Source organism: Bos javanicus, chromosome 8 (assembly GCF_032452875.1).
Source record: "Bos javanicus breed banteng chromosome 8, ARS-OSU_banteng_1.0, whole genome shotgun sequence".
Classification (NCBI taxonomy): Eukaryota; Metazoa; Chordata; class Mammalia; order Artiodactyla; family Bovidae; genus Bos; species Bos javanicus.
The window spans coordinates 86,141,019-86,285,197 of NC_083875.1; the positions used below are offsets into that span (position 1 = coordinate 86,141,019).

Genomic DNA, 144,179 nt, shown 5'->3' on the forward strand with positions numbered 1-144,179 from the left:
CAAGTCTCCATTTCAAATTGAAGGACTTCTTTGAACATTTCTTACAGGGCAGATCTAGTTGTAATGAACTCCCTCAGCTTTTTATCTGGGAATTTCTTAATTTCTCCTTTGTTCTTGAAGAATTTTGCCAGATATTAAATTCTCAGTTGACAGTTTTTTTCCCCAGCTCTTTAAATGTATCATTTCATTGCCTTCTGGGATGCCTTACATATGATGAGTAGCTTGTCTTTTGCTGCCTTTAAGATTCTTTTTTGTGTGTTTGGTTTTTTCATTGTACATCTTGATTTGGTTCTCTTTAGATTTATCCTGCTTGGAATTGGCTGAACTTGAATTCAGAGATCTTTGTCTTTCTTCAAATTTGAGAAGTATTCAGGCATCATTTCTTCAAGTAATTTTTCTTCCCTTTTTTCTCTTTCATCTTCTGGGACTGTTATACATATTTTTCCTTTTAATGGCATTTCTAGATGGTATATTCATATATTTATAGATGGTATAATTATAAATCCCTTTGATTCTGTTCACTTTCCTTCATTTTTTTCTTCTTGATCCTCAGACTCAGTAATTTCAAATGACCTGTCTTCACGTTTACTGATGCTGCTGCTTTGGTTGCTATTGAATCCCTTCAGTGAATTTTTTCAATTCAGATATTTTATTGTCACCTCCAGAATTTTTTTTGGCTCCTTTCTACACTATCTCCCTTTGTTGATATTCTTGCTTTGCTCGTACGTTATTTTCCTGATTTCCTTTAGTTCTTTGTCCAAGTTTTCCTTTAGCTTTTTTGCATATTTAAATTGTTTTAAAGATGTGTAGCCAAAGTCAAAGGCTTTAGCATAGTCAATAAAGCAGAAGTACATGTTTAAAAAAAAGATGTTGTATAGCAAGTCTGTTGCCTGTATTTACTCAAGAATGGTTTCTGGAAATTTATTTTGTTCCTTCAAATAGGCCCTTTTTCTTGGTCCTGCGTCTGCTTTATGCTCTTTTGTTGAAAATTAGGAACATGAGAAAATAGCCACCTCCCCCTTCTTTGCAAACAAGCATGTAGTACCTTCAGTAATTGGCCAGGTATGTCCTCAGCCTTGGGATCAATTTGGGATGAAGCTAACATCTTAGGTTTTTCCTGGCTTTCGTCTTGCTTGGGCCATATGTGTACATTTCCCCTGACCCAGTTTCCCCAGAATGTATGGCTGCTGTTAAATGTGTTAACTTCTCTCAGAACCTGCTTCTCGGGGCCCTCCATGTTCTACTATATTCCTTTGCCTATAACTCTTGCTTCAGGTCTCCATGGGTCAGTGATTTCCCCTGCAGGTTTCACGTACTGTCGTGCCTTCCACTTCTTTCAATGACTTCTGCCAACCTGACATTTGAGCGGCGCTGTTGCTCTCCACTGGAGCTCTGAGCCAGCTGAGACAGAAATTAGTTCCTTGGGTATCCCACAGACTAGTCCTTCTAGCTTGAGGGAGAGACTGGGAATTGGGTTACTTCCTTTCAACCATGCCACACCTGGGAGAAAGTGGGGTGAGTGTGAGTAAAAAGGCTACAACTTCTCCTACTATTTGAATGTTGCTTTTTCTTGATTGGGCATTTGTTGGTGCTTTCACTGTCTGAAGGCAGTGTACCTTGTGTGAACTGGCTCTGTACAGCTGAGGCAATCACCAAACAGGGCTGACAGTTGAGTGTTCCCTGCCAGCAACACTCGCAGCAGCTGGGATAACGATTCTTCCTTCCTAACGAGAGATCACGGTGATGTGCCACAGCATCCACCTCAGACCTGAAGTCCTAGAAAGCAGAGGAAGGTTATGTGTGAGTACAGGCCATATGCATATAGTGGCCATCCAGTGGCTCTTAAGCTGGCCAACAGGTTGTCAGACATGAGTATCAGTTCTGACCTTGACCCCAGAAAATTCATATGTACCCTGACATTTCATTGTATGAGTTGGCTAGAAAAGTAGATGAATTGGAAATACCAGCACCATGAAATATGAGGGCGAAATGAGGACAGATTTTAAAAATACGAACACAGCATGGCCCAACCTAGAGTTCCTTTATTCCACCCATGCAGATAGGTAAAACTTTCTGGAATGTGTCTTCTATGGAGAAATTGAAGCAGAGGGGATATGACTTACAGGTGCCCGGTGGGAATGGTATGCTGGAATAAAAACAGTCAACTTAGGTGAAAGTCTGAATATTGAACAGATCATTAGCCTCTTGGTGCAAAAGCAACAAGTAAAACTATTTGTCCATTTAGCATGAATTAAGGCAGTGGCACCAATGTCCTGGTAGTTTCTTTACTGCCACGCACTCAAAGGTTTTTTTAAAAAGTCAATTTCACTTAAGATTCTCTTTGATGAAGTAAAATTCATCAATTTTATGTAAATCTTAACTCTTTAGTAATGACTTTAACATTCTGTGTGATGAAATAGGAAGTATACAAATGCATTTGAGTAATGTTTGAATTTGCGACCTGAAGTAGCAGATTTTTTTCATGGAAAACCACTTTTCCTTGAAAACAATACTGACAGATAAACTATAAATATTCAAACCTGGGTATTGGTACACATTTTCTCAAAAACAAAATGAGCCAGCTACTTATGACAGTGGCCAATGATAAAATTTTAAATTGTAGGTGAATTTATAATTGTAAATTCAGTGAGAGTTTCCCAATATTTCAAACTTTTCTTATGGGATCAGTGGTGATATTAATGATATTTTTGATATTATGTAGTAGAAAGTGTTACCATTTGCAAGACCAGCATATCTCAGTGAACCCGTATTTTCCTAGTGACAAAATGCATGATGTAACATGCATAATCTATGGGTAAAAGATTTATTCAGTATGTAAAAAACAGGATAAGGGATTTTAATGTAATGGTATGATATGATAAGTATTTAGATTCCACGTTGCAAATAACCTTTAGGAAGCGACCAGTTGTTGAATTTTGGTGTGATATCAAAGCAGATCCTGTGTATTGATACGAGGCTAGATTTTCTTCATACATCTTGACTGGAAATAACCTTTAGGAAGTGATCAGTTGTTAAATTTTGCTGTGGTGTCAAAGCAGATCCTGTGTATTGATACAAGGCTGGATTTTCTTCATACACTTTGACTGGAAGAGTGTATCACCATAAACTGAATGAGTACACAGATAGGAGAATCTGTATGTCTTCTAATAAGTCAGACATTGAAGAGATTTGCAAAAAAACATAAAAACAATACCACTCTTTCCCCCATTTCTCTTTGAAAAATAGTTTTGTTTTTATAAAATGCTATTTATCTTAAGATTATTATTTTAAAATATTTTTTTCTGTTTTCATTTCTAATATGATAAATTTTCATACATTTAACCCACTAAATAGAAATTTGTTGGTGTCTTCCATATTTTTTAAGTGTTTAAAGCAGTCCTGAAATCTGAACATTTAGGAATCACTGCTCTGGAGGTACGGATTTCCCTGGTGACTCAGCGGTAAAGAATCTGCCTGTGATGGGTTCGATCCCTGGATGGGGAAGATCCCCTGGAGGAGGGTATGGCAACCCACTCTAGTACTCTTGCCTAGAGAATCCCATGGACAGAGGAGCCTGGCATGCTGCATGCATTCCATAGGGTCGCCTAGAGTCAAAGAGGACTGAAGCGACTAAGCAGCAGCAGCAGCACCTCTGGAGATACACATCTGTAACTTATCATTGTCTACCTTTAATATAGTTCACGAGCAACGTAAGAACTTTACAACAGTGTACTTCCAATTGCTATCCGTACTCTCTGCTCTGTTGAAGTATATCTTACTTTTCTATATGCTAAACCCCCCACATTGTATTTTAATTTTTACTTTAAATATTTGAGGTACCCATGGAAGTGTACTGCTCAGAGCTCCCTTTAAGAAAAAAACTCACTAGTTGTGAGGCTCAGTTTCCTGAGAGCCTCCAGTTATAGTACCTTCAAAATCTCCCTCAGTTTTAGAACTGAGGACATGAGTTCTCAGGCAGTCCCCAGCAAATGATAAGAATAGCAGGTTTGCCAGGGTGTGACCATTTTACCAAGAACAGTGCTTTTCTAATAGGCTTTTTTTGCTATGGAGCTCCCTGTTGGACTGTCTGAAGTTTTAGTATATCTCCCTGCCAAATCCTGCTTCCTTCCACATTCCTTTTTCAGATGTTCGATTTACACTGTACTCTGAAGGGTTCCCCAGCAATATTCGGACCCCTTGTCTTGTCTTCAATAGACAACACTCCCAATAAGCCTCTCACATTCCTAACTCTTTCTTGTTGTTTGTTTCCTTGAGAGAGCCAACCGACATAGCACTCTTTCAAAAAAATTTTACTCTACTGCTTTTAGATTTTCTTCTTGCAGAATTGAATTTCTTCCTGTTATCATTTCTCTTCTTTATTTTTCCTTCATTTTTGAAGACTATTTTCACTGGATACAGAATTTAACTTGGCAATTTTTATCTTTCATCACTTTAATGATGTAGTTCTATTATATTCTGATTACATCAGTCATTTTTCTTTTCACTATTTCCAACATACATTGTCTTTTATTTGGACTGCTTTCAGGATTTTTTTTAGTTGTTGTTGCTGCTGTTTTTCTCATTCTTCTTTATGTTTTAAATTAAGAAAGATCAATAACACATTTATAGGAGACTTGGAAAATACAGAACAAAGTTACATATAGTTCCAGTATATATTACAATTATTTTTTAGGTAGCTAAATTAAGATTTTTAATTAGGGTTTTAATATCACACTCTCAAAAATTAATGGAATGAATAGACAGAAAAGTAGAATATATCTAAAAAGTACCATGAACAAATTAAACATAATTAAGATTTATACAACTTTTACACGACAGTAAGATACAGATTCTATTCAAGTTCCTATAAACTATAAACTTGAAGACACTGGAACATATCCAGGGATGTAAAACAAGGTGCAAAATTTTCATGGTCTAAAGGTATTGAAATCATACAAAATCTGTTCTCTTATTATACAAAGTCTGTTCTCTTATCACTGTGGAATTATGTTGGAAATCAATATCAAAAGATACTTGAAAACAATCCATATATTTTCAAGTGCAATGTGACATTTACCAAGAGAGATCTTTGTCTTAGCCACTGAAAACCTCAGTAAAGTTAGAAGACTGAAATAACGCAGAGGTTGATTGTAGAGAAGAAAGCATTTAAATAAGAAATTAATATCAAAATGAGAAATTAATATCAAAGATGTTAAAAAAACATGTATTTTAAAATTAAATGTCCACTTTTAAATGATGGGTCTAAGAAGCCATAACAGGGAAAATTAGAAAATATTTGTAACAGAATAAAAATGAAAAAAGAATTTACCAGAATTTGTCGCATACAGCTGAAGCTTCTCAATGCAACTAAATACAATGTAGTACCTTAAGGTATAAGAACAAATAATGGACACTAGCACAAAGTTTTGTGAAATTTGAACAGAATCTGTGCTTTAGTTAATAATACTGTATCACATGTTAATTTCCTGTTTTGTTTTTTTTTTACAACATAGTATTTATTTATATTCTCAGAATTGGGATTAGAAGTTTCGAACCTCCTTCAGTATTTTAAAAATCACTATAAATTTTCTAGACTTTTAGCAGTAGTACTAGATGCTGAAATACATGGAACTCTATCAAAGTTTTATGAATTAGAAATCTAGAATTCTATTCATGCCAAGTCAAACAAGTGGAATCAAAATGTCGTAATTTTTTTAGCTGGGCAAAATTTCATGGAAAAAAGGTGAAAAAGTGAAAGTGTTAGTCGCTCAGTCATGTTTGACTCTTTGTGACCCCATGGTCTGTAGCCTGCCAGGCTCCTCTGTCCATGGAATTCTCCAGGCAAGAATACTGAAGTGGGTTGCCATTTCCTTCTCCAGGGGATCTTCCTGACCCAGGGATTGAACCCAGTTCTCCTGCATTGCAGGCAGATTCTTCATCATCTGAGCCACCAGGCAAAAATTCATGTTTTCTGAAATACATGTATTATACATACTATTTACATATATATATACAAAAGATTTTCTACTCAGCTTGATAAAGGCTTGAGAACAACAAAAAAGAGAGAAATTAGAAAACATAAATAAATGAAATGGGAGGACTGAATATGAAATAGAAAAGGTGAAAAAAGCTAGATAAAAGTAAAAGATCATCATATGGTCCAGTCGTTTCTAAACATGGCTGCTCACTAGAAACACATCTGGAGCTTTGGAGAAAAAAATACCTGGGCATTTGTATTCTTCAAAAAATTCTGAGATAATTCTGATACACATCTTGATTTTAAAGAATGATTGCATGTTTTTCTATTAAATGGTAGCTTTAGTGAAATAGAATTGTGTTATTTTCTGTTGACCAATCATGATACATTAAGTGAATAATAGTTACATAATCACAATAGTAAAAGATGTTTATCAGTTTTCACAATCAATAGCCAGACAAAAAAATAAAAGATAATTACAATTGCAAGCCACTATGGAAACATGATTAACCTAACAATGTAAATTAATTACATACAGTTTGGGGCTTAAGTAGAGTGATAGGGTAAGTGGGAGTGCATACATGCACATATTTTCATCCACCCAGCCAGTCTATGTCTTTTGGTGCGTTTAATCCATTTACATTTCAAGAATTATCAGTATGTATGATCTTCTTACCATTTCCTTAATTGTTTTGGGTTTATTTTGTGTAGGTCTTTCCCTTCTATTGTGTTTCCTTTGTAGAGAAGTTCCTCTAGTAGTTCTTGTAAAGCTGATTTGGTGGTGCTGAATTCTCTTAACTTTTGCTTGTCTGGAAAGCTTTTGATTTCTCTGTCAAATCTGAACGAGAGTCTTGCTGCATAGAGTATTCTTGATTGTAGGTGCTTCCTTTCATCACTTTAAATATATCATGCCACATTCCCTTTTGGCTTATAGAGTTTATGTTGAGAAATCAGCTGATAACCTTATGGGGGTTCCCTTTTATTTTGTCATTTTTCCCTTGTTGCTTTTAATATTTTATATTTGTCTTTAATTGTCAGTTTGATTACTATGTGTCTTGGTGTGTTTCTCCTTTGTCTGCCTGGACACTCTGCTTCTTGGAGCTGGTTGACTATTTCTTTTCCCATGCTAGGAAAATTTTCAGCTATTATCTCTTCAAATATTTTTTCTCTGGTCGTTTCTCTCTTCTCATTCTGGAACCCCTATAATGCAAGTGATGGTGCATTTAATGTTGTCCCAAAGCTCTCTTGGGCTTCCCAGGTGGTGCTAGTGGTAAAGAATCCACCTGCCAACGCAGGAGACATAAGACACTTGGGTTTGTTCCCTCGGTCAGGAAAATCCCCTGGAGGAGGGCATGGCAACCCACTCCAGTATCCTTGCCTGGAGAAGCCCATGGACAGAGGAGACTGATGGGCTGCAGTTGATGGGGTTGCGAAGAGTTGGGCATGACTGAAGCAACTTAGCAGGCACGCACACATTGGAGGGGGATTATGTGGAATAAATGAGATAATCATAGCACAAGGTCTGGCATGAAGCCAGCCCCTAACAAAGTCTTATTTCCTGGTCTTCTCTTGGGACAGTCTTCCCTCTAGCACTAACCATTCACAGGTAGTATGTCTGAGTACACAAGCCAGCTGTCTTCCACTTGTCCAGTGTACGGGCATCACCTGAGGGGTAGGGCACTCAGTGTTTGCCTTCAAGAACATACAGGCAATCCATGAACAGAACAGAGATGACTGGCAGTCCAGATTTTCAGTACAGTAGTGAGCATGTAGTTCCTTTTTCTTTGACGCCTCAATGTGTCCATGAGGATAGCAGTGTGACGCAGAGGAAGACCCAGTCTGCAGCCAATAGTAGTGGTGTAATGTTAGTCGCTCAGTTGTTTCCAACTCTTTGTGACACCATGAACTGTAGCAGGCCAGGCTCCTCTGTTCATGAGATTTCCCAGGCAAGAATACTGGAGTGGGTTGCCGTTTCCTTCTTCAGAGGAGTCTGCATCTCGTTACGTCTGATTACAACTCTTAAGAGTCACCAGCTGCAGGATTCAAGCAGGTCCCTCCACTTCTCTGATCCTGTTTCTTCATTGAAATTGGTTTAACATGAGGGGTCAGTGAGAGAATACAGGTGAAGGGCTGCATATTGTCTAGTACTGCTAGTGCTGGATGAGGGTTGCCTTCTCCCACATGGATTCCTTGTAAGATCCAGTGGAGGGGAGAGCAGTCAGGACGGTCATAGAAGTTCCTTGTTGCTCTCAAGGCCTTACTGTGGCCTGGGCCTTTGGGACCGAGTCTTCTGTGATGATGAAACAGTTCTGTGATATCCATGTGCCGTGTGTCTCTCTGTCTTAGGGCATAGGCAGAGGCACCAGGATCTTGACTCTGTGCAAATTCTCTTGGGAGGTTTAACAAAGGGTCTAGCACAGCACTGTCCAGTAGAAATATAAATCACGTGTTAAGTTTAAATTTTATAGTAATCACATTAAAAAGAATGAAAAATAGGAAATTTTTATTGTATTTATTTAAATTAGTATACAGGAGACTTAAGAGACACAGACTCCATCCCTGCGTCGGGAAGATGCCCTGGAGGAGAAAAAGGCAACCTACTCTAGTATTCTTGCCTGAAGAATCCCATGGACAGAGGAGCTTGGTGGGCTATGGTCCATGGGGTCGCAGAGCCAGTTGGACATGACTGAAGCAACTTAGCATGCACCTAAAATATTGTTTCAACATGTAACCAATATAAAAACATTTATTAATGAGATAAATTGTTCTTTTTTCATACTAAGTCTTCAAACTGCCATGTGTATTTTACATGTACTGCTACTGCTACTGCTGCTAAGTCACTTTAGTCGTGTCCAACTCTGTGCAACCCCATTGACGGCAGCCCACCAGGCTTCCCGTCCCTGGGATTCTCAGGGCAAGAACACTGGAGTGGGTTGCCATTTCCTTCTCCAATGCATGAAAGTGAAAAGTGAAAGTGAAGTCGCTCAGTCGTGTCCGACTTTAGCGACCCCATGGACTGCAGCCTACCAGGCTTCTCCGTCCATGGGATTCTCTAGCAAGAGTACTGGAGTGGGGTGCCATTGTGTGTACAATAATCTTAATTAGGACTAACCACAGTTCAAGGACCCTAATATTAGGACAGATAATGGCAACCCACTCCAGTATTCTTGGCCTGGAGAATCCCAGGGATGGGGAGCCTGATGGGTTGCCGTCTATGGGGTCGCACAGAGTCGGACACGACTGAAGCAGCAGCAGCAGCAGCAGCAGCAGCAGTGGGATGTGACCTCCAGGAAATAGAGCCATGCTGCCATCTCATGGTTATGCTATCAAATAGCATCCTGAGCACCCACAGGCCAGGCCTTGTGCTGGCACCAAAGGCACAGAAGTTAAATGCTTCTGGTCCTGGAGTGCCTTCATCATCCTAGTGAGAGAAAAGGCACCAACCTTCCAAGAGTCCAAAGTTCCAGAAGAGAAGGCTTTTACAATGTTCTGGGATTTGGAAACACCAGGGATGATCAGTTCAGTTCAGTCGCTCAGTCCTAACGGACTCTGCGACCCCATGGACTGCAGTGCGCCAGGCCTCCCTGTCCATCACCAACTCCCAGAGCTTTCTCAAACCCATGTCCATTGAGTCGGTGATGCCATCCAACCATCTCATCCTCTGTTGTTCCCTTCTTCTCCGGCCTTCAGTCTTTCCCAGCATCAGGATCTTTTCCAATGAGTCAGTTCTTTGCGTCAGGTGGCCAAAGTATTGGAACTTCAGCTTCAACATCAGCCCTTCCAATACATAGTCAGGACTGATTTCCTTTAGGATTGATTGGTTTGATCTCCTTGCTGTCCATGGGACTCAAGAATTTTCTCCAACACCACAGTTCAAAAGCATCAATTCTTCGGTGCTCAGTATTCTTTATAGTCCAACTCTCACATCCATACATGACTACTGGAAAAACCATAGCTTTGACTAGATGGACATGTGTCGACAAAGTAATGTCTCTGCTTTTTAATATGCTGTCTAGGTTGGTAGATCCGTGGTAGCCCACAGCACCAGGGGTGATAGTCAGCCAGAGATGTGAGAAGCCTTTAGGGACAAGGAGGCACTTCATTTGCTTTTTAAAAACAACTTATCTCATTGCTCAGATTTTCTATTTTTTCATTTGTTTCAAAGACTTTGTACTTGCTTCTTTGTACTTGCTTCTTATAGTGTTTTTATAATCAAATTTCATTATTTGATTCATTCTGGGGTTTGATTGTCTTGGCATTTGTGGATAATTGATACTAGATAGGAGCCTCTGGATTCTATCTTCTTTTTCTAGGAGTTGGGGTTTAAAATAAGGACCAGCTGAATGCAGCTGTTCAGCTTCCCACTGGGCCCCAGAAACACTTCCTTGGCAAAATGGAGCACTTACACTGTGCCACTGCAGTGGGTAGGTACCTTTCAAGCCTATGTGGGTCACCAGTTCACATCTGCTTACTGCCTCTGAGTGAAGGTTTTGGTTGGCACCACTGACACTTGGAGAAAGAGGGGCAAGCAAAGTGCTAGTTAGACCCACCACCCATCATCTTACTTTACCTCATTAATCCCAGGGGAATGGAAACTCACTTTCCCAATTGACCCACTGGTACCAGGAGAGGACTGAAGCAGAGTGATGACTACCCTCCCTAGCACCATCTTGTTCTGCCTTACTAATGCCACCTAGAGTGAAGGCTCAGGTTCCCTAGGGGTCCTCTTGATGGGGTTTTAGGGTGAGTGAACTGCTTACTAACTGTGCTTTACTCTCTGCCTGTTTAATCTCATTGCTGGCAGGTGGAGGTGGAGGTTTAGCTCCGTCTTGGACTCTGCTGATACATCAGGTGGAGTGGGGGAGAATGGATTACTCACTGGATCAGAACTGAACTGCATTGCTTTGTTCATTGTGGATGCTGGATATGCGTGCAGACACTAGGCCTTGCTGATTGGCAGCGGGATGGGGTAGGGAGGGAGCAGGTATTAGTGTAGTGTGAGTAGCCTCATTATTGTATCTTGTCATTAAGTTTTGTTACTGTCAGGTGAGGAGGAGGTTCAAATTGCTGTAGGACTCCACTTAAAACTGCTCTAGGTGTGAAGGTAAGAAAGTGGGGGGACTGGAGCACTGCCTGTTTACCCTAGTGAAGGATGGAAAATCAACTCTCCACCCAGCCTACTGATACCATTTGAAGCTGGAGGGCAGCTTGTAAGGTGGAGGATGATAAGTGGAAGATCACCCTCTGCTTGGCTCTATGAAACTATGAAGCAGGATGAAGTTTTTTCATCTGTTCTTGGTTAGAGGAGGGTGAGTATTGCCAAAAAAAGTTTTCTTATGTTAAACAAATGTTTTCCTAGTCTTTGGCTAGGGGGAACAAAGTTTTCTTTTTCTTGGAGGTTTTTTGGTCCATGCCTTTTGGGCTGTTCCTGCTTGGAGGCTTCTTAAGCAATCTGTCCCAGTATATATAAGGGGCAATAGAAACAGAGAATCCACTACTGTATGGAGCCTCACATCCCATGGCCCAATGACAGTCTTCCTTCTTCCTGTTACATTCAGATTCTGCCTATACTTGTGTTATGTCCAGTATTTTTTAGTGGTAGGAGGAAGAATCTGGGAGGAAGGTTTTGCTGAAATTCAAAATGCATTTTTCCCTTTATTTTACTGAATCATAAATGTACAATAGCATCCTAACTCTGTGGTGGTGGTTGTTGTTTAGTCGCTAAGTCATGTCTAACTCTTTTGTGACCCCATGTGTCGGGGTCCAGCCTCAGCAGAGTCCAGGGATACCCTCAGGATGAATGGCGTTGGCAAAAGAGATGACACAGGGAGACCAAGCTTAGGTGAAGCGGGTCTGTAACTTTATTTTCAAAAGGAGCTTTTATATCCTGAGTTACACATTTCCAGAAGTGAAAGATGCAGAGTCATGCAGAAAGTACTAAATAAAGTTACATTCTTATGGAGCAAAAGTGTAGTGGGTTACAAGAAAGAAAGAACTTATTAACTCAAAGGTCTAATGTTGCTAATGCCAAAGCTATTACTTGTTTTTTCTACATTCCAACTATATCAACTAATGCACTCCCAGGCGCACAATGGGTAAGCAAGCATTGGCTCAACAATGCAGTATTCTAATAAAACTTTTTCACTGCTCGAAGGTCATGGTTGGGATGTTGCGTTAGTTGCAAGAGTATGGATAAACCTGCCAAGCAAGCTAGAATGCCAACAGAGGGATTTGAATGGAAATACTCCTTTCATGCTCAGACTCATTAACTAGAGCCCTAAGTTGATTTTCTTCAGAGAAAGGTGGTCGGGGATAGCCCCCTGTTAGTGTCAGAAGAGTTGGTGAAAGGCATAGTAAACAGTAGACAGACAGATTTTGGTTTTAGGGTAGATGCTCGAGCAGGTCCAGGGAGTCCCTTGAGTCCTGATCCGCCTTGCCTGTCAGGTCTCCTCCGCATGACCTTGTCATGGGTGGGATCTCCTGAGCTGGCTCCCGGCACCCATGGGCTGTGGACTGCCAGGCTCTTTTGTCCATGGGATTTTGCAGGCAAGAATATTGGAGTGGGTTGCCATTTCCTTCCCAACCCAGGGATTGAAACTGCATCTCCTGCATTGGCAGGTGGATTCTTTTTTTTTTTTTCATGTAAATTTATTTTTAACTGGAGGATAATTGCTTTATAATATTGTGTTGGTTTCAGCTATATATCAACACGAACCAGTCAAAGGTATGTGCTATGCTGTTCTTAGTTGCTCAGTCATGTCTGACTCTTTGTGACCCCATAGAGTGCAGCCTGCTAGGCTCCTCTGTCCATGGTGATTCTTGAGGCAAGAATATTTAAGTGGGTTGCCATGCCCTCCTCCAGGGGATCTTCCCAACCCAGGGATCAAACCCAGGTCTCCCGAATTGCAGGTGGATTCTTTACTGTCTTAGCCACCAGGGAAGCCAATCATAGTGCTCTGTGGCAACCTAGAGGGATGGGATGGAATGGGAGGCAGGAGGGAGGTTTAAGAGGAAGGGGGACATACATATGTATACCTATGACTACCTATGACTTCCCTGGTGGCTCAGATAGTAAAGAATCTGCCTGCAATACAGGAGAACTGGGTTCAATCCCTGGGTTGAGAGTATCCCCTGGAGGAGGACACGGCAACCTACTCCAGTATTCTTGCCTGGAGGATCCCATGGACAGAGGAGCCTGGCGGGCTACAGCCCATGGGGTCACAAAGAGTCAGACATGACTGAGTGACTAAGCACAGCACATCTATGACTACATATGTATGTCCCCCTCCCTCTTAAACCTCTCTCCTACCTCCCACTCCATCCCACCTCTAGGTTGTCACAGAGCACTGGATTTGAGCTCCCTGAATCATACAGCAAATTCCCACTGCCTATCTATTTTACATATGGTAATATATATGTTTTAATGCTACACTCTGAATTTATCCCACCTTCTCATTCCACCCCCCACTGTGTCTACCTGTCTGTTCTCTATGTCTGTGTCTCCATTGCTGCCCTGAAGATGGGTTCATCAGTACCATCTTTCTAGATTCCATATATATGTGTTAAAATGTGATACTGGTTTTTTTCTTTCTGACTTACTTCACTCTATATAATAGACTCCAGGTTCATCCACTTTATTAGAACTGAGTCAAATGCATTCCTTTTCATGGCTGAGTAATATTCCATTATATATATATATACCACAGGTTCATTATCCATACATCTATCAATGGATATCTAGGTTACTTCCATGTCCTAGCTATTGTAAATAGAGCTGCAGTGAACTTTGGAGTACATGTGTCTTTTTAAATTTTTTGGTTTCCTCAGAGTATATAGTTAGTAGTGGGATTGTTGAGTTATATGATGGTTTTATTCCTAGTTTTCTAAGGAACCTCTATACTGTTCTCCATAGTGGCTGTATTGTCTTCAATTCCCACCAACAGTGCAAGAGAGTTCCCTTTTCTCTACACCATGTCCAGCATTTATTGTTTGTAGATTTTGATGATGTCAGTTTTCACTCCTATCCCAAAGAAAGGCAATGCCAAAGAATGCTCAAACTACCGCACAACTGCATTCATCTCACACGCTAGTAAAGTAATGCTTAAAATTCTCCAAGCTAGGCTTCAGCAATACGTGAACTGTGAACTTCCAGATGTTCAAGCTGGTTTTAGAAAAGGCAGAGGAATCAGAGATCAAACTGCCAACATCCGATGGATCATGGAAAAAGCAAGAGAGTTCCAGAAAAACATCTATTTCTGCTTTATTGACTATGCCAAAGCCTTTGACTGTGTGAATCACAATAAACTGTGGAAAATTCTGAAAGAGATGGGCATACCAGACCACCTGACCTGCCTCTTGAGAAACCGGTATGCAGATCAGGAAGCAACAGTTAGAACTGGACATGGAACAACAGACTGGTTCCAAATAGGAAAAGGAGTATGTCAAGGCTGTATATTGTCACCCTGCTTTTTAAACTTATATGCAGAGTACATCATGAGAAATTCTGGGCTGGAGGAAGCACAAGCTGGAATCAAGATTGCCGGGAGAAATATCAATAACCTCAGATATGCAGATGATACCACCCTTATGGCAGAAAGTGATGAAGAACTAAAGAGCCTCTTGATGAAAGTGAAAGTGGAGAGTGAAAAAGTTGGCTTAAAGCTCAACATTAGAAAACTAAGATCATGGCATCCAGTCCCATCACTTCATGGCAGATAAATGGGGAAACAGTGGAAGACTTTATTTTTCTGGGCTCCAAAATCACTGCAGATGGTGATTGCAGCCATGAAATTAAAAGACGCTTACTCCTTGGAAGGAAAGTTATGATCAACCTAGATAGCATATTCAAAAGCAGAGACATTACTTTGCCAACAAAGGTCCATCTAATCAAGGCTATGGTTTTTCCAGTGGTCATGTATGGATGTGAGAGTTGGACTATAAAGAAAGCTGAGAACCGAAGAACTGATGTTTTTGAGCTATGGTGTTGGAGAAGAGTCTTGAGAGTCCCTTGGACTGCAAGGAGATCCAACCAGTCCATCCTAAAGGAGATCAGTCCTGGGTGTTCATTGGAAGGACTGATGTTGAAGCTGAAACTCCAATACTTTGGCCACATGATGCGAATAACTGACTCATTGGAAAAGACCCTGATGTTGGGAAAGATTGAGGGCAGGAGGAGAAAGGGATGACAGAGGATGAGATGGTTGGATGACATCGTTGACTCAATGGACATGGGTTTGGGTGGACTCTGGGAGTTGGTGATGGACAGGGAGGCCTGGTGTGCTGCGGTTCATGGGGTCGCAAAGAGTCGGACACAACTGAGCGACTGAATTGAATAATGAAGGATGCCAAGCATCTTTTCATGTGTTTATTATCCATCTGTATGTCTTCTTTGGAGAAACATCTGTTTAGGTCTTTTCCCCACTTTTTGATTGGGTTGTTTGTTTTTCTCGTATTGAGTTGTATGGTTGTTTAGTCACTAAGTAGTGTCTGACTCTTGCCACCCCATGGACTGTAGCCCACCAGGCTCCTCTGTCCATAGGATTTTCCAGGCAAGAATATTGGAGTGGGTTGCCATTTCCTTCTCCAGCTGAGTTGTATGAGCTGCTTGTATATTTTTGAAATTAATCCTTTGTCAGTTTTCTTTGCTATTATTTTTTCCAATTCTGAGGCTTGTGTTTTTACTTTGTTTGCAGTTTCCTTTGCTGTGCAAAAACTTTTAAGTTTAATTAGGTGCCAGTTGTTTATTTTTGTTTCTGTTACTCTAGGAGGTGGGTCATAGAGGATCTTGCTGTGATTTGTGTCAGAGTGTTCTGCCCATTTTCCTCTAAGAGTTTTATAGTTTCTGGTCTTAACCTTTGGGTCTTTAATCCATTTTGAATTTATCTTTTTGTATGGTGTTAGGCAGTGTTCTAATTTCATCCTTTAACACATAGCTGTCCAGTTTTCCCAGCAGCACTTATTGAAGAGACTGTCTTTGCCCCATCGTGTATTCTTGCCTCCTTTGTAAAAAAATAAGGTATCCAGAGGTACATGGGTTTATCTCTGGACTTTCTATCTTGTTCTATTGGTCTATATTTCTGTTTTTGTGCCAGTACCATACTGTTTTGATGACTATAGCTTTGTAGTATAGTCTGAAGTCAGGAAGGTTGATTTCTCTAGCTTGATTCTTCTTTCTCAAGATTGTTCTGCCCACTTTTTGATTGGGTTATTTATTTTTCTGGTACTGAGCTGAATGATATGTTGTGCAGTCAAAAAATAAAAAAGAAAATAATAAACACAATGCCTCTTTTCTTTCCAAACTGCCTAACGGTAATTATCTCAAATGACATCAACTTTTCCATACTCCTTGCCGTAATCTCTAAGCTGATGTTCCTTAGTATCTTCTTTAATTCCACCAACAAACAGTCTCTTCACAGTGCCAGATTTTCCAGATTCCTCTTTGGCTATGGCGCATTATGGCTATCTCACTTGTTCATCAGTTGAATGAGATTTTGCAGCCACAGCAGGATCAACCTCAGTTATGGATGAAGAACTTACAAAACCAGATATTCTTGATCCTTTGGTGACAGGATCCCTCATACCACACAGTCTGTAAGTTTTCCCTGTGGCTTAGAGTAGCTCCTTAAATTTTCTTCTGTGGTTTCAAAGCTTGGTGGTGGTTTAGTCACTAAGTTGTGTCTGACTCTTGCGATCCTATGGACTGTAGCCTGCCAGGCTCTGTCCATGGGATTCTCCAGGTGAGGATACTGGAGTGGGTTGCCATTTCCTTCTCTAGAGGATCTTCCCGACCCAGGAATCGAACCCTGGCCTCCTTCATTGCAGACAGATTCTTTACCAACTCATCTATGAGGGAAGCCCCTTCAAAACTTAAACCACCAATAATGTTTACAGTAATGTCCTTTTCTCTCTAAACAGGAGACTTAGTCACTTCAGCTGGATTTCAGTCCAGACAGATGAGAGATATCCACCAAGGAGTATGAACATACTTGTCCTGGCACTGTTGCCTTGAAGACATTCGTTTTTTGATGGTCGCTGCTTTAGTGTAATGCATGTAAAGATCTTCCATACCACAAAATGGTTTTCAAAATAATTTACATTTCACATTAGATCTCTGATATCTCTTTTATTTTTTTCAATTTGCAAAGATTGTTTATTTTCCAATGTGCTGGTACCTGGCAGTGTTTTCTCAGTGGATTTATTAATCAAGGTACTATCCAATTAAAAACTTTCTCCAAGAAGTCATCTTGGCAAAGATAATTTAACTTCGACATTTCTACTTAACCTAACCTTGCATTGTGACTTGTGAGAAGACCCTGCTAGTGAGAAAAAAAGATCATTAGTTGCTATTATTAATCACAGGAAAATAATTCAAATATGCCTTACTTTATCAATCAGTGGGTCAAAAACACATTACTGTGGGTAGATACTAAAGTTCTATTTAACAAATTTGTAACATTAATTCCCAGGTGTTAAAGCTTTGTATTTGTTTTGTGAGCTAGCTTAATTTCCCCCAAATAACTATTTTTCTCAAGCTTACCAAACTGATTTGAAATCACCTTTTAAAATTTTCTTCCCTCTCTCCCTTCCTGGTTACTTTATGACTTTCCCTTTAGTACCATTTAGCTGACTTGCATTACTGTCACATTACAGTTTAATATTAAAATGCTAATAATAGAGGAAATTGGGTTTTATTATTTACTACCATTTTTGTTCTTTTTAAAAAATTTATTTTGTTATTGAAGCATAATTGCTTTACAGAATTTTGTTTTCTGTCAAACTTCAACATGAATCAGCAGTAAGTATACAAATATCCCCTCCCTTTTGAACCTCTCTCCCATCTCCCGCCCCATCCCAGCCCTTTAGATCAATACAGAGCCCCTGTTTGAGTTTCCTGAGCATACAGTAAATTCCCGTTGGCCTTCTATTTTACATATGGTAGTGTAAGTTTCCATGTTACTCTTTCCATACATCTCACCCTCTCCTCCCCTTTCCCCATGTCCATAAGTCTATTCTCTGTGTCTGTTTCTCCATTACTACTACTACTACTAAGTCACTTCAAATGTTTCTCCATTGCTGCCCTGTAAATAAATTCTTCAGTATCATTTTTCTAGATTATGTATATATGCATTAGAATATTCATATTCTAGATAATGATAAATATTTATAATATAAATAATATATTCTATTATATAATATTATAAATAATGTAATATTATAAATACATATTTATCTTTCTCTTTCTAACTTACTTCACTCTGTATAATAATAGGTTCTGTGTTCATCAACCTCATCAGAACTGACTTAAATATGTTCCTTTTTATGCTGAGTAATAGTCTATTGTATATATGTACCACAACTTCTTTATCCATTCATCTGTTGATGGACATCTAGGTTGCTTCCATGTTCTACCTATTGTAAATAGTGCTGCAAAGAACAATGGGATACATGTGTCTTTTTCAGTTTTGGTTTCCTCAGGGTATATTCCTAGGAGTGGGATTCCTGGGTCATATGGTGGTTTTATTCCTAATTTTTTAAGGAATCTCCATACTGTCTTCCATAGTGGCTGTATCAATTTACATTACCATCAACAGTGCAAGAGCATTCCCTTTTCTCCACACCCTCTCCAGCATTTATTGTTTGTAGACTTTTTGATGATGGCCATTCTGACTGGTATTTACCACCATTTTTAAATAAATATCATCAGTATAGTTATCCAAATAAATATTAGAATTACTTTGTGGTGTTGAAATATATGCAAATACTCTTTGAATTACTTTAAAGTTACTGCTTATTTTATGGAAAACCTTGAATTTAGCCTTCTTTGAGATTTTATTTATATAAGAATATGTATATTTCTGCTTATAGGAGTCATGTAAAAATGAAAGTGACTTTTAAGATTTTTGAAACATATTTTACATACTTCTCCCCTAAATTTAACATAAAGATTTTCTCAATCAAGCATTTTGGCCTAATTTTGCCCCTCTAATTGAGGCAAAAATACTTGTGAGTACTTTGATTCCTCGCCATGTGAATATGAAGATTTCCATTCTGTCTGGCAGGTACAGGCACTATTCCTGGCCTTATGTGTGCTCAGGCATTTTCCATTAATCTTTTTCAGTTTCTTTCCTGGGAGTTGCACTCAACTGTTGGTAGGCACTCAACTGATACTTGAGGAAGAAGTTCCTCCACTCTGAGTGCCCTTTTCTGTCCTGTTACCTGAAATTTCTTAAGGCTAACCTGGCTCCTTACCCGTTTCTCAGGGTCCATTGCTCTTCATTGTCTTATGTCCAATGTCTTCAGAAGTGTTATTTCACATATTTCATTCTTTTTAAAGTTGTTTTAGGCAAAAGGTTAAATCTGGTTCCCATTACTTCATTTTGAGTATTGAGTAAATAGGAAGTAATTTGAAAACATTTTTGTCAAATGTCTAGAAAAACAGTATGTCTATTTATAAATACTTCAAAATGTTTTTAAGCTTCCTACTCTGTTACATCTAATCAGATTTTTTTGTATTAGTAAAATAATTTTAATTTTAGTTATTATAGCCTTAAATGTCTTCAAGCTTAGTTTTTCTTCGTTTTCTTTTAATAATTATTATTAATAAACCAGAATTTTCCTGTTTAAAAAAGGAAAAATCCCAAGACTTTTGGCATATTTTAGAAGTACATTCATTACATGCTGTTATTAAAATATAAAAACAGTTGGGTGAATCTGTAGTATGAAGGACAGGTACACATCCAGGTGACTAAAAACTAACAGGACCCTTCGTTTAAAAAAACAAAGTTAAAAAAGGAAGATTTTAGTGCTCACTTGAAACAACCCTTCTCATCTACCTGAAAGTCACTTTGACTTTAATTGTGCTAAATCGTCAGGCGAACTCCGTGCGACACTATGGCCTGCAGCCCGCCAGGCCCTCTGTCCATGGAATTCTCCAGTCAAGAATACTGGAGTGGGTTGTCCCGTGCCCTTCTCCAGGGAATCTTCCCAACCTAGGGATGAAATGCACGCCTCTTACATCTAACCTGCACTGACAGAGGGTTCTTTACCACTAGCGCCACCTGGGAAACCCCATGAAGATGGAGGTGCCAGGGATTGAAACAGGGATCTCATAAATGCGAAACACACACTCCACCACAAAGCCATGAACTACCACCCCCACATCTTGTCTACTCTGTAAACTTACGTGCTGTGCTAAGTCGCTCAGTCGTGTCCGATTCTTTGCGACCCCATGGACCGTAGCGCGCCAAGCTCCTCTGTCCACGTAGATTCTCCAGACCAGAATACTGGAGTGGGATGCCATGCCCTTTTCCAGGCGATCTTCCCAACCCAGGAATCGAACCCAGGTCTCCCGCATTGCAGGCGGATTCTTTACCGCCTGAGCCACCAGGGAAGCTCTTGTCTAATTTTTCACAATTTCTCCAAGGGCACAAGTGACTGTCATTCTGAAACTTGAGCGAGAGAGTACTACAGTTGAAGAGTCAGGTCCAGTTGGGAGGCATGCCCTCTCCCCGGGGCATTGTGGGTAGTGTAGTCCCGCGCCCCTAGCTCACTGAGCGCGGTCTTGAGCTCTGGAGCGTTTAGGGTTGTGCGATCTCGCGCCCCGGGGAATTTTGGGTATTGTAGTACCCACCCCGAGGTGTTGTGGGTAGCGTACTTCTGAGCCGCGCTGTCGTATTTTTGGACGTGGTGACAGTTTTTCAGTGCTTGTGGTGAGCTATCCCGCCTCTGGCTGCTGAGTCCAAGAGAGAGAGGCTCCGGAAAGCCGGGAGAGGGCGGGCGGGTTTGGTACGCCCTGTCCGTGGGGTCTTTGAGGTTTGATTTTATTTTTCCCCCGGGGTCAGGCGCGGTCCACCTCAGAGGAGCTGTTGGCAGAGGTCTCGGGTCGCTCAGTGTCCAGCGGTGCTGGGTACTCAGGGCCCTTCCTGAGGGGTCAAGACTAGTGCGGGTGGCTTGGGGGACACAAGTAACCTTTGTCCGGGGCAGACATCCCCATTGCTGAGCGCGTGCCTTGGACATTCTTCCTGGGTGTTAACTGGGGGAGTGTAGCTGGATGATTCCTACCTGGCGATGGAGGCAGCGCTTGGTCCCAAGGACCTAGGTTTTGCAGGGAGGACTCGCATGGGGCAGACACTCAGACTTAACCTTGACTGACAATGGTGGTGGGGGAAACTTGGGTCAGCGGCCTTGGGCCCCACGGGCTCATGGGGGAGTTGGAAGGGCCTGGTGGGAGTCAGACACCCCGGGTTTGCGTGGGGCACCCTTGTGCTCACATCTGCGACTCCTCCCGAAGTTGTCTGACTCCTCTGGTGCTGGGGCTCTTCCAGCAGCTTGGAGTGGAGCCCACAGGGCAGAAAGCTTTGTTCAAGCCATAGGGGACTGGTGGGCTGACTCCCTGAAGTAATGGGGATGAGAGAATGAGAAGAGGGTGGTAAGACGTCCAGACTTAAGTTTTATTTTAAATTTTGCTTTATGAAAACGTTGTAAACATGCACAGAAGTAGCTGTGAGGTCTCCTGGATTCATCACACAGATTCACCACTTCTCAACAAGAGCCATGTTCTTTCTCCCCCAAATCTGCAACCTCAGGTGTATATCTCTTTGGGCATTTCCTCTCCCTGGGGGCCTATGTCAAGCCTGTTGTGGGAGCCCTGGCCTCGATAGGGAGAGTTCACATACAGGTCTGCCTGTATGTGAGTGTCCTTGGGCAAAGTACTGAATCTCCTGGAGCTGTTGGGAGTGTGGAAAGAGGTAAAACAGGGGTCTGGTATGTGTTAATATAGTGTTCATTCCTGTTTTTACTAACCTTTATAGGCACATAGAAGATTAATGTCATGCTGGATTATCAGCATAATGTTAGAGAAGGCTTGTTCTAAAACCCACTTCCCAATTCTGTTCCTTGTATTGTTCTTCTTTCCATGCCTGTATCTGATACCTTACTTTAGAGAAGTGCTCCTCAACTGCAGGCTTGGGGGTTTCCAAGAACTGGGAGAGAACACTGAAGCTGGAACTACTTCTCTCATACCAGGTTTTGCCTTGGAGCAGTCTGCTCCCTCACATTCAGAGGCAACTGCCTGTTAGGGAGGAGAGGGTTCCTAGGGGCCTGGCCGACCTGCCTCAGATAATAGCACTTCCTTGTTATATTCTTATGGTGTCTTTGGTACTAAATGAGGGTGTGACTTTGATATCTTATGCCTAAGTCATATCTCCTCTTGGACACAGAGCTGCAAGTGATTTCCCAGGAAGAGAGTTTTGTTTTTGATGGAGTACATTCCTGCACAGCTGTCCTAGGGTACATTCCTCTGCCCTCATCAGGTCTTTCCATCTTCGCAGTTGTTCCTGCATTGTTTCTCTCCATATCCATTCACACTGTTGTATTCTCAGGGCCTTGGAGTGGTGGCAAAACAGTGATGGTGAGAAGTACTGTTTTTAGAGCAAGAGTCCTGTGTGGTCAGTGTGCTTTCTAAGTTAGTGTTAGTTGCTCAGTTGTGTCCGACTCTTTGCAACCCCATGGACTGTAGCCCTCCAGGCTCCTCTGTCCATGGAATTCTCCAGGCAAGAATATTGGAGTGGGTAGCAGTTCCCTTCTCTAGAATCTTCCCAAACCAGGGATCAAACCTGGGTCTCCTGCATTGCAGGCAGATTCTTTACCATCTGAGCCACCAGGGAAGCCCAAGTTTTTTTTTTTTTAGTTTAATGATTAAGTTAAAATGATTTAACTTAGTGATTATGCTTCTTTGTCTCTTTTCTACTCTGTCATATTTTTTACTTCATGTATTTTTTCCAGACTGTGACTTGACTTTTTATTTTCTTGCTAGTATCTTTTACAGAACAGAATTTTAAAAATCTTAACAGAATCCAGCTTACCATTTTTTTTTTCATGAATTGTGTTTTTGCTGTCATATGTGAAGAGACATTGCCAAGTCCCCGGTCATCTAAATTTTTTCCCATGTTATTTTCCAGGAGTTTTATAGTTTCATGCTTTGCCTTTAAGTCTGTTATCCATTTTAAGTTGATTTTTGTGGAAGACATAAGGTCTGTGTATGTGGAAGTTCAGTTGTTCCAGTACTGCCATTTAATGAAAAGACAGTCTGTTCTCCACTGATTTTTTTCTTGCTCTGTTGACTTTATTTATGCGTGTCTATTTCTGTGTGCTCTATTCTGTTCCATTGATCTGTTTGTCTATTTTTTTAAATTTATTTTTTTGCCAATACCACACATTTAATTCTTGTAGCTTTATAGTAAGTTTAGAATCTAGTCATGTCAGTCTTCTGACTTTGTTATTCTTTAGTATTGTGTTGTCTCTTCTTGGTCACTTGCCTTTCCATATACACTTTATTTATTAAGGCTTAAAATGTATTTTAATAAGTTCATGTTGCATTATTTCATTTCTCAGAAAAACTTCAAAGGTATTAGGGACAAATCAAACATGGTACACCAATAAAAAATGCACAGCATAACTACCTAAGATAGGCAAAGCTAAGAGCTACTGTCTGACATTCAGCATACAGCAACCCTGTTCTCAAGATTGTACTAGGCCTATCAAGAAAGCTGTGAATGGCAACATCACAGACACAAAAGGGCCATTTCTGGGTTGTCCTTACCCAAGAAAAAGATGGAGGCAAGTTTAACACAAGATTTTTTAAAGATACACTAAATGAAAATCTCTAAGAGAAAATGTCTTCCTTGGGACATGAAAGGGTAATATACGGGACATAACAGAACCGTATGTATGTTGTCTGTGACCTCTGTGGACATGTGCCTGAATTCCCACCTGGGAGTGATTGGAACAGTGGGGCCAAGGTCACTGGGGGATATTTGGGTTTTGTGGTATATGTGGCAGGATCTCTAGGGTAAGACAGTGCACTAAATCGTGTCTGACTCTTGCAACCCCACGGACTGTAGCCTGCCAGGTTCCTCTGTCTATGGGATTCTCCAGGCAAGAATACTGGAGTGGGTTGCCATTTCCTTCTCCTCCATATACACTTTAGAACCAGTTTGTTGATACCTTCAAAGTAACTTGCTGGAATTTTGATGGATCGAATGTATAGATCAAGTTGGAAAGAACTGACATTTTAACAATATCAAGTCTGCTGCTGCTGCTGCTAAGTCGCTTCAGTCATGTCCGACTCTGTGCGACCCCATAGATGGCAGCCCACCAGGCTCCGCCATCCCTGGGATTCTCCAGGCAAGAACACTGGAGTGGGTTGCCATTTCCTTCTCCAATGCATGAAAGTGAAAAGTGAAAGTGAAGTCGCTCAGTCATGTCCGACTCTAGTGACCCCATGGACTGCAGCCTACCAGGCTCCTCCATCCATGGGATTCTCCAGGCAAGAGTACTGGAGTGGGGTGCCATTGCCTTCTCCGAATATCAAGTCTACCTATCCATAATATGGACGATCCATTGTTTTAGACCTTTGATTTTTTTCAGCAGAGTTTTGTAGTTTTCCTCATGTATATCTTCTACAAATTTTTAAAAGACTTATATCTAAGTATTTCATTTTTCTGGGTGCTACTGTAATGTTTTTGATTTCAAATTCCATCTGTTCATGGCTGGTATATAGGAAAGCAGTTGATTTTTGTATATTAACCTTGTGTCCTGAAGCTTTTATATAATCACATGTTCTAGAAAGAAATCTTGGATTTTCTACATAGACAGTTGGACTTCCCTGGTGGCTCAGTCAGTAAAGAATCCACCTGCAATGCAGGAAACCTGGGCTTGATCCCTGGGGTCAGGAAGATCCTCTGGAGAAGGCGATTGCAACCCATTCTAGTATTCTTGCCTGGAAAATTCCATGGACAGAGGAACCTGTGGGCTATAGTACATGGGGTCACAAAGAGTCAGACACGACTTAGTGACTGAACGCCACCACCACATAGACAATCAAGTCATCTTCAGAAAAGACAGTTTTATTTCTTCTTTCCTAGTCAGTATACCTGTTATTTCCTTTTCTTGTCTTCTTACATTATCCTGGAATTCCAGCTTGATGTCGAATAGGAGTGGTGAAAGGTGACATTCTTGCCTCGTTTCTGATCTTAATGGGATAGCATATAGGTTCTCACTTTTTTTTTTAATTTTGTTTTATTTTTAAACTTTACAATATTGTATTGGTTCTGCCGTATATCGAAATGAATCTGCCACAGGCATACATGTGTTCCCCATCCTGAACCCTCCTCCCTCCTCCCTCCCCATACCATCCCTCTGGGTCATCCCAGTGCACCAGCCCCAAGCATCCAGTATCATGCATCGAGCCTGGACTGGCAACTCGTTTCATATATGATATTATACATATTTCAATGCCATTCTCCCAAATCATCTCACCCTCTCCCTCTCCCACAGAGTCCAAAAGACTATTCTATACATCAGTGTCTCTTTTGCTGTCTTGTATACAGGGTTATTGTTACCATCTTTCTAAATTCCATATATATGCATTAGTATACTGTATTGGTGTTTTTCTTTCTGGCTTACTTCACTGTGTATAATAGGCTCCAGTTTCATCCACCTCATTAGAACTGATTCAAATGTACACTTTCAAATGCTGTTAATTGTAGATTTTAACTTTTTTAGGCACAGCAACAATTGTTTGCAGAGAGTATCAGCACAGCCTATCTTTAACCTAAGCCTAACAAAATTAACATTGATTCTTTAATGTCATCTAATATCTCATCAGTGTTCATATTTCCTTGATTGCCTCCAAAATGTCTAAATAAGGTCCACACATGGCATTTGAATATCTCTTCAGTCTCCTTTTATTCCATAAGACCTTTCTCTTTTTATACTATTAACTTGTTGAAGTCTTAACAACAACAACAAAAAAAATTGCAAATTATGTCATTTTACTCTCAGCACTTCAGCTTCATTTCTTAATAATGATTTTTCTCTGTATCCAGAATATCATGATCTTACCTAACAATATTCACAGTAATTCTCTAATGTCACCTAATACCCAGTTCATTTGAATTGGCCTTCATAGTTCCCAAAATGTTTTTCAGTTCGTTTGTGCAGATTCCTAGTGGCTCAGATGGTAAAGAATCTGCTTGCAGTGAAGGAGACTGGGTTTGATACCTGGGTTGGGAAGACTGCCTAGAGAAGGGAATGGCAACCCACTCCAGTATTCTTGCCTGGGAAATCCCAGGTACAGAGGAGCCTGGCGGGCTGCAGTCCATGGAGTTGCAAAGAGTCAGACACGACTGAGCCACTAACACATTCACTTTCACTTGTGCAGATTAGTCAGTTGAAGCTAATAGATGACACCTGAAGAATGATGTTTATTTCTTAAGTGGATTTGTGTTAAGGAAAATCTCCCCTCTAAAAAATTTTGTCATGAAATTGACTTGCTGAAGACCTAGGGTATTTTATGACTGTCCATTCTTACTTTCAAATATCACATTTCAAATCTTGGGTATATAAGTGGAGGGGAAGGAAGAGCCAGGTTATGGCTTCTATCCAGCTTCAGATTTCTCTCCAAATCTACATTCTGTTTGAACTGTAGTGCCCTTTCTGTTTTGAATTTCCTAGGCCTTGTCCTTAGGGCTGATGTAGATGGAGAACTTCTGTTTTTACTATGATAAGTCACCATTTCTCACCATGAATGCTCACTTGTGGGCACTATGAGACCCTTTCCTCTTAATAGAGTCCATTCAGTGATTTAATAGAGTCTTACCCAGTTTGTGGGGCTGTGGGCTTCATTTGCCAACTAGAGATTGGGGCTGAACCTGCTACTGGTCCAGCTCTGGGGGCCTTATGTACAGGACACTGGTTAAGAATGGGCAACTCTCTCTGGAGTGGGAGCACTGAGTCCAGGACACTAGACTGACAGAGAACTCCTGATCCCAGAGAGTACTAATTACTGAGAACTCCCACGAAGGCTTCCACTTCTGTCCAAGACCTGATGCCACCAAGCTGCTGGCAACACACTGTGCAGGATGCCTCACCCAAATAAGAAGCATGACGAAAACACAAACCCAGTCATCAGCAGACAGACTTCCCACAGACACTCCCCCAAAAGGCATTTCACATAGCCCTTCCCATCAGAGGGAAAAAAAACTCACCTCCTCCCACTAGAATGTAGGTACAAGTCCCTCCAAATAAGAAGCTTGTCCAAACTAATGGACCAATCTCAACCACCAAGGGCAGAGACCAAAAGGAAGAACTATGACCCTAAAACCTGGGGAAAGGAGACTTCAAACTAGTAAATTAGAAAAAAAAAATGAAAAGACAGAGAAATATTACACAAATGAAGGAGCAAGTTCAAAACTCAAATAAACAAAGAGGAAATAAGCAAATTACCTGAAAAGAATTCAGAGTAATGGTAATAAAGATGATCCAAAACTTTGGAAATAGAATGGAGAAAATGCAAGAATCAGTTAACACATTCAAACAAAACAATTACTGAAATTAAAAATACTCAGGAAGGGATCAATAGCAGAATAACTGAGGCAGAACAATAGATAAGTAAATTGGAAGGTAGAATGGTAGAAATAACTGCTGAAGAGCAGAGTAAAGGAAAAAGAATGAAATGAATAGAGGATAGTCTCAGAGACATCTGGTCAAATAGTAACTGCATCAACATTCAAATTATAGGGGTCCCAGAAGAAGAAGAGAAAAAGAAAGGGTCTGAGAAAATTTTTGAAATGATTATAGTTGAAAATTGTCCTAACATGGGAAAGGAAATAGTCCATCAAGTCTAAGAAGCCCAGAGAGTCCCATTGAGGCTAAACCCAAGGAGAAACATACCAAGACATATACTAATCATACTAACAAAGATTAAACACAAAAGCAACAAGGGAAAAGCAGTGAGTAACATACAAAGGAAACTCCATATGATTAACAGCTGATCTTTCAGCAGAAACTCTGCAGGCCAGAAAGGAATGACAGGATACATTTAAAGTGCTGAAAGGGAAAAATATACAACCAAGATTACTTTACCCAGAAAGGATCTCATTGAATATTGATGGAGAAATCAAAAGCTAAAGACAAGGAAAAGTTAAGAGAATTTAGCACCACCAAACTAGCTTCACAACAAATGTTAAAGGGACTTCTATAGGCAGGAAACATGAGGGAAGGAAGCCTACAAAAACAAACCCAAAACAGTTAAGAAAATGCCAACGGGAACATGTATATATCAACAATTACTTTAAGTGTAAATGGATTAAATGCTCCACCCAAAACACACAGACTGGCTAAATGGACACAAAAACAAGACTCATATGTATGCTGTCTATAGGAGACCCACTTTGGACCTGGAAACACATACAGACTGAAAGTGAGAGGATGGAAAAAGATATTTCATGCCAGTGGAAATCAAAAGAAGAGTAGCAATTCTCAAATCAAATAAACCATGAAATAAAGAATATTATTAATAGAAGAGATAAGGAAGGACACTATATGATGATCAAGGGATCAATCCAAGAAGACATAACAATTGTAAGTATTTATGCACCCAACATAGGAGCATATCAATACATAAGATGAACACTAACAGAAATTAAAAGTTGCTTACTCCTTGGAAGGTTGTTATGACCAACCTAGATAGCATATTAAACAGCAGAGATATTACTTTGCCAACAAAGGTCCGTCTAGTCAAGGCTATGGTTTTTCCAGTTGTCATGTATGGATGTGAGAGTTGGACTGTGAAGAAAGCTGAGCGCCAAAGAATTGATGCTTTTGAACTGTGGTGTTGGAGAAGACTCTTGAGAGTCCCTTGGACTACAAGGAGATCCAACCAGTCCATCCTAAAAGAGACCATTCCTGGGTGTTCATTGGAAGGACTGATGCTGAGGCTGAAACTCCAATACTTTGGCCACCTTGTGCAAAGAGTTGACTCTGGAAAAGACCCTGATGCTGGGAGGGATTGGGGGCAGGAGGAGAAGGGGACGACAGAGGATGAGATGGCTGGATGGCATCACCGACTCAATGCACATGAGTTTGGGTGAACTCCAGGAGTTGGTGATGGATAGGGAGGCCTGGCGTGCTGCGATTCATGGGGTCACAAAGAGTCGGACATGACTGAGTGACTGAACTGAACAGACATAAAAGGGGAAATTGACAGTAATACAATAATTGTAGGGGACTTTAACACCCCACTTACGCCAATGGACAGATCATCAAAACAGAAAATTAATAAGGAAATATAAGCCTTAAATGACACATTAGACCAGATGTACCTGATTGAAATCTCTAGGACGTTGTATCTACATGCAGAAGAATACACTTTCTTCTCAAGTGTACATGGAACATTTTCCAGGATAGACCACATCTTGGGTCAACAATCAAGCCTTTGTAAATTTAAGAAAATTGATATAGTATCAAGCATCTTTTTTGATCACACTGCTATGAGACTAGATACTAATTACAGGGGGGAAACTGTAAAAAGCACAAATATATTCAGATTAAAGAATATATTTCTAAATAACCAACAGGTTACTGAAGAAATAAAAGGGGAAGTAAAACAATCCCTAGAAACAAGTAACAACAAAGACATGACTCAAAATCTATGGTATGTAACAAAAGCAATTCTAAGAAGGAAGTTTATAGCAATACAGTCTTACCTCAAGAAATAATAAAAACATCAAATAGACAACCTAATTTACACAAAGAAGAACCAAAAACCTCCCAAGTTAGTAGAAGGAGAGAAGTCATAAAGATCAGAGCAGAAATTAATGAAAAGAAGGAAACAATAGTAAAGATTAATAAAACTAAAAGCTGATTCTTAAAGAAGATAAACGAATTTTACAAACCACAAGCCAGACTCATCAAGAAAAAAAGGGAGAAGCCTCAAATCAACAAAATTAGAAATGAGAAAGGAGAGGTTACAGCAGACAATGCAGAAATACAAAGAATTATAAGAGACTATTACAAACAGCTATATGCCAGTAAAATGGACAACCTGAAGAAATGGACAGATTCTTAGAAAAATTTAACTTTCCAAGACTGAACCAGGAAGAAATAGAAAATTATGGTCAACCTATCACAAGCACTGAAATTGAGACTGTGAGAAGAATCTCCCAAAAAACAAAAGCCTAAGGCCAGATGACTTCACAAGTGAATTCTGTGAAATATTTAGAGAACAGCTAATGCCTGTCCTTAAACTCTTCCAAAAAATTGCAGAGGAAGAAAACGTACAAACTCATTCTATGAGGCCACCAATACCTTGATACCAAAACTAGATAATGACATCACACAGAAAATTATAGGCCAATATCACTGATGAACATAGATAAAAAAACCCTCAACATAATAATATCCACATATGATAAACCCACAGCAAACCATTTTCACCATTATCCTCAATGGTGACAAACTGAAAGCATTTCCTCTAAGACTAGGAACAAGACAAGGGGGCCCACTCTAGCCACTAATATTCAACATAGTTTTGGACGTCCTAGCTGTGGCAAACAGAGAAGAAAAAGAAATGAATCTAGAATTGGAAAAGAAGTCGAACTCTTACTGTTTGAAGATGACATGATACTATACATAGAAAAGCCTAAAGATACTATCAGAAAATTGCTAGACCTAATCAGTGAAATTAGTAAATTTGCAGGATATAAAATTAAGACACAGAAGTCAGTTGTATTCCTATACACTAACAATGAAAAGTCAGAACGAAATTAAGGGATTAATCCCATTTACATTGCAACAAAAGAACAAAATACCTAGGAACAAACCTACCTAGGAAGACAAAAGAGCTGTATACAGAAAACTGTAGGACACTGATGAAAGAAATCAAAGATGACCTAGACAGATGGAGAGAGATGCCATGCTCCTGGATTGGAAGAATCAATATTGTGATAGTGACTATACTACCCAAAGCAATCTACAGATTCAGTGCAATTCTGATCAAACTACCAATGGCATTTTTCACAGAAGTAGAACAAAATGTCTCACAATTCATATGCAAACACAGAAGACCCTGAATAGCCAAAGCAATCTTGAGAAAGAAGAATGGAGCTGGAGGAATCAATCTTCCTGACTTCAGACTATACTACAAAGCTATAGTCATCAAGACAGTATCGTGTGGCACAAAAACAGAAATACAGACCAATGGCACAAGATAGAAAGCCCAGAAATAAATCCATGCACCTATGGCACCCTACTCCAGTACTCTTGCCTGGAAAATCCCATGGATGGAGGAGCCTGGTGGGCTACAGTCCATGGGGTCGCTAAGAGTCAGACACGACTGAGCGACTTCACTTTCACTTTTCACTTTCATGCATTGGAGAAGGAAATGGCAACCCACTCCAGTGTTCTTGCCTGTAGAATCTCAGGGACAGCAGAGCCTGGTGGGCTGCCGTCTATGGAGTCGCACAGAGTCGGACACGACTGAAGTGACTGAGCAGCAGTAGCAGCGTGGGCACCTTAATTTTGATAAAGGAGGCAAGAGTGTACAGTGGAGAAGAGACAGTTTCTTCAATAAGTGGAGCTGGGAAAACTGGACAGCTATGTGTAAAAGAATGACATTAGAACACTTCCTAACACCATACACAAAGATAAACTTGAAATGGATCAAAGATCTTAAGGTAAGACCAAAAACTATAAAACTTGAAAACATAGGCAGAATGCTCTATGATGTAAATCACAGCAAGATCCTCCATGACCCATCTTCTAGAGTAATGGAAATTAAAAGAAAAAAATAAACAAGTGGGGCCTAATTAAACTTAAAAGCTTTTCACAGCAAAGGAAACAATAAATAAGATGAGAAGACAACCCTCAGAATGGGAGAAAATAACTGCAGATGAAGTAACTAATAAAGGATTAATCTCCAAAATGTATAAGCAGCTCAAACAGCTCAGTATTAGAAAAGCAAACAGCCCAATCAAAAAGTGGGCAGAAGACCTAAACAGACATTTCTCCAAAGAAGACAACTGGGTGGCTAATAAACACATGGAAAGATGCTCAACATCCCTCATTATTAGATGAGAAATCAAAACTACGATGAGGTATCATCTCACACTGGTCATCAAAAAAATCTTCAGTCAGTAAATGGTGGAGAGGATGTGGAGAAAAAAGAACTCTCTTGTACTGTTGATAGGAATATAAATTGATATAGCCATTATGGAGAACAATATGGAAATTGTTTTCCATATTGTTTTTCCTTAAAAACTAGGAATAAAATTACCATATGACCCAACAATCCCACTATTGGACATACAGTGTGAGAAAGCCATAGTTGAAAAAGACACATGTACCCCAGTGTTCATTGAGCACTATTTACAGTAGCTTGGACATGGAAGCAAAGTAGATGTCCATCGACAGATGAATGGATAATGAAGTTGTGGTACATATATACAATGGAATATTATTCAGCTGTATAAAGGAATGCATTTGAGTCAGTTCTAATGATGTGGTTGAACCTTGAACCTATTATGCACAGTGAAGTAAGTCAGAAAGAGAAAAACAAATGTTACATATTAATGTGTGTATATGAAATCTAGAAAGATGACACTGATGTATCTGTTTGCAGGGCAGCAGTGGAGACATTGACATAAAGAACAGACTTGTGGACAGAGTGGGGGAAGGAGAGGGTGGGGCAAATTGAGAGAGTAGCACTGAAACATGCACATTACCATATATAAAATAGATACGCAGTGGGAGTTTGCAGTGTGACTCATCAAGCTCAAACATAATCTGTGACAACCTAAAAGGATGGGATGGGGTGGGATGTGGGAGGAGGTTCAAGAGAGAGGGGACATATATATACCTATGGCTGATTCATGTTGATGTATGGACGAAATCAACACAATATTGTAAAGCAATTATCCTCCAATTTAAACAAATTTAAAAAAAACTGGAAAATGTAAATGTAAGAAATCTTTGATGACAAAATGCAGATCAACGGCTGTTGGGGAGGGGAGTGAAAGATTACAAAGGAGCATATTAGTCATTTTTGGAAATGACTAATAAATTTACTCTCTTCGGTGTTGTGATGTTTTCACAGGTGTATAAGTATTTCAAACTTACTAAGCTGTATACTTTAAATACGTGTATAATTGTGTGTCTAATATATGCCAGTAAGATATAGTTTTTTAAATTAAAAAAAGAAGGGAGGCCTCTGATACCATCTTCAACCTGCTTTCCTTACCTCCTTCTTGCCTCTGCTAAACTGTGAGGCTGGATAGATGGGTACTCCTCCTACACATCCCTTTCTTCTCTTTCTCCAGCTCTGCCTATGCGACGAGTCTTCTCTAGGAAGAGCACTCACCAGACTAAGAACATGGCCCCAGGGCTCCTGACTACTAGGGATGAGGTGAGTCCTAAAATTTCTTCCTAGCTCTTATAGGATGGACCCATTTCTTTTGTCGTGTACCGGAGCTGCCTGATGGTGTTAGGCTGTACCTACCTCTGATCTTGGAGGTGTGACTTGTCTTACCTGGAGCCTTTTCTTGGACTCCTCTGGTCCATTCATGAGCTATACATTCATCAAGTAGTAAATTGTCATCAGCACAGTTGAAACACAATTATGGTTATGTGCCCAGTGATTCCAGGGCCTAAAAGAGTGAAGGGAGGCTTTCAAAGGAGGAGCTGCCTGAGCTGACCCTGACAGATATGGCAAGTTGAAGAGCTGAAGGAATGTATTTCTGTGAGAATGTGACTGGAAGCCTAGCACGTCTCTGAGACCAGGGGATCTGCAGGCTGTCCCTCGTCATATGGGAAGCTTGGAGCCGTCCGTGGCCTTTTGTTACATCAGTTTTCTCTGTGTAGAGGTGAGGATGCTGACTTGCTGTCTGCTGGTGATTCATGGGTAGCTATAATTTGGCTGGCCCCATGCTTTATATTTAAACGAGTTTTCCACACTTATAAATTGGAAGAATACACCTAAGTCCTGAGTCCACATTCTTGGTGCATATGACAAGTAGCTGGAACCAAACAGCATCCGCATGGTGTAGTCACAGCCTCTCGTGCCCCTTGACCCCATGGCTGAAGTGCCTGCTTCATTCATTCATTACTTGCCTCGGCTCTGAAGGTTTTGCTTTTACCCACTCTGAGTCTGAATGGAGATAGTTCAACCAGAATCCTGAAATCCAGGCTGAGGAGTTTGGGCTTGAACTTGGAACAAGTTAGGTTTGAAGGATTTTGAGAAGTTTGCCATAAGTAGTAATTGAATGAATATATGTCCTAAAGGAAAGATTTTCTAATCCCTAAGACTAGGCAGCTTGTGACCTTGACATAATCAAATGGAGTTAACGTTTACTGACTGCCTAAACAGACGCCAGGTGGGATACTTCTATTGATTATTATCATTTACAAAAAATAGTGTCAGTTGGTCTAATTAAATTTTGTGTTGCCTGTCATAAAAAATATGACAAGTATAAAATTTTTTTGTTAGATCTGAACTGCTGAGCTCATATGGTAGGTATTTGCCTGTTACTGTATAAGTTAAAAATACTTGATTTTGATGTTATCAGATAACATTGAGGGCTGTATGTCCCTCAATTGTCAAATCTTTTATTTGAGAGAAAGTGTTTATGCAGTACATGCAATTCAGAATCTTTCCTAAGGTATTTGTGGGGGGAATTTCTTTTATAGGTTTCTCTTTACCATTACTGATATTAATAGAGAGACATTCTTGGCCAAAATGAAACATTATTTTCCTGCCCTTCCTGTGGGATCCTTGGCACACCCTGAACCATATCCTGTCTATGACCATCATCTCTCAATATACATTTTTTCCCTTTTATTCATTAATTAAAAATTGAACCCAGGGCATGAGCATCTGAGTAGCTTTGTTTTTATTTTTTAATATTTAATTTTTTTAAATTGTGAAAGTGTGATAACATATTCACAGGAGACTTGGAAAATACAGAACAATGTTACATATAGTTCCAGTATATTATAATTATTTTTTTAAGTAGAAAAGTTAAGATTTTTAGTTGGAGTTTCAAACTCTCATAAATTAATAGATTATAGAGAAGTAGAAGGGTTTAGTAGACCTGAAAAGCACTGTGAATGAATTCAGCATAATTAAAATTTATACAATTTTCACACAATAGTAGGATACAAATTCTATTCAAGTTCCTATAGACTGTAAACTAGGAGACACTGGAACATATCCAGGGACATAAAACAAGGTGCCAAAATTTCATGGTCTAAAAATGTTGAAATCATGCAGTCTATTCTCTTATCACTGTGAAATTATATTAGAAATTGATATCAAAGATATTTGAAAATAGCATATTTTCAGGTGCCATGTGACATTTATCAGGATAGATCTTCGACTTAGCCATCAAGAGCCTCAATAAAGTTAGACTGAAAAAAAAACACAGAGGATGATTGCAGAGAAGAAAGGTTGCCTATCTCCTTCATTTGGTTGTTTTTCTGGAACTTTATCTTGTCCCTTCATCTGGGACAAAACCCTCTGCTTTTTCATCCTGGTTAACTTTCTAGCTACTAGTGGTTTTCTAGCTACTGTGGGATTGTAGTTCTTCTTGCTTCTTCTGTCTGCCCTCTGATGGAAGAGGCTGAGAGGCTTGTATAAGCTTCCTGATGGGAGAGACTGGTGGTGAGAAAAACTGGGTCTTGCTCTGGTGGGCAGAGGTATGCTTGCTGCTGCTGCTGCTAAGATGCTTCAGTCATGTCCGACTCTGTGCGAACCCAGAGATGGCAGCCCACCAGGCTTCCCCGTCCCTGGGATTCTCCAGGCAAGAACACTGGAGTGGATTGCCATTTCCTTCTCCAGTGCATTGAAAGTGAAAAGTGAAAGTGAAGTCGCTCAGTCATGTCCAACTCCTAGCGACCCCATGGACTGCAGCCTACCAGGCTCCTCCCTCCATGGGATTTTCCAGGCAAGAGTACTGGAGTGGGGTGCTATTGCCTTCTCCATAAGAGGTATGCTTAGTAAAACTTTAATCCAATTATCTGCTGATGGGTGGGGTTTGGCCTGAGGCAACTCAGCCCTGGGGTCTGTGGACTCTATTGTAGGGTTAATGGAGACCTCCAAGAGGACTTAGGCCAAAGAACCTCTTCCAGGACTGCTGCTGCCTTTGCCCCCATCCTTATGGTTAGCCACTGCTAACCCACACCTCCACAGCAGACCCTTCAACACAAGCAAGTCACTGCTCCTTTTCCCTGGGTTTTGGCATGTACAAGATTTTGTTTGTGTCCTCCCAGAGTGGAGTCTTTGAATCCTCCAGTCCTGTGGAAGTTCTGTAATTGAATCCCACTGACCTTCAAAATCCGATTCGCTGGGGATTCCCAGTTCCTTTGCTGGATCCCCAGGCTGGGAAGCTGGATGTGGGGCTCAGAACTGTCACAACAATGGGAAAACTTTGATAATATCATTCTCCTGATTGTTGGTTGCCCACCTAATGGGTATGGGATTTGATTTTGTGTTTGTGCTCTTCCTACCATCTAGTTGCGGCTTCTTCTTTGTCTCTGGACATGGGATATCTTTTTTGGTGAGTTCCAACATCCTCCTATTGATGGTTGTTCAACAGCTAGTTGTGATTTTGGTGCTTTGGCAGGACTGAGTAGCTTTGCTTTTAAGAAGTTTCCATACTTGCAGATATACGGTACTCATAACATACTTGTTTCATAAAGGGACACGATCTTAACTTACTCTGAAAGAAAACAGAACAATGGATTTGTTAGGTTTGTTTGTTTTGCTGTTAGTTATTTGAGACATAGAAATTTACGTATTTTCAGTTCAGTTCAGTCGCTCAGTCATATCCGACTCTTTACGACCCCATGGACTGCAGCATGCCAAACTTCCCTGTCCATCAACAACTCTCAGAGCTTACTCAAACTCATGTCTATTGAGTTGGTGATACCATCCAACCATCTCATCCTCTTTCACCCCTTCTCCTACCTTCAATCTTTCCCAGCATCAGGGTCTTTTCCAAGGAGTCAGTTCTTTGCATCAGATGGCCAAAGTATTGGAGTGTCAGTTTCAGCATCAGTCCTTCAATGAATATTCAGGACTGATTTCCTTTAGAACTGACTGGTTTGATCTCCTTGCAGTCCAAGAGACTCTAAAGAATTTTCTTCAAAACCACAGTTCGAAAGTGTCAATTCTTTGGCACTCAGCTTTCTTTATAGTCCAACTCTCACATCCATACATGACTACTGGAAAAACCATAGCTTTGACTAGATGGACCTTTGTCGGGCAAGTAATGTCTCTGCTTTTTAATATGCTGTCTAGTTTGGTCAAAACTTTTCTTCCAAGGAGCAAGTGTCTTTTAATTTCATGGCTGCAGTCACCATCTGCAGTGACTTTGGAGCCCCCCAAAATAGTCTCTCACTGTTTCCATTGTTTCCCTATCTATTTGCCATGGAGTGATGTGACTGGATGACATGATCTTGGTTTTTTGTATGTAGAGTTTTAAGCCAACTTTTTCACTCCCCTCTTTCACTTTCATCAGGAGGCTCTTTAGTTCTTCGCTTTCTGCCATAAGTGTGGTGTCATCTGCAAAACTGAGGTTACTGATATTTCTCCCAGCAATCTTGATTCCAGCTTGTGCTTCATCCATCCCAGCATTTCACATGATGTACTCTGCATATAAGTTAAATAAACAGGGTGACAATATACAGCCTTGATGTACTTCTTTCCCAATTTGGAACCAGTCTGTTGTTCCACGTCCAGTTCTAACTGTTGCTTCCTGACCTGCATATAGGTTTCTCAAGAGGCAGGTCAGGTAGTCTGGTATTCCCATCTCTTTCAGAATTTTCCACAGTTTATTGTGATCCACACAGTCAAAGGCTTTGGCATAGTCAATAAAGCAGAAGTAGATGTTTTTCTGGAACTCCCTTGCTTTTTCCATGATCCTGCGGATGTTAGTAATTTGATCTCTGGTTCCTCTGCCTTCTCTAAAACCAGCTTGAACATCTGGAAGTTCACGGTTCACGTATTGCTGAAGCCTGGCTTGGAGAATTTTGAGCATTACTTTACTAGCATGTGAGATGAGTGCAATTGTGCAGTAGTTTGAGCATTCTTTGGCATTGCCTTTCTTTGGGATTGGAATGAAAACTGACGTTTTTCAGTCCTGTGGCCACTGCTGAGTTTTCCAAATTTGCTGGCATATTGAGTGCAGCACTTTGACAGCATCATTTTTCAGGATTTGAAATAGCTCAACTGGAATTCCATCACTTCCACTAGCTTTGTTCACCACTTTCTAATTCCATAATGTTTTCAGACCCCTCCCACCCTAGAGGTGGAGAAGGAAATGGCAACTCACTCCAGTATTCTTGCCTAGAGAATCCTGTGGATGGAGGAGCCTGGTGGGCTGCTGTCCATAGGGTCACACAGAGTCGGACACGAGTGAAGCGACTTAGCATGCATGCATGCATTGGAGAAGGAAACGGCAACCCACTCCAGTAGTCTTGCCTGGAGAAATCCCAGGCACAGAGGAGCCTGGTGGGCTGCCATCTGTGGGGTTGCACAGGGTCAGACATGAGTGAAGCAACTTAGCAGCAGCACTCCAGAGAAATCTTGCACTCATTAGGAGTCACTCCCCATTCTCCCCTCCCCCAGCTCTTGACAACTACTAATCTATTTGTATACATTTGGTTGTTCTAGATGTTGCATATAAATGGAATCATGTAATATATGGTGTTTTGTGGCTGTTTTCTTTCACTTGGCATAATATTTTCAAGATTCATCCACACTGTAGCCCAAACCAGTAATACTTTATTCTTCTTTAAGGTTGAATAATATTCCATTGTTTGGATATAAGCCATTTTGTTTACTCATTTATCAATTGATGGATATTTCAATTATTCCTGTCACTATAATTTAATTAAGATTTTTGGTCTGTCTGTGTGCATCTGACAAGTTTTAATGATAAAATTATAGTATTTTAAAACTAGTGACTACACCACTATCATACCTTTTTTCACTTTAAAAAATGAAAAAAACACAAACATTTACATTCAAATCAGTAACTCTACTGGTTAAATCATTAATAGATTTTCACTATTCCATCCCGCTGTGTTTCTCAGTCATTAGAAATTTAACCTGTTCTCAATGTTTCAGAATTGTTTCTATGGGAAATTTTATTCATGAAGTGAATTTTGGACTTACCACAGAATATGGCCAAGTGAAGAAAGATGCCACCAAATATGGCCAGGTGAAGAGAGATGAGTGTTTTAGATCATGTGAGTTACAATTCTATAGTAGAGCATCTGTGGGTTTTTGTCTGCTTTTAAAACCATTGACAAGATGCTCTAACACCTTTGCTCTCTATTCTACTACCACTAGCTTTCCTTTCCCTCCTGCCAGATGTTTGTCCCTTCCCGTATCATAGGCTTTCCCCCTTTCCTTCTTATGGCATCTGTGTTCCCTTTCTCTCTACATGCCTCATCTTGATTTTTAGCCCTCTGATTTTTTCATGTCTATTCTGAATCTTACTCATGTTTTAAATTTAATTTTTCTTTTACTTAAAAAATTTTTGTTTTGGCTGTACATGGATTTTATTGTAGTACACAGGCTGTTTGGTGCATTGGCTTTCTCTAGTTGCAGAGCATGGGCTTAGTTGCCCTGAGGCTTGTGGGAGCTTAGATCCCCAACCAGGGATCAAACTTGTGTCCCCTGCATTGGAAGGCAGATTTATAACCAGGGAAATCTCTAGATTTCTACTAGACCACCAGGGAAGTCCCTAAAGTTTAATTTTTTTTTTTTTTTTTTGGTGTTACAAACCATAATTCACCCTGTGGATTAAATTTCCAGACAAGGACTTTAGACTCTCTAATATTAGCTATACTCAGTGAGGAAAGGAAAATAGCATTATCAACTATCAGATAAAATCAACTGCTAGACAAAGGGAAAGAAGAACATTTTGGAATGATAAAGAGGTCACGTCATCAGGAGGACATAACAGGTGTGTATATACTTATTCAAAATAGCAAAACTTCAAAATAATTGCCAGAATTAAAGGGAAAAAAAGACTCCCCTCTGAGTAATTGATAGGACAACGAGGTAAAATTTAGTAAAGAGGTAGATAATCTGAAGAAAACTAGCAACTGTGTTATCCTGGTTGATAGTTATAGAACACACCACCCTACAACTGTGGAATTCACATTCTTTTCGAGTACATTTGGTATGCTCACCAAAATAGACTACATGGGGTTCTGTAAAGGAAATCTTAACAAATTTAAAAAGATGCAAAGAATACAAAGTATATATTTTGTGACTAAGAGAATTGTGTTAGAAGTCAACAGTAAAATATCTAAGTAAATTTCAAATATTGGAAATTAAACAATACAGTCCTTACTATCCTTACACCAAAGAAGAAATTGCCTAGAAAATCCCATGGGCAGAGGAGCCTGGTAGGCTGCAGTCCATGGGGTCGAGAAGAGTCAGACACGACTGAACGACTTCACTTTCACTTTTACTTTCATGCATTGGAGAAGGAAATGGCAACCCACTCCAGTGTTCTTGCCTGGAGAATCCCAGGGATAGGGAGGCCTGGTGGGCTGCCGTCTATGGGGTTGCACAGAGTCGGACACGACTGAAGCGACTTAGCAGCAGCAGCAGCAGAGAATATTTCAAACAGACTGATGATGGAAATACAACTTACCAAAACTTGTGGGAGGCTAACTGAGTAGTTCTGCCTTGCCAGCCTTCCAGCAGTGTCATCCATCACTCTTGGGGCTAACCCATGCCTAGTGTCCAACTTGACCCATGAAGTGTCCCTAGAGGGCCTGAGAGGAAGACAGTATTGCTGATTGGGCCCACATATTTTCTCTTCCATTTCACTTTCTGTTCCTTATTGTGGAAGCTCAGGGTCTGTAATAAGCACTGAGGACATGCAAGTAGGCTTAGTAGTTGGGAATTTACTGAAACAAATACCCCAGAGCTATCACCTGCTTGCGTTCTTAGACTTGGATAGAGGCAGCTTATTGTAGCTACAGTGCTACCTTGCCAAATGGCTGATAAGCCACTTTGGACTTTATCTATATTTCTTGTTATCAGGCACATTGGGCCAAAACCCAAGGTCTCCTTTGCTTAATGAGGAAGATAACTTCAGGACAGAAACATCATAGGCTCTGCCTTTAATGGACTAATGTTGAATAGAAAATTCATGTATATAACATAAAACAGGAAATTCTGCAATAAAGATGAAGACAAACCATCTTATTTTGTGAAAGAAGAAATCTCAGATATTGGGTTTCTTCATGGTACTGGGAATGCTCTTGCGGCATTGTCCTTGGGAGCCCGGTTTGGGGAAAGCTTGTAACACTGGCTTAGGTTGCTGCTGCTAAGTCACTTCAGTCGAGTCTGACTCTGTGTGACCCCAGAGACTGCAGCCCACCAGGCTCCCCGTCCCTGGGATTCTCCAGGCAAGAACACTGGAGTGGGTTGCCATTTCCTTCTCCAATGCATGAAAGTGAAAAGTGAAAGTGAAGTCGTTCAGTCGTGTCTGACTCTTCTCGACCTCATGGACTGCAGCCTACCAAGCTCTTCCATCCATGGGATTTTCCAGGCAAGAGAACTGAAGTGGGTTGCCATTGCCTTCTCCCTGGCTTAGGTTAGGTTTCTCCAATACCTTCCCTGAGAAACTCATTTATTTCTGGCAGGTGACCATGTCTCCCAAAATTCTTCAGTAACAAGAACCAAGGGATTTGATGAGTATAAGATCAGTCTAAACTCAGAATTTCCTACAAAGAGAGTGATACTTCAGGAAGAAGAACCCACATTTGTGGAAATGTGTCGTTTATGGCAGAGGCTTCAGATTCAGTTATGAGCTCAGGCAACATCAGAAAATTCATTCTGGTGAGAACCTTATATGTAGGATAATGGAAGTAAATGCTTCATTGAAAGCTCAAAACTTAATCAATATCAGAGGATTCATTCTCACTTGTAAAGAGAGAAACTTTACAAGTGTACTGAATATTTTAAAAGCATAAGTCAAAATTCTGATCTTTCACATTAGCAATTTCACACCAGAGAGAAACCCTATGGATGTCACAGTGTAGGAAAAGAAAGGATTCAAATCCATCCCAGATCTCTTTCAGCACTGGCTTGGCAGGGCCCCTTGAGCTCAGAGGGGTGACCCTGCCTCTGTGACTCTTTGAGAGCCTCTGATGTAAGCAAAGAGTGGCAGCCTTGTCCCTTGGCCTGTGGTGGAATTGGCAGCCCTGACAACTTATGAATAGCCTTTCTTTCCTTAGCCTAATGATAGCCTAATCATTCCCCATGGCTCAGACAGTAAAGCGTCTGCCTGCAATGCGGGAGATCCAGGTTTGATCCTTGGGTTGGGAAGATCCCCTGGAGAAGGAAATGGCAACCCACTCCAGTATTCTTGCCTGGAAAATTCCATGGACAGAGGAGCCTGGTGGGCTATAGTCCATGGAGTCTCAAAGAGTCGGACACGACTGAGCGACTTCTCTTCACTTTCTTTCCTTGAAGGATAATGCATATTCACATTCTTCTTATCCCATCCCATTTTAAACTGCCTGCCTACTGACTATCCATGAGGAAGCCCTGGCACAAAAACTTTAAATCAAATATCTTAAATATGCATGAAGACCTAAAGGAAAATGAGGACATGGAATGAAAAGAACTAAGTCAACAATATTTGAACAAATAGAGTATCAATAAAGAGAATTTATAAAAGAGGACCATATAGAAGTCTTGGTGCTGCAAGCTCAGTAACTGAACTGAAAAATTCATTATAGGGATTCAACAACATATTTAAACAAGGAAAATTAAGTCTGTGCCACTTGGAAATACTTCAATTGAAGTTACCCATTCTGAGGAACAGAAAGAAAAGATTAGTAAAATGTGAACAGTTCTTGAAAGACCTGTGCGACACCATCAGGTTTACTTTACATACACATAATGGAAATTGCAGAAGGAAAGAAGAAAGAAAATTCCAAGAAATAATATCCAGAAACTGCCCATGTTTGATGAAAGACATAAATCTATACATCCAAGACACTCAACAAACTCCAAGTAAGATAAACTAAAAAAAAATCCACATTAGGACATATTAGTCAAATTGTCAAAACCCAAAGACAGAATTTTGAAAACAGCAAGTAAGAAGTTGTTTGTTACCTGCAAAAGACCCTAAAATAGATTAACAGACAATTTTTCATCAGAGCCCATGGAGGCCACCAGTCAGTGGGATCACATATTTTAAATCTTGGAAGAAACACTGTGAACTAAGAATTCTATATCTGGCAAGTTATTCTTGAAAAATGAAGGATAAATCAAGATGTTAATTTAAACAAAACCTGAGAGAGCTCATTAATGATAGACCTGCTCTATAAAAACCCTGAACCAAAAAAACAAAACTTCAGGCTGAACTGAAAATACATTAGGTAGTTACTCTAAACCATTAGAAAGAGAAGTGAATGCTAGTGCATAAGCTAGTATAAAAGCCAATATTATTGTGCTTTTTTGTGTAGTTTATGACTTCTGCTTTTTCTATGTGGTTTCAGGCAAACACAGAAAGTATACATCTATATTAGTGAGCATACACGGTATAAAGATGTAATCTTGGACAATTAGAAAATAAGGGGAGTGGGATGGAAAAATATAGGAGCAAGAGTGCTGGTATACTATTGAAACTAAGTTAGTAGACTTTTACAAGTTAAAAATGTTAACATGTTAACCACTAAGAAACTACTTAAAAATACACAGAAAATTAAAGAAGGGGATAAAGGTGAAAAAAAAAAACAAGGGAAAAAATATTTTAAAAGGCAGCAATGGAGGAATTGAGAAACAAAAGACATACACAGAAAACAAATGGCTAAATGGCAAAGGTAAATCCTTCCTTTTCAATAAACACATTCAATGTAAGTAGTATAAAATCCCCAGTCAAAAGACCTAGGTTAGCAGTTTGGATTTTAAAAAGAAAAACAAGATCTGTGTGGGGTTGTCTATAGGAGACTTACTTTAGATATATAGATATAAAGAGGTTGAAAGTAAGAATGGAAAGAAGTGAAAGTAAGAGTGAAAGAAAGAATGGAAAAGATGTTTCATACTAATAGTAACCAAAAAAGAGTTGAGATAGCTGTATTGAGACAAAGTAGATTTTAAATTAGGAAAAGATAACAAGATGAAGAAAGATATCATATATTGATAAAAAGCTTACTACAGAAAGAAGATATAATGATTATAATATATATCAATATATAAAAAACATATGGAATGACAATGGACAGAATTGAGAGAGAAAATAGTTATACAATAATGGTTGATGAGTTTAATACTCAGCTTTGTATACTGCATAGGGCAGCCAGAAAGGAGATCAACAAGGAAAAATAGAACTTGAATCACACTATAAATCAATTGCACCTAACATGTACAGAACACACCACCCAACAACAATAAAATATATATTCCACTTAAGTGCACATCAAACATTTTCCAGGACAGACCATATCTTAGGCCACAGGTAAGTCAGTAAGTCTTAAGTTTGAAATGATTAAAATCTTACAGAGTAACTTTTCTGTTCACAGTGGAATGAAACTAGAAATGAATAACAATTTTGGAAAATTCACAAATATGTGGAAACTAAGTAGGACACTCTTAAACAACTAATGTATCAAAGAAGAAAAGTCACATAAAGAAAATACTTTGGGAAAAAAATGGAAATTAAAACATGACATACCAAAACTTATGGAATATGGTGAAAGCAGTGCTTAGAGGGAAATTTATAACTGTAAATGCACATATTAAAGGAGAACTTAATAACCTAACTGTATAACCTGTATAACTAGAAAAAGAAGCACCAAGTAAACCCAGGCTAGCAGAAGGAAGAGAAATAACAAAAGTTAGAGCAAAGACAAATAGAGAATAGAAAAATGACAGAGAAATCAAGAAAACCTAAAGTTGGTTTGTTAAAATGATCATCTAAATTGACTAACAAAAAAATAAAACTCAAGTTACTCTAATCAGAAATCAGAAATTGAAAACTTTATTATCAATTTTTTAAAGATACAAAGGATTGTAAGGGAATACTGTCAACAGATATGCTGCCCAAGGTGAAATTAACACATTTTGAGGCATACACATTTCTATCTAAACTTCCTCAGGAAAGAATAGAAATTATGAATAGATCTATAATTAATGAGAATATTGGATCAGTAATTAAAAAAAAACTCTCAACAGAGAAAAGCTTACAGTGAGATGGCTTCAGTTATTAAGTCTACTAAATATATAAAGAAGAGTTAAGACAAATCTTTCTCAAGCTATTCGAAAATATTGGAGAGGACACTTCCTATCTAATTCTGTGACAAATTGCTCTGACTCCAGAGGTCTCAGACAAACAGTCTTCAAGAAAAGAAAACTACAAGCTAATATTCCTTATTAATATAGGGACAAAAGTCCTCACCAAGATGCTCTCAAAGTGAATCCAGCAGCATATTAGACCAATAGAGGTTTACAATGTGTTTTAGAATATTAATATCCTGTAATACTGCATTCAGAGAATAAAGTATAAAAACTGCATGAACATTTTAGTTGATTACAAAAAAGCATTTGACAAAATTCAGCATTCTTTTCATGATAAAAATATTCAGTAAACTAGGAATAGATGTAAACTTCCTCAACATGATAAAGGCCTTATATGAAAAAATCTACACTAATATTATTCTTACTGGTGAAAGACTGAAAACTTTTCCCTGAAGAACAGTGCAAGATAAGGATTTCAGCTTTTGCCACTTCTGTTCATCATAGTACTGACAGTTCTAGCCATAATTAGGCAGAAAAAGAAAAGATCCAAGTTGGAAAAGAAGTAAAATTATATCTTCACTGAAGACATTATCTCAAATCTATACAACAATCCACAAAATGTTGTTAGAGCTGATAAATTAATTCAGCAGTTTCAGGACACAAAATCAACACAAAAATGACAATTGTATCTATTTGTTTCCAAAGACCTATTCAAACAGGAAATATATATTTTTTCAATTCCATTTGTAATGGCATCAAAAATAATGTTCTGCTATAAACTTAACCAAGGAGTCAAAATAAATGTTCACTGAGAAGTGCAAAACATTGCTAAAATTAAAGAAGACCTAAGTAAATGGAAAGACTTCCCATGCTTATGGATTGGAAGATAATATTCCTGCAAAGACAGTAATATCCAAAGTGATCTATGGATTCAGTACAGTCCCTCTCAAAATATCTTTCATGTTTTATATAAATAGAAAAAAAAAATCCTAAAATTCATTTGGAATCTCATAGGACCCTGAAGTCAAAAGAATCTTGAAAAAGGAAAAGAAAGTTGGAGGACTCACTCTGCTTGGTTTCAGTACTTAGTACCAAGCTACAGACAGTTACAAAAGTGTCAAACTGCCATAAGTATAAACATATAGATTAGTGGAATAGAACTGAGAGCTTAGCAAAATATCTCTTATATATGGTCAATTGATTTTTGACAAGGATGCCAAGACTATTCAGTTGAAAAAGAACAGTCTATACAAGTGGTGCTTGGACAACTGGATATCCACAACTAAAAGAACACACTTGAGATAAATGAAAAATTAAAAATCCTCTGCAAAGAAATAGAAGATACAATGAATCAGCATGTAGAAATTTCAGAACTGAGACATATGTACCTAAAAGAAAAAGCTCAATAGATCGACTTAACAGCAGGTTAGAGGTAACAGAGAAATTATTGAATTAGAAGACAGAATAATATAAATTACCCAGTCTGTGCAACAGGGAGAAAATGTAGTGGGAAAAAGATGAACAGCCTCAAGAACTGTGAGAGTATAACAAAGTATCTTAACATTTGTGTTACCACAGTTCTAGAAGAAGAAGCAAAGAAGGGCAGGGTTGAAAAAGTATTAGAATAATTAATGGCTGAAAAGTTCCTAAATTTGGCAAGGGACCTACAGATTCAAAAAGCTTAGTATATCCCAAACGTGATAAGCCCACTGAAATCCATGCCAAGACACATTATAATGAAACTGTTGAAGACTAAAAATGAAGAAAACATCTTGAAATCAACTGGAGAAAAATAACACATTTCTTACAGGGGAAGAAAACCGTTAGAATGGTAGTGAATTTCTCATCAGAAATGACAGAGGCTAGATGGAAAGTGATGCAATTTTCCAGGTGCTGAAAGAAAATAATTACAAACCCTGAATCCTATATGAAATAAAAATATTTTTCAGAAATGAAGGGAAATCAGGGCATACTTAGATAAAGGAAAACTCAGAATTTGTCTCCAGCAGATGAGGAAAGGCAATTTTATAAACAAAAAGGAAACAATAAAAGAGGGAACCTTGGAATATCTGTGCGCAGTAAAAAGTTAACATAGCAGTCTGTCCTTAGAAAGTCCTGCTGGTAAGACTATCTTTTGGCTAGAATGGGAATCTTGTATTTTAGGTGGATTGGCACCATTCCCAGAGCTAATAAGAATGGCTCTCTGTGCCTAAAACTATGCAAACAATGGGTTTATGCCTTTCTTCTAGTATCTTGAATTTTGGTATGTGCTAGGCAGAAGGTGCCCGTGTGACCAGCCCACCATTTAAAAAGCTGGGCAGTGAGCTGCTAATGAGCTTCTTTGTGAAAACATTTAGCACATGTTGTTATAAATCCTTTTTGAAAGAATTAAGTGGGGTCATGTGGGGACTCCAATGGGAGAAAGAAGATTTGGGGTGTTTATTCCTGGTTTCCTCTGGATTTAATCTCTTGTATCATTTCCCTTTGCTAATTTTGCTTTGTATCATTTTGTTGTAATTATAGCCACTTGTGATAGGTTTTGTGCATCTTCCTAGTAAATATCAAACTTGGGGGTGGTCTTGATGACCCTTGGCACAATCAGGAAGAGAGTAAACATCATAATGAAAAATAAGCACTTTGCTTATGTATGAATTTTTCTAAACCTATTTTGATGGTTAAAGTAAAAATTATTACACAGCCTGAGGTGATTCTAAATGTATATAGAAGTAAACACGTAAGAAAATGACAATTTAAACAGAAAGGACAAGAGGATGTAATGGGAGGTAAAGTTTCCATACTTCAAACTGGTAAAATGACAATACAAGTAGACCAATAAGTTATGTGTATATATATACATAATGTAGCACCTAGAGCAACTACTAAAAAATCTATACAAAGAGGTACACTAAAAAACAATATAGATAAAAGAGAATGTTAAAAAAAAATTCAAGTAACTGACAGGAAGTCAGTAATAAGAAAACATAAGCAGAGGGAACAAAATTAAAACGGTCTAAATACACCAACTAAGAGAGACTGGACTGGAAGAAACACAAGCTGGAATCAAGATTGCCGGGAGAAATATCAATAACCTCAGATATGTAGATGACACCACCCTTATGGCAGAAAGTGAAGAGGAACTAAAAAGCCTCTTGATGCAAGTGAAAGTGGAGAGTGAAAAAGTTGGCTTAAAGCTCAACATTCAGAAAACAAAGATCATGGCATCCGGTCCCATCACTTCATGGGAAATAGATGGGGAAACAGTGGAAACAGTGTCAGACTTTATTTCTTTGGGCTCCAAAATCACTACAGATGGTGACCGCAGCCACGAAATTAAAAGACGCTTACTCCTTGGAAGGAAAGTTATGACCAACCTAGAGAGCATATTCAAAAGCAGAGACATTATTTTGCCAACAAAGGTCAAAGGCTATGGTTTTTCCTGTGGTCATGTATGGATGTGAGAGTTGGACTGTGAAGAAGGCTGAGTGCCGAAGAATTGATGCTTTTGAACTGTGGTGTTGAAGAAGACTCTTGAGAGTCCCTTGGACTGCAAGGAGATCCAACCAGTCCATTCTGAAGGAGATCAGCCCTGGGATTTCTTTGGAGGGAATGATGCTGAAGCTGAAACTCCAGTACTTTGGCCACCTCATGCAAAGAGTTGACTCATTGGAAAAGACTCTGATGCTTGGAGGGATTGGGGGCAGGAGGAGAAGGGGATGACAGAGGATGAGGTGGCTGGATGGCATCACTGACTCGATGGACGTGAGTCTGAGTGAACTCCGGGAGTTGGTGATGGACAGGGAGGCCTGGCGTGCTGCGATTCATGGGGTCGCAAAGAGTCGGACACGACTGAGTGACTGAACTGAACTGAACTGAAGAGAGACTGACATCAAAAAAAGACTCTATACGCTATCTAAGTGAAGCATCAAATGTAACAGCATAGGCAGATTAGAAAAAGAAGGATTAAAAAGATTAAAAAGATTTTAATAAAGATAATGAAGATTTTAATTTTAATAAAGATTTTAAAAGATTAAAAAGAAGATGCAGACATTAGTCAAAGGAAAGCACGGGTTCCTATATTAATATAAAGTAAGATAAACTTCAAAGAAAATTCTCAGACACAAAGAACAGTAAGTGGGTCACTTCACCAGGAAGACATTGGGGTCCTTAATGTGTGTGCATGGGCTTCCCCCATGGCTCAGTGGTAAAGAATCCACCTGCAATGCAGTGGAGATACCAGTTTGATCCCTGAGTTGGGAAGATCCCCTGGAGGAGGAAATGGCATCCCACTCCAGTATTCTTGCCTGAAACACCCCATGGGCAGAGGAGCCTGGTGGGCTATAGTCCAAGGGGTTGGAAAGAGTTGGACACAACTGAGTGACTAAGCACCAATGTATATGCATCAAATAACTGAGCTTCAAAAGACGTGAAGAGAAAACTGAAAGGAGAAATAGACAAATCAACAATAAGAGATTTCAACACTTTTCTGTCAAAGTTAGAGAATAATTAGGCCCAAATCAGTAAGAGCTCCACACTGTCAACCAATAGAATCGAATCAACATTTATAGAGCATTTCACCTTAGCACAATAGCAAAATGCATGTTCATAAAGTTAACCTGGCATTTCCAAGGGTTCCATATCTGCAGATTCAACCAATTGCTGATCAAAAAGGTAAAAAAAAAAAAATTTTGGAAAGTTCCAAAAAGCAAAATTGGAATTTTCTGTGACTAGCAACTGCTTACAAAGCATTGACATTGTGTTAAGCATTAAAAGTAATCTAGAGATGACTTAAAGTATATAGGAGGATGTGTGTAGGTTACATGCAAATACCATGCTGTTTTATATTAGGGGACTTGGGCATCTGTAGATTTTGAGGGGAGTTCTGGAACCACTTCTCCATGGGTGCTGAGGGATGACTGTACCAACATAGACATTTCCTGGGCTCAAAACAACACATAAGACACAATAATTTGTTTACCTTAAGAAATTTTTAAAAATTTAAGTTGAACGAAATATGTCGTTTGACCACAATGGAATCAAATTTGACATCAATAAGAGAAAGTTAACAGAAAAATCTCTATAAACACTTAGAAAATAACAGACTTCTAAATAATCTGTTCACCAAAAATGATGTCCCAGGAGAAATCAAAACATGCATAAAAGTGAATGAAAAGGAAAATATGAGATATCAAAGTATGTGGGATGCAGCTAAAGCAGTCATGAGAGAAAAACTTGTAGCATTAAATGTATATGTGAAAAACAGGAAATCTCAAGTCAGCAATCTAGGCTTCAAAATGGCTGTCTGAGGAGGCCTTACAAATAGTTGTGAAAAGAAGAGAAGCGAAGAGCAAAGGAGAAAAGGAAAGATATACCCATTTGAATGCAGAGTTCCAAAGAATAGCAAGGAGAGATAAGAAAGCCTTCCTTAGCAATCAATGCAAAGAAATAGAGGAAAACAACAGAATGGGAAATACTAGAGATCTCTTCAAGAAAATTAGAGATACCAAGGGAACATTTCATGCAAAGATGGGCTCGATAAAGGACAGAAATGGTATGGACCTAACAGAAGCAGAAGATATTAAGAAGAGGTGGCAAGAATACATAGAAGAACTGTACAAAAAAGATCTTCACGACCCAGATAATCACGATGGTGTGATGACTCACCTAGAGCCAGACATCCTGGAATGTGAAGTCAAGTGGGCCTTAGGAAGCATCACTATGAACAAAGCTAGTGGAGGTGATGGCATTCCAGTTGAGCTATTTCAAATCCTGAAAAATGATGCTGTGAAAGTGCTGCACTCAATATGCCAGCAAATTTGGAAAACTCAGCAGTGGACACAGGACTGGAAAAGGTCAGTTTTCATTCCAATCCCAAAGAAAGGCAATGCCAAAGAATGCTCAAACTATCGCACAATTGCACTCGTCTCACACGCTAGTAAAGTAGTGCTCAAAATTCTCCAAGCCAGGCTTCAGCAATATGTGAACCATGAACTTCCAGATGTTCAAGCTGGTTTTAGAAAAGGCAGAGGAACCAGAGATCAAATTGCCAACATCATCTGGATCATTGAAAAAGCAAGAGAGTTCCAGAAAAACATTTATTTCTGCTTTATTGACTATGCCAAAGCCTTTGACTGTGTGGATCACAATAAACTGTGGAAAGTTCTGAAAGGGGAATACTAGACCACCTGACCTGCCTCTTGAGAAACCTATATGCAGGTCAGGAAGCAACAGTTAGAACTAGACATGGAACAATAGACTGGTTCCAAATAAGAAAAGGAGTAAATTAAGGCTGTATATTGTCACCCTGCTTACTTAACTTATATTCAGAGTACATCATGAGAAATGCTGGGCTGGATGAAGCACAAGCTGGAATCAAGATTGCCGGGAGAAATATCAATAACTTCAGATATGCAGATGACACCACCCTTGTGGCAGAAAGCGAAGAAGAACTAAAGAGCCTCTTGATGAAAGTGAAAGAGGAGAGTGAAAAAGTTGGCTTAAAGCTCAACATTCAGAAAACTAAGATCATGGCATCTGGTCCCATCACTTCATGGCAAATAGATGAGGAAACGGTGGCTGACTTTATTTTTCTGGGCTCCAAAATCACTGCAGATGGTGACTGCAGCCATGAAATTAAAAGATGCTTACTCCTTGGAAGCAAAGTTATGACCAACCTAGTTAGCATATTGAAAATCAGAGACATTACTTTGCCAACAAAGGTCCATCTAGTCAAGGCTATGGTTTTTCCAGTGGTCATGTATGTATGTGAAAGTTGGACTATAAAGAAAGCTGAGCACTGAAGAATTGATGCTTTGAACTGTGGTGTTGGAGAAGACTCTTGAGAATCCCTTGGACTGCAAGGAGATCCAACCAGTCCATCCTAAAGGAGATCAGTCCTAGGTGTTCATTGGAAGGACTGATGCTGAAGCTGAAACTCCAGTATTTTGGCCACTTGATACGAAGAGCTGACTCGTTTGAAAAGACCCTGATGCTGGGAAGGATTGAAAGCAGGAGGGGAAGGGGACGACAGAGGATGAGATGGTTAGATGGCATCACCAACTCAATGGACATGAATTTGGGTAAACTCCAGCAGTTGGTGATGGACAGGGAGGCCTGGCATGCTGCAGTTCATGGGGTCGCTAAGAGTTGGACACGACTGAGCGACTGAACTGAACTGAATCTAGGCTTCTGCCTCAAGAACTTAGAAAAATGAGAGCAAAATAAACTCAGAGGAGCAAATAGAAGGAAATAATAGTGATAAAGGCAGAAATCAATGAAATTGGAAATAAAAAGAATAGAGAAAAATCAGTGAAATAAAGAGCTGATTCTTTGAAAATAATAAAATTGACAAAACTTGTAAAGAAGACTAAAGGAGTAGGCACAAAATGCCAGTATCAGAAGTGAAACAGAAGTTATTACTACATACTCTGTAGCCATCAACAGAATATCCACCCATACATTTGGCAACTTAGATGAAAAGGGACTGGTTTCCTTGAAAAACATAAACTATTGTACTTTAACTCGACCAATATGGAATAGATAATTTGAACAGGGCTATAATTATTAGCCAAACCACAGAAACAACCTAAGTTGTTGACAATCTAAATGTCCATCAATGGATGAATGGACATCCATTGATGAATATATGTATATATGTATGAATGTATGTATATGTGTACATACATACAATGAAATATTATTTTCAGCCATAAGAAATCTTGTCACTTGCAACAACATAGATGGATCTTGGGGACATTGTACTAAAAGAAAATAAGTCAGAGAAAGACAAATACTATATGCTGTTATATATCTTTAGAAAAGAAGAAAAGGTTACATATAGAGAACAGACAGGTGTTGGTGGTAGCAGGAGGTGGTGGGGGGGGGGTGAAATGAGTAAGGGGGGTGAAAAGGTATAAACTTCCAGTTAGAAAATGAATGTCATGGGAATGTACTGTACATCATGGTGACTACAGTTAGTTATGTTGTATATATGAAAGTTGCTAAGAGAATAGATCTTAAAAGTTCTCATCACAAGAAAAAGAGTTTTGTAATTATGTATGGTGATGCATGTTAACTAGATTTATTGTAGTGATCATTCTGCAATGTCTACAAAGATCAAGTCACATTGTACACCTGAAACTAATATAATGTGATATATCAGTTATACCTCAATTAAAAATATGATAAAAGAAAAAAGATAATCCAATTTATAATTTTAAAAACTCCTACAAAAGAAATTTATAGGCCCAGGTGATTTAATGCAGAATCTGCCCAATTTTCAAAGGAGTCTTAAACACAAATGCTACATGATTTTTTTTCAGAAAATAGGGAGGAACACTTCCTAATTCACTTTGTGGAGCAGATATTATGCTGGTAATAAAATCGGACAAGAACAATAGAAAAAAGAAAACTACAGGTCAACATTTCTCATGAATATAGACATGAAAATCCTTAAATTATTATGCAGATTAAATTCAACAATATGTAGAAATAATTGTACACCGTTATCAAGCATGGTTTATTCCAGGGACACAAGACTGGCTCTGTATTTGTAACTTAATCAGTATAATCCCCCATATTAACAGGCTAAAGAAGAAAAAGCATGTGATTATATCAGTTGATGCATTATAGTCATTTGGCAGAATACAATAAACATTTGTGGGAAATGTAAAAAACACCTTAAGATAGAAATGGGAACTCCTTTACTTGATTAGGGACATCTACAAAAAAATCTGTAAGTAGGATTATTCTTTTTTTTTTTTAATTTAATTTTATTTTTAAACTTTACATAATTGTATTAGTTTTGCCAAATATCAAAATGAATCCATCACAGGTATACATGTGCTCCCCATCCTGAACCCTCCATAAACATATACTTAATATAAAATTTTCACCATTTTAAAATGTCCAGTTCAGTGGCATTGTTTATTCACACCATTATGCAGTCATCACCATTCATTTCCAGAACTTTTTCATCTTCCCAGGATAAAACTATCCATTATATAATAACTACCTGTTCCTAGCCCACTCCCCCTCCCAGCTCCTGGTAACCTCTGTTTTACTTTGTCTCCATGAATTTGCCTATTTCAGGTACCTGCTGTAAGTGGAATCAAACAATATTTGTCATTTGTGACTGGCTTATTTCACTTAGCATAATGTTTTTAGGGCTAATCTCTTGATTTAACATGTATCAGAATTTCTTTGCTTTTTAAGGCTGAATTATGTACAGTTATGTGTATATATGTACTGCATTTTCTTATCTGTTTGTCTGTTGGTGGACATAAGGGTTGTTTCCACCTTTGGGCTATTGTGAATAATGCTGTTATGGACATTGGTGTATGAGTCTATTGAATTCTTGCTTTTGATTCTTTGGGGGTATACACCCACGATTCAAATTGCTAGATCATATGATAAATTGAAATTTTTTTAAATTGATATATTTAACTTTTTGAGGAACTGCTAAGCTCTTTCCCACAGAAACCACATCATTTACTTTTCCCACAACAATAAATAGAGGTTCTAGTTTCTCCATGTGTGTGTGCTCAGTCATGTCCGACTCTTTGTGACCCCATGGACTGTAGCCTGCCTGTCTCCTCTGTCCATGTAATTTTCCAGGCAGAAATACTGGAGTGGGTTGCCATTTCCTACTCCAATTTCTACTCCAGTTTCTCCACATCCTCCCCAAATGTTCTTTCCTGTTTCTTTGGTAATAGCTATCCTAATGAGTGTGATGTGGTATCTTTGTGGAGCAGTATTTTTAATGCTTTGAGACATTATGTTTCCTTCTCATATCAAGTACAAGGCAAGGATGTCTGTTCTTACCACTCTTATTCATTATTGTGCTAGAGGCAAGAACAGGAAATAAAATACATATAGATTATAAGGAAAGAAATCTGCCCCTGTATGCAAATCCTCTGATTGTCTACGTAGGAAATCTTAAGGAATCTAGGAGAAAAAAAGCCCCCGAGAGTTAGTGAGTTCCACCAGGTTGCCAGATTCAGGATAAGCATACAGTTTATTACTGTATCCTGGCAGTTGTTCTGTATCATGAACAATTGGTCACTGAACTAAAAATACAGTATCATTAAAATCACTAAAAAAAGAAAAACAAAAGAATTTTTAGGTATCAGTTTTTTAACAAAGCATATGTGGATTTGTATACTGAAAACCACAATAGCTGTTGAAAGAAATCAAAGAACATCTCGGTAAATAGAAAGACATCTCATCTCATGTTCATAGATTTGAAGAGTCAACATGATAAAGATGTTGGTTCTTCCTAAATTGATATACAGCTTTAATGCAAATCTTGTCCAAATTCCAGAAACATTTTTTAGTAGATACAGGTGAGATTATTCTAAAATTTTTTGTGAAAAAGCATATGGCTTAGAATAGCTAAAATAATCTTTTAAAATGAAGACTAAAGGAGGAAGAATCCATTTATCTGATTTCAAGACCTATGGTATAGCTACATTAATCGAAACAGTGTTTTCCACAGCATCATAGATTTAGAGATTGATAGAACAGAATAGAGAACCCCTGAATAGACCCCCAGCAATGTGGGAAGAGGTTTAGTAGTCTTAAATACGTGGCAAAGGATTCTGGTTGAAAGCAGGGTCTATGGATCTCACCTGATGTTCCATGCCAGCCTTATTGCTGCCTCAGCCCTGGTTGGTAACTTAGGTTAAGTTGACTGGTGAGCCTGTGTGTTTTCTGGGTGAGCAAGGATGTGTTTGTGTTATAGGCATTAATGGCCTTCAGGGATGTGGCTGTGGCCTTCACCCAGAAGGAATGGAAGCTACTGAGTCCTGCTCAGAGGACCCTGTATCGGGATGTAATGCTGGAGAACTACAGCCATATGGTGTCGCTGGGTAAGGATGACCTGTCCCATGTCGCAGACTCTGCCTGTAGGCCTCTTAAGATTTAATGGAGTAGCCACCATGCTTTTGGCTCAGAAAGAAACCTGTGTTTTCTCTATACCTCAGAGAATGTCTGGATTCTGTAGAGTTGGAAATGGTGAAGTTGTGCATGTGTGTGTATTTGTGTGATATGACACTGCATTTCTAGGCCCCTTCTAAGGCCAGGCCCTCCTTTAAAGTGATCTTACTTCAATTAAAACATGTACAATATCATAAAAAAAAAAATAACCAACCACAATAAATGTAGTCCAGTTAAATAAAATAAAATAAAATAAAAATAAAGTGATGTTACTTCAGACGGCAGAGTATTTATATTCATTCAAGCACAGGGGAGAATCATATACTGCCTTTAGATCTGGGATTCCTCCTGCCCCTTAGTCATCTTTTCTCAGCATTCAGAGAATCTTTGTCCCCATCCATGCCCCCTGCCTGGCTTTCCTACCCGCTTCTGAGTCATTGCATTCCCTGACTGAATTCTGTGATAGCCTCTTAAGTCACTAACCAAAGGTCACCTTGATTTTTTTCCCCTGTGAGTAGGAATTGCCTTTCCTAAACCAAAACTCATTATACAACTGGAACAAGGAGACGAGCCCTGGAGAGAGGAGAGTGAATGTCGTCTGGACCTTTGCACAGGTAAGTGGAAAACAGCAGGCAGACAAGGATCAGGGCAGTGAGGTGCTCAGCAGGTAAGGAAAGAGGAGCATTTGTAAGCTTCTGAGGAGGAAGCTCTTCCTCAGGCCTGCCTTCCATGCCATCCTACTCAGCCCAGAGAGGGCTTCCCTGGCCACCCCCTCTTTCCTTCCCAACAGAGCAACATCCACTCACTTGGTGTCCCCTGTCCAACATTCTAAGATCTTCCCATTCTTGAACTTTTGTTAGTTGACCTGATCTTGAACATAACACTTGTCCTCTGAGACTAAGTCATCTATCCCTGCTAGATTCTGTCCAGTTTTTGTTTTTAAACTGGTAATGTTTTCATGTAGCAGTTCTACCCCATAAGTTTAACTTTGTTTCTTTTATGATGTGTTATTTAAGATTATAACAGAGAGTGAAGAATTACACAATGAGTGCCAGTTTGCCTTCCATGCAGCCTAAGTGGTGGTGGTGATTTAGTCGCTAAGTCATGTCTGACTCTTGCAACTCCATGGACTGTAGCCCACCAGGCTCCTCTGTCCATGGGATTTTCCAGTCAAGAATACTGCAGTGGTGTTCTGTTGAAAGTTTTCACTTTTGTCTCAGGTTCAAAGGATTTCTTAACAAAATAAGCCATGCATTATATGCAAATAAATAATAAAAATATTTATTAGAGAATTATCTGGCTTACTTTCAATATACTAACATTGAAAGAAAAATGAAAGAGAGCAGAGAATACATCACCAGTTTGGATTTTCACCAACATTCAGACTTAAACAGTGCTAGGAAGTCCCATGTCACAGCACATCTGGAGTCCCAGTTGGGAAAAGGTCCCAGGTAGAGTGTCTGCTCTGTGGGTGAGACTTCAGAGATTGCAGTTTGGGGTTCCCGTTTATAATCCCAGGATGCAAACAGGATGCTCATCATCAATCTGTGAGCAAATTGCAGGTCTGGTTTCATGTTATGCCGTTTGTTTTGTCATGTAAAACTTGGAGTGTTGTTAAGGTCAGGGCTTGGTTGGCCAGGCCCCCTCCAGGAGCTTAATAAATTCCAAGATCTGCTCCCTATAGATATCTATTGTGTTTCTCTTCTGACACTCACCGCAGGTGTGGCTGACACCCACAGCAGCAGTCAGGGCAGTGTCCAGGTAGGTCAGAAGCAAGGTCAGAGGCCCGCTCTGCTCTTTTGCCTCTGAAGCCTGGACAAGACTACTTCTATTTTATTTCTCTAACAAGTGGGTTGCCATTTCTTTCTCTAGAGAATCTTCCTGACCCAGGGACTGAACATGGGTCTCCTGCACTGCAGGCAGATTCTTTACTGACTGAGCTACCAGGGAAGCTTGCAGACTAAGAAATATACCATTATATAAGACCAGGTGATAGCCGATACCTTTCCTGGTTGTGTCCTGCTCCTTCGCTCCGCCTCTGGGAATTCGACTTGTGCATTAGCATGCCTGTGACTGCCCTTAGCTTTTTATCCCTTCAGTGGATCTTTTAACCATATAGAGAGTTCTTTTGCATGTTGGTAAACTTTTCTGCACATAACACCATATTGTATACCTCCTTCACCAGCTATATGTGAGATTCGTATTAAAATGTGCAAGTTTAGTTTATACTTTTAACATTTGTTATATATTGATTTCATTATATGGATATTTTAATGCAGTTGAATTATCATTTCTCTTCTTTTGGACATTTGAGTTATTTCTAATTTTTGTCTATGAAATAAGGTTGCTGTATATTCTTATTTCTTCTTTGGAAATGCATGCAAGGGTTTCTCTCAAGATGCATACCTAGGAGCACAGAGACTAGTTCATGGGTGTGGGTAGCCTCAACCTGATTAGGTTATACCACATGTGTTCTGAAGCTGTTCAATGCCATATTACACTCCCAGCAGCAGTGATGAGTTCTTGTTCCACATCCTCACATTTTTCACCCATCTGTTTGGTTTGTGGTGAAATATCATAGGGATTTTGCTTTCCAGAGAGCATGAGCATCTTTTCCTGTGTTGACTTGGTCATTGGTGTTTCCTTTTCTGTGACTTGTCTGTTCAGGATATGTTCCTACTTTTGATTTGGGCTATTTCTGTTATTGAACTGTAGAAATTCAATATACATTCTGGGAATATTTAGATCTTTAATCCAGGTGGAATTAATTTTATGTGAATGTTGGGAGGTAAGGATAAATTTCTGCCTTTTTTTTTCATTCTTTTATTTTCAACATTCTTGGCATTTTATTTTTTGTTATTTATTTTTGCTTCTAAATACAACCATATATCTATAATTATACTTTATAGCAGACTCAATGCTTTTTTCTTTTAAAAAAAGAACTATTATTAAACTATAATTATAATACAATAGAAAAATATTATTATGGTATAAGGTATGATACCTTATGCTAGGAGGTATAAGGTATGATGCCTTATGCTAGGAGGTATAAGGTATCATACCTTATGCTAGGAGGTATAAGGTTAAATTTGTTAAGTTTTGATATCTGCACAGTCATAAAACCATCACGATAATCCAAATTCTGAGCATACCTATCACTGCAGAGTTTCCTTGTGCCTTACTATAACTTCTGTCTCCTGCCCTTCCCTGTCCCCTCCTCCCTCCCTTACCCAGGTAGCCACTGACTGCTTTCTGTCATAGATTTGTTTGCATTTTTAGAATTCATATAACTAATCATGTTAATTCTTTCACCCAGTATAATTATTTTGAATTTTATCCATAATGTTGGGTGTGTCAACAGTTCATTTCTTTTGATTGCTGAGTAGTAATTTAGATATCACAATTATTTAGCCATTCATGGGCTAAAGAAATTTCAGTAGTCTCTAGTTTTGATGAATACAAATAAAAACTATATGAACATTCATGAAAAGTATTTGTGTAAGCATATGCTTTCATTTCTTTTGGATAAGCACCCAGGAGTGGAGTGGCTGGGATGAATGATACAGGGGATATTTAATTTTTAACGAAACTCACCAAGTAGCTGCACTATTTCACATTCCCACCAGCAGTGTGTGAGTTCTGAATGCTTCACATATTTGTCAACACTTGGTATTATGATTTTAATTTTAGACATTTTTATAACTGTGTAATAGCGTCTTATGTGGTTTTACCTGACATTTTCTTAATGACTTGTGATCTTGATAGTCTTTTCAAGTGCTTATTTGCTGTCTGTATATTTTCTTTGGTGAAATGTCATCTCAAATCTTTGGCCAATTTGAAAAGCTGGTTTCTTATGTTTTTATTGAATTTTGCAAGTTCTTCATATAGTCTGTATAGAAGTCCATTATTTGATTTGTAAGTATTTTCTTTGTGGCTTGCTTTTTATCTTCTTGGTTGTTGTTGGTTGTTTAGTCACTAAGTTGTGTCCGACTCCTGTGATGGACTGTAGCCTGCCAGGCTCCTCTGTCCATGGGATTCTCCAGGCAAGAATACTGGAGTGGGTTTCTATTTCCTTCTCCAGGGGATCTTCCCGACCCAGGGATCAAACCCAGGTCTCCTGCATTACAGGCAGATGATTTACCAACTGAGCTGTTATCTTCTTAGTAGTGTTTTTCAATGAGAATTTCTTAATTTTGGTGAAGTCCAAGTGTAAATTTTTCTTTCATGAATTTCACTTTTGGTGATTTATTTAGGAAATCTTTCCAAAATGAAGGCCAAAAAAAGTTTCGTATATTTTTCCTTTTAAAAGTTTTATAATTTTTACTTTTCATTTAGATCTAAGTCTTATTTTGAGTAAATTTTTTTACTTGATACCAGGTCTGGATTTAAGTACAATTTTTGTTTTTTCTTCTTCTTTTGTATACAAATATCCTATTTTTCTAGCACTATTTATTGAAAAGACAACCCTTTCTTTGAATTTCCTGTGCACCTTTGTGTAAGTTAATTGTGTATGGGTCTATATCTAATATAAACTCTATTTTTTTCCACTCTTCTCTTCATCCATCTTGATGCCAGTACCACATAGTCTTGATTACTGCAGCTTTGTAAGAAGTCTGGAACTTAGTATACATCCTCAAACGTTTTTTCTTTTTTAAAGTCGTTTTACTTGTGCTGGATTCTTTGCATTTCCACATGGATTTTAGAATCAGCTTGACAGTTTTCAACAAAATGCCTGTTGGAATATTGATTAGGATTGAATTGAATCTACATCAATTTGAGGAGAATTTACATGTAAATCATATACTCTGTCATCCAGTACCTGAATGCAGTCCATCTATTTTTATGGGACTTAATATTTGTCAGCATTGTTTTGTAGTTTTTCATACAAAGGTCTTATGCATCTTATCAGATTTATCCCTCTCTGTTTCATATTTTTCATGCTATTTAAAGTACTTTAAAATTTCAATTTTTTGTTGATAGCATATAGAAATAAAATTAATTTATCTATACTGATCTTGTGTCTGGTAAACTTGCAAAACTTCATCCTAGTAGCTTTGTAGGTTCTATATGATTTTCTACACAAATGACTAATTATTTGTAAGTAAGTATACTTCACTTCTTTCCATTCTTTGTGTCTTTAATTTCTTTTTCTTGCCTCATTGCACAGGCGAGAACATGAGTGCAATGATGAATTTAAATGGTGGTGAAAGGGGACATCCTTTCCTTGCTCCTGATCTTATGGGGAATGCTTTCCTCCTAAGTGTAAGTTTTATAGCTACTCTTTATCAGCTTGACAAGCTTCCTTTCTATTCCTTGTTGATGAGTTTTTACTGGGAATGGGTGTTGGATTTTGTCATTTTTTTGTGGCATCTTTACAGATGATCATTGTGTTTTTCTTTTTTAATCTTTTATTATAATTTAGTAAATTATACATTTTTGTTGTTAAATCAGCCTTTTATTCCTGTTAATACAATGCACTGACATTCATATTTCATCAGTTTTACCTTCATTTTGTGTGTATGTGTATATTTTTTTAGTTCTTTGAAATTTTATATATGTACATTTCTGTAACTACCACTGTATTCCAAGATACAGGACAGTTCCATCACAAGAATCCCCCTTCTGCTACCCTTTTATAGTCAGAGCCTACACCCTCACTCTTCCCCTCTCTTCATCTGGCAACCACTAATCTGTTCTCTGTCTCTATAGTTTTGTCATTTCAAGAATGTTATATAAAAGAAGTCACATCATATGTTACCTTTGGAGATTGTTTTTTTTTCCTTTTGATATCCATACAAATTGTTGTATGTATTAGTATTTTATTCCTTTTATTGCTGAGTAGTAGTCCATGGTATGAATGTATCAATACTACAGTTTGTTAAACCATTCAGGAACATTTGAGTTCTTTATATTTTTGGCTATTAAGAATAAAGTTGCTGTGGACATTTGTGTGTAGGTTTTTGTGTGAATGTATGGTTTTTGTTTCTGGCATACATGCCCAAAAGTGCAAGTTGCTGGCCTATATGGTAAATATAGGTTTAGTTTTATAATAAAATGCCATACTCAATTTCCAGAATGGCTATACCATTTTATATTCCCATCAGCAGTGTTTGAGTGATCTGGTTTTTCTGCATTTGTGTCAGTATTTGGTGTTAACACTATTTTTTTTTTTTTAATTGTAGCCATCCTATCAGATATCTAGCAGTATCTCCTTAGTTGGTGGGAGTAAGAAGTTTAGTACAAGCAGTTCTTCTCTGAGGAGAGCTGAGTTGCTCAGTGTATCTGAGTAAGTTTACTGTAGCAAGGCTTTCGGAGAAGGCAATGGCACCCCACTCCAGTACTCTTGCCTGGAAAATCCCATGGGTGGAGGAGCCTGGTAGGCTGCAGTCCATGGGGTCGCTAAGAGTAGGACACGACTGAGCGACTTCACTTTCACTTTTCATTTTCATGCACTGGAGAAGGAAATGGCAACCCACTCCAGTGTTCTTGCCTGGAGAATCCCAGGGTCGGGGGAGCCTGGTGGGCTGCTGTCTATGGGGTCGCACAGAGTCAGACACGACTGAAGCGACTTAGCAGCAGCAGCAGCAGCAGCAGCAGCAGCAAGGCTTTATTCTTCTTGCAAAGAGACTTGCATTCTCCACATGGATAGATTAAGAGCTTATGAGGACCTGTTCATAGGTGGTTATTGCTGTCATTTTGTGAGGTCTTCCTGGCATGTCCTTAGCATCTACTTATTCTCCTCAGACAATCATTTTCCCTGAGTGGTTGGCAGGTGTGAGTGTGTCTTAAGATCTCATCTAATCTGATCACCAAGTGGTTCGGGCAAAGACAATCTAACAAGTGGTGAGAGGAAAGACATAGTTTCTTCCTAGGTTAGCTCATACTGGTAATGGGCAGGCAGGGACCTACAGACTCAAGTCCAGGGTGTCCACTTCAGCATCTTTGAACACTGCAGTTTTAAAAGGGCCAACTTCTGATAGTTCATTTCAGCTTGGTGGGTACCATGAAAGTTGATTGGCCCCAGGAATAATGGGTAGCATGAATATTATTAACTAGAGTTGTTTGTTTCTTTTAAGGTAGAATTTACTGGAAATGCAACATTTTAAGTATACTAGTCTGTGAATTCAAATAATGCATACATCTCTATAACACAAACTTTATCAACATGCACATTACTGTTATCCAGATAGTTCCCTTGTGGCCCATCCCAGTAAACCCCTGCTCCCACCCCTCAGAGGTACCACGGTTTTTTGATTTTATTTCACCATAGATTAGTTTTGCCTGCTGTACAATTTTGCATAAATGGAATCATATAATACTTTCTTTTTTGTGTAAGGCTTCTTTCACTCAATATATTTTTTAAGTGTCATCCATGCTGTGGCATACATCAGTAGTCTGTTATTTCTTTAACATCAAATAAGGTACCATCATATGAATATATATATATGACTGTTTATCCATTCTCCTTGAGAAACACCTTGATGGCTTCCAGTTTTAAGTTGTTTTGAAAAAGCTGCTGTTAATATTCTTATGGTAATTTTTTGCTTGTTTTCAACAAACTTTTGTTTTCCATTTGCTTTGGATACATACCTAGGATGAATTAGTTTCCTAGAGTTGATTTAATTAATTACCACAAACTGAGAAGCTTAAAAAAAGAAATTTATTCTTTCACAGTTCAAAATCAACTTGTTGGTGGGGTTGGTTCTTTCTGGAGGTTCTGAAAGGGAGTCTGTTCTGTGCCTCTCTCTTCGCTTCTGGTGGTTGTTGGCAATCCTTAGTGTTCCTTGTCTTATAGCAGCATCAGTCTAATCTCTGCCTCTGTGGTTATACAGCCTTCTTCCGTCTAAGTGTCTGTGTATCCAGATCTCCCTCTCCTTGTAAGGATACCAGTCATTGGATCAAAACTCAGTCTAATTAGAGTATAACCTCATCTTAACTTGATAACATGTGCAAAGACTCTTTCGAAATAAGGCCACATTCATATGTTCCAGGTTGACATTCATTTTGGTGGGATACTATTTAGTGCAGTACACTGAGTCATAGGGTAACTACGTGTAGTTTTATAAGAAATGACTAGACCTTTTCCAAAGTGGTTGTACAGTTTCTCATTTCCATGATCAACAGACATGTGAGAGTTCTTGTCACTTCACATCCTCCCCAACAGTTTTCATTTTATCTTTGGTGATGGATGTGTCGAGTTATCTCATAGGGGGTTTCCATTTTGCTCATGGTTAATGACGTTGAGTCCTTCTGTGTGCTTTTTGATGTTTTATATATATCATATACTTCGTGAAGTATACATTCAAATATTTCTTCCAGTTTTTCTGCATTGATTTTTATAATTAAATTTATTTATTTTTAACTGAAGGATAATTGCCGTACAATATTGTCTTGGTTTCTGCCAAACATCAACATGAATCAGCCATTGATATACCTATGTCCCCTGTTTTGAACCTCCCTCTCACCTCCCTCCCTATCTCACCCCTCTAGGTTGTTACAGTGCTCCATTTTGAGTTCCCTGAATCACACAACAAATTCCCATTGGCTATCTATTTTACATATGGTAATGTATTTGTTTCCATGGTACTCTCTCAATACATTCCACCTCTCCTTACCGCCCCCCACCACCCATGTTATTTTTCATTATTGAGTGTTATGAATTCTTTATTAATCCTTGATACTAGTCCATTGTCATTTGTACATTTTGCAAATATCCTCTCAGTCTGAAGCTTTTGTGTTCATTTTCTTAATAATAACTTCTGATATTTTAATATCGAGGAAGTCTTTTTCTTTTCTTAAATTTTTTTGTCATCTATATTTTCTTTTAAATGCTGTTTAGTTATAGCTGCTTTTATACTTAGATTTACAGCTCATCTTGAATTAACTTTTGTATATGGTGTGAGGTTTTGTTGTGTTTTTTTTTTTTTTTTCCCATGTGGCTACACAGTGGCTCCAGCCCCATTTGTTGAAAAGTCTTGTATTTCTCTCATTGGATTGCTTTGTTGAATATCTAATCGCTGGCTAAGATTGGGTTTATTTTATACTCTCTCTGTTCTATTCCTTTGATTAGTATGTCTATCCTTAAACCAAACCATACTGTCTGTGCTACTGTAGGATCACTGAAAATCTTGAAGTCAGGTAGTGTAAGTCTTCTCCTTTTTCTTTTTCTTTTTCAAGGTTGCTTTGGATAGTCCTCTGCATTTCCACTTAAATTTTAGGATCACTTTCTCATTTGCAAAAAGAAAGAAAAAAAGAAAACCTGGGTAGTGTTTATTTTGAGATTTTACTCTATATGTGGAAAATTCTGAAAGAGATGGGAATACCAGACCACCTGATCTGCCTCTTGAGAAATTTGTATGCAGGTCAGGAAGCAACAGTTAGAACTGGACATGGAACAACAGACTGGTTCCAAATAGGAAAAGGAGTACGTCAAGGCTGTATATTGTCACCCTGTTTATTTAACTTATATGCAGAGTACATCATGAAAAATGCTGGGCTGGAAGAAACACAAGCTGGAATCAAGATTGCCGGGAAAAATACCAATAACCTCAGATATGCAGATGACACCACCCTTATGGCAGAAGTGAAAAGGAACTCAAAAGCCTCTTGATGAAAGTGAAAATGGAGAGTGAAAAAGTTGGCTTAAAGCTCAACATTCAGAAAACGAAGATCATGGCATCTGGTCCCATCACTCATGGGAAATAGATGGGGAAACAGTGGAAATAGTGTCAGGCTTTATTTTGGGGGGCTCCAGAATCACTGCAGATGGTGACTGCAGCCATGAAATTAAAAGACGCTTACTCCTTGGAAGGAAAGTTATGACCAACCTAGATAGCATATTCAAAAGCAGAGACATTACTTTGCCAACAAAGGTTCGTCTAGTCAAGGCTATGGTTTTTCCAGTGGTCATGTATGGATGTGAGAGTTGGACTGTGAAGAAGGCTGATCGCCAAAGAATTGATGCTTTTGAACTGTGGTGTTGGAAAAGACTCTTGAGAGTCCCTTGGACTGCAAGGAGATCTAACCAGTCTATTCTGAAGGAGATCAGCCCTGGGATTTCTTTGGAAGGAATGATGCTAAAGCTGAAACTCCAGTACTTTGGCCACCTCATGCGAAGAGTTGACTCATTGGAAAAGACTCTGATGCTGGGAGGGACTGGGGGCAGGAAGAGAAGGGGACAACAGAGTATGAGATGGCTGGATGGCATCACTGACTCGATGGACGTGAGTCTGAGTGAACCCCAGGAGTTGGTGATGGACAGGGAGGCCTGGCGTGCTGCGATTCATGGGGTCACAAAGAGTCAGACACGACTGAGCGACTGATCTTATCTGATAGATAACTTGAGGTAGAAATTGCATCTTACCAATATCAACTCTTACAAGCCACTACCTAAATCTTTTCAAATTCATCTCAGCAAAATAAACATTTGTGAGATGCAGCTAAAGAGGAGTTTAGAAGGAAATTTATAGCCTTAAGTGCTTATTTTTAGAAAAGGTCTATGATCAGTGACTTAAGAAGCTAGAAAAAGAACAAAGTAAATGCAAAGTGAGTGCAAGGAATGGAATAAAGAAAATAAGAACAAAAATCTGTGAAATATAACACTTTATTAGCAGAAAAATTTGCCAAGAAAATGTTGAATGTCTGAAAAGAATATTATATATTGCTACTAAATTATATATTACTGCATAGACTAATCAAGAGAAAAAGAAGACATAAATAATTCAAGAGTGAAGGGGAAGTTACTACATCTTCTTGATACTTTAAAAGGATACTAAGGGGATATTATGAACAAGTTTATACTAACAAGTTTAACACCTTATATGAAATGAATGAATTTTTGAAAAATACTACAGATACAGAATGGGACAAAATCTGAATATAGTACATTTTTAAAGTAATTAAGGATCCCCGAACCTGTGCAACTGATAAAAACATTCCATATTTTAAAAGAATTACACACCATGCCCAAATGAAATTTATTCTACTTATGCAAAGCTCAGCATTAGAAACTCTGTACTACAGATTAGTCAATTTATATATCCTCTGATAGAAGCTTTCTCTCCAGCTCTCTTCTTTTCTTTTTAAGTCCTCAGCAAAGTCACATTTACCATCCATATTTCTACCAGCAGTCTCTTCTTGCTTTTTCTAGTATGTACCTCAACTCTTTCAGCCTCTAACTGTCATCTAGTTCCAAAGCCACTTCCCCAAATTTTAGGTACTGGCTATAGCAGCATCCCACTTTTGGTATCAAAATCAGTCTTAGGGTTATTGAGTAACAGAACCCTTTGGATGTATTTGTATACACACACACACATACACACACACAAACACAAGATGTATTATAAAGAATTGGCTCATGTGACTATGGAGGCTGAGAAGTTCCAAGATCTGCAGTTAGCAAAATGAAGACATATGAGAGCCCATGGTTCTCTCAGGCTCTCAGTCTCAACACCCAGTAAGAACTACTATATCAGATCAAGTGTGATAGCAGGAAAAACAAAAACAACTCCATCTGTCTCCTCTCCACCACCCACCCTCCCATGTCTCAGCCAGAAGGCAATTAGCCTGGAAGAATTCCCTCTGATTTTGGAGTTGTTGTTCAGTCACTAAGTCATGTCTGACTCTTTGAGACCCCATGGAATGCAGCACACCAAGCTTCCCTGTCCTTCAGTATCTCCCAGAGTTTCCTCGCACTCATGTCCATTGAGTCGGCAATGCCATCCACCCATCTCATTCTCTGTCACCACCTTCTCCTGCCTTCAGTCTTTCCTACCATCAGAGTCTTTTCCAGTGGATCAGCTCTTCGAGTCAGGTGGCCAAAGTATTGGAGCTTCAGCTTCAGCATCAGTCCTTCTACTGAATGTTCAGGATTGATTTCCTTTAGGATTGACTGGTTTGATCTCCTTGCTGTCCAAGGGACTCTCAAGAGTCTTCTCCAACACCACAGTTAAAAAGCATCAGTTCTTCAGTGCTCAGCCTTCTTTATGGTCCAGCTCTCACATTCGTGCACGACTACTAGAAAAACCATAGCTTTAATGTCAGCAAAATGATGTCTCTGGTTTTTAATATGCTGTCTAGGTTTGTCATTGCTTTTTTCCAAGGAGCGAGCCTCATTTAATTTTGTCACTGTCTGCAGTGATTTTGGAGCCTCCAAAATAAGATGTGTTACTATTTCCACATTTGCCCCATCTATTTGCCATGAAGTAATGGGACCGGAAGCTGTGATCTTAGTTTTTTGAATGTTGAGTTTTAAGCCTGCTTTTTCACTCTCCTCTTTCACCCTGATCAAGAGGCTCTTTAGTGCCTCTTCACTTTCTGCCATTAGAGTGGTATCTGCATATCTGAGGTTGTTGATGTTTCTTCTGGCAATCTTGATTACATCTTGTTGAGTCATCCAGTCCAGCATTTTGCATGATGTCCTCTGCATGTAAGTTAAATAAGTAGGGTGACAATATACAGCCTTGACGTACTGCTTTCTCAATTTTGAACCAGTCTGTTGTTCCATGTCTGGTTCTGACTGTTTCTTCTTGACCTACATACAGGTTTCTCAGGAGACAGGTAAGGTGGTCTGGTATTTCCATCTTTTTAAGAATCTCCACAGTTCGTTGTGATCCACACAGTCAGAGGCTTTAATGTAGTCAATGAAGCAAAGTAGATATTTTTTTGGAATTCCTTTGCTCTTTCTATGATCCAACAGATGTTGGCAATTTGATATCTGATTCCTCTGCCTTTTCTAAGTCCAGCTTGTACATCTGGAAGTTCTCGGTTCATGTACTGCTGAAGCCTAACTTAAAGGATTTAGAGCCATTACCTTGGGAGAGAGTCAGTCTTTTGTTCTACTAAGGTCTTTCAACTGCTTTACTCAGTCTTCCTATTTAAGTGTTAAAGTCTTCCCAGAACACCCTCACAGAAACACCCAGCTGCTGCTGCTGCTGCTGCTGCTGCTAAGTTGCTTCAGTCGTGTCCGACTCTGTGCGACCCCATAGATGCCCAGAATAGTGTTTAAATGTTTGGGCAGCCTGTGGCCAGAGCAGTTAATGCGTAAAATTAACTGTCACATATTTTAATATTTCTTTTATATTGTCTTAAAATCATGGAGATGGCATATTATGAAAGTTGTCTAGTTTCCAGGGATTAATTCAGATTCTTATCAAAAGTGTTCTCTTTTTTCACATGTGGACCAAGTCTTAAAATTCTTTTAATTGTTTAAAAGCAGTGAATGCCAAGCATTCTTTCTTCTATTGTATGGTATCTGTTTAACTCACTGCTATAATTTTATTCCTTACAATTACAGCTGCAGAAGGGAAAATTTCTTTAAGAAGCCATTAGGTGTGGATTTTTTTTCTGTTTCCTTCAGGATATTTGTTGAACATCCCAATATGGACAGTTGTTGAAATACTTATTGGTCTGAAAAATCAATTGGCATGAGCATAGCTGTAGGTTATAAATGAGTTTATAAATTGATCATTTTTTTATATATCTTGGCAACTTTTATGATTAACTGAAAAGAATTACCTTGGTAAAATTTTATTTCTTCTTTTATTGAGGAACTTGGATGCTTAAAGCCACAGTGAACACTGTAACTCTTAATCATTTTTAGTTAAAATTTGTCACATTACCAGATAGCATAAAAATGATGATGAGTGAACAGCCTTAGTAGAGACTAAGGCTCCCATAAGGACAGTGTTAACTGTATTTAAATCAGTCATTGTATTTAATACAAAAGACACTGAACAGCATACCTGTAATGGAGTAGTTTACCACTGGCCTTAGACTTTTTGCCTAGCTGGGAGTAAAACAGGTCAAGGAGAAGGCAGCGGCTGCTTTTCTCTTCCTGCTTTTCTCATAGATAAGGAGACAATAATGCAATACTGAAAGCTTAGCTTTCAGAGCTTTAGAATTACAACAAAAGTATTTCTTGGAAACTGCTAGCCAGAAATGTACATGCCTGCCATGAGTTTTGAAAATGTGGATAGCCTAGCTTAACAAAATAAACTCACTCACGGTTCAATGGACTGAGCTAAAGACCAACCATGATGGGACCCCTGATGGCCAGAACTGTATACAAAGACTGAAAGGATATTCACTTTCATTGGAAGTCCAGTAGGGTCAACAGTTGAGTGATTCAGTTCAGTTCAGTTGCTCGGTCGTGTCTGACTCTTTGCGACCCCATGAATCGCAGCATGCCAGGCCTCCCTGTCCATCATCAACTGCTGGAGATCACCCAAACTCATGTGCATCGAGTCAGTGATGCCATCCAGCCATCTCATCCTCTCTCGTCCCTTTCTCCTCCTGCCCCCAAGCCCTCCCATCATCAGAGTCTTTTCTAATGGGTCAACTCTTCGCATGAAGTGGCCAAAGTATTGGAGTTTCAGCCTCAGCATCAGTCCTTCCAATGAACACCCAGGACTGGTCTCCTTTAGGATGGACTGGTTGGATCTCCTTGCAGTCCAAGGGACTCTCAAGAGCCTTCTCTAGCACCACAGTTCAAAAGCATCAATTCTTCGGCACTTAGCTTTCTTCACAGTCCAACTCTCACATCCATACATGACCACTGGAAAAACCATAGCCTTGACTAGACAAACCTTTGTGGCAAAGTAATATCTCTGCTTTTTAATATGCTATCTAGGTTGGTCATAACTTTCCTTCCAAGGAGTAAGTGTCTTTGAATTTCATGGCTGCAATCACCATCTGCAGTGATTTTGGAGCCCCCCAAAATAAAGTCTGACACTGTTCCCACTGTTTCCCTATCTATTTGCCATGAAGTGATGGGACCAGATGCCATGATCTTCATTTTCTGAATGTTGAGCTTTAAGCCAACTTTGTCACTCTCCTCTTTGAGGCTTTTTAGTTCCTCTTCACTTTCTGCCATAAGGGTGGTGTCATCTGCATATCTGAAGTTATTGGTATTTCTCCTGGCAATCTTGATTCCAGCCTGTGCTTCTTCCAGCCCAGCGTTTCTCATGATGTACTCTGCATAGACGTTAAATAAGCAGGGTGACAATATACAGCCTTGACGTACTCCTTTTCCTATTTGGAACCAGTCTGTTGTTCCATGTCCAGGTCTAACTGTTGCTTCCTGACCTGCATACAGGTTTCTCAAGAGGCAGGTCAGGTGGTCTGGTATTCCCATCTCTTTCAGAATTTTCCACAGTTTATTGTGATCCACACAGTCAAAGGCTTTGACATAGTCAATAAAGCAGAAATAGATGTTTTTCTAGAACTCTTTTGCTTTTTCCATGATCCAACAGATGTTGGCAATTTGATCTCTGGTTCCTCTGCCTTTTCTAAAACCAGCTTGAACTTTTGGAAGGTCACGGTTCACATACTGCTGAAGCCTGGCTTGGAGAATTTTGAGTGTTACTTTGCTAGCGTGTGAGATGAGTGCAGTTGTGTGGTAATTTGAGCATTCTTTGGCATTGCCTTTCTTTGGCATTGGAATGAAAAGTGACCTTTTCCAGTCCTGTGGCCACTGCTGAGTTTTCCAAATTTGCTGGCATATTGAGTGCAGCACTTTCACAGCATCATCTTTCAGGATTTGAAATAGCTCAACTGGAATTCCATCACCTCCACTAGCTTTGTTCATAGTGATGCTTTCTAAGGCCCACTTGACTTCACATTCCAGGATGTTTGGCTCTAGGTGAGTGATCACACCATCGTGGTTATCTGGGTCATGAAGATCTTTTTTGTATAGTTCTTCTGTGTATTCTTGCCACCTCTTCTTAATATCTTCTGCTTCTGTTAAGTACATACCATTTCTATCCTTTATCGAGCCCATCTTTGCATGAAATGTTCCCTTGGTATCTCTAATTTTCTTGAAGAGATCTCATTAATCAGGGCTACTTCACAGGATCCTCTAGATTTAGCACCACACACACACACAATGAAGTTTACTGAATAGTTTGCTGAGGAGGAAGTGTAGGGCCTTTTAAGTGTTAGGAAGGGTTTTCATGGTAGCTATTATTGTTAGTATTAAAAGCTGGCATCTTAGACAAGACAGAATGAATAACTTCCTGTAAAAGGGTTAGATAGTAAATATTTTAGGCTTTGTAGCCTTTATGTTTTTTGTTGAAACTACTCACCTTTGCCTTTGTATATGAAAGCTGCTATAGACACAGCATAAAGATTGAATGTGGCTGTGTCCAATAGACTTCTTTACAGAACAGTGTTTGGCTGTAGTTTGCTGACCAATGTTGTTGATTGTTCATAAAATACATCTCAGTTTTGATTGGTGAAGAAAGAAACATGTATGTCTGGAAAGGCCTGGTGTACTGAGTTTATTTAAGGTTCATGGTATTTTTCATCAGCTTCAGGTGGATAGAAGCAGGGTGATAGAACAAGGCATCCAAATTTGATATCTACAAGTTATTTTAGGTGGAAAGTTTCCATGTACAACAATTTGTATTAAAAAAAAAAAAAGCAAAACACTGAGAAGAGCAGGTCTTAGATTGATTGGGGTCACTGGGAGCCAGAATCATTTAAGGGGTTGTAGGCCTAGACTATGTCTCTGTGTTTCACTTGCAAATCCACGCACCATGTTAGAGGACCCAGCACATAATCCTCTAGGAAATACTTGTTTAACTTCCCACATGGATCTCTGACCTGTCCTCTGTACTGCCTCCACTAGTTAGTTCAGTTCAGTTGCTCAGTCGTGTCCGATTCTGCGACCCCATGGACTGCAGCACGCCAGGCCTCCCTGTCCATCACCAACTCCCGGAGTTCACTCAGACTCATGTCCATTGAGTCAGTGATGCCATCCAACCATCTTATCCTTTGTCATCCCCCTTCCCTTCCCGCCTTCAGTCTTTCCCAGCATCAGGGTCTTTTCAAATGAGTCAGTTCTTTGCATCAGGTGGCCGAAGTATTGGAGTTTCAGCTTCAACATCAGTCCTTCCAATGAATATTCAGGACTGATTTCCTTTAGGATGGACTGGTTGCATCTCCTTGCTGTCCAAGAGACTCTTAAGAGTCTTCTCCAACACCACAGTTGAAAAGCATTAATTCTTTGACGCTCAGCTTTCTTTATAGTCCAACTGTAGAGGGACTCCCTTTTTTGACCCCATCTTTTCTTATAGGAAAAGTCCCTAAAGAAATTTGTAATGTTATGTATTTTAACTCTCAGTAAAAGCATGTATTTGTAGATATTGTTTACACTGGTGTTAATGTCTGTGGCTTGTAGGATAATTGTATTTGGGGCACATGTATAACTCTGATGGCAGTGATTTATAGGGCTAGAGCTGCCTGTGATGCTTTCTTAAACCTCCTTAAGCTGGGCTGATACTTAGAGCTGGCTCATTATGTGGGTTTTATGTGTTGTAAAAGGTATGCATCAATATGTCACCATGGGTTGGAACGAAGGTCTTTGAAGGAAGTCTTTGTGCGGGAGCATCTGAGGAATGAGAACTAGACAAGTGTTAACCATCCACAAGATACCTTTGGTGATTTTGACTGACACTTTCTCTCCAGCAGAAGGAAGAAAAGAATTCCAACCCTGTCTCTCCTGCCCAGTGACTTTTTCCAGTCCACAGATCCTCCATCACTATATGCTCTGTGGTCATGCCCTTCATATCTTCCCAGGTTCATCTGCAGAAAGCCACTTCCTACTAGATGCTCCAAGCTGCTTGAATGAAAAACCAAAAGATGGAGAGAGAGAAGGCTCTGGCACTGTGTTTGGGAGGCTGCAGCTGAGTGGGACTTCAAGGGCATTTTTCAGCTCATCTCAAGGTCAGCCAGTAGACCAGGGAGGCAGTAGCAGTGGAAGAATAGACCAGGGGATGATCTCTGACGAGGCAGATGCAGTATTAACAGAGACAAACATCTCAGAATCTGGAGCAGTCATATGTGAAAACTATAGACTAGGATTTAGCCGAAAATCAAGCCTCTTTAGCCTCCAGAAGCATCATGTGTGCCCTGAATGTGGCAGAAACTTCTGCCAGAAGTCAGACCTCGTCAAACACCAGAGGACTCACTCGGGAGAGAAGCCGTTTAGTTGCAGAGAGTGCGGGCGAGGCTTTGGCCGCAGGTCCTCCCTCACCGTACACCAGAGGAAGCACTCAGGGGAAAAGCCCTACGTGTGCCGGGAGTGTGGGCGACACTTCAGGTACACATCCTCCTTAACTAACCACAAGAGGATACACTCCGGGGAGAGACCCTTTGTATGTCAGCAGTGTGGGAGAGGCTTTCGCCAGAAGATCGCCCTTATCCTGCACCAGAGGACACACTTGGAAGAGAAGCCCTTTGTGTGTCCAGAGTGTGGAAGAGGCTTTTGCCAGAAGGCATCACTCCTTCAACACCGTAGCTCGCATTCAGGCGAGAGGCCCTTCGTGTGCCTGGAGTGTGGGCGTGGCTTCAGGCAGCAGTCTCTGCTCCTCAGTCACCAGGTCACACACTCAGGTGAGAAGCCTTATGTCTGTGCTGAGTGTGGGCACAGCTTTCGCCAGAAAGTCACCCTCATCAGACACCAGAGGACACACACAGGGGAGAAGCCTTACCTGTGCTCCGAGTGTGGGCGTGGCTTTAGCCAGAAAGTCTCCCTTATGGGCCACCAGAGGACGCACACAGGTGAGAAGCCTTATGTGTGCTCTGAGTGTGGGCGTGGCTTTGGTCAGAAGGTTACCCTCATCAGACACCAGAGGACGCACACAGGGGAGAAGCCTTTTCTGTGTCCTGAATGTGGACGTACCTTTGGCTTCAAGTCACTTCTCACCAGACACAAGAGGATACATTCAGGGGAGGAGGCTGATGTGTACAGAGTATGTGAGCAAAGACTTGGTCTGAAGATCCAACTCACCTCTGACCAGAGGACACACTCAGGAGAAAAGCCATGTGTGTGTGATGAGTGTGGACGCGGCTTTGGCTTCAAGTCAGCCCTCATCAGACACCAGCGGACACATTCAGGAGAGAAGCCATATGTGTGCAGGGACTGTGGTCGTGGCTTTAGCCAGAAGTCTCACCTCCACAGGCATAGGAAAACCAAGTCTGGCCATCACCTCCTGCCACAGGAACTGTTCTCTTGACATTTCCTTTCCTTCCCTATGAGTGTCTAGGTGGTAGAAATCACTAGGAAATGTTCCACTTCTCTTAAAATGCAGTTGAGAAAAAAAAAGTTGTATTTTTTCAGTGATCATAAGATAGTTGATTTATGGTTTACTTCCTAACTGGCAATGTGTTTTACTTTGCCAGGGCTGCCATAACAAAATACCAGACTTGGTAGCTCAAAGAACAGAAGTTTATTTTCTCATAGTTCTGGAGACTAGAGGTCCAAGATCAATGTGTAGGCAGTTTGGTTTTTATTGAAGTCTTTCCCCTTGGCTTGCAGATGATTGCATTCTTGCTGAGTCCTGAAATGGATATTTTTTTACCCTGTGTATGTACTTTCCTGGTAACTCTCTCTCTTCTTTCTGAGGACACCAGCCATACTGGATTAGGACTTCACCCTATGACCTTGTAAAGGCCCTGTCATCAAATAAAGTCATGACTTGATATGTTATGTTATGACTTCAGTATGTTAATTTGGGGGAACAATTCAGTCTTAACAACTCAGTCCTCTGGACCCCCTATATTCACATTCTTCAAGTACAAAATACATTCACCCCAAATTAACAGCAGCAAAAGTCTTAGCCCATTTCAACTTCATCTCTACATTCAAAATCTCACCTAAGTTTCATCTAAGTCGAGTGTCGATGAGACTAGAAGTGCATTTAATCCTTTCCAACTGTGAACCTGTGAACCAGACAAGTTATTTGCTTCCAAAATACAGTGATGGGACAGGCAGAGAATTCACATTCCCATTCTAAAAGTGGAAAGGATTGATTGGTCCCAAGCAAGTTTAAAATGTTACAAGGCAAATTCTATTAGTTTTTAAGGCATGAGAATGATCTCTGGTTGTATCTTCTGCCCTCTGGTCTGGCTGGTGTATGGGGCCCACTGAAACCATGGAAGAACCATACTGGCTCCCCAAACTTTTACTGTCTGGGCTTATTTTGGAAATGGCAGACCTGCTGGTCTCTGTTTCACCTTTGGGGTCATTCTTTCCTCTTCTTGATGGATAATGTAGTCAGATAGTTAGCTCTATTCTCCCGTCTTGTAGAATCCCAGACGTCTAACAGCCTGCCTTCATTTTGTACCGTCTATGTCACCTTTAGTTCTACATCTGAGATGATTGATTGCTTCCAAACTTAGCTCTTTATTAAACCATGTCTAACTACACCATAGTATTCTTTCCAGAACATGCTTCTCATTTTCTGCAAAATAGATATCCACAGGCTGAGAATTTTCCAAATCTCCAAATTCTAGTTCTCCGAATTTTGTTTAACAGTTCCTTCAATTTATCTTTCTACTCTCACATTTTACTGTAAGGAGGGAGAAACAAGGTTGCACTTGTAACATTTTGCTTATAAATCTCCTTAGCTAAAAATTTGTTGCTTATGTCACAATTTCTACCTTCCACAAACACTGAAACACAGGCCAGGTTCTTTGCCACTTTATAACAAGGATTGTCTTTCCTCCAATTTCCAGTAATATGTTCCTTATTTCTGAGACTGCACCATAATCACTTTTAATGTCCATATTCCTACCAACAGTCTCTTTTAGACAATTAAGGCTTTTTGTAACAAGTGCCTCAAACCTCTTCCAGCCTCTGCCCATCACCCAGTTCCAAAGCTATTCCGTATTTTCAGATATTACCCTCAGTACCAAAATTGTATTTGTTTGCTAAGACTGCCATTATAATACCAGAGGCTGGAATGACTAAGTGACAGAAATTTATTTTCTCAGTTATGGAGACTGCAAGTCCATAAGGTGTTGACAGGGTTGTTTTCTATTTAAGTCCCTCTCCTTGGCTTGCAGATGTCTGCCTTCTTGCTGTGTCATTATACAGGCTTTCTTCTGTACATATGCTGGAGAGAGAAAGTGAGCTCTAGTATCTCTTACTCTTATAAGGACACCAGCCCTGTTGGATAAATACCTCATCCTATGCCACTGTTTAATCTTAATTACCTCCTTATAAGCCCTATGTCCAAATACTGGAGAGTTAGGAGTTCCCAGCCTGAGATGCTTGCATTGGCACTTCCCATCCTGAGACGCTTGTATGCACACTGACCATGGCCAGTGAGGGCTGGGTAACGAGACTTAGGCTTCAGAGGTCAGACTCCAGGGAGAAGGCTGGGGTTGACTACCTTGAAGACAGTCTGAGGGGGCTAGTACAGCACATTTGAGGAAGTCTAGGAAAAAGCTTGGCCTGCCAGAGAGGCAAGAGATCATTGTTGTTCAGTTTAGTTCAGTCACTCCGTCGTGTCTGACTCTTTGTGACCCCATGGACTGCACACCAGGCTTCCCTGTCCGTCACCAACTCCTGGAAGCTTGCTCAAACTCATATCCATTGTGTCGGTGATGCCATCCAACCATCTCATCTTCTGTCATCCTCTTCTCCTCCTGCTCTCAATCTTTCCCAGCATCAGGGTCTATTCTAATGAGTCAGCTGTTCACATCAGGCAGCCAAAGTATTGGAGAAACATGCAACAGATGAAGGAACATGGTAAAAGCCCACCAGACCAAACAGATGAAGAGGAACGAGGCAGTCTACCTGAAAAAGAATTCAGAGTAACGATAGTAAAGATGATCCAAAGCCTTGGTATTAAAATGGAGATACTGTGATGGGTTGAAGAGATACAAGACATGTTTAGCAAGGACCTAGAAGAAATAACCCACTCCAGTGTTCTTGCCTGGAGAATCCCAGGGACGGGGGAGCCTGATGGGGTGCCGTCTATGGGGTTGCACAGAGTCAGACATGACTGAAGCGACTTAGCAGCAGCAGCAGCAGAAGAAGAAATAACAGACAATCAGCAATGAACAACAAAATGACTGAAATAAAAAAATACATTAGAGGGAACCAATAGCAGAATGTGGTAAAAGAATGGTTAATTGACCTGGAAGATAGAATGATGGAGATAACTGAAACAGAATAGAATAAAGAAAAAAGAATGAAAAAAAAAATGAGGACAGTCTCAGTGACCTCTGGGACAACATTAAGTACACCAATATTCAAATTACAGGGGTCCCAGAAGGAGAGAAAAAGAGTATGAGAAAATATTTGAGGAGATTAGAGTTGAAAACTTATCTAACATAAGAAAGGAAACAGCCAGCTTAAGTCTAGGAAACCCAGCGAGTCCAATAAAGGGTATACCCAAGGAGACACATGCCAAGACACATATTAATCAAACTAACAAAAATTAAATGCAAAAATGTTAAAAATCAGCAAGGGAAAGAACAAATAGCATACAAGGGAATGCCCAGAAGGTTAATAGCTGATATTTCAGCAGAAACTATTCAAGGCAAAAGGGGTATACTTAGAGTGATGAAACAAAAATATCTACAACCAAGATTACCCAGCAAGGATTCATTTGAATTTGATGGAGAAATCAAAAGCTTTACAGATGATCAAAAATTAAAAGAATTCAGCACTACAAAACCAGCTTTACAACAAATGCTAGAGGAACTTCTCTAGACGGGACACATAATAGAAAAGGCCTACAAAAACAAACACAAAACAATAAAGTAAATGCTAATGAGATCATACATATCAAGAATTCCTTGAACATAAATGAATTAAATGTTCCAACCAAAAGACACAGTCTGGCTGAATGAACACAAAAACAAGACTCCTATATATGCTCTCTACAAGAGACCCATTTCAGAGCTAGGGACCCATGCAGACTGAAAGTGAGGAACTGGAAAAAGATATTCATGCAAATGGAAGTCAAAAAAAGAGGAGAGTAGCGATACTCAGATAAAACTGACTTTAAAGATCATTACAAAAGATAATGAAGGACACTACATAATGATCAAGGGATCAATACAAGAAAAAGATATAACAATTATATATGCACAGGAGCACCTCAAATGCTAGCAGGGGAATGCTAAAAGGGGAAATTGGCAGTAACACAATCATAGTGGGGGACTTTAACACCCTACTCACACTAATATATCATCTAGACAGAAAACTAATAAGGAAACACAAGCCTTAAATGACACATTGGTCCAGAGAACCTAATTGGTGTTTTCAGTATATTCCATCCAAAAACTGTAGAATACATTTTTTTCTCAAGTACACATTGAACATTCTCCAAGATAGATTACATCTTGGGTCACAAATCAAGCCTTGGTAAATTTAAGAAAATTGAAATTGTATCAAGCATTTTTTTCTGACCACAACAATATAACATTAGATATCAATAATAGGGGGGAAAAGACTGTAAAAAACACAAACATATGGAGGCTAGACAATACACTTCTAAATAATCCAGTGGTCACTGAAGAAATCAAAGAGGAAATTTAAAAAGTACTGAGAAACAAATGACAATGAAAACATTACAACTCAAAACGTAAGGGATGCAGTAAAAGCAATGCTAAGAGGGACGTTTAAGCAATAAAAGCCTACCTCAGGAAATGAGAAAAATGTCAAATAGACAACCTAACTTTATACCTAAAGCAACTAGAAAAACAACAACAACAAAACCCTAAAGCAACTAGAAAAAGAAGAGCAAAAAACCCCCAAAGTTAGTATCAGGAAAGAAACCATAAATATCAGAGCAGAGATAAATGAAGAAATGAAGGAAACATTAACAAAGATCAATAAATCTAAAGACAGTTCTTTGAGATGATAAACAATATTGACAAAACATTAGCCAGACTCATCAAGGCAAAAAGGGAGAAGACAATAAAATTAGAAATGAAAAAGAAGTTACAACAGAAAAGGCAGAAATACAAAGGATAATAAGAGACTGAAAACTGAAAGTGAAGTCGCTCAGTTGTGTCCGACTCTTTGCGAGCCCATGGACTGCAGCCTCCCAGGCTCCTCCGTCCATGGGATTTTCCAGGCATGAGTACTGGAGTGGGTTGCCATTGCCTTCTCCAGGGGATCTTCCCAACTTAGGGATTGAACCCAGGTCTTCTGCATTGCAGGCAGACGCTTTACCCTCTAAGCCACCAGGGAAGGCTTTAATAAGAGACTACTACAAGCAACTATATGCCAATAAAATAGACAACCTGGAAGAAATGGACAAATTCCCAGAAAGTACAACCTTCCAAGACTGAACCAGGAAGAAATGGAAAACATGAACAGACCAATCACAAGCACTGAAATTGAAACTCTGATCAAAAATCTTCCAGCAAACAAAAGTCCAGGGCCAGATGGCTTCACAGGCAAATTCTATCAAACATTTAGAGAAGAGATAACACCTATCCTGCTCAAACTGTTCCAAACATTTGCAGAGGGACAAACATTCCAAAACTCAGTCTGCGAGGCCAATATCACTCTGATTACAAAACCAGATAAAGATATCACAAAAAAAGAAAATTACAGATCAATTTCATCCATGATGAACATAGATGCAAAAATCCTCAACAAAATACTAGCAACAAAAGCCAACAACACATTAAAAGGATCATTTACCATGATCAGATGGGGTTTATCCCAGGGATGTAAGGATACTTCAATATATGCAAATCAATCAATGTGATACACCATATTAACAAACTGGAAAAAAAAAAAACATGATCATCTCTATAGATGCAGAAAAAGCACAACACTATTATTCAATCTAATTTTGGAAGTACTAGCCACAGCAATCAGAAATGAAAAAGAAATAAAAGGCATCCAGATTAGAAAATAAGTAAACCTCTCACTGTTTGCAGATGTACTTATACTATACGTAGAAAACCGTAAAGATGCCACCAGAAAATTACTAGAGCTAAGTAATGAATTTAGTAAAGTCTCAGGATATAAATTTAATACACAGAAATCCCTTGCAATCCTATACACTAACAATGAAAAATCAGAAAAAGAAATTAAGGAAACAATTTCATTTACCATTGCATCAAAAAGAATAAAATACCTCAGAATAAACCTGCCTAAGGAGGCAAAAGGCCTGTGTTCAGAAAACTATAAGATATTGATGAAAGAAATCAAAGATGACAAATAGGTGGAGAGATATACCATGTTCTTGGGTTAGAAGAATCAGTATTGTCAAAATGACTACACTATCCAAAGCACTCTTCAAGTACAATCCCTATCAAATTACCAATGGCATTTTTTAGCAGAATTAGAACAAAAAATTTATGATATGTAGGGAAGCACAAAAGAACCCAAAGAGCCAAAGTAATCTTGAGAAAGAAAAATTGTGCTGGAAGAATCAGGCTTCCTGCCCTCACATTATACTACCAAGCTGCAGTAATCAAAATTATTTTGTACTGGCACAAAAAACAGAAATAAATCAATGCAACAAGATAGAAAGCTCAGAGGTAAACCCACACACCTATGGTCACCTAATCTATGACAAAGGAGGCAAGCGTATAAATGGGAAAAAAACAAAAAGCAGTCTCTTTAATAAATGGTGCTAGGGAAACTGGCCAGCACCATGTAAAAGAATGAAATCAGGACATTCCCTAATACCATACACAAAAGTAAAGTCAAAATGGATGAAAGATCTAAATTTAAGGCTGGATACTATGAAACTCTTAGAGGAAAACAGAGGCAGAACACTCTTTGATGTAAATCATAGCAAGATCTTTTTTTGACCCACCTCCTAGACTAATGAAAATAAAAGCAAATGGGACTTAATTAAACTTAAAAGCCTTTATACAGCAAAGGAAACTGTAAACAAAATGAAAAGACAGCTCTCAGAATGGGAGAAAATATTTGCAAATGAAGCAACCGACAAGGGATTAATTTCCAAAAGATAACGAATAACTCATGCTGCTCAATATCAAAAATACACCCCAATCAAAAAATGGGCAAAAGATCTAAACAGATATTTCTCCAAAGATACACAGATGATCTAAAAACACATAAAAAGATGCTCAACATCACAAATTATTAGAGAAATTCTAACTAAAACTACCATGACATACCCACCTCACACCACCCAGAATTAGACCATTATTAAAATGTCTACAAATAGCAACTTCTGGAGGTGGTGTGGAGAAAAAGGAACCCTCCTATAGTGTAGGTGGGAATGTAAGTTAGTGCAGCCACTGTGGAAAACAGTATGCCTTAACAAAATAGAAAATACTTAATCCAAGGCCACCAGATGGGAAAAAATAATAAATAATACAGCATACATAAGCAAAACAGAAAATAATAAAAGTCAATGAAACCAGGAGTTGGTTCTGAGAAAGTGTCAACAGGTACCTCAAGATTGTGACACAAGAGACTCTTGAATTTCCCTCCTTCCATGGATGCACTGAATTTACAGCTACACACAGATCAGTTCCCTCTGAGAGAAGTTTAGAAATTGCTTGAGTGACTCCTACACATTGGGCAACTGAGAAAATACCCACATGAAAATGTATAGTGAAGGGTGAGACACTTACTACAAACCCCACCCCAGAATAATACCTTATAATCTTTCTGAAACCATCAACTCCCAGCCCCTTCCTGATCAGTAAAGTGTTTGGGCACATTTCTAATGCCCCAGATTTTAAGCCTGTCACCTGAGGGCTGGGCCCTCAAATCTTCTAGCTCTGAGAACCAAAGGGCTTCCATTCACAAGTCCCACAGTGTTATAGCAAAGAAGCAATTGTTATTAGGTGCTTGAGCACTCCCTGTGGCTATTTCCTGAAGCTTAGGGCAGAGGGAGCAGATTGCATTTCAGCTGAATCCTCCCCAGAGCCCCGAAGAGCCACTGGGTACTTACCTGCCCTCTCCTTCCATTTTGCTCCAACAATGAAACAAAATCTCCTGCATGTCCCTAAAAGGAACTTTCTACATGTTTACAATCCTGACTTTTAAAACTGCCACCTGAGGGATAGATAGACTCCAAAATAACCTACCTCTGAAAGCCAATGGAGCTTACATTCATGAATCCTACAGTGTTGTAGCAAAGAAACAGTTTTTGAAAGGATGCTTGAAGACTCCCTGTAGTTTATACACCCAGGCCCAGTATGGAGGGAGAAAACAAAAATGCGCATCTCCCAGTTAGTCCCTGGAAGGAATTTGTGTATTTTTCTAGCTGCTGCCTGTGGTTCTGGCTTCTAGTCAGTCTGCATGTAGGAGCTGACTGGCATCCTTCTATAAGCCTGGTAAAGCTGGTGGGCTATCTCCCCCAGCTCCAACAGTAAGACCAAGTGTTTATTTTCACTCCTGAAAGCTGGTCCATACATCTCACACCCCGATTTTCAACTACCACCTAAGGGACTACCCACAAATCATGTAGCTCTGGGAGCTGACAGGGCTCATCATTTATGAGTCCCTGGGACCACTAAAAACAAAGGCTATTTTATTTGGACACAAAAGCACTTGCAGCAACCATTTCCCCTGGTTCAGCAAAAACTAAAGTGAAAGTGAAGTCTCTCAGCCGTGTCTGACCCTTTGCGACCCCATGGACTGTAGCCTACCAGGCTCCTCAGTCCATGGAATTTTCCAGGCAAGAGTATTGGAGTGGGTTGCCATTTACTTCTTAAAAACAAAGGCTATTTTATTTGGACACAAAAGCACTGCAGCAACCATTTCCCCTGGTTCAGCAAAAAGTAAGTAAGCAAAAATGCCCAATTCCTGGATTCTTCTTGATAGAGGATAGACTGCATATATAATGTCCTGATTTCCCAGTTCCTGCCCCATAATTGGGCTTCCAATTAACCTGCATTGGGGAGTTAAAGGGTCCAGGAGCCTAAACAGGCATAAGAATGTTTCCCACATCTTTGGGGACACTGATGAGTATTGGCACACCCTCAGCTATGGGAAGCCACTAAGGAAAAAGACAGGATTTGATCACAAAACTTTTAGAGACAATCAGGAGCTCCAGGCTGATTATGGAGGTTCATCTCCTACACAAGGCCAATGTGTCAATTCTGGGGAAAGTGTTTTATACAGAAACCAACACAGAAAATCAAGAGAAGTAAAGAAATGAGGATGTTTCAAACAAAATAACAAATCTCTAGGAACTCATCTTAATGAAGCAGATGTAAGTGTTTTACCCAATAGAGAGTTCAAAATAATGGTAATAAAGATGCTTATTGAGGTCAGGAGAATAATGCATGAACAAGGTACGAATTTCAACAAAAAGACAGCAAATGTTTTTTAAAAGTACCAAACATAAATCGTAGACATGAAAAACACAATAAATGAAGAACTCAACAGAGATGTTCATAAGTAGACCAGATCAAGTGGAAGAAAATAATCAGACAAGGCAGTGGAAATCATCCAATCAAAAGAGCGAAAAGAAAGAATGGAAGAAATCAAAGATAACTTAAGGGTCACTGTTTAGTGAACCAATGTAGGTATTCTAGGTCTCCAAGAAAGAAAAAGAGAGAAAGGGCAGAAAGCATATTCAAAGAAATAGTGCCTGAAAACTTACTTAATATGGAAAAAGAAAGAGATATTCAGATTAAGGAAGTCCAAAAAACTTCAAACAAGATTAATTCAAAGAGATCTACCCAGAGACACACTATAATGAAATTATCAAAAGTTAAAGATGGAGAGAATCTTAAAAGCAACAAGAGAAAAGTGACTTTATACAAGGGAATCCTCATTAAGCCTATTAGATTTTTCAGCAGGAATGTTGCAGGCCATTGGGAATGGGATGATTAAAAAAAAAACAAAACAACTGCTAAGAATACTCTACCCAGTAAACTTGTGCTTCAGAATTGGAGAGAGGGAGAATTTTCATAAACAAACAAAAGCTGAAGGAGCTTATATGAAAGTTGTTAAAGGGAATTCTTTATTCTGAAATGAAAGCATGTAAGTTAGGAATATGAAAGTATAAAGCTCATGGGCAAATAAATAGTTAAATTCAGAATGATATTGTGATGGTGATGGTTAAATTTCTTAAAATTTTAAAGGTTGAAATACAAGAACAACTAAAACTGTAATACTTTGTTAATAAATACGCAATATAAAAAAGATGTAAATTGTGACATCAAAAGCATAAAAGTGTAAACATGTAGATCTTTTTTATGTATTAATTTTCAAAATTAAGCTTATCATCTTAGCCTGTCATAAATATAAGATGTTGTATGTAAGCCTCATGATAACAAAGAATCAAAAACCTTTAGTAGATACCCAAAAGACAGGGACAAGAATCAAGGCATATGACAACAAAATCATCAATTCACAAAGAAAGACAGCAATAGAAGAGTAAAAGAATTACAAAAACCCAGAAGCAATTAAAATAATGGCATAAGCCCTTACCTATCAGTAATTCCTCTGTATGCAAATAGATTAAATTCTTCCATTAAAAAATGTAGAGTTGTTTTATGAATTAAAAATCAAGACCCAACTGTACAATGATAACAAAGACTCACTTCAACTTTAATAACAGTAAAGGAATGGAAAAAGATACACTATTGTAATGAGAAATAAAAGAAAGCAGCAATAGCTATAATTATATAGATTTGATAGCTATAATTCTATACACTTGAAGTCAAACACTGTAACAAGAGACAAAGAAGGTCATTCAGTTCAGTTCAGTCACTCAGTCATGTCCGAGAATTGCAGCACACCAGGCCTCCCTGTCCATCACCAACTCCTGGAGTTCACTCAGACTCATGTCCATCGAGTCGGTGATGCCATCCAGCCATCTCATCCTCTGTCCTCCCCTTCTCCTCCTGCCCCCAATCCCTCCCAGCATCAGAGTCTTTCTCAATGAGCCAACTCTTCGCATGAGGTGGCCAAAGTACTGGATTTTTCAGCTTTAGCATCATTCCTTCCAAAGAAATACCAGGACTGATCTCCTTTATAATGGATTGGTTGGATCTCCTTGCAGTCCAAGGGACTCTCAAGAGTCTTCTCCAACACCATAGTTCAAAAGCATCAATTCTTTGGCGCTCAGCTTTCTTCACAGTCCAACTCTCACATCCATACATGACCACTGGAAAAACCATAGCCTTGACTAGACGGACCTTTGTTGGCAAAGTAATGTCTCTGCTTTTGAATATGCTATCTAGGTTGGTCCTAACTTTCCATCCAAGGAGTAAGCGTCTTTTAATTTCATGGCTGCAATCACCATCTGTAGTGATTTTGGAGCCCCCCCAAATAAAGTCTGACACTGTTTCCACTGTTTCCCCATCTATTTGCTATGAAGTGATGGGACCAGATGCCATGATCTTCGTTTTCTGAATGTTGAGCTTTAAGCCAACTTTTTCACTCTCCACTTTCACTTTCATCAAGAGGCTTTTGAGTTCCTCTCCACTTTCTGCCATAAGGGTGGTGTCATCTGCATATCTGAGGTTATTGATATTTCTCCCAGCAATCTTGATTCCAGCTTGTGCTTCCTCCAGCCCAGCATTTCTCATGATGTACTCTGCATAGAAGTTAAATAAGCAGGGTGACAATAGACAGCCTTGACGTACTCCTTTTCCTATTTGGAACCAGTCTGTTGTTCCATGTCCAGTTCTAACTGTTGCTTCCTGACCTGCATATAGGTTTCTCAAGAGGCAGGACAGGTGGTCTGGTATTCCCATCTCTTTCAGAATTTTCCACATTACATAATGATAAAGAATAAATTTACAAAGAGGATATATTAATAGAATTATAAATTTTTATTCATCCAACATCAGAGTACCCTAAATATAGAAAACAAATATTATTTCCTGACTTGAAGCAGGAAATAGGCAGCAATATAATACCGTGGGACTTCAATACCCAACTTTCAACAATGGAGAGAACATCCCCAAAGAAAATCAATAGAGAAATATTGGACTTAAACTACACATCAGATCAGATGAACCTAACAGAAATATGCAGAACATTTCATCCAATACCCCTGGAATACACATTCTTCTCAAGCATACATGGAATGCTCACCATGATAGTTAATGTGTTAGGTCACAAAACAAGTCTTAACAAATTTAATATAATTGAAATTACTCTAACTTTCTTTTCCAACCACATGATATGACAATCCATAACAGTAGGAAAGCCAGACATATCACAAATGTTTTTGTTGTTTAGTTGCTAAGTCATGTCCAACACTTGTGACCCCATGAACTGTAGCCTGGCAGGCTCCTCTGTTCATGAGATTTCTCAGGCAATAATAACTGGAGTGAGTTGCCATTTCCTTCTCAAGGGGATATTCCTGACCCAGGAATCAAATCCATGTCTTGTACATTATAGGTGGATTCTTTACTGCTGAACCACTAGGGAAGCTCATCACAAATATATGGAGATTAAGAAAACATGTTCCTGAATGACAAAAGGGTTAAAAGAGAAATCAAAAGGAAATAGGAAAGATATTTTGAGACAAATAAAAATTAAATACAACATACTAAAACTTATGAGAAGTTCTAGAAAGCAAGATTATAATGATAATAGTATACATTAAGAAAAAAGAAAGCTCTCAAATAAGCAACCTTACAACAACTAAGAACATCAAGGAACTAAACAATGAATATAAGTTGAATGTTATCAGAAAGAAAGAAATAAAAATTAGGGCAGCTATAAATGAAAAAAAAAAAAGGACTAAAAATACAAAAGGAAAGACTACTGAAACTAAGAGCTGTTTTTTTAAAATTATGGTATGTATATTGGTTTTTCAGATATAAGTCTATTGCATATTAACAGACTACAATATTGTATAAACATTTCTTTAATATGCACTGGGGAACCCAAAAATTCATGTGGAATGTTTTGTCGCAATATTCACTATATTTTTGTTGTCTGAAACCACACCTGCAATATCTCCAAGGTATGCCTGTACACAGTGGAATATTATTCAACCTTTAAAACAGCAGTGCCCAATCTTTTTGGCACCAATTTTGTGGAAGACAGTTTTTTCACAGGCTGAGTGGGGGTTGGTTTCAGGATGATTTAAACACATTACATTTACTATGCACTTTATTTCTATGATTACATTATGATATATAATGAAATAATTATACAACTCACCATAACGTAGAATCAGTGGGAGCCCTGAGCTTGTTTTCCTGCAGCTAGATGATCCTATCCGGGGGTGATGGGAGACAGAGACACCTGAAAGTGTGTTGCTTATGTCCAGTCTACTCCACGATCTTGTTTTGGTCGCTGTCACTGCAGAAAGCCCTGAGTCACAAAGATAGGATGTTGGAAATGGAAGCAGACTTTTCAGTGCTTTTGTGGCAATCTCAGTATATTCTGCCTTGACTTTAATCCAAAATGTATAGAGATTTGAAGTTGTCTCAAACATAGTTTTTCCCCCCTCTGGGTTGGAAGTTTATTTAAAAAAAAAAGCACCCCAGTTATCTCATTGTCTTCCTTGTCCATTATTTTTCTTAACAGAACAAGTTACAAAAAACTGGGGAGAGGGTATAAATTATCTTTGCAGACTGACATACTTGCAGAGGACTCCCAAACAATGACGATGATTCAAAAGCTCCTAGGTTTACTCCTGAATCAGGCAAAGAGCAAAGAACAACATAAGAAGGAATTTTGTTAACAGCAATCTTATAATACAACATTGATTATGACAGTCCAGTGGTTACAATTACATTCATGATAAATCACTAAAATCACCCTGTTGCTTATACACTGGAGGTATCAGTGCAAGGAGTCATCTGAAGAGTGAAAACCAGAATTGGTAAGGCTTCTCTGGCAGTGTGATTCTGAAACCAGTGGCTCCTGGCTCAGTCACCCTCACTTTGAGTCCTGGTCTTCTGTTTCATCTAAGAGGGCAGAGCAGATCCCCAGCTTTTTCAGTTCTTCCACCAGCTCCCTGGTTCTGGTGCATCTGCAGAAGAATGTCACCACCTCCCCCATGAACTTGCAGTTGAGGTACACTTGTGGGATAGGGGGCTGGCTGGAATAGTCTTTAATGCCTTGTGGGAGCTGGGGGTTGTTTAGCACATTGTAGGTTGTGGGATCTGTACCATGGCATTGCTGAAGCGGCACTGGGGCTGCTCTGGCATCCCCTTCAGGAAGACCACCACCTTGTCCTTCCCCAATGTGTCCAGGTGCTCCAATGAGCTGCTGCCACCTAAGCTCACCACCTGCACACCTGGGGCCCTACAGGCCATCATCCACACTGTGCCCCCAGAGAAGCAGAGACCTGATTGGCTCAGGGATCCTCTCTTCCCCACATGCTGGCCAGAGCTCTTAACTGCCCCAAACATACTTTTAAGGCCACTGTCATTTGTGGTCTCAAGCAACTAATCTTCTCCTAGCATGGCCAAAGTCAATTCACCTGGTTTATTCACAAATGGGCTGCAGATCCATTCCTTCCCAGTTTGGGGATCATCTGTGGTTGGGAAATAATGCTCAAACCCTTTTGAAAGCTGAGATAGGTGATCATGCACCATTTGGGAGAAAGAAGCTCTTGCTCAATCTCTTTCAAAATCTCTGCTAATGTTTGAAACATATTTAAAAAAAAAAAAAAAAAACCCCAAACTTTTCACCCCCATAACTGCTGTTTAACTTTGAATGCAGCCACTTTATCTGCTGACTTGAACAAGTTGTCATGCTCCCCTGAAGGGACAGATTGAGTTCATTGAGCAGGTTGAATATGTCACACAAGTGAGCAAGTTTTGTGGTCCATTCTGTGTCAGTGAAACATGCTGCCAGTGGTGACCATTTTTTCTAAAAGAATTATTTCGAGAAGCTCTCATAACTCAAAAACTCTAGCCAGTGATATACCTTTAGAAAACGACCTCACGTTTGTGTTTAAGAGAACACGTGTGTGCTCTGTGTCCATCTCCTCACAGAGGTGTGTGATATGAGTTAAGAGCATGTATTTTAATATGGTTGATAATTTTAATCACATCCTGAAAAACATTGTTAAGTTCAGGTGACATTTTTCAGCTAGACAGTATTTCTTTATGCATGACACAATGCATAGGGTCACATTAAGAAGTGACCTTTTTGCCATCCAGTCATGGCAGCCACTCTGTCTGTGGCTGCATACATGATTGCTTAGTTGCTCAGTTGTGTCCAGCTCTTTGCAATCCCATGGCCCATAGCCTGCCAGGCTTCTCTATCCATGGGATTCCCAGGCAAGAATACTGGAGTGGGTTGCCATTTTCTACTCCATCTGTCTGTGCAAATACAGACAGAAAATGACCAATTCAGTTTTCCTAATACATAATCAATCAGAGACTTGAATAGTTCTGCAGCTGTGGTGTTCATTTGCAACTAAAGGGCACATAGCATATTCTGTTGCACATTTTCCTGAGAAACTGTGCAAAAACAAATGTTCTTGCCTATTTGTTAATATCGGTAGACTTGTTAACCTGGATTGTATACCACAGTGACTCACTAACTCTCTCTAACAACTGTACCTCAATATCCTCCGCTATTTCATCAATTCATCTAGTTATGGTGCTAAACGAAGAAGAATATGTGCCACGTTTTGAACTGCAGCCTCTCCTCAAAGTTCATGACAAATGTCCTTAGCAACAGGCATGATCAATTCTTCACCAGTAGTAAAGGGCCTCATAGCTTTAGCCACTAAGAATGATGCTCTCAGTGCAGACACATTTGAGGAAGTGATGGCCTTCGATAATTGCTTCTGTTCTTCATGCTCACATTTTTTTTTTCTTTTGAAAAATTGCAAAGGCTTGTCTTTTAATGCAGAGTACTCAGTCTGCATGTGGCAAAGCAATTTTGAGGGTTTCATAGCTTCTTTGGATGGCTGGCCACTATATATTATACAAAGCAGGCTTGAAGAATTTGGACTGCTTGTTGCAATGAACCTGTAATTTAAGTAGGACTCTTGGTATTTTCTTTTAAATGTAGCTTTCTTTTTGTTGGCAATTCTATTCTCTTCTGCCGTTTCATCATTGGATCTTCCCCCTTCAAAGAAACTCCCCAGAAAATTTGTTTGTTTTTTTTTTTTCTCATTTTGGCTAGGGTTAGCTTCAGGGCTTATCTGGAAAAAAAAAAAAAAACTGTGACTGAGACAAGTGCGGAGTGTGGGAAAGAGGCATGGACAGAAGTGGTAAATAAAATAATAGGTGGGATCCACATGAACTAAAATCAGTGTCGGATTCTGACTTAAACCTGCCACCAGATGCAGCTGTATAACTGAAGTACATCAACTCATTTGCCACAGCTTAATTGTCTCTTGCTGCTCACTAATAGGGTTTTGGCATGAGTCTGCAAGCGATTTATTATGGCCTCTGTGCAGTCAAACCTCTCTGCTAATGATAGTCTGTGTTTGTAGCTGCTCCCCAGCACTAGCATCACCACCTCGGATCATCAGGTATTGGCTTCTCATAAGGAGCATGCGATGTAGATCCCTCGCATGTGCAGTTCACAGTAGGGTTCTCGCTCCTATGGGAATCTAATGCCGCCACTGGTCTGACAGGAGGCAGAGCTCAGGCAGTAATGTGAACAATAAGCAGCAGCTGTAAATACTGATAAAGTTTCTCTCACTCACCTGCCACTTACCTCCTGCTATGTGACTTGTTCCTAACAGGCCACAGACTGTCTGGTTTGTGGCCTGGGGGTGGGAAACCCTGCTTTAAAAAGAAGAAAATCCTGCTATTTGTGACAGCATGGATGAAACTGACAGAGATTATATTCAGTGAAATAAGCCAGATACAGAAAGACAAATACAAATACGGCATCAGTTCAGTTCAGTCGCTCAGTCGTGTCCGACTCTTTGCCACCCCATGAATCGCAGCACGCCAGGCCTCCCTGTCCGTCACCAACTCCCGGAGTTCACTCAGACTCACGTCCATCGAGTCAGTGATGCCATCCAGCCATCTCATCCTCTGTCGTCCCCTTCTCCTCCTGCCCCCAATCCCTCCCAGCATCAGAGTCTTTTCCAATGAGTCAACTCTTTGCATGAGGTGGCCAAAGTACTGGAGTTTCAGCTTTAGCATCATTCACTCCAAAGAAATCCCAGGGCTGATTGCCTTCAGAATGGACTGGTTGGATCTCCTTGCAGTCCAAGGGACTCTCAAGAGTCTTTTCCAACACCACAGTTCAAAAGCATCAATTCTTCGGCGATCAGCCTTCTTCACAGTCCAACTCTCACATCCATACATGACCACTGGAAAAACCATAGCCTTGACTAGACGGACCTTTGTTGGCAAAGTAATGTCTCTGCTTTTCAATATGCTATCTAGGTTGGTCATTACTTTCCTTCCAAGGAGTAAGCATCTTTTAATTTCATGGCTGCAGTCACCATCTGCAGTGATTTTGGAGCCCAGAAAAATAAAGTCTGACACTGTTTCCACTGTTTCCCCATCTATTTCCCATGAAGTGGTGGGACCGGATGCCATGATCTTCGTTTTCTGAATGTTGAGCTTTAAGCCAACTTTTTCACTCTCCACTTTCACTTTCATCAAGAGGCTTTTGAGTTCCTCTTCACTTTCTGCCATAAGGGTGGTGTCATCTGCATATCTGAGGTTATTGATATTTCTCCCAGCAATCTTGATTCCAGCTTGTGTTTCTTCCAGCCCAGCGTTTCTCATGATGTACTTTGCATATAAGTTAAATAAGCAGGGTGACAATATACAGCCTTGACATACTCCTTTTCCTATTTGGAACCAGTCTGTTGTTCCATGTCCAGTTCTAACTGTTGCTTCCTGAACTGCATACAGATTTCTCAAGAGGCAGGTCAGGTGGCATGTTATCACTTTAATATGGAATACAAAACAGTCATAGAAGTGGAGTGCAGGATGGTAGTTGACAGGAGATAGGGGGTGGCAATATGGGCAGGTATTGATCAAGAAGTACAAAGTTTTAGAAAAAAGAATAGGTTCTGAAAATCTATTGTACAATGAATGGTAAACAATACTGTATTGTATACTTATAATTTTCTAAGACAGTAGATCTTAAATGTTTGCACCAAAAATAAAGAAAATGGTGACTATATGAGATTAATTGGCTTGATTGTGACAATTATTTTAAAAATGTATGTGTACATCAGAACATCAAGTTGTGTGTCTTAGATATATATATTTATTTGTCTATTATACCTCACAACCAGTCCATTGTTAAGGAGATCAGCCCTGGTTTTTCTTTGGAAGGAATGATGGTAAAGCTGAAACTCCAGTACTTTGGCCACCTCATGCAAAGAGTTGACTCATTGGAAAAGACTCTGATGCTGGGAGGGATTGGGGGCAGGAAGAGAAGGGGACGACAGAGGATGAGATGGCTGGATGGTATCACTGACTCGATGGACATGAATTTGAGTGTACTCCGGGAGTTGGTGATGGACAGGGAGGCCTGGCGTGCTGTAATTCATGGGGTCACAAAGAGTCGGACACAACTGAGCAACTGAACTGAACTGAACTGAAAGATAGGAAGAAAAAAGAAATGAGGTACTGATTTATCCTATAATATGCATGAACACTGAAAATTATGCTGGGAAAGAAGTCAGACATAAACAGTCACATACTATGTAATTACATTTATTGATATATGAAATATCCAAATAGATGTATTTGCACAGACAGAAAACAGATTGGTGATTGCCCAGATGTTAGGTGAAAGAAGGAACAGAGTGTAACTGCTCCATGAGCAGGTTTCCTCTAAGGCAATAAAAATGGTTTTGAACTAGAAAAAAGTAAGGATTACACAACACTGTGAGGAGAAGGCAATGGCACCCCACTCCAGTACTCTTGCCTGGAAAATCCCATGGACGGAGGAGCCTGGTAGGTTGCAGTCCATGGGGTCGCTAAGAGTCAGGCACGACTGAGTGAGTTCACTTTCACTTTTCACTTTCATACATTGGAGAAGGAAATGGCAACCCACTCCAGTGTTCTTGCCTGGAGAATCCCAGGGACGGTGGAGCCTGATGGGCTGCCGTCTATGGGGTCGCACAGAGTCAGACACGACTGAAGCGACTTAGCAGCAGCAGTAGCACACAACACTGTGAATGTACTTGAAGCCATTTAACAAGTTAAAATGGTTGATTTAATCAGTCAAATAATAAACCCTCTCCTCAAGTTACTTTTAGTTTACTGTTTCAGTGCAAGTTTTAGTATGAATTATATCTTTAAAGAAAAAACCAGCCTCATTTCACTCCAAATAGAAGATGGCAGAGTAGGAGGATGTGGAGTTTGTGTCTCCTCACAACTACAACGTGAATGCATCGGAGCAATTCTCACAGAGCACCTATTAGGCGCTAGAGTGGGGGACCTCAAGCACCTAAGGGAGTGGGAGGAATCCCTGCACAACCAGCTAGGACGTGGCGAGGAAAGAGGGGGAAGAAAAGTGGAAGCAAGACGGGATCGGTGCCCCTGAGTGGTGCTGGGGAGGAAGAGAGGCTCCCACACCCAGAGGGGCCTTCTCACAGCAAGGGGGTCAGCAGGGAGGGAGAGGGACTCTGGCGGAGTTGTGGGGATCAGAGCGGAACATGGAAAGTGGCTCCCCCAGACTGCTCAGGCCCCAGTGAGACTGCCAGGGTCCTGGGCCTGAGCCCCACCCCTGTCAGGGCCTCTTCTGGCCCAGAGTGAGAAAACTCACTCAGAGACCAAGGACTTGGCCAGCACTCCTATCCCAGGGGCATTATCACCACCATGCGTGGTCTTGGAGCGGTCACACTGAATGCCTACCACTTGCTCAATATCGTATTTGATTTTACAGAGAAATAATAGTCACATTAACATCCCTATTGCAGAAGGTATTCTTGTGACTTTGATAGTGAGCTTGCATTTAAAGAGCATTTTTAAAATAAATCTTCCGAAATGTGATTATGAATATGTGAATGTTTTTGATCTTGTACATTCAATAATATGAAACTACGATGACTTAAGTAGTATGATTAAGGTAGGAAAAAATATTTCCTTTCTCCCTAAAAATGTGTCAGAATAATTTGGGTTATAAAAGCCTGGAATCATAAAGGCTGATGGTAAAAAACATGTGATTGGGATAGCGCTAATTAGGTACTTTCTGAAATATTTTTCTTTCTTCTTTCTGAAGTATTTTAAGCTACAGAGAAGCTTGTTAACTATAATAGGGCTCATTGAAGGCAGATTATTCAGAAATGAGCAGGGCCCTGCCTGCCCTCAAATGCATGTGTAGGAGAGATGCTCTCAGTTCAAGCCAGGCTCTCTGTGCCCTGAAATATGGCTAAAGCTTCACAGTGCTTTGAAGACAACTTATGAGGAGAGGAGTGTGTGCAAGAAAGCAACAGAGCATGGCTCTTAGGGACGATCACATTTCAGGGGCCAAATAGTCTGGATTTGGCCTGGTCCCCAGTCCTGAGCAAGTTTGGAAACATCACAGAGTCTCTCAAATAATATGTTGTTAAGAAGTCTTTAAATTCTTATTTTATATTTATTTTTAGTTGGAGGATAATTGCTTTACAATATTATGTTGGCTTCTGTTATACAGAGTGAAGTAAGTCAAACAGAGCAAAACAAATTTCACATGTTAGCACATATATATGGAATATATAACGTAGAAAAATTGTACTGATGAACCTATATGAGGGGCTGGAATAGAGATGAGACACAGAGAACAGACTTTGGACACAGTGGGGTAAGGAGAGAGTGGGGCATACTGGGAGAGTAGCACTGACGTATTTACACTACCATGTGTAACATAGCCAGTGGGAAGTTGTTCTGTAGGCACAGGGAGCTCAACCTGGTGCTCTGTGAAGTCTTTCAATTCTATACCAGCTCTGTAATTCTTTATTTACATTGTTTAATCAGTTTGCCACAATTTATTGTGTGACCTTTTGCAATCCTCATTAGGTTTCAGCAGCTTTGAACTTTTCACTTACCTTGACATCAGAGCTCTACAAAGTTGTCTAATTAATGAAAAAGTCCATATAGTATGATAGCAGGTATCTTAAGAGACTGCCTTTCTATCTTAATGTTATTCATCATTTACTAAACTTATCTACCTGTGGTTAACCTTGTCAACGGTAGCAAATATTATTTAGCAGAAAATAATGTTTCTAATGGAGAAGGAAATGGCAACCCACTCCGGTACTCTTGCCTGGAGAATTCCATGGATGGAGGAGCCTGGTATGCTACATACAGTCCATGGGGTTGCAAAGAGTCGGACACGACTGAGCGACTTCACTTTCTTTCTTTCTATAGTTCCTTTTGGAGAAGGAAATGGCAACGCACTCCAGTGTTCTTGCCTGGAGAATCCCATGGGCAGAGGGGCCTGGTGGGCTATGGTCTATGGGGTTGCAAAGAGTTGGATACGACTGAGCAACTAACACACACACACACACAATGTTTCTAATACAGTGCTTCAAAAATTACATTAAATTTCCGCCTTATACCTTAAATTTATACCTTAAGGTATAATTTATACCTTAAATTAAATTAAGGTATAGTCTCCTGGTATAATTATTTAAAAATATTTATTTGGCTTTATTCGGTCTTAGTTGTGGCACACAAGATCCCTGTTACATCATGCAGGATCTTTCATTATGGTCCATGGACTCTAGCTGTGGTACGAGGGCTCAGTAGTTGTGGAGCACAGGTTTAATTGCTCCTCGCATGAGGGATCTTAGATACCCAACCAGGGGTTGACCCCAAGTCCCTGCATTGCAAGGTAAATTCTTAACCACTCGACCACCATGGAAGTCCCCTTATATATATATATATATATATATTCGGTTATTATTGAGCTTGAGCAAGGCCTCATGTCCTCCACCTGCATTTTTTTTTCTGTAAAAAAAAAAAAAAAAGCTTGAGCTAAATAATAAGTTTAATCAGAGAAGTGAGAAAATGCAGAAACAAAGGAAAGTAATAAAAAAAAGGATCCAAAATAACTATAGTTATAGTTATAAAAACTAATCCAAATTAACTATAGTCAGTAAGCAGAGTCAAGGACCTTTAGTTTCTTCTCAAGGGCCATAGATAATACTCTGAGCCATATCCTGTGAGCTGTCTTATAAATACTGAAACCACTACCAGGTAGAAGAAGTCAGCTACATGATGACCAGACTGTGGCCATTACATAAACTGCCACATTTCCAAGAATCGGCCTGAAGGAAACGGGAACAAACTGATGCTGTAACTGAAGATTAACTGCTCTTAAAACAATCAAGATGACTCTGGTCAGACAACCACATGACAAATTTGAAGATGACTGTCAGAGCTGACTGTGCTGTTTCTGCTTGTAGCCCCCTGCCTCTGTCTATGAAAGCTGTTGTCTACAGGTTGTCTGTGGGTGGGGATGCCAGCCTTCAGACAGGAGTCCACCTTCTCCTACCCCTCTCCCCCAACCCCCACCCTGGTTGCTGGCATCCAAAACAGAGCAAACTTTCCTTCACACTCATGTTGCACCTTTATTGGCTTTTGAATGGAGCTGGACCCCACTTTCAGTTGCATTATGTTACCAATGATAAAATGACTGCCTCAAAGTTGAAGTTATCTTGAATGGTTGAGCACTCTCAAAAAAAAAAAAAAACAAAACAAAACCATGCTTCTATATAGATTTTTTTTCTTATTCGAGCACAGTATTTTTTAATGATTTGTTTTGGAATAATTGTAGATAGACAGGAAGTTGCAAAATTAGGACAGAAAGGCCCCAGGTAATCTTCATCTAGTTTTCCTAATTGGTTACATTTTATGTAACAAAAAGACACTATTAAAGCTAGGAGACTGATATTGGGACAATATATGTGTGTGGTTTATAACATGTGTATTTAATAACATGTGCAGCCACCACTATGGCTTCCCTGGTGCTCAGTGGTAAAGAATCCATCTGCCAATGTAGTAGACGTGGGTTTGATCCCTGAGTCAAAAAGATTCCCTGTAGTAGGAAATGGCATCCCGACTTCAGTGTTCTTGCTTGGGAAATCTCATGGATGGAGGAACCTGGTGGGCTACACTCCATGGTGTTGCCAAGAGTCAGGCATGACTGAGCACATGATAAAGTCAACAAATAGAGTAACTCAATGAGGAACTACAAATTATAAAAAAAGGAAACAAATATAAATTCTGGAATTCAAAACTACAAAATAATTGAAATGGAAAATTGACTAGGGGTTCAACAGTGCATTTGAGATGGTAGAATAAAGAATCCATAAATTTGAAGATGGATTAATAGAAATCAATGTAAAAAACAAAGAGAAAATATTGAGGAAAAATTAGCTATGGGACCCATTAAGCACACTAGCAAACATGGAAACAATCTCAAAAAGCAGGGAGAGAAAGAGGAAGAAGAAAAAATACTTGTAGACATGACTGAAGTCTTACCAAATCTGATGGAAAACATTAATCTACAGACTCAATGTTTACGTCTAGTAAAATGAAAGCAAAAAGATACATCTAAGACACATCCTGGTCAAAGTGTGGAAAAACCAAGGTAAACTCTTAGAGCAAGAGAAAAACTGTTCTCCATATACAAGAGAACCACAGTAAAATTAAACACTGACAATCGGAAAGAGTAGAGGGAAGGCTGTGTGATGACATATTCAAAGAGCTGAAAGAAAAAATATTGTCAACCTAGGATGGCATGTCTAGAAAATCTATCCCTCAAAAAAAGAAGGAAAAATACAAATATTCCCAGATAAAAAAAGAGCTGGAGAATTCGAAGCTAGCAGTCCTACTTATAAATACTACTGAAGAAAGCTTTTTGAACTGAAAAAGAAAAAAAGAAGGTTGATTCTTAGATTTGAAAATGCTGGATTAGGCTTCCCTGATAGCTCTGGTAAAGAATCTGCCTACCAGTGCATGGGATACAGATTCGATCCCTGCTCCAGGAAGATCCCACATACCATGGATCAACTAAGCCCATGACAACCTATTAACCCTGTTCTCTAGAGCCCAGGAACCACGACTAGTGAGCCCACACAATGAAACTGAAACCTGAGTGCCCTACAGCCTGTGCTCCACCACAAGAGAAGCCACCACAATGAGACACCTGTGCAATGCAACTAGAGAGCGGCCCCTACCTGCTGCAGCTAGAGAAAAGCCCACGCAGGAACAAAGACTCAGCATAGACGAAAATGAATAAGCAAGTAAAGAAAATTATTAGAAACAAGAAAATGATAGCTTGATTTATTAAAGGATATTTGTATGTCCTTAAGGGCTTCCCTGGAGGCGCAGAGGTTAAAGCGTCTGCCTGCAATGTGGGAGACTTGGGTTCGATCCCTGGGTCGGGAAGATCCCCTGGAGAAGGAAATGGCAACCCACTCCAGTATTCTTGCCTGGAGAATCCCATGGACAGAGGAGCTTGGTGGGCTACAGTCCATGGGTCGCAAAGAGTCAGACAAGACTGAGCAACTTCACTTTCACTTTCACTTTGATGAGGACTGCCAGGTTTATATGTGTGTGTTTTAAAAATTTTGAAGAAGGAAATGGCAACCCACTCCAGTGTTCTTGCCTGGAGAAACCCAGGGGTGGGGGAGCCTGGTGGGCTGCCGTCTATGGGGTCACACAGAGTCGGACACGACTGAAGCGACTTAGCAGCAGCACGTGTATATCAGTAGAGAATGTTCCAAAAGTTTTTGTGGACTTTATTAATTTTAGAAATAAGGATGTTGGAAATGTATGAAAAATTTATTTGAAAGCTTAACTATTTTAATTTATTTTATACTTCATAGCTTTGTAAATTTCAAGTATTTTTTTTTGTTTAATTTTTAAGTTCCTGTGGCTGAATATAGAGAAGATTAAAAAAAATTTAATGTTTTCAAAATTCACACGGCTGAAGAAGTATGATTTAGATCCATACCAGAAATGGATACCAGAAGTAGAAGATATTAAGAAGAGGTGGCCAGAATACACAGAAGAACTATACAAAAAGATCTTCATGACCCAGATAACCACAATGGTGTGATCGCTCACCTAAAGCCAGATATCCTGGAATGCGAAGTCAAGTGGGCCTTAGGAAGCATCGCTATGAAGAAAGTTAGTGGAGATGATGGAATTCCAGTTGAGCTATTTCAAATCCTGAAAGATGATGCTGTGAAAGTGCTGCACTCAATATGCCAGCATATTTGGAAAACTCAGCAGTGGCCACAGGACTGGAAAAGGTCAGTTTTCTTTTTTTTTTTATTTTATTTTATTTTTAAACTTTACAATATTGTATTAGTTTTGCCAAATATCGAAATGAATCCGCCACAGGTATACATGTGTTCCCCATCCTGAACCCTCCTCCCTCCTCCCTCCCCATACCATCCCTCTGGGTCGTCCCAGTGCACCAGCCCCAAGCATCCAGTATCGTGCATCAAACCTGGACTGGTGCCTCGTTTCATATATGGTATTATACACGTTTCAATGCCATTCTCCCAAATCTTCCCACCCTCTCCCTCTCCCATAGAGTCCATAAGACCAAACCCAAGGAAAGGCAATGCCAAAGAATGTTCAAACTACCACACAATTGCACTCATCTCACACACTAGCAAAGTAATGCTCAAAATTCTCCAAGCCAGGCTTCAACAGCACATGAACTGTGAACTTCCAGATGTTCAAGCTGGATTTAGGAAAGGCAAAGGAACCAGAGATCAAATTGCCAACATCCACTGGATCATGGAAAAAGCAAGAGAGTTCCAGAAAAACATCTATTTCTGCTTTATTGACTATGCCAAAACCTTTAACTGTGTGGATCACAACAAACTGGGGAAAATTCTTCAAGAGATAGGAATACCAGACCGCCTGACCTGCCCCCTGAGAAATCTGTATGCAGGTCAAGAAGCAATAGTTAGAACCAGACATGGAACAACAGACTGGTTCCAAATTGGGAAAGGAGTACGTCAAGGCTGTATATTGTCACCCTGCTTATTTAACTTATATGCAGAGTACATCATGTGAAATGCTGAGCTGGATGAAGCACAAGCTGGAATCAAGATTGCAGGGAGAAATATCAATAACCTCAGATATGCAGATGACACCACCCTTATGGTGACTGCAGCCATGAAATTAAAATACTTTTACTTCTTGGAAGAAAAATTATCACCAAACTAGACAGCATATTAAAAAGTACTGACAAAGGTCTGTCTAGTCAAAGCTATGATTTTTCCAGTAGTCATGTATGGATGTGAGAGTTGGACTATAAATATAAAGAAAGCTGAGTGCTGAAGAATTGATGCTTTTGAACTGTGTTGTTGGAGAAGACTCTTGAGAGTCCTTGGACTGCAGGGAGATCCAACCAGTCAATCCTAAAGGAAATCAGTCCTGAGTAGTCATTGGAAGGACTGATGCTGAAGCTGAAGCTCCAATACTTTGGCTACCTGATGCAAAGAACTGACTCATTTGAAAAGACCCTGATGCTTGGAAAGATTGAAGGCAGGAGGAGAAGGGGACAACAGAGGATGAGATGGTTGGATGGCATAACCAACTCGATGGACATGAGTTTGAGCAAGCTCCAGAAGTTGGTGATGGGCAGGGAAGTTTGGCATGCTGCAGTCCATGGGGTCACAAAAGTTGGACATGACTGAGCGACTGAACTGGCCTGAACTGAAAGAAGTATGATAGAAATTTAAGTTCTATGTCTGGGTTGATGCAAAGCACTAATATTACCATGTGGAAAATTTGGAGTTACAAACAAGGGCATCCTGAGAGTAAAAATATCTGGGAACCCTGTCTGAGTTCCAGATGGGATGAACTGACACTTGACTAAAATCTCTGCCTAACAGGATGAGAAGGTAGGATGGGAAGGCTCAGAGAAGGCAGATGAATAAAGCTGAAAGGCTCAATGTTTGGGGAGGGACCAGGATCCAGCCTCCTCCTCTCTCACTCCCTCCTCACCTTCAGGAGCCCTTTGTGACCAGACCACAGCTCTATGATGTGGGCCTAGGACTTAAGTCCTCAAGTGGACACCCTGTGCTCAGTTGCCTGAGGGCAGCAGTGTGATATAGATGATGGAGAATTTTCTCTTTTCTCTGAAAAGCACTTTTGATATTTGGCTGAATTCCTGTTCCACTTACTGGGTGACTGATACCATCCTTGCCTTTCTATTTGGACTGGGGCTCTTTTTCCTGTTCCTTCCCTATCTGGAAAATAATCCATCCTTTCCACCTCCCAGGAAACATGGAGACATAAAGGTAAGGAACCCTTGGCACAGCTTCACAAGCACATGGTTCTCTCTTCTATTATTATTTTCACTTTTCTGAATCAATTAGAGAGACCCCTGAGATGGGAAAGAATATGACATCTATTCTCTAGGAAGTATACAACATCACCCCTCTAGGGACAAACCAGGCTGGGAAGGGGATACAGTGAACACTAGGATTTCTAGCCAAAAGGTCTCAGACCAGTTGCGCAGGTGTGGTAGAGGGATCCAGGGCAAGTCCCAAACACAGCGACCAGGGGCTGAGGATTGGATACTGAGTTTACTCTAAGCCAGAAGACAGACTCCTGAGCACCAGTTTATCCCCCATGAACAGGTATCTTGGATGAGGGCTGATCTGAGGGCAGTGCTGAGGCTCTGAGAGCCTCAGAGATGGGGCTGGAGTAGGGCCCTGGACTTGGGAAGCAGACACCTACCTGATGGAGCTCAAATTCACCAGTGGGTCTGAGAATGCGTGTTTCTTGAGTAGAGGAACAGTGACAAAGGAACCACGGTGAATCTCACATTGAAAATCCTTCTTTATGTTCTTCAAAAAAATTATTCTTATTCCCTTTAAAAATGAGTAAAAGGAAAGAAAAAACAACAACAAAAAAAACACAAACACAAAGAAAAAACACAAACTCTGCTAGTTAAATGTATAAAGTCACATTATGTATGGACACTGAGTGTCTGATGCTGGTCTAGAAAGGGGAAAGTGAGAATGGGGTCCCAGGTCCTCACTTTTTCTGTCTCTCAGCCTCAAACTGAGCCAAGGAGAAGAAGGAGGAGTCGGAAGAAAAATGCAGCTGTGAAAGGTAGGTTATGCCATTCAGCCCTGTGTGCCCTGGGTGTTAGCCCCCACCCTCTCTGGCCCTGAAGGCCCAGCTCAATGGGTTCTGAGGAGACCAGTGGCCGGGCCCGCCCCTCAGGAAACAGAACCCCCATGGAGCTCCTGAGGAGCAGAGCAGAACACAGATCCTTCCCAGATTCCATGTGCAGAATGAAGCTGTGAGGGTCCTGAAAATGGGTGTGGCCCAGCAGGGCTGTGTGGGCTGCGTTGGACCAATAGCACCTGGATTGGGAGGTGGGACCTCCAGGTCCAAGTGTGGACATGTTAACTTTGCTCAGATTCATCTGTGAGGTGACCCCTGCCCATTCTCCTCCACTGAGGGGTTGTGAGGGCAGCAGGAGGCAATGGATGTGGAAGCACTTTGTCAATGATAAACCCTTTCCTGAGGTTCACCATCACTGTCACGGACCCTTAGACAGCCTTGGACCCTGCTGCCTGGACTCCAGTCTCCCAGTGGTGTCCCTTTAAAGGAGGGGTCAGCCTCCTTTAAGACCCCTAGGCTGGTGCCTTCACCACCATAACCCACTCTGCTGATTTTCAGCTTGCAGAGATTGCCAGAAAGAATTGGAAGAGGTCCGGGACCTGACTTCATTTCTGCAAACGTAATGACTCTTCCCCTTCTCTCCTGGGTTCTTATTCCTCCCAGATCCTATGGTGGATCCCAGGGCTACAGGCAGCCTGGGGCTGAGCTGGGATGGGGAGTCCTAGGGTGGGGGTTTGGCAAAAACCCTGGTGTGAGGGACAGCAGGGGCCAGGGAAGGCTGTGGGCTGCAAGCGCCCACCCTTGCCTGCCCAGTCCTCCTGGCCCTAGGGGCTCCTGGCTGCAGCTTGTGCCTCCTGTCTCCTGCAGACACCTGGGGAGGTTCCCTGAAAAGGGCAACTTTCATCAACTCTCCTCTCAAGATGCCCCTGGGAAGGTGAGCAAAGCAGCACCTGCTGGAGCCCACCAGCCACACAGGGAAGAGACTGCTCCCACCGTGTCCCCGGCTCCTCTGACTGAGCAGCCTCTACCTCAGGCCTCCACCCTTTCTTCAGATTCAGTTCCCTCCTCATTTTCTGTTCACTCAGATTCCTCCTTGAGTGCTTCTCAAATACCAGAGCCTTTCCTTCCCCTGGACAGCCTTTCACCCCAGCCACTGGCTGTTTCTCCTACACCGCCATGCTCTCCTGATGCAGCGGCCTGCCCTGCACCTCCAACAGCCTCCTCTGTCCCACAGCCACCAGCCGCCATGCTGAATCTCAGTCAGGGTGAATCTGTGGCACTCCCATTGGGCACCGTCTCACGCAGGTCATCTCTACCCTCCTCATGGAGACCAGCCATCTCAGGCCTACTCCATTCAAGCTGCCCCCTTTCAGCCCTGTCTTGGTGGCAGGGGGCTGAAAAAACCTGGAGTTCCTCAACTGTGACACACTTTGAGTCCCAGCAAGAACACCTTTCCAGTCACCCAGCAGAGGCCTCATTTTGGGGAGACCTCACAAACAGACAGGTAGAGCCTGGTAGCCTCTCTTTTGTGAACCCAGATGTCCAGAAGCTGCTGGAGATACTAATCACCAAGAGAGTAGAATTAAAGATTTGGAAGAAGAAAGGAAAGGAGGTGGAGGCAAGCTTTTGGATCATAAAAGGCAAACCAGAACAACTGCTTGGTCCCGAGAGGGCCCCATATGCTGGCACTTTGGGGGACCATCTACAGAAGACATGCAGCCACCTCTTCTGGGGTCTCCCTTTTCTGCACAGTGAGTCTCTGGTGGCTACTGTCACAGTACCTGGGTCCCCTTTAGAGTTACACCCTATCTTATTTAACAAATGCTCTAAGACCAAACCACTCCAAATTCCAGCCAAAGCAACATCACAACTGTCATTGGCCCAGCCCTTGACCTCCACTGTGGCCCAGGTACAACCCAGACCCTTGATTCCAACCATGGCCCAGTTTCAACCACCACCTCAGGGTCACATGGAGACCCAGGCCCAACACTTACCCTTGACTTCAATCCTGCCCCAATATCAGCCACAACCTCGGGTTTACTTGGAGACTCAGACCCAACCCCTACCCTTGACTCCAACTATGCCCCATTGTCAAGCACAAACTCAGGCTCACATTCAGACCCAGGCCCAACCCCAACCCTTGTCTACAACCATACCCCAATGTCAACCATCATCTCGGGCTTACATGAAGACCAAGGTCCAACCCCTACCCTTGACTCCAACTATGCCCCATTGTCAAGCACAAACTCGGGCTCACATTAAGACCCAGGCCCAACCCCAACCCTTGTCTACAACCATACCCCAATGTCAACCATCACCTCGGGCTCACATGGAGACCCAGGTTCAACCCCTACCCTTGACTCCAATCATGCCCCAATGTCAACCGTCACCTAGGTTTCAGTTAGAGACTGCTGCTCATATCTCACCATCTCTTCCAATCCAACCATCTTCTTCTAAACCACAGATTAGGTACGGTGAAGTATCTCATGCAACAGTCCAAAGTAAGGGACAAACTTCTGTCCCAAATGCAATTCAAAACCTGGAACATCACTTTTTGATAAAGCAATTAGAAAGTAGGAAAATTATACCCTCTTTGGTTAAAAGATATCAGCATGTCTTTAGTCAAGTCACCCACAACCATTCCCAGGAGAGCAGGCCTTCCCAGGCCCACATCTCTGTCGCCACCCCTTTTGGGGATTTGATCAGGCCTGAGGTTTGGGAGAAACTGGAGCACCACCTTTCTAAAAGGTTCATGCAGCAACAGAGTGACCTGCCCTGCAGAATCCAAGCTTCTCAGAAAGTTATGCAGCTTCAGGGTGAATTCCCAAAGCTTTGTGAGGTACAGGCTAAGAAGGGGCCCTCAATACCCTCTGCAGTTCTAGACAAAAGCAGCCAGGACACACAGAAGATGAGGTCCAGATCCTCAGCAAGGATCCCACCAGAGAAGGGCCTTTGCCAGGATATAGAACAAAGTGTGGGGAAGATCGTAAAAGACCTGTACATGATCTCAGCCAACACCACAGTGACCGTTCCAAGAGTGAAGCCTGAGTCACAAAGAGAGTTGAGCCCAGACAGGAAGCATCCAGAGGATTTGGGAGTCCTTATGGGCATGAACACTAAGCAGATTCAAGAGAGTCCAATCCTTGTGGGTGTCCATTGTTTGAGACTTGCTGCCAACCGCATCGTAGACCTTTCTGGAGAGTCAAAGGCTTATCAAGAAACAGAAAATCTAGATTCCTCTCAGAATGGGGAAGCCTCCATGAACACCTTCCATGAGTCTCTTGTCCTGAGTCCTTGTGTCCGACAGGAGTTGGAAGCATATATACTAAAATTTCGGGTGACGCATATGTGGGGCTTACTCCTCAAGGTCTTCAAGTTCATACTTAGCTTGAATTTGAGAAAGGCCCACCGCATACCCCTTCCAGGATCCACCTTGAAAGCTACTTGTGAATCTGGGGACCACTCAAAAGCCCAGTCTACAAAGATCTTTGGAAAGCCTCCTCAGCCCCAAGCTGGAAAGAGAAAGATAACAGCTGAGGCAGCTTCCCCCATGGCGACTGCCTTCTCCACTCCCTCATGGACCAGCGAGGAAACCCAGGGAGTCATGGGAGGACCCCTGCCTGGTGGCATCCTTAAGCCCTCAGAGGTCCCTCTGACTAGACAGGGAGACAAGCCACCTTCTCAGGCACCTATGTACAACTTTGTGGGCAGAATCTGGCACAATGAGTGTATCATGGGGGCTGACAAAGGCAGCCTGGAGCCTTTGAGCAGTCCAAGTCCAGCAATGGTCAGGAATATGCCACAGGAGGAAGCTGGGGAATGGGCTTTCCCAGACTCCTACTCTAGCGTGACAGTAGTGGAACTTGATGAAAGGTCCCAATCTCCCATGGAACAAGAAGCCATAGAGGGGGACTCTGGTTGGAAAAGTACTTTTGAACCTTGTTTGCTGATCAAATCACAAAGTAATAATATGGATTTGAGGAGATCACAGTCTCAAAAATTCAATAAATGCTTCTCATTTAATACAAAGTCTGTTGCCTCAAGTCTAGATCTACACTTTGGTGCACAGTTTCGTAAGCTTGAGTGCCAAGGTTTTACAGATGGGCAGAAACAGGCTCAAGGCCAGGCCGTTGGCATGCTCCTTCAAGACTGTGAAACTGGGGCCACTGGCACGCTTCTCAAAAACTGTCGCTCAGATATGTTCATTGCTGCAAACAACTTGGCTTCTCAGGAATCCCTGTCCTGTTCCCAGACCTTGTCCAGTGGAGGCACGACCAATTCCCAGATGCTCTATGATGCTTCATCAACTGGAGGGAGCAGCCAGGGGCAGCAGGAAGTCCTAAGATGGCAGCCCCAACGTACGTGCCAGAGCAAGAAGTTTGTCCCCACTGATGGGAGAGGGAATTACAGAAGGTCCAAACTAGGACAGCGTAAAAAAAGATTGGCAGAATGGAGGGCCTACCAGGCCCGCAGGATGAACCACTTTGGCCAGAAAAAGGAATCAGCAGAGTCACTAAGCAAGTCCCGCCAGTTTACCTTGAAGAAAGGACAGGTTCCTTTAGAAAGCCACTTCAGAATATGGATTAAGCAGCTTCTGCAGTGGATTTTCCCCAATAAAAGCAAAAGACCAGAAGAGCACCTGCAACAAGGCAAGCCTGCAGCAGCCACTACAGGCTACAGTAGCCACTATAGCAGCCACCAGACCCAGGAACCAGTCCAAAGTAGATTGATAACGGAGGGCAGGGCTGCTGAGGCTCAGGTTCTCATGACAGCTGTTGGAAAGATCCTAAAGGAGAAGATGGTGTTACACTATAGACCTCATGCCTCGGAGTTACACTGGTGCCAAGGAGAACTCTGGGCCCCATTCGGTCCATGTTACTGCTACCATAGGTTTTCCTCCTACAAAGAGCAAAGGAGAGTGGTGGGAGATACATCCTGCCATCACCAGGCTACCCCCATGGGCCACAGCTGTTCTAAAAACAGTGAGTGGACCAGTGCCAGGGGCATCAAATGGGCTGTCCTACCTAGGGAGCCAGGTCCCCCTCTAGGCAGAGCTTGCCAGCATAGATCAGGAGTGACAAGTGTCTCCAGCCATAGCCTCCACTGTCCAAGGCACTGTCTTTTTCAGAAATAAACCTCTTCTGGTCAATCAGAACAGGCTTGTCACAGCTTTCCTGGTAGGAAATCTCTTCTCCAAGAAAAAAAAAATGCATACCATTCAGATAAAAATTTTTTCTCTCATGTTAGCACATCATCCATGTGCTAATGGCTTCTTCCTACCACAAATTTTATTGCTTCCTGAAATAATTATTGTTTCTCATGAGAAGGGGTAGCCTGTCTATGCCATTGAGGGAAGGAAAGGGATCAGGGTCCACTCTTCCCAGGTGCCAGCTTTATTTTCCAGACGGGACAGGGACATGGAGGGAGGGTGACCCCAATGTGGATGCTCACCCTCACCCCGGTTCCCTCACTGCACCTTCAGTTTCCATAAAACCAGCATTATGGAAACAAGTGACAGCATTCAGCACATGCCGAGGTGAACGAAACCTAAAGACCTCCTCCTTCTCAGGATCCAGCTCAGTCCTCTCTCCATCTCTCTCTCTACCTTGAACTTGTGCAGCTAGCTGTAGGGGAGGGCTTGGCGGAGGCTGAAATTCCCCTCAGGCTCCAGAAAGTGTCAGAGATAAGTTCACATGTCAGAATAAGAGAGGAATTTGGGGGCAGTGCTGGCCCTGAGTCCAGGGTGTGAGAAACCTCTTCCCCATGTCATGGGGGGATAGATGACACTGCCCTGAAATCCCCTTCTTTCCTGGAAGGAGCTGGGATTGAGATTGGCCAGGAGTGTCACCCTCCCTCTGCCCTTCTTTTACCCTGGAGCTGTGGTGAGGACAAAGATCATACGTTCCCAGCTCTGAGGGAGTGTGGTGGGGAGCGTGCACGCTCCTGAGGGTTCATCCACCCCTGCCCTGGAGGAGAGGACAACCCTGCTCACAGGACCCACCTCCCCTGGGGGGAGGGAAGGAGTGTCACTGTGTGTGCAGTCACCTCACAGTCTGGGGGTGGGACACTGTGCCCCTAGGGTGGATAGAGAGGTAGGAGGCTGGTGGCAGAGATGCCCATAGTGTGCAGTGTATCGCTGATCCTGCTCACAGTGCCAATTCTTTTGCTGTTCACACTGTTTATTGAACCCAGGGTAAGCAAAGCTTGAGCTAAGAGGTTGGAAGAAGACTCGAGGAGCCATAGGGACTGCAGACACGTTTATTCTCTCCTGGCTGGCATGGCAGCCATAACACAGCCTCTCTCCGGGCAGCTGTAGTGGCAGCCATAACATAACAGTAACATTGCCATAACATAACTTGATATAACATAACCATGATACCACTCCAGTGGAGCTCCAGTACAGCAGCATCCAGGGCTTGCAGTGAAGCTCATACTGGTGTACCACACACACCCTCATGTAACATAACCACGGTGTCACTCTAGTCTAGCCCTTGTACAGTAGCAGCCAGCGCGTTCATGGTAAAGCTCATATGAGTGTACTGCACAAAGCAGCCCATGACTAAGCAGGTACCTCATGATGTGCATGCGCAGGGCTGTAAGTGATCTCAGCCATTATATAACCATGCAAAGTCATTGTTTATAGAACATGGGGTAAGAGGGCATGAGAGCATGGGGTGAGAGAACCTGATTGGTACCATCTTGTTAATTTCCCCACATGCAGTGATCAAAGAGCCCTGGCATTCTATCACTGCCTACAGGCCCGGAGGAAAGAAGTTAGGAGCCTGGTGGCTCCTGGTGGCCCCACCCGAGTCTCCCCCTACTCTAGCTCCCGGAGCCCAGACAGAGGGAGAACATGTGGAGCTCCTCCACAGAGGGCCAGGCTCCCAGAGGCAGTGGAGCCTCCGGGAAGGGAAGCTTCACTTCTCCACAAGTATAAATTATCAGCTTTCACAAGATCAGAAGCTTGGGACAGACTCGTGGTCTGTGACCTCTCCTACATGTGTGCCCCAAGGAGGCTTCCAGGGGAGAGGTGGGACTCAACAGGCCCAGGGACCATGCAAGGGTCATAGGAAGTCTCACCTGCTATCAGCCTTGCTCACCCCAGAGCCCGGAGAGGGAAGAGGCCAGCAGACAGGATATGTCACCGTTGGGTGGAAAGTGACTTGTAGGTAGAAGGGTGCCATCAGCTTACTTCCTTGGGCCTGTCCACACGGGAAAGTGGGGAGACAGGAGCAGTTCCCTAGAGCTCCTGTCATGACTGTGTCACAGTCATTCCTGCGATGGAGAGACCTGCTCCAGGAGAGGCCCCTGATCCTTGAGACAGCAGGAATGGCCCTGCACTTATGCCTGTCAGGACTCCAACATGTGGGACCTGGACCTAAGGTGTGGGGATCATTGGGAACAGGCCTACTTGTGCTCTGGTTTCTTCCAGAAGCCAGGTCCTGCCTCTGGGTCCCATCCTTTAGGGGGAGCACAGCAGTGGGGACTTAGCCAGTGCCTGAGGGAGGGGCTGGGACCCAGGCCACAGAATGCTGCTCCCAACTCTGGAGCTCAGGAGACAGTCCAGAGTTCCCCAGCATGGACCTTGTCTGGCTGCTGCTGGGTCCTCTCATGGGCAGCAAGACATGAGGGCTGGGTGTTGGGGGAGCTGTACCCCCAAGGCACTTGTCCAGAGAAGTGACACAGAAGGAACACAGAAGAGCAAAAAGCAAACAGGGGCAAGTCCCTTCACATTTCTGCTGTTTTAGGGGAAGAAAGGCGACCAGTGGAGGTCCCCCCACTAAGAGTCCCCACATTGACCCCACACGGGGACCTCCCACATACCCACTCTGAGAAATCTCACCCAGAAACTTCTCAGCTCATCCCACAGAGACCTCTCTGAGGCCTCCCCCACACACCTCACAAGTGTTCTTTAGGCCCTGAGTATCCACCCCTGACAGGTCCTTCATGGTAGGTCTGATGTCACTCAACAAACTGGCAGCACAGAAGAAGGCCCATCAACTGTTCCCTGACACCCCTTCCCCAAACTCTAAGACATCCAGGCATTGTGAGCATTTCCCCAGATGGGCTTCTCTGCCTGGAGAAATCATGCTCATGACTTTTGACCTTTTGTGACCACTGCCTCTGAGTAGAAAAGTTGCAGCAGACCTGCAAGTCTTTCCGCAGATCTTCATCAGCTAGAGCTCTACCCCAAGGCTTGTTGTTGTTATCTAGTCACTAAGTCATGTCCGACTCTTTGCAACCCCATGGACTATAACCCGCCAGGCTCCTCTGTCCATGGGATTTCCCAGGCAAGAATACTGGAGTGGGTTGCCATTTCCTTCTCCAGGGGATCTTCCTGATCCAGGGACTGAAACCAAGTCTCCTGCATTGACAGTCACTGAGCCACCACAGAAGCCTGCCCCACTGCTTAGTGAATCACAGATTTTAAATATGAATAAAATGCTGTCAAACTCCAATGAGAGAAAGTATCTTAGTCACTTCCAGGCAGATGGGGTCAATATATATGTATATATATATTATTTCTTGGGATATCTGAACTGAATTTGGCAGATTTCCTTACTTGGAAACAAGGTAAAGACTTGCACCAAATGGGCTCTAGGAATAAAATAAACCAACAAAGCATGTGGAGTCTCACACCTCCAAGGGGGCTGTGCGACTAACACAATATAACAGCTGTGTCAGGCTTGAGTTTTGTTTTATTTTTAAATGAAACAGGCTAAAGATTATGTGAAGATTTTTCAAATGAATCATGTATCTGGCTAAATTATTTTTTTTTCCCCTCTGGCAAGAATATACTTTTTTTTTTCTTAAAATGTGGTAATGCCCTCAAATGGAATTAGGCATATTTCCAAGATACGGCAAGGTCCTAATGTCCAGGTAACGTAGTTTAAACTGATGAACTATTTAGAAAGATTCATTTTTAAAAATAATACTTTTAAAGTGTACAGTTTCCAAAAGTGAAGCAGGCACCATTTTATGTTCACTATGGGGCTAAAAAAAAGACGTTTTCCTTTAAATTGTGGAATCTTACAAAAGGTATCATTTAATCTGTGCTTGATATCTGTGTGTATGTGCTCAGTCATGTCTGACTCTTTGCAACCCCATGTTCTGTAGATCGTCAGGCTCCTCTGTCCATGGGATTTTCCAGGCTAGAATACTGGAGTGGGTTGCCATTTCCTTCTCCCCAGGGATCTTCCCCCACACAGGGATTGTATCTGTATCTCCTGCATCTCCTGCATTGGCGAGTGGATTCTTTACCAGTGCGCCATCTGGGAATCATATGCTTGCTATATACACATGACCTGATAAAATTGCTAGAAGGGACTTCACTTCTGAATTGAAGAAAATGTATGTAAATAATCAAAGTGTGCATTATAGTAAACAAAGTGTACATAGATAATCAAAATTCTTACTTTGTATATTCAGCCCTTTCCAAAGAGAGCATGTTAGTGATAATATGTACATATTCTTGTTGCTCATAAGCAACTAGATTTCTTTGCCTTGTTAAAATCTACTTTAATGATAGCTGAAGAGCATTAGTCGTTGGTTAAGGCAGATTATCCATCAGGATGACAATATCACAATATCACAGTCCTTCCTCTAAGAGAAGCAGAGCTGACATAAGGGCTCTTTTGGCCTATTTATTTCAACAAAAATTCCCTTCTTGTATTTTCTGTGATTTACAAATTTATAACTAATTTTCTATTTTACTTCCTTACTATCTCATTGAATCAGACCATGATGGAATGTGGTTGTTGATGTCCTTTAGTAGTCTACTGGGTGGTATTTTTTTTTGTAGTGAAAATTATACAGTTAAGTTTCATAATAAAATGGGAGCAATTGGAAAAAATTGCATACGGGAAATTCTCACAAAGTATATTATTTCCTTTTCAAGTTGACTGTCTTAACATTATTAGACTGATTATTATTCAGTTCTTTGAATTTAAGTTGAATAAACTGAAAACTGAAAACAGATAAATGTTCATATTAAATAGTTCATTGCAATGATGTGTGAATGTGATTTTCCCCCCTTGGTAATTCACAGTTCAATAAACTGTGCAAAACTGCAATGAACAGTTGTGCAGTAAAGAAACATTCCCGTCAATAATTGCATGTACATCTGTCAAATGTTGCTTTAGATGATTTGTGTGTCCGACTTCCATGGCATCAGTTCAGTTCAGTTCAGTCACTCAGTCATGTCCGACTCTTTGTGACCCCATGAATCGCAGCACGCCAGGCCTCCCTGTCCATCACCAACTCCTGGAGTTCACTGAGACTCACGTCCATCGAGTCAGTGATGCCATCCAGCCATCTCATCCTCTGTCGTCCCCTTCTCCTCCTGCCCCCAATCCCTCCCAGCATCAGAGTCTTTTCCAATGAGTCAACTCTTTGCATGAGGTGGCCAAAGTACTGGAGTTTCAGCTTTAGCATCATTCCTTCCAAAGAAATCCCAGGGCTGATCTGCTTCAGAATGGACTGGTTAGATCTCCTTGCAGTCCAAGGGACTCTCAAGAGTCTTCTCCAACACCACAGTTCAAAAGCATCAATTCTTCGGCGATCAGCCTTCTTCACAGTCCAACTCTCACATCCATACATGACCACAGGAAAAACCATAGCCTTGACTAGACGGACCTTTGTTGGCAAAGTAATGTCTCTGCTTTTCAGTATTCTGTCTAGGTTGGCCATAACTTTCCTTCCAAGGAGTAATTGTCTTTTAATTTCATGGCTGCAGTCACCATCTGCAGTGATTTTGGAGCCCCCCAAAAATAAAGTCTGACACTGTTTCCACTGTTTCCCCATCTATTTGCTATGAAGTGATGGGACCAGATGCCATGATCTTCGTTTTCTGAATGTTGAGTTTTAAGCCAACTTTTTCACTCTCCTCTTTCACCTTCATCAAGAGACTTTTTAGTTCCTCTTCACTTTCTGCCATAAGGGTGGTGTCATCTGCATATCTGAGGTTATTGATATTTCTCCCAGCAATCTTGATTCCAGCTTGTGCTTCTTCCAGCCCAGCGTTTCTCATGATGTACTCTGCATATAAGTTAAATAAGCAGGGTGACAATATACAGCCTTGACGTACTCCTTTTCCTATTTGGAACCAGTCTGTTGTTCCACGTCCAGTTCATAAACTGGCACATTTACCCTAGATGAAACCTTCAAGGGGATTTTATCAATTAAAAAAAACTGTCAGTATTGCCAGACTTTATGGTCACCCATATTTTATTTTTAACAAGATTCACCTACAGCAAATATTATAAATGTTTTACCATTTATATATACCAAACTGAAAGCTGTGCCAAAAAGTAAGATAATGGAGAAGAAACAAGTCTTTTGTTTTTGACATTTTTCACATGAAAACATGATTTCTAATCTACAGATAAAAGGCTATCTCCATGATATTTAGAAACTCTTAAAAGTTTGGTTTTAAAATTGATTGATATTTAAAACAATTCTCACGCTTATTATAATGAACCAGGAATTCTAGGGAAAAAAAAAAGCATGGAGGGTGGCAATTATGCGATGACTTCTTAATATTCCAAGGGGTAAATTTTTCCCCCCAAAATGGCAGAAAAGAAAAAAAAGAAAAGTAATCAGTCTATCATATTAACCCTGAAGAGCTCCCCTTGATTGACTGCAATGCTATTTTCAGTTTCATACTTTTATTTTATAATGAACTCCCACAAGAAGTAGTTTTGGCCATGTTTCCAAATACATACAAGCACATTTTCTGCTATACTCACACCATGGATACAATAGAGAACATCAAGTTCTGGATGATCCAGAAGCAAAAGGACTGCCTCTTTGAGGTCAGTCAGATTCATAATCTGGTGGCCTTAATCCCCAAATCCTTCTGGGTTTCCAAATATTAATTATGTTGTGACTTTTTAGTAAGTCCTTTCTAAACACCTGACATTCAAGTTTTTCAGGTCTCCTAACTCATGCTCTCCCACCTTCCAAAAGCTGTCTACTCTTTCTCTTTTTAGTTGGCTTAGCAAGTTTCATTAACATGCAAAATTTACACATTCTTGATACTGCAATGTAAACTGGAAGTCTCTAGGGAACAAGGAAGGAAGGGAGGAAGGAGAGAAGGAAGGAAGGGAAAGAGGTAGAGACTGAGAAAGTAGGAAAGGAAGGAGAGAAGGGAGGTGAGGGAGGGAGGGAGGGAGCGGTGGGTGAGAGACCAAAACCGGCTCTTGTCACTTTTCAAGGATCTGGTAAGTTTACAACTAAATCAATACCTTAGTTGGAAAGAGGGTTCTACAATGCTATTCCTGTCTTCTTATTATTGGTGTGTGAATCTGAAGAGAGCAGAATCTGTGATCTGAATCAAAAAGATAAAAATAAAGTTACCCATATCACTAAAATTACAAGAATTAAATTATTTCTTAAGTAAGGCCAAAAGAATTATACTTGTTAGAAACATAGTAAAACTTAAATTCTCACAGTGCTGAAAAAAATATTTTTAGTAATTTAAATCTATACTCTCAGTTTCTACAAACAAAATATAGGTATAGTTCATATACTTTACATCAATTTGGTTATTTTAAAATCTGAGCCATAGCATATAGACTGCATAAACGGAGAATATTAATCATGAACATGAATCATGAATTCAAAAGATATTTTCAGTAAACAGATATATGAACAGAATCTTCAAAAGATTCTTTCTGACTTATGCTAGAAATGTAGTAGAAGGGATGCATGACTATAAATATGTAGAAATATATTAATTTTAGAAGGTTCAGTAAGATTTTGTGAATACTAATAATCTAAAAATAGGCTCAGGTAATTTAGATTACATTTCTTAAATTAGACTTGACAAGCATATAAGATTTAGCAGTCTATATGATATAAAATTTATATTTCCTAGGAAATAGTGGAAAACACATTTTGAAATGGAAAGAATTGGGAGCTTACAGATGTTACTGAGGAATGAAGTTTGACTGTAAGTGAAGGTTCTGCACAGTTGAGCAGAGCATATAAGTATATAGACTTGAAGAATGGCAAACACCATGGAGAAAAAAATTACAAAAAGAAATTGTAGTCCTCTGTGGTTCTTTTCTCCTCCTGCCCTCAATCTTTCCCAGCATCAGGGTCTTTGATGAGTCAGCTCTTTGCATCAGGTGGCCAAAGTATTGGAGCTTCAGCTTCAGCATCAATCTCTCAAGAATCTTCTCCAGCTCTATAATTTGAAAGCATCAACTCTTTAATCAGCCTTCTTTATTATCCAACTCTCAAACCAGTACATTGACTTCTTTTGTATTCCTGCATTCCCTCCATCTGCCCTTTGGAACTCAGAGAAGGTCAAGGAGGCTAAAACTTTTTTCCCTCAAATAAGAAACAAGAGCACAGAAATGCTTTTGTATCTGGGAGGGCCCCATAGGGTTGTGCTCGGACAACCAATATTGGCAGCCACAAGGAGCCTGACACCTAAGTCATGTGCTCTGCTGAGAGCTCTCCTGGGTCTTCTCTCCCTAGCCAGCAGCCACTTCCTGCTTCTGGGAGCCCCCTCCCCGCCCCCGCCCGGCCCTCTACCCCAGCATTGATCCCTGCTGTGACCTTCCCGGCACACTTTACAGATTCCCGCCTCACACTTTCCTTATTCTGTATATGTTTTGGCTCAAATGTCAGTTTTCAGCTACTTTTGCCAAGCTGTCTACTTAGACTTCTAAGCCTCACTACATATCCACCCCTTCCTGTCTTCTTTTCTTTGTAGAACTCACCATCAACATCTGTGTGCTTTACTTATTTGTTTGCTTTTCTGTCTCCCCATGGGAAGGAATTTTGTGCTTAGTGAAGTTTTGTGTGGTCAGCAGAGTATGTGGTCATGTTTTAACTTCTCTTGGCCACCTGGCCTGGGTGGCTCCCTTTGCTCACTTTCTAGCTCAGTTGCATGTTTAAAAGGTGGTTATCTGGGTGCTAGTCAGGGTGGGAATGTGTTCGCATAGTCCCACTGTGGCTGGACCCAGAAATCCCCAAACGTGGGAGTCATTCCTATTGCCAGTGAGAACTTGCTGGGGACTTCGCGACATCATCTTCAAGAGCTAGTCTCAGGGAGATCTTAGGTTGCCTAGGCAATAATTGTCAACATGGCTTTTTTAAATTCTAAGCTGTACCAAGAGTGCTAACAGCCTGTTTGCTAAGGTAAATGGGGCTATGACCATTGTAGGTCTAGTAACATCATCTTTGACATAAACAATATTTTCACTCCTAAGAGTTACAGTTAGACATATGTATACCTATGGCTGATTCATGTTGATGTTTGACAGGAAACAATAAAATTCTGTAAAGTAATTCTCCTTCAATTAAAAAAATACATTTTTAAAAATTAAATTAAATTTATAAAAAGATCTACAGTTAGATATTATGCTCTTGGCTGCTACTCAAATGTGTTATTTCCTGGACTCTAAGCAATAGCACCGGTGGCAGCTTTAGCTCTCTTTTAATTTGGAAAAGACAACACTGCCCCATGAATATGACCCAGTAAAGCCTGAGCAGTGAAAGTGAAAGGTGAAAGTGAAAATGAAAGGTGCCTGACTCTTTACCACCCCATGACAATTGCAGTCCATGGAATTCTCCAGGCTAGAATACTGGAGTGGGTAGCCTTTCCTTTCTTCAGGGGATCTTCCCAATCCAGGGATTGAACCCAGGTCTCCAGGATTGCAAACAAATTCTTTACCAGCTGATCCACAAGGGAAACTGGAGTGGGTAACCCATCCCTTCTCCAGTGGATCTTCCTGACCCAGGAATTGAGCCAGGGTCTTGTGCATTGCAGGCGGATTCTTTACCAACTGAGCTACGAGGGAAGCTCAAAAGAAAGCCTGAGCAGGCATGAATGAAATACTCATTATGCAGTGCTTTTAGCAAAATTAAATTTGGACTGGGTGAAAGTGTAGGTGTGTGTGGTAATTGTTATGCTTCATGGCAAGCAAATCACTGAGTAATATCAGTTTGCAAGATAAATCAGAAGTTTATATTTCTTCTTTTTGTTATATGTTAGTGTTCACTTTGTCTCTGATACTTGGGGTTAATGATCATTGAACCACCTTAGCGATTACAACTCTAGACCCCAACCGTCTTATCCATCTGTATCTTAGACACAGTTTGCTAGGAACTCACCAAATATTTGTTGAATGAGTGAATGAATCCCACTTCAGCTTCTTGCCAGCTCTGGTCTAGTGGTCTGTGCCTTTCCTCACTGAGTCCTGCATAGACCCAGTGTCCTAGTTTGGGGCCAACAGGCCAAGTTTGGAACAGCCTCTCCCTTGTGCTTTGGAAGTCACTGTCACTCCTCGTTTATTAGGTGAACGGGCCAGGCTCAGATGCAGGACTGAGGTGGAGGGCAGCGTGGAGCGTGTCGTGGGACTGAGGCAGGGAGCATCTCCAGTCTCCTCTGCCCAGCCAGGGCCTTGAGACTCACAGTGAGAAACACCAGTGTCCAGGGCATCCTGAAATCATCACTTCCCATCTCTGTTAATACAGGAAATGCTCCTGATGGATTTGGAACCAGAAGAATAAAATTCTGCAATCTTTAAGTTTTCTGAAATGAACATGCATAGCTTTATAAACAAAAAAACAATGGTTAAAACACACCAGACACACAGCATCCTGTGAGTCTTCAGAAAGCAGAGTTGGCAGGAAGGTTAAGAGGTATTTGATTTTTTTTTCCTATGTGACTTAGTTAATGTTTTTTAAAAACCTGTCAGAATTTACCTTCAGGAAATGGAATGCTTTAGTTTGTTCAGGAATGTGAAGATTCACACATCGTAAAGTATTAAAATGTATTTGATGTGTGATGAACATATGAATATCTCAGTCCTTGTGTCTTTGGTTATGGGTTGTATATATTTGATTGTTTTAATGGTTGTTAATGATTTTTTAAAAAATTGTATTTATTTTAATTGGAGGATAGTTACTTTACAATATTGTGATGGTTTTGCCATATATCAGTATGAATCAGCCACAGGTATACATGTGTCCCCTCCATCTTGGACCCGCTTCTCACCTCCCTCCCCGCCCCATCCCTCAAGGTTGTCACAGAGCACCGATTTTGGGTGCTCTGCATCATACATCAAACTTGCACTGGTCATCTATTTTACATATCCTAAGGTATATGTTTCAATGCTATTCTTTCAAATCATCCCACCCTCTCCTTCTCCCACTGAGTCCATAAGTCTATTCTTTATGTCTGTATCTTCTTTGCCGCCCTGCACGTAAGATCATGGGTACCATCTTTCTAGATTCCATACATATGCATTAATATATGGTATTTATCTTTCCCTTTCTGACTTACTTCACTCTGTAAAATAGGCTCTAGGTTCATCCACCTCATTGGAACTGACTCAAAGTTAATGATTTTTTGAAAGATCTATGGTATGGACCTAACAGAAGCAGAAGATGTTAAGAAGAGATGGCAAGAATACACAGAAGAACTGTACAAAAAAGATCTTCACGACCCAGATAATCATGATGGTGTGATCACTGACCTAGAGCCAGACATCCTGGAATGTGAAGTCGAGTGGGCCTTAGAAAGCATCACTATGAGCAAAGCTAGTGGAGGTGATGGAATTCCAGTTGAGCTATTCCAAATCCTGAAATATGATGCTGTGAAGGTGCTGCACTCAATATGTCAGCAAATTTGGAAAACTCAGCAGTGGACACAGGACTGGAAAAGGTCACTTTTCATTCCAATCCCAAAGAAAGGCAATGCCAAAGAATGCTCAAACTACCACACAATTGCACTCATCTCACACGCTAGTAAAGTAATGCTCAAAATTCTCCAGCCAGGCTTCAGCAATATGTGAACCGTGAACTTCCTGATGTTCAAGCTGGTTTTAGAAAAGGCAGGGGAACCAGAGATCAAATTGCCAACATCCGCTGGATCATGGAAAAAGCAAGAGAGTTCCAGAAAAACATCTATTTCTGCTTTATTGACTATGCCAAAGCCTTTGACTGTGTAGATCACAATAAACTGTGGAAGATTCTGAAAGAGATGGGAATACCAGACCACCTGATCTGCCTCTTGAGAAATTTGTATGCAGGTCAGGAAGCAACAGTTAGAACTGGACATGGAACAATAGACTGGTTCCAAATAGGAAAAGGAGTACGTCAAGGCTGTATATTGTCACCCTGTTTATTTAACTTATATGCAGAGTACATCATGAGAAATGATGGGCTGGAAGAAACACAAGCTGGAATCAAGATTGCCAGGAGAAATATCAATAACCTCGATGACACCACCCTTATGGCAGAAAGTGAAGAGGAACTAAACAGCCTCTTGATGAAAGTGAAAGTGGAGAGTGAAAAAGTTGGCTTAAAGCTCAACATTCAGGAAACGAAGATCATGGCATCCGATCCCATCACTTCATGGGAAATAGATGGGGAAACAGTGGAAACAGTGTCAGACTTTATTTTTTGGGCTCCAAAATCACTGCAGATGGTGACTGCAGCCATGAAATTAAAAGATGCTTACTCCTTGGAAGGAAAGTTATGACCAACCTAGATAGCATATTGAAAAGCAGAGACATTACTTTGCCAACAAAGGTCCGTCTAGTCAAGGCTATAGTTTTTCCTGTGGTCACGTATGGATGTGAGAGTTGGACTGTGAAGAAGGCTGAGCGCCAAAGAATTGATGCTTTTGAACTGTGGTGTTGGAGAAGACTCTTGAGAGTCCCTTGGACTGCAAGGAGATCCAACCAGTCCATTCTGAAGGCAATCAGCCCTGGGATTTCTTTGGAAGGAATGATACTAAAGCTGAAACTCCAGTACTTTGGCCACCTCATGCAAAGAGTTGACTCATTGGAAAAGACTCTGATGCTGGGAGGGATTGGGGGCAGGAAGAGAAGGGGCCGACAGAGGATGAGATGGCTAGATGGCATCACTGCCTCAATGGACATGAGTCTGAGTGAACTCTGGGAGTTGGTGATGGACAGGGAGGCCTGGCCTGCTGGGATTCATGGGGTGGCAAAGAGTCGGACACGACTGAGCGATTGATCTGATCTGATGTGGGAATTTAGTTTGGGATTACTGTGTAATGAAGTATTTAGCCACAAGGTGGCGGTGTTACACAATGCAGATCTGGTCTAGGTTCTGATGAGACTGCTGCTGCTACTGCTGCTAAATCGCTTCAGTCATGTCCGACTCTGTGCGACCCCATAGACGGCAGCCCATTAGGCTTCCCGTCCCTGGGATTCTCCAGGCAAGAACACTGGAGTGGGTTGCCATTTCCTTCTCCAATGCATGAAAGTGAAAAGTGAAAGTGAAGTCGCTCAGTCTTGCCCGACTCTTAGCGACCCCATGGACTGCAGCCTACCAGGCTCCTCCGTCCATGGGATTTTCCAGGCAAAAGTACTGGAGTGGGGTGCCATTGCCTTCTTCGTTGATGAGACTAAAAACCGAAAATCAAATTGGGATTCCGTGGAAGTGAACACCCTGGAATATGTTCATGTTAAAGCTCTACAGCAGTAAATATGAACAAAACACGCAAGACAAAAAATAAAATAAAAATAAAATATCCAAATAGGAGTTATCCATTCTTCTTTGTTAATGTTTAATATTTTTAGTTTCAAATTCCAAGTAAAGTATATATACAGTATATAAAAATTATATTAAAAGGAGGTTTCAGTACTATCCAAAATCAAAGAACACACATATATGCATACACACATAAATATATAAATCTTTCTGTTGTAGTTACAGCAGGAAACAATGACTCTTTTGCCATAAGATGGCATTTGACTTTTCCACATGTATTTATCTTTTTCTCAGCTATCAAAAAAGTAGCAATGAAGTTTATTTACTTATTTTTTTTTGTCTATACAGTTGCTAATTGCAAAATTGATAACTTGGACCTTCAGGAAAGGTAAAATTACATGTCAAAATGTCTTTTGAAAGTTGTCGTGTTAATTATAGTTCTGTTGTAATGCAAAACTTAAAAACCCTTGCTCTGAGTACATTGTGTTAGTATTTATTTGCTTGTTTATTTAAATTAAAAATAACCCTCCAAAATCATACACATTTTTTGTGGTGTTTATTTTTAAGAAAAGTGCTATCTGTGCTATATCTGTGGGAATTCAGAGCAGTTACTAAACTAGTCAGTGAAAATCAGGTTCTTAGGTGCCATTTCCCTGAATAGGGAATGAATGATGGGTGCTGTCCTTCTCTGGCTGTGAAGACAATTGATAACATTGCTCTGATATCATCTGGGGCCAGCATGGATACTTATGTGGGAAGGAATGAGTTAACTTTGCTCCTCAAACAAGGTTATTCTCACTCTGCCAGTGGGTTGCTGTAGGAAGAAAGGTTCTCTGCAAGTACCCAGGAAGCACAGGACCCGAGAATGAGCTTTTCTTCACCAAACCACTCTGTGATGATGTGCAGACTCAGAAAAGCTTTGGGAACTGGTTTTCCAGGCCCAGAGCGACGATGCCATGCCCAGCAGAGCTGGGGTGGGGCCTCCTGAGTGGTCTTGCTGAGGTCAGTGCCCATCAGGCTTGGAAGAGCTGCCCAGAGTCCTGGAGTGCTCAGAACCTTGGTCATCCATTCCTTATCCATTCGTCCAGCTGTCCCTCCGACTCACATTTACGGAGTGCCTGTGTGTTCTGTGTCTTCTGCTTACAGAGGAGGAGACCAAGCAAGGGTGTGTATGGAGGATGAGCCCAGGACTGGACTCTGGAGGGAACTTAGGCTCCATGGTCTGTGGGAGTTGAAATATTCCTGCCTTAATACTGAGTGAGCCATCACAAGTGTCCCTGCTGCTGAGATGTCAAGCACAAGGTGCCTGGAATCTGCCTACTGGGAATGGCATTCAAGGCTAGGGCACTGTCATAAGGGCTGTTCAGTGGAGGGGGTATATATGCATTGTGAGTGGGTGGAGTGGTGAGTGGAAGATGGGGAAGACTTTTTGACTGTGCATAGTGGGAGAGAGATGGGTGCTGCAGCAAGAAGGTGACTCAGGTTGGAAAAGGAAAGTAACTGCAGGTACCTTATGACATCTGCAAAGTCAAAGAGCTTACACATTCGGAAAAAAAGAAGGCCATCTTCCCTCACTCTAATGGAAAACTCCACATAACACCTGGAGCTAGGATCCTGTTGTCCAAATCCACATTCACTTCCAGGAATTTTCACCTGGGCTCAGGAGAGAGATGCTAGTTCCCAGTCATGGCATTCCCCATGTTCTTGTCTACAAAATGAATATGAACTATGAAATACCAACACAAAGAAAATAAGAAAAGGGTCATTAAAGTGAAAAGAAAGTGAAGTTGCTCAGTCGTGTCCAACTCTTTTCGACCCCGTGGACTGTAGCCTACCAGGCTCCTCCATCCATGGGATTTTCCAGGCAAGAGTACTAGAGTGGGTTGTGATTTCCTTCTCCAGGGGATCTTCCCGACCCAGGGATTGAACCCAGGTCTCCTGCATTGCAGGCAGATGCTTTACCCTCTAAGCCACCAGGGAAGCCCAAAACAGTCATTGCAAAAAAAAAAAAAAAAAACAAAAACACCAGAAGAAAAATGAAACCAACCCAAGTAAGACAGGAATAGAGAGGATGAAACCTGATCTAAAATAATGTTTGTCCCTTGGTGCCGCTGTGTCTGATGCTTGATATTGATTATATTGGTTACACAAGTTGAGACTGTCCTTCCTGCTAGAGCAGGAGGTTTGAATTGCATCTGTCCTCTATATTCAAAATTTCCCTGGTGGCTCAGACGGTAAAGTGTCTGCCTACAATGCGGGAGACCTGGGTTCGAACCCTGTGTCGGGAAGATCCTCTGGAGAAGGAAATGGCAACCCACTCCAGTACTCTTGCCTGGAAAATCCCATGGATGGAGGAGCTTGGTTAAGCTACAGTGTATGGGGTCGCAAAGAGTCGGACACGACTGAGCGACTTCATCTTCACCTCTATATTCAAAATAGCCTGTGTTCACAGATGTATCTATTCTTTGAAAATTTAGGAACATTTCTATGGTTGCCTGGACTTTTAATACATCAGTTTCAAGAAAAGAAATGTTGAACTCCTCTAGTATTGTTTTTTTCTGAAATTTATTCATAACATAAATAAGGGAACTGAACAGAATGAAAAAATTATGACAGGACCAAACATAATGTTTAAGATGGAAAAAGACAATTGCTTAATAATCCATTGAATAAACTACTAGTAACAATGATGACCTGCAGATTTTCATAATTTTCTCCAAATAAATTCATGTACTATGAATCTGTTACTAGGTTATCTGTATGTGCTTATTTCATTCATTCAGTTCAGTTCAGTCACTCAGTTGTGTCTGACTCTTTGTGACCCCATGAACTGCAGCACACCAGGCCTCCCTGTCCATCATCAACTCCAGAGTTTACTCAAACTCATGTCCACTGAGTCGGTGATGCCATCAAACCACCTCATCCTCCATCATCCCTTCTCCTCCCGCTTTCAATCTTTCCCAGTATCAGGGTCTTTTCAAATGAGTTGGCTCTTTGCATCAGGTGGCCAAAGTACTGGAGTTTCAGTTTCAACATCAGTCCTTCCAGTGAATATTCAGGACCAATTTCCTTTAGGATGGACTGGTTGGATCTCCTTGCAGTCCAAGGGACTCTCAAGAGTCTTCTCCAATACCACAGTTCAAATACATCAAGTCTTCGGTGCTCAGCTTTCTTTGTAGTCCAACTCTTACATCCATACATGACTACTGGAAAAGCCATAGCCTTGACTAGATGAACTTTTCTTGGCAAAGAAATGTCTCTGTTTTTTAATATGCTGTCTAGCTTGGTCATAACTTTTCTTCCAAGGAATAAGAATCTTTTAATTTCATTGCTGCAGTCACCATCTGCAGTGATTTTGGAGCCACCCCCCAAAAGGTCTGTCACTGTTTCCATGTCTATTTGCCATGAAGTGATGGGACCAGATGCCATGATCTTAGTTTTCTGAATGTTGAGCTTTAAGTCAACTTTTTCACTTTCCTCTTTCACTTTCATGAAGAGGCTTTTTAGTTCTTCTTCACTTTCTGCCATAAGAGTGGTGTCATCTGCATATCTTAGGTTATTGATGTTTCTCCTGGCCATATTGCTTCCAGCTTGTTCTTCCTCCAGCCCAGCATTTCTCATGATGTACCCTGAATATAAGTTAAATAAGCAGGGTGACAATATACAGCCTTGATGTACTCCTTTTCCTATTTGGAACCAGCATGTTTTTCCATGTCCAATTCCAACTGTTGCTTCCTGACCTGCATACAGATTTTTCAAGAGGCAGGTCAGGTGGTTTGGTATTCCCATTTCTTGAAGAATTTTCCAGTTTGTTGTGATCCACACAGTCAAAGGCTTTGGCATAGTCAATAAAGCAGAAATAGATGTTTTTCTGGAACTCTCTTGCTTTTTTGATGATCCAACAGATGTTGGTAATTTGATCTCTGGTCCCTCTGCCTTTTCTAAAACCAGCCTGAACATCTGGAAGTTCATGGTTCACGTATTGTTGAAGCCTGGCTCAGAGAATTTTGAGCATTACTTTACTAGTGTGTGAGATGAGTGCAATTGTGTGGTAGTTGGAGCATTCTTTGGCATTGCCCTTCTTTGGGGTTGGAATGAAAACTGACTTCAGTATTCCCTGTTTTATTGGGTTGGCAAAAAACGACATCACCAGGTGGTCAATACCGAAATCAGGTTGATTGTATTCTTTGCCAGCTGAAGATGGTGAAGCTCTATACAGTCAGAAAAAATAAAACCTGGAGCTGTCTGTGGCTGAGATCATCAACTTATTGCAAAATCCAGACTTAAATTGAATAAAGTAGGGAAAACCCCTAGGCCTTCCAGGTATGACCTAAATTGAATCCCTTATGATTATACAGTGAAAGTGACACATAGATTCCAGGGATTAGACATGGTAGACAGAGTGCCTGGAGAACTATGGACAGAGGTTCATAACATTGTACAGGACGCAGTGACCAAGACCATTACCAAGAAAAAGAAATACAAGAAGGCAAAGTGGTTGTCTGAGGAGGCTTTACAAATAGCTGAGGAAAGAAGAGAAGTGAAAGGCAAGAGATAAAGTGAAAGATATACCCAACTGAATGTGGCTTCCAGAAGATATCAGGAGAAAAAGCAAGGCCTTCTTAAGTGAACAATGCAAAGAAATAGAGGAAATGAGTAGAATGGAAAAGACCAGAAAACTCTTCAAGAAAACTGGAGTTATCAAGGGAATACATCATACAAGAATGGATTTGATAAATGACAGAAGCGGTAAGGACCTAACAGAAGCAGAAGATAGTAAGAAGAGGTGGCAAGAATACACAAAATTTCTATACAAGAAAGCCCTTCATGACCCAGATAACCACGATGGAGTGATCACTCACCTAGAGTCAGACATCCTGGAGTGTGAAGTCAAGTGGGCCTTAAGAAGCATTCCTACAAACAAAGCTAGTGGAAGTGATGAAATTCTAGCTAAGCTATTTTAAATCCTAAAAGATGATGCTCTTAAAGTGCTGCACTCAATATGTCAGCAAATTTGGAAAACTCAGCAATGGCCACAGGACTGGAAAAGGTCAGTTTCCATTCCAATGCCAAAGAGAGGCAATGCCAAAGAATGTCTTAACTACAGTACAATTGCATTCATTTCAGTGCTATTAACATTAAGCTCAAAATCCTTCAAACTAGGCTTCAGCAGTATATGAACTGAAAACTTCCAGATGTTCAAGCTGAGTTTAGAAAAGGCAGAGGAACCAGATATCAAATTGTCAACATTCATTGGATTATAGAGAAAGCAAGGGAATTCTAGAAAAGCATCTATTTCTGCTTCACTGACTATGCAAAAGCCTTTGACTATGTGGATCACAACAAACTATGGAAAATTCTTAAAGAGATGGGAATACCAGACCACCTTACCTGTCTCCTGAGAAACCTGTGAGATCAAGAAGCAACAGTTAGAACCAGGCATGGAACAACAGACTGGTTCAAAGTAGGGAAAGTAGTATGTAAAGGCTGTATATTGTCACTCTGCTTATTTAACTTATCATTACGTGAAAGGCCAGGCTGGATGAAGCACAAGCTGGAATCAAGATTGCCAGGAGAAATATCAGTAACCTCAGATAACACCACCCTTATGGCAGAAAGTGAAGAGGAACTAAAGAGCCTCTTGATGAAAGTGAAAGAGGAGAGTAAAAAAGTTGGCTTAAAACTCAACATGCAAAAAACAAAGATCATGGCATCCAGTTCCATCACTTCAAGGCAAATAGAAGGGGAAAAAGTGGAATCAGGTTTTACTTTCTTAGGCTCCAAAATCACTGTGGAATGATGACTGCAGTTATGAAATTAAAAGACGCTTGGTCCTTGAAATGAAAGCTATGACAAACCTAAACTGTATTCAGAAGCAGAGATACTACTTTGCCACCAAATGTCTGTCTAGTCAAAGCTATGGTTTTTCCAGTAGTCATGTATGGATGTGAGAGTTGGACTATAAAGAATACTGAGCACCGAAGAATTGATGCTTTTGAATTGTGATGCTGGAGAATACTCCTGAGAGTCCCTTGGACAACAAGGAGATCAAACCAGTCAATCCTAAAGGAGATCAGTCCTGAATATTCATTGGAAGGACTGATGCTGAAGCTGAAGCTCCAATACTTTGGCCACCTGATGTGAAGTGCCGACTCATTAGAAAAGACCCTCATGCTGGGGAAACTTGAAGGCAAAAGGAGACGGGAGCAGCAGAGGATAGAATGGTTAAATAGCATCACTGACTCCCCTGAGAGGAGCAGGAACAAAGGAAGAGGTTGCTGTTTTCACAACCAGAAAGCTTGTAAGAGGACCCTAAAGAGTTGAGATCCAGACCTCTGAGAAAAGGGCGTTGCTTTCTTGGTGTTGATACCACTGAATGGAATGCATTATTCTGGGAGTGAATGGAAAAAAGATAGAATCAGCTGCTGTTAGAATCCACTATTGCTACCAGGGAGAAGAGCTGATGCTGGAAAGACAGAAACAGATGAACAAGGAGGGTCTTTTGTCATTTCCTCTTGCTTGACAGCCTCACTCTGATGCCCACTAGTCACAGGACTTAACAAGGAAAGAAGTGGCCAAAGGGAAAGAGTTTGCAGAGTACCAGCCCCAATCAGTGTTTCCAAGCCAGGTGTGGAAGAGTGACCTTGGAGCCCAGAAGCAATATTTAATGCCCAATTACTGTAACCAAAGAAGTACACATTACAAATATATTTACATATCCAATTTACATGGATCTGTAAAATAGTTCAGAGAAGGAAATGGCAACCCACTCCAGTATTCTTGCCTAGAGAATCCCAGGGACAGAGGAGCCTGGTGGGCTGCTGTCTATGGGGTCGCACAGAGTCGGACACGACTGAAGTGACTTAGCAGCAGCAGTAAAATAGTTATTGTTACAGATTCAGTAAGCATGCATTCATGTACACTACTGGTAGATGAGTAAATTAAATCCTAAAGTGTGTATAACTTTTCAATCAATAGTTTTGCTTTCAGAAATTTATCCCCAAAGACACAATGAAAATTATGATGTAAGAGTTATATACAAACAATTTACTAGGGTGTTGCTCATACTAATAAAAATCTTAATAACCCAAATAAGAAATGGCTAAGTACATTAAGGAGTATAAATATTATTTTATGCAATAGTTTAAATTTGGTTTACAATGCAATTTATGGACAAAACATTTATGGTATAATGATTGAGATATCATCTTTTCACTTACTAAATTTACCACAAGCACAGTTATTACTTTTTATTTTCTTTTTGTTTTTATTTTCTCTTCTCCATTGCTATATATTGTTTCTTATAATACATTCTATTAATAATAATAAAATAACGCAAATAATAAAGTAAAAAAATAGCATCACCGACTCAATGGACATGAATTGAGTAAACGCCAGGAGATAGTGGAGGAAAGAGGAGCCTGGTGTGCTGTAGTCCATGGGATCGCAAAGAGTCAGACAAAATTTACTGACTGAACAACAACAAAAATTCCTTTGGTTTTTAAAATAAAAATAAAAGACATTTTTCATTTTCACAAAGAACTCTTCAAATAGTATTTCAATCTCATCAAGTACAAAATGAAAAAATGTTTTACTGCTAATAGGTCTTAAGGATTAAATGATGGAATATGACATTGGCTAGCTGTGAAAAGAGCAATAGCCAGGAACATATATTGACTGATCATTATGTACCAGAAATTATCCTTGATATTTTCCCATCTATCCATGTGTTATATATACTCAGGAGATTTGTCTTAAATACTTTCCTAAAACATGAGAGACACAAAAAGTTTAGAGAAGCTTCTTGAAATGTAAAATTATAGACGCCCTTTTATATCATTATATGAAGTGGAGTCTTTCTATTCAAAGCAACAGAGTCTGAGAGCTTTTAAGCAAGGTTATAACTGTAATCTGGAGAAGGAAATGGCAACCCACTCCAGTGTTCTTGCCTGGAGAATCCCACGGACGGTGGAGCCTGGTGAGCTGCCGTCTATGGGATCGCACAGAGTCGGACACGACTGAAGCGACTTAGCAGCATAACTGTAATCCTATATTTTTAGAGAGTTTAGAGGAAATTACAGTAAAAGTGGTTCAATAGATTACCACACAGATCCAAATCTTCTGTTCCCAATATGCCAATATTTTATGGATAAAATACATAAGAGAAAAGCAAAGAGAAATAAGCTCTTAAGCAAAATCCACAATACCATGGACAAGAATGGGGCGGAAAGCAGTGAGTGAGCCTGAAGTCATGAAGCTAATGCTGCCAGGTTCTGGGCATGAGGTCAACACCTGCAGGGAACAGGGGGAATGTGTTTTGCAAAACAGTGTTCAGCTCTTGAAACCAGAACCTGAAGTGGGACTTTTCACTCCTGGAATAAGAAGAAAAGTTATTGATGCCATCTGAGCCTGCAGCGTCTATGGAACCACTGATGAGAGAAGCAGGGATTCAAAGACCAGACCCCTGACCAAGATCCGAACCAAGCCAATGCTGGTCTGTGGTGTCCCCAGCATCCCCAGGGGGCAGGAGCTCTGAATCACTATAGAACCTGATCCTGGACTGAGAAGCCTAGGAGCCTGGTGGAAACAAGGACAAAACCATAAATACACCCATACACTGCACACACACATAGACACAGACACACACACACTCACACACAGTCTCTAACACCATACACACTCACACATATACAGAGACTCATTGTGTACACACTCATGCACACGTACAGACACACGCCACATAGACTCTACATACACACATCATAAACCATACATAGAGCTCACAGGCTGAAGATCCCTCTGCTCAAATGAGCCTACAAATTAAAGTTTAATTAAAATTAAGTTTAATTTTAAACTTATAAAGAAATCCAATGTTAAGAAAAACAGCAAACTTAAATTTTATGAGTATTATTTCCAAATTTTGTGAGAAAATGCTTCTCATTTTCAATGTTTCACATTTCACAATGTGCATTAATTAACCCTATGCACTTTAAGTTCTATGCATATTAAGTTCATAGCTTTCTATAATACAGAAAAAATGTGTTTGGTATTCCTTGCAACTGAATTGAGAGGATAAATCTGCAAAAGGATAATGTGCTTTCCTACTACCCTTTAGCTCTTGTGAGATATTACACTTTAAATGCATTGGTTGTCGATGGCAGTGGTGGAAAATTGTGACTAATGAAGAAAAAGATGCTTGCATAGGCCTTTGGACCAAAGGTCCCATAAAACAGGTCCTTCATTAACTCCCGAGTCTCCAGCTCAGTACAAGGAGACTTTTGCTTGGCTGTGAGTTTCTCTGTAAGTGTGGTTTCTACTCTGAGCACTTCGTTGTTGTCAGTCACTCAGTCATGTCCAACTCTTTGTGACCCCATGGACTGCAGCATGCCAGGCTTCCCTGTCCTTCACTATCTCTCAGAGTTTGCTCAAACTCATGTGCATTGAGTCAGTGATGCCATTCAACCATCTCGTCCTGTGTTGTCCCCTTTTCCTCTTGCCTTCAATCTTTCCCAGCATCAGACTCTTTTCCAATGAGTTGGCTCTTTGCATCAGGTGGGCAAAGTACTGGAGCTCCAGCTTCAGCATTAGTCCTTCTGATGAATATTTACAGTTGATTTCCTTTAGGATTGACTGGTTTGATCTCCTTGTACTACAAATAACTATAAAAATCATAAAATGTGTAATTGTGTACCTAGAGTATGTAAAGGAATCTCTTTCTTTGGTGGGGAAACTGATAACACAGAAAGATTTGAAACTCAAATGAGAAAACTGCTCCTGAAAATCAGTGAAAGAGGACAAGTCTCCCTGCACTTGAACAAAGAGCTTAATGATGGGGTCTATTATGAAGTGAGGATCTGAAGGAGGAGAAAGCACAGTTAGGTGAATGACGAAATGGTCAGTAAAACTTGTGGTACAAACCATGAGAAGACATGATATGGACAGGGACATTATTTTCATTGCTATAATTAGTGTAAAGGAGTCTTGCTATAACAGGAGTGTTTTACATAAATCATAACATCAAGTCTGGTATTAAGTAAGGCATTAAAATACATTTGCCAAGCAGACTCACAGACTTTAGAAACAAACTTACCATTACCAGAGGGGAAACATGGTAAGGTGGGATAAACTAGGAGTTCAGGATTAACAAATACACACTGCTATACATAAAATTGGAGAAGGTGATGGCACCCTACTCCAGTACTCTTGCCTGGAAAATCCCAGGGACGGAGGAGCCTGGTAGGCTGCAGTCCATGGGTCGCGAAGAGTCGGACACGACTGAGTGACTTCACTTTCACTTTCTTGCATTGGAGAAGGAAATGGCAACCCACTCCAGTGTTCTTGCCTGGATAATCCCAGGGACGGGGGAGCCTGGTGGGCTGCCGTCTATAGGGTCGCACAGAGTCGGACACGACTGAAGTGACTTAGCAGCAGCAGCAGCATATATAAAATAATCAATAAGGACCTACTATATAGCACAGAGAACTCTACTCAATACTCTGTAATAACCTATATGGGAAAAGAATCTGAAAAAGAATGGTTATATACATATGTGCAAATGAATCACTTTGGTGATTTTATAAGTCTACATGAAAAAGTCTGTTTATTGGGATGCATATTAAAGATGTACCTTTTTCTTAATATCTTTGAAAATTTGACAAATGTCCCGAATCTCTTGCATTTACTATCAATTTCTAGTTGCATTTTTTCTCCACGGTGTTTGCCATTCTTCAAGTCTATATATGTGTAAGTTCTGCTCAACTGTGTAGCATCTTCACTTACAATCTAACTTTATTTCCCAGTAATTTCTGTAAGCATCCAGTTCTTTCAATTTCAAAATATATTTTCTACTGTTGCCTAGGAAAGAAAAATTTTTTATCATAAAGACTGAAATTTTATATGCTTTTGAAGTCTAATTTAAGAAATGTGATTTAAATTACCTGAGCCTATTTTAAATTTTAGTTTTAAATTTATTTTTAATTTGAGGATAATTGCTTTACAATATTGTGTTGGTTTATGCTATATCTATATCTATATATATATATATATATATATCTCCCCTCTCTTTTGAACTTCCCTCCCTCCCTCCCCACACCCCTGCCACACATCTAGGCTGTCTAAGCCTATTTTTAGATCATTAGTATTAACAAAACCTTGTTGAACTCTCTATAATTGATTTAATTATATTTATACATATTTAAAGGCATACATTTCTTCAACAATATTTATAAGACAAGTAGTTCAAAGAGTCTTTTGAAGATTCTGATCATATATCTACTTATTGAAAATTTGTTTCAAATATGTTTATGATTAATATTCTCCTTTTAATGTGATCTACATGCTATGACTCAGATCTTTAAAATAGCAAAATTGAAATAAAGTGTATGAAAGAGATATATATATATATATATATACACACACACACTTGTTTGTTTGTAGAAACTGAAAGTATAGATTTAAATTACTGAAGATATATTTTCAGCACTGTGAGGATTTTGTTTTATTATGCTTTGGTTTAACATGTATAATTTTTTTGCCTTACTCAAGAAATAATACAATTCTTATAATTTTAGTGATATGGGTAACTGGCTTGTATTTATTTTTATCTCTGTAATTCAGATCATAAAGATTCTGCTCATTTTCAGGTTCACACACCAAAAATAAAGAGAAAGGAATAGTAAGGTAGAATCTTCTTTCAAATTAAGGTACTTGGTTTAGTTATAAACTTAGCAGTTCCTTGATAAACGGCAATAAGTTGGTTTTGGTCTCTAACCCAGCTCTTCTTTCCTCCCCCTCTCTCTCCATTGCTCTCTCTCTCCTTCCTCTCTTACCTTCCTTCCTTTTTTCCTTGGAGACTTCTGATTAAACACATCATACATTTTTGCTTTCTAATGAAACTCACTAAATCAATTAGACAGAGAAGAGAGCAGACAAATAAGTCAACATAATTTTGAAGATGGAAAAGCCTGAGCAAGAAGTCAGGAGGGCTGAGAAATCTAAATGTCATGTGCTTAGATAAGACTTGCCAAAAAGTCACACTATAATTAATATTTTGGAAACCTAGAAGGATTCGGTGATGAGGGACATCAGATCATGAATCTGACTGATTTCAAAGAGGCAGAAGCAGTTATGAAGATTCTGGATCATTCAGATCTTGATGTTCCCTACTGTGTCCCTGCTGTGACTATGGCAGAAAGTGTATGCCTCTATATATGTGGGATCACTGCCAGAACACTTCCTGTGGCAGTTTGTTATTATAAAGTAAAAGTGTATGAGACTGAACACAGCATTGTAACCTATCAAGAGGAACTCTTCTTTAATTATAGCAGTCCCAGAAGAAGAAGAAAAAAAGAAAGGATGTGATCAAATATTTGAGAAAGTTATAGTCAAAACTTCCCTAACATCGAAAAGAAAATAGTCACCAAAGTCCATGAAACCTAGAGAGGTACATACATATCTCCTTGAATAAACCCAAGGAGAAATATGCCAAGATACATATTAATCAAACTAACAACTTAAACACAAAGGAAAAATTATTAAAAGAAGCAAGGGACAAGCAACACATGATGTACAAGGGGATCTCCATAAGGTTAACAGCTGGCTGATCTTTCAGCAGAAACTCTGTAGGCCAGAAGGGAGTATCAGGATATACTTGAAGTGATGAAAGGAAAGAAACCTACAAACAAGATAACTCTACCCAGCAAAAATCACATTCAGATTCCACGGAGAAATCAAAAGCATTACAAGTGTGAAGAGATAAGCAAATGTGAAGAAAATTCAGCACCACTACATCAGCTTTGTAATGAAAATGTTAAAGGAACTTCTTTAGGCAGGAAACTCATGGGAAGGATAAGATCAACAGAAACAAACTCAAAACAATAAACTAAAGGGTAATTGAATCATACGTATCGACAACTGCTTTAATTGTAAATGTATTAAATCCTCCAATGAAAAGATGCAGATTGCTGAATGAATCCAAAAACAAGACCCCTAAGTATACTGTCTAGAAAAGACCCACTTTGGGCCTAGGGACACATACAGACTGAAAGTGAGGGGCTGGAAAAAGATATTTCATGCAAATGGAAATCAAAAGGAAGCAGAAGTAATACTCATATTAGATAAAATAGATTTTAACATTAAAACTTTTATAAAAGACAAGGAAGGACACTGCATAATGATCAAGTGTTCAAGAAGAAGCTATAACAATTATATATGCATGCAATATAGGAACACCTCAGTACACGAGGCAAATGCTAACAGCTATAAAAAGGGAAATCAACAGGAACACAATAATAGTGGGGGACTTTAACACCCCACTCACATGAATGGACAGCTCATTCAGACAGAAAATTAATAAAAATCACAAGCCTTAAATGACCAGATGGCTGTAATTGCTATCTATAGGACATGCCATCTAAAATCATCAGAATACACATTTTTCTCAAGTGCACATGAAATATTTTCTAGCATAGATCACATCTCACATCACAAATCAAGCCTTGGTAATTTTTTCTCTATTTTTATTGCTTAAGCTTTCTCATTGTTTTTTTAAAAAATCCATTTCTATATATCCTTCTGTTTCCAAGTGCCAAAAAAAATTAAAGTTTTGCTTTTTGTATGTGCATTCTTAAATCAATAGGAAATGATATTTTTGCTTGCTATAAAGTAGGAATCTATCTTTTGCCACCATGATACCATGATAATTAGTTGTCCCAGTCCCATTATTGAGTAGTTCTTATATCAGAATATTAACTAAAAGTTTAAAAAATTTTTAATATTTTCCAAAATTCTCATGGCTGAAGAAGTATAAAAGAAATTTAAGTTCTATGCCTAGGTTGATGGAAGGCACAAAATCCTATGTGGAAAATTTGGAGTTACACACAAGGGCATCCTGAGAGTACAAATTCCTGGGATTAACCAAAACTACCAGGACAACTCCAGCTTTTGAAAAGGTACTGATGGGGCTTGAGCAGAGATCTCAGAGGAACCGAGCATTGTCTGAGCTCCAAGTATAAAGAATCGAAACGTGATTAATGTCTGTCTCTAACAGGATGAGAAGCTGGTGAGTAGAGCTACAGGGTTGGATGGTTGGGGAGGGGCTGTGCTGCCTTCTCTACTGTAGTCCCTGCCCACACTCAGGAGCCCTTTGTGACCAGAGCACAGCTCTATGATGGGGACCTAGGACTTTAGTCCCCCAGCATACACCCTGTGCTTAGTTGCCTGAGGACAGCAGTGTGGTTCAGATGATGGAGACTCTCCTCGGCTCTCTTAAAAGCACCTTTGGTCCTTGGCTGGACTCCGATTCCACTTCCTGGGTGACTGAAACCATCCTTGTTACTCTGTTTGGACTGGGGCTCTTTTTCCTGTTCTTTCCCTATTTCCAGAATAAACCAACTTTACCACCTCTTAGGAAACACAGAAACACCAGGAAGGTAAGGAACCCTTGGCCCTGATCAACAAACACACGATTCTCTCTTTTTTCCTATTATTTCCAATTTTCTGAATCAACTGGAGAGACTCTTGAGATGGGAAAGAATAGAACATCTATTCTCAAGGAAGAATAAAACATCACCCCTCTAGGGACAAATTAGACTGGGCAGGGGACACAATGAACACTACGATTTCTATCCAAATATTTCAGACCAGTTGTCCAAGTGTGGAAGAGGGCTTCAGGAAAGGTCCCAAACACAGTGACCAGGGGATGAGGACTGGATACTCAGTTCATCTCAACTGCAGCACAGGACTCTGAGCACCGGTTCACCAGTCACAGGATAAGTGTCTTGGACGAGGGCTGAACGAGGGCAGCGCTGAAGCCCTGAGAGCCTTAGAGCAGGGGCTGGGGTGGGGCTCTGGATTGGGAAGCAGAGGTCTACCGAAGGGAGATCGGATTCCCCCACACGTCTGAAAATGTACGTGTTTCTTGAGCAGTGGAAGAGTGAGAAAAGAAATCCAGGGTGAACCTCATATTGAAAATCCTACTTTATGTTCTACAAGAAGGAAAACAAAATATTTTTGTCCCCTTCAAAAAAATGAGTAAAAAGAAAGAAAAACCACAGAGCTCCGTTAGTTAAATGTAAAAAGTCTTATTATATATATGGACCCTGAGTAGCTAGCTGATGCTTGTCTAGAGAGGGGAGAATGAGAATTGTGTTCAAGGTCCTCGTTTTTTGTCCCTCAGCATCAAATGCAGCCGAGCGGGAGATGCAGGGATAGGAAGACAGATAGAGCTTTGAAAGGTAGGTTCTGATGTTTGGCCCTGTATCTCTCAGGGCCCTGAGGACCCAGGTCTGCAGGCTCCAAGGAGGTCAGTGGTAGTTCCGGTCCCTCGGTAAACAGAACCCCCAGGGAAGCTCCTGGGAAGAGAGCAGAATGCAAATACTTCCCAGATTCCCCTGCAGAATGAAGTCCTGAGGGGCTTGGAAAAGGGTGTGGCCCAGCAGGGGTGTGTGGGCTGCATTGAATCAGTAGCCCCTGGATTAGGAGTGGGACCTCTAGTTCTGAGCCTGAACACAAGGTTTAACATCATTAAGATTCCTCTGTGAAGTGACCCCTGCCCATTCTTCCCCAAGGGCATTGTAAAGGCAGAAAAGGATCAAGGATGTGGAAGCAGTTTGTAAATGATAAACCCTTTCCTGAGCTTCACCATCATTGTCAGGCATTCTGTGGCCTTGGGTGCTAGTGCTTGGGCTCCAATCTCCCAGGGGTGTCCCCTTAAAGAGACAGTGTACTTAACCGCCTATAAGACCCCTAGGCCCCTGTCTTCACCCTCATGACCCAGTCTGCTGATTTCAAGCTTGCAGAGATTGCCTGAAAGAACTGGAAGAGGTCCGGGACTTGGCTTCCCATCTGCAAAGGTAAAGAACCTTCCCCATCTCTCCTGGGTTCCTCTTCCTCCCAGAACCTCTGGTGTTATCCCAGGGAGACAGGCAGCCTGGGGCTGAGTTGGGAGGGGGAGTTCTAGGGAGTGGGAAAGTCTAAAGCCCTGGGGTGAGGACAGCAGGAGCATTGTGAAGTTGCCTGGGGGCCAGGGAGGGCTGTGGGCTGCAGGTGCCCACCCTTGCTTGGCCTGCCCATCCCTCCTGGCCACAGGGGCTCCTGGCTACAGCTTGTGCCTCCTGTCTCCTGCAGACACCTGGGGAGGACTACTGACAAGGGCACCATTCATCAGCTCTCCTCTCAAGAAACCCCTGGCGAGGTATACAAGCAAGCCCCTGCTGGAGCCCACTAGCCATGTAGGCAAGAGGCTGCTCCCACCATGTCCCCACCTCCACTGACTGAGCAGCCTCCATCTCAGGCCTCCACAGTTTCTCCAAGATCAGTGACCTCAGTTTCTGTTCACTCAGATTCCTTCCTGACTCTCTCTCAGCACCAAAGCTTTTCCTTCCCCTGGACAGACTTTCACTTTGGCCACCTGCTCTTTCCCCTTCCCTGCCATGCCCTCCTGACCCAGGAGCTGCCCTGCACCTATAACAGACTCCTCTGAACCCCCTCCCCAACAGGCTCCATGATGTGTCTCACTAGGGCTACTCCTTAGCACTCCCACTGAGCACCATCTCACACAGTTCATACCCTCTCCCCTTGGAGACCAGCCATCTCAGGCCTTGTTCTTTCAAGCTGTCCCCTTTCAGCCCTGTCTTGGTGGCAGGGGACTGCCAAAGCCTGAAGTTTCTCTACCTTGGCACACTTGAGTCCCAGCAAGAACACCTTCCCCGCCACCTGTCAGAGGCCTCATTTTGGGGAGACCCCACAAACAGACAGGTAGAGGCTGGTAGCCTCTCTTTTGTCAACCTGGATGTCCAGAAGCTGTTGGAGACGCTAATCACCAAGAGAACAGAACTGAAGATTTGGAAGGAGAACGAAAAGGAGGTGCAGGCAGGCTACCATCTGACTTATTTGGAGAAGAGGATCAAGTCACTTGGTGACAAGCAGGACACGTTGGGTCGCCAACACTTCTGGAGCATAAAAGGCAAAGCAGAACAACTGCTTGGTCCTGAGAAGCCCCTGTATCCTGACATTTTGGGGGACCATCTACAGAAGACAGGCAGCCAGCTCTTCTGGGATCTCTTTCTGTACAGTGAGTCTCTGGTGGCTACTGTCACAGTTCCTGGGTCTCCTCTAGAGCTACACCCTATCTTATTCAATGAACTCTCTAGTGCTGAGCCATTCCAAATTCAAGCTAAAGTAACTTCACAGCTGTCATTTGCCCGGCTCTTGACTCACCCTGTGACCCAGGCTCAACTTCAATCCTTGACTCAAACCATGCCCCAATGTCAACCACCACTTTGGGTTCAGTTAGAGACCCCTGACCATTTCCAACCCTATTTCCCAAACTGACCATCTCTTCTCAGCCACAGATTAGGTATTGTGAAGTATCTTGCCCTAGAGTCCAAACTAAGGCACAATCATTTGTCCAAATGCAATTCAAATCCTGGAATGTCACTTTTTTGTAAAAGCAACTAGAAAGTGGAAGAACTTTACCCTCTTTGGTTAAAAGATCTCAGCAGGTGTTTAGACAGGTCACTCCCAACCTTCCCCAGGAGAACAGGTCTTCCCAGGCCCACAGTTCTGTCTCCATCCTTCTCGGGATTTGATCAACCTTGAGGTTTGGGACAAACTAGAGCACTACCTTTCCAAAAGGTTCATGCAGCAACAGAGTGGTCTGCCCTACAGAATGCAAGCCTTGGATTGGATACAGCCTCAGGATCAATTCCCAAGACCTTGTCAGGTACAGGGCAAGGAGTGGCCCTCAAGGACCTCTCCAGGTCCAGGCAAAAGCAGCCAGGATGCACAGTCCATGTGCCCAGCAAAGATCCCACCAGGGAAGGACCTTCACCAGGATATACATGAGAATTTGGGGAGGATCCTAAAAGATCTGTACATGACCTCAGCCAGCACCACAGCAAAGGTTCCAAGAGTGAGGCTCGAGTCAAAGAGAGTTGGGCTCAGGCAGGAAGCATCCAGAATAAGATTTGGGAGTCCTTATGGAAAGGAAGGCAGAGCAGATCCCTGAGTGTCCAAACCCTGTGGATGTACATTGTTCGAGACTAGATGACAACCTTGTCTCAGACTCTCCCGGACAGTCAAATGCTCCTCAGTGAACAGAAAATCCAGATTTCTCTCAGAATAGTGAGGCCTTCATGAATACCTCCCATGGTCTCTTGTCCCATATAACTCAGTCCTTATATTCAGCAGGATCTGAAGGCACATATAATAATGTTTCAGGTGAGGCACAGGTATGGGGCCTACCCTCAATGTCCTCAAGTCCATACTTAGCTTGAAGTTGACAAAGGTTCACTGAATACCCCTTCCGGGATCCAACTTGAAAGCCACCTGTGAATCTGGGGACCACTCAAAAGCCTAGTTAACCAAGGTCTTGGGAGAACCTCCTCAGCCCCTCTCAGGATAGAAAGTGATAACAACAGAGGCAGTTTTCCCCATGGAAAGTCCCCTCCCTGCCTGCTATGGGCTGTGGGAGGGCCCCCACCTGGTGAGGTCCACAAGCCTTCAGAGGTCCCTCTGACTGGTCAAGAAGAAAGCCACCTCAGGCCCACAAACATAACTTTGTGGGCAGAATCTGGCACAATGAGTCTGTCATGGGAGCTAACAGAGGCAGCCAGTCCAAGGCCATCAATGAGCCACAGGAGGAAGCCAGGGTGGGCCTCCCCAGGCTCCTGCTCTAGTGTGACGGTACTGGATTTTGACACATGTTCCCAATCTTCCAGGAAACAAGAGGCCATGGAGGAGGACCCTGGTTGGAAAGGTACTTTTGGACTGAGTGTGCTAATAAAATCCTAAAGTATTAATATGGATTTGAGGAGATCACAGTCTCTAAGTTGCAATAAAAGCCTCTCCTCGAATACAAAGTCTGTTCCTCAGAATTGAAAGAGACAATGTTCATCACAACACTGTTTACAATAGCCAGGACATGGAAGCAACCTAGATGTCCATCAGCAGATGAATGGATAAGAAAGCTGTGGTACATACACACAATGAAATATTACTCAGCCATTAAAAAGAATGCATTTGAATCAGTTCTAATGAGGTGGATGAAACTGGAGCCTATTGTACAGAGTGAAGTGTGTCAGAAAGAAAAACACCAATACAGTATACTAATGCATATATATGGGATTTAGAAAGATGGTAACGATGACCCTACATGCAAAAGGGTCACAGCAAAAGAGACACAGATGTAAAGAACAGTCTTTTGGACTCTGTGGGAGAAGGTGAGGGTGGGATGATTTGAAAGGGTAGCATTGAAATGGGTATATTATCATATGTGTAGCAGATCACCAGTCCAGGTTCTATGCATGAGACAGGGTGTTCAGGGTTGGCGCACTGGGATGACCCTGGGGGATGGGATGGGGAGGGAGGTGGGAAGGAGGTTCTGGAGGGGGAACACATGTGCGCCCATGGCTGATTCATGTCGATGTTTGGCAAAACCCACTACAATACTGTAAAGTAATTAGCCTCCAATTAAAATAAATAAAATAATTTTTAAAAAAGTCTGTTTCCTCAAACACAGACAATCTACATGCTGATTCACAGTGTTGTAAGCTTGAGTTTCAAGGGTTCAGAGACCAGAAGAAAAGGCTGGACCAGGGAAGTGCTCCTTCAAGACTGGGCCACTAACATACTCCTCAAAGACTATCACTCGGATATGTTAACTTCTACAAACACTTGGGATTTGCAGGAATTTCTGTCCTGTCCAGAGGAGACACTTCCAATTCCCAGATGCCCTATGACCAGTTGTTCCAGTGGAGGGAAAGAGCAGGGGCAGCTGGAGGCCCTGAAGCAGCAGCCCCAACATCAGAGCAAGAAGTTGTCCCCACTGGTCGGAGAGAGAATTACAGCATGAAAAATGTTTGGCAGAGTGGGGAGTCTACTGGGGCATTGGATGAGAAAAAAGATTAAGCAACATCTGCAGTAGATTTTCCTTAATAAAGGCAAAGGATTGGAAGAGACACTGCAAAAAGGCAAGCCTGCAACAGCCACTGCCCAGAGCCAGGGACAAGGCAAAAGCAGATTGCTTATGATACAAGAACTTCTGAGGCTCAGGCTCTCATGACAGCTGTTGGATGGATCCTAAAGGAGAAGGTGGTGCTTCACTGTGGACCTCATGCCTCAGAGTTAAGCTGGTGCAAAGGAGAATTCTGGGACCCATTAGGTCCACATTACTGCTCCCATAGGTTTCTCTCCAACTAAGAGCAAAGGAGAGTGATGGTAGATGCCTTCCATCACCAAGCTACCCCCATGGGCCACAGCTGTCCCACAGTCAGTGGACCAGTTCCAGGGAGCCAGGTCCCCCCCTAGGCAGAGGCTAGCAGCATGGATCAAGAGTGACAGGTGTTCCAGGCTATTCCCTCCACTGTCCAAGGCATTGTCTCTCTCAGAAATAAACCTCTTCTGGTTAATCAAAACACGATTGTCACAGCTTTCCTGGTGGGAAAACTTTTCTATAAGAAAAAATGCATGCCTAGCAGAGAAAAAAATTTTTTCTCTCAAGTTTAGCACATCTTCTCTGTGATAATGACTTCTTCGTACCGCAGATTTTATTGTTTCCCGAAGTGAAACTTTTTTCTCATGAAAGGTGATGGCCTCTCTGCGCCCTGCTAGGGGGAAGGGAAGAGATCAGGGTCCACTGTTCGCAGGTGCCTGCTCTGACTGTCAGATGGGACAGAGACATGGAGGGAGGTGGATCCCGATCACATCTCCTCACTGCACCTTCAGTTTCCATAAAAGCAGCATTACAGAAACAAGCAACAGCATTCAGGACACGCCAAGGTGAACTGAACCTAAAGACCTCCTCCTTCTCAGGATCCAGCTCAGTCCTCTTTCCATCTCTCTCTCTACCTTGAACTTGTGTGGCTGTGGGGAAGGGCTTTGCAGAGGCTGAAATTCCCCACAGGCTCAGAAAGTATTAGAGAGAAGTTCACATGTTGGAACAAGAAGGGGAGCTTGGGGGTATTGCTGGCCCGAGTCCAGAGGAGGGAGAAACCTCTTTCCCATGTCAAGGTGGGATTACACGACAATGCCCTCGAAGCCCCTTCTCTCCTAGAAGGAGCTGGGATTGAGATGGCCAGGAGCGTCGTCCTCCCTTCGTCTTTCTCGTGCTCTGGAGCAGAGCCGAGGATGAGGCCCATTCTCCACTCTGAGGGTGTGCAGTGTGGAGCATGGAGGCCCCCGAGGGCCGGTCCACCTCTGTCCCAGAGGAGAGGACAGCCCTGCTCACAGCACCCACCTCCCCTGGGGTAAGAGCAGGGGCATGATTGTGTGCAGTCACCTCATTGTCTGAGAGTGGGACGCTGTGCCCCTAGGGTGGGATGCAGGGGAAGGAGGCAGGTGGCAGAGGTGTCCATGGATGGTGTAGTGACCAAGGAGCCCTGGCATCCCACCACAACTACAGGCCCAGAGGAAGGAAATTAGGGGCCTGGTGGCTCCTAGTGGCCCCATCCCAGAGTCTCCCCCCTACTCCAGCTCTCAGAACCCAGATTGTGTGAAGCCACCTGGAGCTCCTCCACAGAGGTCCAGGCTCCCAGAGGCAGTGGAGCCTCTGAGCAGGGAAGCTTCACTTCTCCACAGTGTAAACAATCAGCTCTCACAAGACTGGGAGCTTGGGACAGACTTGCGGTCCCTGACCTACCTTACACATGAGGCCCAAGGAGGCTCCCAGGGAACTCAACAGGTGGGACTCAACAGGCCCAGCGACTGTACTAGAGTTTGGCAAGTCTCGCCTGCCCTCAGCCTTGCTCACTGCAGAGCCCAGATGGAGAAGAGACTAGCAGACTGGATGTGTCAGCCAGCGGGCAGGAAGTGACCTGTGGGGAACAAGCGTACAGTCAGCTTTCCTCCCCAGGCCTTTTCACATGAGAAAGCAGGGAGACAGGCGCAATTCCCTAGAGCAATTCAGAGCTCTGTGTCAGTCACTCCTGCTCCAGGGGGATACCCTGACCCAGGAGGCAGCAGGAATGGCCCTGCCCCCATGCCTGTCAGGACCCCACAGGTGGGACCAGGACCTGGTGGCATGTGGCAGAAGTGGGGGCTCCTCTGGGGCCAGATGGCAGGGCTGGGACCAGGTTACAGAGTGACGGCGAGAGCTCAGGAGAGTGGGGCGCGGAGCAGGAACCTCGAGCCTGGCTGCTGCCTGGGCCTCTGAGAGGCATTGAGAGGGGAGTGCTTGGGGTGGGGGGTGGGTTCTGGCCCCACTAGGCTCCTGCCCAGAGAAGTGACACAGAAGGACACTGTACCACTGATTCTGTTCGTGATGCCAATTGTCTTGCTGTTCACACTGTCCGTACTGTTCGTTGAACCCAGGGTCGGCAAGGCATGAGCTGAGATGCTGGAAGAAGACTCAAGGAGCTGTTGGAACTGTAGACACGTTTATTCTCTCCTGGCTGATGCAGCAGCCATAGCAGCAGCCATAGCATAACCTAACACAGCATAATCACACACAACCACCCTTCCAGGCTTTTCCAGGTGAAGCTTATTCAGATGTACTGCATAAAGTAGTCCATGACCAAGCAAGTGTCTCGTGATGGGCATACGCAGTGCTATAAATGATCTCAGCTGTTATATAGTCATTATTTACAAAATGTGGGGCGAGAGAGCCTGAACACACAATCTTGACCAATTTGCTCCCTCCCCACAAACACTGACAGAACAACAAGAAACAGGAAGGAGCAAGTCCCTGAGCCCTTCGCCTGCCTTCATGGGCAGAAAGGTCAGCAATGTGGTGTCCCCCACTGTGTCCCCATGCAGAGACCCACATTGACCCCACATGGGGACCTCCCAAACACCCACTCTGAGAAATCCCACCCAGAGACCTCTCAGAGCATCCCACAGAAACCTCTCTCCGAGCCCTCCCACACACACCCCTCACAAGTGTTCTTCAGGATCTGAGTATCCCCCCACTGACAGGTCTTTCAAGGTGGGTCTGATGTCACATCATAAACCAGCAGCACAGGGGAAGGACCAGTGACG

At 41.0% G+C, this 144,179-nt stretch overlaps 3 protein-coding genes and 1 long non-coding RNA gene across 11 annotated transcripts; 3 read left to right on the forward strand and 1 right to left on the reverse strand.

Annotated features, from left to right (window-relative positions):
• Positions 1 to 19,033: 19,033 nt before the first annotated feature.
• ZNF169 (zinc finger protein 169) lies at positions 19,034 to 84,544 on the forward strand. Of its 5 annotated transcripts, XM_061426260.1 has the most exons (6): positions 20,486 to 20,685; positions 33,133 to 33,218; positions 38,940 to 39,061; positions 55,825 to 55,951; positions 56,537 to 56,632; positions 73,485 to 84,544. In XM_061426260.1, the coding sequence occupies exons 3-6, from the start codon at positions 39,044 to 39,046 to the stop codon at positions 75,032 to 75,034; spliced, it is 1,791 nt and encodes a 596-aa protein (XP_061282244.1). In that variant the 5' UTR covers positions 20,486 to 20,685; positions 33,133 to 33,218; positions 38,940 to 39,043; the 3' UTR covers positions 75,035 to 84,544. The 5 variants fall into 5 exon arrangements, with proteins under 5 accessions (XP_061282243.1, XP_061282244.1, XP_061282241.1 ...); XM_061426259.1 differs by lacking the exon at positions 38,940 to 39,061 and having other exon boundaries at positions 19,034 to 20,685; XM_061426257.1 differs by lacking the exon at positions 38,940 to 39,061 and having other exon boundaries at positions 20,487 to 20,788.
• A 2,972-nt stretch (positions 84,545 to 87,516) lies between these two features.
• LOC133253057 (uncharacterized) lies at positions 87,517 to 102,606 on the reverse strand. 2 transcript variants are annotated; one of them, XR_009738159.1, is made up of 4 exons: positions 102,330 to 102,606; positions 91,358 to 91,439; positions 88,323 to 88,375; positions 87,517 to 88,050 (listed from the first exon to the last, which is right to left on the reverse strand). It is a non-coding gene; the product is annotated as an uncharacterized LOC133253057 (long non-coding RNA). The 2 variants fall into 2 exon arrangements; XR_009738158.1 differs by lacking the exon at positions 102,330 to 102,606 and having other exon boundaries at positions 91,358 to 91,844.
• On the forward strand, positions 97,550 to 111,184 carry LOC133253055 (spermatogenesis-associated protein 31E1-like). 3 transcript variants are annotated; one of them, XM_061426255.1, is made up of 4 exons: positions 97,550 to 99,877; positions 102,650 to 102,707; positions 103,284 to 103,344; positions 103,593 to 111,184. In XM_061426255.1, exons 1-4 carry the CDS (start codon positions 99,830 to 99,832, stop codon positions 107,857 to 107,859), a joined length of 4,434 nt encoding a protein of 1,477 aa, XP_061282239.1. In that variant the 5' UTR covers positions 97,550 to 99,829; the 3' UTR covers positions 107,860 to 111,184. The 3 variants fall into 3 exon arrangements, with proteins under 3 accessions (XP_061282239.1, XP_061282240.1, XP_061282238.1); XM_061426256.1 differs by lacking the exon at positions 97,550 to 99,877 and adding an exon at positions 99,930 to 101,887 and having other exon boundaries at positions 103,284 to 103,315; positions 103,593 to 103,633; XM_061426254.1 differs by lacking the exon at positions 97,550 to 99,877 and adding an exon at positions 100,000 to 101,887.
• Positions 111,185 to 135,189: 24,005 nt separating this feature from the next.
• On the forward strand, positions 135,190 to 140,358 carry LOC133253058 (spermatogenesis-associated protein 31E1-like). Its single transcript, XM_061426263.1, has 5 exons — positions 135,190 to 135,634; positions 136,381 to 136,438; positions 136,996 to 137,056; positions 137,331 to 137,397; positions 137,831 to 140,358. Exons 1-5 carry the CDS (start codon positions 135,446 to 135,448, stop codon positions 137,888 to 137,890), a joined length of 435 nt encoding a protein of 144 aa, XP_061282247.1. The 5' UTR covers positions 135,190 to 135,445; the 3' UTR covers positions 137,891 to 140,358.
• Positions 140,359 to 144,179: the final 3,821 nt, after the last annotated feature.

What these genes read in the sequence shown, in the direction of transcription:
- LOC133253058 (XM_061426263.1), top strand. Translation starts at nt 135,446, where the DNA reads ATGATGGAGACTCTCCTCGGCTCTCTTAAAAGCACCTTTGGTCCTTGG. An exon ending in AACACAGAAACACCAGGAAG is followed by an intron (nt 135,635 to 136,380) that starts GTAAGGAACCCT and finishes TTTGTCCCTCAG; the next exon opens with CATCAAATGCAGCCGAGCGG. An exon ending in GACAGATAGAGCTTTGAAAG is followed by an intron (nt 136,439 to 136,995) that starts GTAGGTTCTGAT and finishes GCTGATTTCAAG; the next exon opens with CTTGCAGAGATTGCCTGAAA.
- LOC133253055 (XM_061426254.1), top strand. Translation starts at nt 101,702, where the DNA reads ATGATGGAGAATTTTCTCTTTTCTCTGAAAAGCACTTTTGATATTTGG. An exon ending in GGAAACATGGAGACATAAAG is followed by an intron (nt 101,888 to 102,649) that starts GTAAGGAACCCT and finishes TCTGTCTCTCAG; the next exon opens with CCTCAAACTGAGCCAAGGAG. An exon ending in CTGACTTCATTTCTGCAAAC is followed by an intron (nt 103,345 to 103,592) that starts GTAATGACTCTT and finishes TGTCTCCTGCAG; the next exon opens with ACACCTGGGGAGGTTCCCTG.
- ZNF169 (XM_061426259.1), top strand. Translation starts at nt 33,141, where the DNA reads ATGCGACGAGTCTTCTCTAGGAAGAGCACTCACCAGACTAAGAACATG. An exon ending in TCCTGACTACTAGGGATGAG is followed by an intron (nt 33,219 to 55,824) that starts GTGAGTCCTAAA and finishes TTTGTGTTATAG; the next exon opens with GCATTAATGGCCTTCAGGGA. An exon ending in CAGCCATATGGTGTCGCTGG is followed by an intron (nt 55,952 to 56,536) that starts GTAAGGATGACC and finishes CCCTGTGAGTAG; the next exon opens with GAATTGCCTTTCCTAAACCA.